At 41.3% G+C, this 130,091-nt stretch overlaps 6 protein-coding genes across 8 annotated transcripts; 3 read left to right on the forward strand and 3 right to left on the reverse strand.

The window, feature by feature from the left end:
• Positions 1–822: 822 nt before the first annotated feature.
• On the reverse strand, positions 823–3,516 carry TIMM8A (translocase of inner mitochondrial membrane 8A). The gene is made up of 2 exons (XM_084869799.1): positions 3,267–3,516; positions 823–1,838 (listed from the first exon to the last, which is right to left on the reverse strand). Exons 1-2 carry the CDS (start codon positions 3,396–3,398, stop codon positions 1,677–1,679), a joined length of 294 nt encoding a protein of 97 aa, XP_084725925.1. The 5' UTR covers positions 3,399–3,516; the 3' UTR covers positions 823–1,676.
• Positions 3,517–4,445: 929 nt separating this feature from the next.
• BTK (Bruton tyrosine kinase) lies at positions 4,446–35,735 on the reverse strand. The gene is made up of 19 exons (XM_084870816.1): positions 35,609–35,735; positions 26,278–26,447; positions 25,566–25,664; positions 23,387–23,455; positions 21,749–21,830; positions 15,680–15,808; positions 15,302–15,369; positions 14,154–14,341; positions 13,673–13,735; positions 13,036–13,090; positions 12,662–12,741; positions 12,357–12,484; positions 11,667–11,741; positions 10,688–10,859; positions 9,963–10,179; positions 8,816–8,880; positions 7,495–7,613; positions 6,845–7,002; positions 4,446–4,941 (listed from the first exon to the last, which is right to left on the reverse strand). The coding sequence occupies exons 2-19, from the start codon at positions 26,416–26,418 to the stop codon at positions 4,870–4,872; spliced, it is 1,980 nt and encodes a 659-aa protein (XP_084726942.1). The 5' UTR covers positions 26,419–26,447; positions 35,609–35,735; the 3' UTR covers positions 4,446–4,869.
• A 6,626-nt stretch (positions 35,736–42,361) lies between these two features.
• On the forward strand, positions 42,362–45,642 carry LOC311615641 (large ribosomal subunit protein eL42-like). Its single transcript, XM_084870952.1, has 5 exons — positions 42,362–42,486; positions 42,867–42,972; positions 43,170–43,237; positions 45,000–45,122; positions 45,568–45,642. The coding sequence occupies exons 1-5, from the start codon at positions 42,388–42,390 to the stop codon at positions 45,586–45,588; spliced, it is 417 nt and encodes a 138-aa protein (XP_084727078.1). The 5' UTR covers positions 42,362–42,387; the 3' UTR covers positions 45,589–45,642.
• Positions 45,643–45,878: 236 nt separating this feature from the next.
• Positions 45,879–58,332, reverse strand: GLA (galactosidase alpha). The gene is made up of 7 exons (XM_084870951.1): positions 58,077–58,332; positions 53,622–53,796; positions 52,223–52,400; positions 51,630–51,721; positions 49,115–49,276; positions 48,712–48,909; positions 45,879–47,835 (listed from the first exon to the last, which is right to left on the reverse strand). Exons 1-7 carry the CDS (start codon positions 58,271–58,273, stop codon positions 47,560–47,562), a joined length of 1,278 nt encoding a protein of 425 aa, XP_084727077.1. The 5' UTR covers positions 58,274–58,332; the 3' UTR covers positions 45,879–47,559.
• A 234-nt stretch (positions 58,333–58,566) lies between these two features.
• HNRNPH2 (heterogeneous nuclear ribonucleoprotein H2) lies at positions 58,567–64,630 on the forward strand. Its single transcript, XM_084871248.1, has 2 exons — positions 58,567–58,678; positions 62,462–64,630. Exon 2 carries the CDS (start codon positions 62,514–62,516, stop codon positions 63,861–63,863), a length of 1,350 nt encoding a protein of 449 aa, XP_084727374.1. The 5' UTR covers positions 58,567–58,678; positions 62,462–62,513; the 3' UTR covers positions 63,864–64,630.
• Positions 64,631–96,266: 31,636 nt separating this feature from the next.
• Positions 96,267–105,558, forward strand: ARMCX4 (armadillo repeat containing X-linked 4). Of its 3 annotated transcripts, none has more exons than XM_084869401.1 (4): positions 96,267–96,324; positions 98,042–98,113; positions 98,389–98,480; positions 98,765–105,558. In XM_084869401.1, exon 4 carries the CDS (start codon positions 98,874–98,876, stop codon positions 105,240–105,242), a length of 6,369 nt encoding a protein of 2,122 aa, XP_084725527.1. In that variant the 5' UTR covers positions 96,267–96,324; positions 98,042–98,113; positions 98,389–98,480; positions 98,765–98,873; the 3' UTR covers positions 105,243–105,558. The 3 variants fall into 3 exon arrangements, with proteins under 3 accessions (XP_084725527.1, XP_084725526.1, XP_084725528.1); XM_084869400.1 differs by lacking the exon at positions 96,267–96,324 and adding an exon at positions 97,611–97,681; XM_084869402.1 differs by lacking the exons at positions 96,267–96,324; positions 98,042–98,113 and adding an exon at positions 97,627–97,681.
• The last annotated feature ends 24,533 nt before the right edge of the window (positions 105,559–130,091 follow it).

The following is a 130,091-nucleotide window of genomic DNA, read 5'->3' on the forward strand; positions in this document are numbered from 1 at the left end:
CTCTATCCACTGAGCCAAACCAGTTAAGGCTGTTGAATTGTTTTAATCAGAAATTTTTCAAATTCCTTGTCATACCTATAAGCAGGAAAGCTAAAAGAACTTGAATCTTCTAGAAATATATTATTTCCCCAACCTGCATGGATTTGCACTAGAGGCACCAGACAAGTAGTTCCAACTAGACTCTAATCTACTAGGATTTGAAGTAAGAGGAGGGGGATCCAATCAATATAACCTCTTCTACTCCACTCAGGGAATTGACTGTCAGCACTGAATTCTTTCCCTCCCCATTTCACCTCAAGGTTCTCTCTCTTCCCACCCCCCCCCCCAAAATGTGGGGGGCTGTTTCTCTGTTTTCTAAGACCCGCGCGGAAAATGACAGGTTCCTGAGTGGAGGAGCTGGGGATTAAGAAATTAAAGGAAAAAAAGAAACCAAGACACAGAAATAGATTCGAGCTGGGACCCAGGTGGGGGGCTATCACTCTGATGGAGATACAGTCAACGCCCACCACAGCCAACACAGCCAACACAGCGCACTTTATAAAGATAAGAAATCAGTACTGATAACAGTCTCCGACATTTTGGGGAAGCATGTTCCCAGGGCATGGCTCTGTCTACGCCTTTTCAGCTGATGATAATTAAAGGTCATCCATGTGCATTCCCGTGGGGCCCTCTACAAAAAGGTCAGGGATCCCTGGAATAATGTGCTGTAACTTACACAGAGCAGGTACCCAGACTGACATTTCAGCTTTGGAACCAGTGCATACCGAATCTCTCCAGGGTGCAGGTGAGACCCAGAATAGCCTTCTCAATCACACAGTTGAATCTTGTAGAAGCTTTTATTTAAATGATCAAAAAACTGCAGTAAATAGAACCTATACTGATTGATTGACATTAGACATGCACCTCTACATGAAACTGCTGTTAGTTTTTGACAGGCCTAAATCTTTACAACTTATTTAGGCCCATCTTTGAATTTCTTTGACCCTGATATACAGGATAAGTTAAATTCTTCCTCATGGCACTTTAGTAACGAGAATTATGTTCACTGGCTAGATTCCTTTATAAGTAAAGGCCTCTAGATTCTCAGGCTGCCTGTACTACCTCGAGACCATACTTTATATAGATACTTAAGTAAATCACAGTATAAGGAAGGGAGATAATTTAGAAAGCTGAACTGTATTATGTGAACATTGTATAGATTTTTTTTCCTAGCACTGATGGTCAAAACACTAGTTAAGTACCAAATAACTCTTCCCCCATTGCCACCTTTTCTCAGACACCAAGATGTGTATCAATGTCCATAGGCATCGGAAATGAATCCACAAAAAACAGATTTTACCCATGTGGTCCCACTATCAAATTACAAAAAGCAGTTCCACTATCCAAATTATAGGAAGTAGTTAATGGGACATTCAGAAAAACAGTCCCACACACAGTAATATGCATCTAAGGTCTTCCATTCATCTGCCAACTGTTTTCACAAGATTAACATTAAAAAAGCATAACCAAATACACAAACGACCCTCAAGCCCCAAACACAAAAAAATATTGGTCTTTGTTCATTCTCAGATGACCAGATACTTGCAGAGTGCCACAAGGTGGGAGCCAATCCCCCCGTAGCCTTTTCTTCAACCATTCTTGAACTACCTTCCTTTTCCAAAAAGGTAATGTGGAAATCAGTCAGAAAGGCTTTCTGAGAAGACTGGCTTGGATTTCTGGGTCTGTTCCAGTCGATTCAAGATGAACTGGCTTGTATCAATGAAGCGTTCAACGCAGTTCACAAAACAGGCCTCAGCCCGACTGTCCAACTTTGGCCCAGGCTTGTCCATGCACTTCTCCTGGTCGGGAGGACAAGATAAGAATCACAAAGGGAACTTGTAAAAAAAAGGAAAGGGGGTTAACTTTTTGTTGTTTAAAGGAAACTTGTCACCTAAAACAGTATCTGATGTGTTAATAATAGTTCACATTTGGCAGCAGCTTACTTTGTGGTGAGAAATTTTCTACAGCCTTACATCAAATTCTTATAACCCTGCAGAATATGTACTATTATTAATCCTCATTTTACAAAGAGGGGAACTGTGGCACAGAGATACTTTGCCTAATGTCATAGTACCATAAAAATGTAGAGCTGAGATATTACAAAACAAGAAAAATGGCAAAATATAAGTTAATCCTTCACTGAATTTGGTTACAGCTCCACAATGCCAACTGAATTAAATGCCTTTAAATTTACTGTAGAATAAAATGGCAAAAGGATAAATCATTGCAGCAAGACACCATAAAAAAAATCTACCAAAGGGGAAAAAAAAAGATCTATGACCTGAAATTCTGTAACCTTGTCTACTTAAGCCAGAGGTTCTTGAATCCAATATGAATGGGAACTTGCATTAATTTTCCTAACGCTTACAGATTCTAGAGGAGTACTTACCCAACACTGGACCAAATATAATGAATCACTTTTTTTTTTTTTAAGAATCAAAGTACTGCTCCAAGGCAGACAGGAGTTAAGCAAGCATTTGTTAAGGGCCAAAGTCCAGCGATATCACAAGTTTATGGGAAAAGGACTTCGAAAACCGTTGACTGTATATAGTTTAAGTTAAGCAGTTCAAATGGATTTTGGTCATTATTCTATGCTCTGTACACAAGCCTCAAAACCTCTGCTTTAAAAAAAAATACCCTTGGACTCTGAAGTCTATGGATTTTGTATGTCAGGGCTGGTAAGTTATGCTGCTGTTGGCAGCCAAAGAACACTGATCCCTAGGCACAAATGCTTTCACCCACACAGGGCATATTCAATTCCTCAACCTTCAGACCCAAAACGGCTTGATATTACACAACAATGCAAGAAAAGGGGAAAGTAAGTGTGGAGAGATTACACCACTTTTATAGTTAGTGGGCTAGAGTCATTCATTTCTCAAAGAGGACGGTTAGAGAAACTGGGTAATCAAGGTACACCCTGAAGAGTCCAGGAACAGGACACGAGGTTCCAAAAACAAGACCCCAGTCAGCCTTGCTGGCCTAAAGTGCTGGTTGGGACGGCGGCATAAGTCTTCTATGATCCCCGGTTCTTTGCACCAACGAAACCTAGGTCCGGAGTGCCAATCCCCTAATAAGTGGAGTCACTGTCTCCCACCCGGCTCGGCCCGTGTAATCTAAAGAAACCAATGCTCCCCCTCCCCGAATTCCGGACATCGTGGCGAGTCCCACGGGGCAAGGACAAGGGGAAAGTAGGTACGGCGGCCAGGTCCCAGCCCCAGACTCCTCACCCAACAAAGTTCCGTCATCTGGTGCACCAGCTGCTGGAAGCGCTGCTTCTGAGTCTCCACCTCGATGAAATGCTGCAACTGCGGGTCCACGGAGCCCAAACCCGCCGCGGAGGAATTTGAAGAGGAATCCATCCCAGACCGGCCACGCGCGCCGACACGAACTCCGCACCACCTCGCCGACCTTCACGTGTCTCCGCGACGGAACCGGAACCACAACCCGCTGCCTAGTGTACAGCCTTCCCCCGGTGAGCGCACTGCGCCTGCGCGAGCTCTCCTGGCGGGCCCGCCCCCTACAGGGCGTTCCTCCCAGCAACCCCTGCGCCCCGCTCTAGTTGGCTCCTCCCACCCCCTTTCACGCGCCGCCAGCGCGCTGCTCTCCGGACCGCTAGGCCCGCCCTAAGCGCGAACTCCTCCCGGGTCTGCGTCCTCCGCCCTCTCCGGCCGCTCCTCCCAGTGACCCGCGCGCGCCACGCCCCTCTCCCCTCCCTCTCCCGGTCGCCTTTGCGCCCTCCTTCGGCCCCGCCTGCCGACTGAGGTCCCGTGTCTTGTATCCCAGCGCCAAAGCGCTGAGCGGACATTATTCCAAGAGAAAAAAAAAAAAAAAAAGTAAACAGGAAGTTACTGCCGACCACCAGGCCCGTTTCAAGCCTTACAACCCCGCCTGCTTCCAAATTGGCCCCGGCTTTCCCAGCTGCCTTGTTAGTGCCCGGCAGGTCCCAGCCCCAGACTCCTCACCCAACAAAGCCCAACTCTTACTAATAGACATCCTGGGTCCCCGGCTCTAATTCTTTGATGGTTTCCTCCTCCAGACTTAGGGAAAAAAGGTTCCAGGAGAATTCGTCTCTAATTGTAAGCTTTATCCCGATAACATTACATGCCTATTGTGTTCAAGGCGCTGTAATTTTTAGCTTTAGTTAGTTTGATTCAGAGGCAGAATTTTCCAACACCCAGAGGGGTTAAATGCCTTGGATCCTGTCGAATTCTCAAGGTAGGACTATGACAAACCAATGCTGCACAATAGTTTTCTGCGACACTGAGATAGGGTGTTTCAAGAAGGCTGTGTGACTAACCAGTTTGGCGCAGTGGATAGAGTGTGGAGTCAAGGGACCCAGGTTCGATTCTGGTCAAGGGCATGTATAAATAAAGTGCATTTGAAAAAAATGAAACCTTTATTGCTTTCCAGTAATTTTATTATATGAAAACACCCTCCCCTCCCATTTTTATGACACCATTTTATTCTTGCCAAATTCGGCCTCCCTCCCAGCAAGCTCTAATGCATACCCAAAAGAGCTGTTGGAACCCTCATGAGGCTATTTACACCCTTCCCTCCCCAAAACTTTCCATCCCAAATTCAGTCTGTCTTAATACTCTTGGGAAATTTCTTCCCTGGGAGACAGTACCAGGCACCATAATTCCTTGGCCTTTGCTCAGAAGGTACTATCCCAGGGAATCAAAGAAGAGAGGCAGCCCTAGATGTAGAGAAGGGGCCTTTGTGTATTCAGACAGAGCACAAAGGCTCCAGGGCCTGTAGCTTTGGTTTGCCTCAAGAAAGTGAAATTGGAGTTTGTGGAGGAGAGTAGAACTAGGACGCTTATTGGTGAGCTCAGGATTCTTCATCCATGACATCTAGAATGTTGCTCAGAAGAACTTTGAAAGTGGGACGTTCATCTGCTTTCTAAAACCAAATAAAAAGTAAAGTATTATAGTGGGTTAAAGTCCAGAATTCAAGGGAAATGCAATGAGTGTGCAGCAAATGTTTATTAAGTATATACTATCTGCCTAGAAATATACCCTGTTGAGACACACACACAAAGGAAAAAAATAATAGCACTCTATAAAATACTTGTGCATTTTCCATCTTTAGTAACTTGGTTATTAATGTGATGAGGTCAATTTGCAAATCAAACTAACATATCGATTAAAACAGGGCAAATTCATTACATAATTATACACCAGTGCATTCTTATTTTGTATACTCAACTGAAAAAATTGTTACCAAACAAATTTAAGTGGTTGACAGAACTAAAATCCTATAAGCTTCGGTAATTTTTAGTTTGGTTTCAAACACTACTTTTATCATCTCATAAGTCAAAAGTAACAAAGAATTTCAACATTTCAAAACCCTGGACTGCATCACTGGGCAGGGATCCTGAGCACCTGGGACCTACTGTCTTGTCTCTATCTAGACTAGGGGTGTCAAACTCAATCAGAGAAGGGGCAAAAATCTAAAATCCAGCCTAAATCACGGGCCGAATGGTTTACTGAACAGTCATAAACTGACAATGTCATAAACTGACAGCAGAGTGCAGTGATGACAGCGCGGTGCGGGCCACATTGCAAGGCCTGGCGGGCTGGATTTGGCCCGTGGGCCTTGTGTTTGACACATGTGATCTAGACCATTGTCATGGTCCACAAGCCCCTAAGGTATTTAGTGATTCCGGGCATAGTCATACCACAAAGGTCTCAATTCATCAAAACCAAAATGCCATCAATTTCTTGTTCCTCTGAATCAGTGGTTCCCCAACATAGCTGAATATCAGAATTTCCTGGGAAGTTTAAAAAGATATTTCTGGGTTCCACTCCAGATATACCTCATCAGAATTTCTGAAGATAAGGCCCAGTCATCTGCACTTTTAAGAGTTCCCCAGGGATTCTGATGTGCATCCAGTTTGGAGACTACGGACTTTAAACAGGCTATAGGGAAAGTGCTTCTCTGAAACATTTCACTAACAGAGTGAGAGCATCCTAGTTGGGAGGGAGCATAGCCAGTCACCCTTAATCCTGCCTGGCCCAGGAGACAGAAGGGAAATGGCTTCAAGAGGTTCTCCGTACTTTCTTTGTGACCCAAGTCACCTGTTGAAGGAAAAGTTGCCATGCTCTGACCCGACCCCCAATTTTTACCCCACCGAGAGGGCTCTAGCTCCACATATGTGCTTGTTGGACACTGTCTATCTTTCTCTGTTTCTAGTAGGGCAGAACTAAGAGGTTTAGGTTGCCAAATTAAGGTTGCCAAGGATCTACTGAAAAATAGAGAAGGCACCTCTAGAAGAACCAAAGGTTCGAGCAGCAAAGCATTTTAGTAATAATAGGACAAAATACCTCATGCCCCATAATGTACCATATTTTTTTTTTAGAAGAGCACTACCTGTTTTAGTTCCCTTTGAGGTCATGGGGTCTTTATTTTTAAAATATCTCTTAGGACCACAGCCAGAAAAGGTTGGCAGTAAAGTAGAAGAAAGGACCAATGACTCCCAAGGGAATAAGCACAGATTTTAATGACTTTAAAATGCCCATACAGTTATCTGAGTGCCTTTGGCTTCCTGTGTCTACTAGTGACATGGCCTCACCCCCTCTCCCTAAAGCTGCGTTGGTATTGGAGTCTGCAAATAATACTCTAGTAAGGGTTGGAGTGGCCTGGGAAAGCCTCTGGCTATCAAAGGATGAGTGTGCTGGCTGGGATCCTAGAATGTATGTACTCCATGCAGCCAGGGAGAATAGGGACTGAGTGCCTGGCGGGCTAAATGAGAAAGTAGGTAGGTTCAGGGAAATAATTTAAGAAGTCCCAATAAAACACTTACCTCATGCCAACAACTGTACATGATGGTATACACTCTTTCTGAAGCTAGATGAGGCCTGTAGAGACGTAGGCCTTGGGCAATATGTTCAGCAGTTTCACTGTTAGTAAATCTCTCATATGGCATCTTCCCCAGAGAGTAAATTTCCCACATCAAAACCCCTAGAAGATGAGGGGGAAAAAGTGTAGTAAGTAATTTTTCAATCTTTTCAGGTAGCTGGGATCCTGCTCTCCCAAGATTAACCTCAAAGATTAGATTCAGTTGATCTGCCCCTCTGTGCTTATTGTGTTTTGTCCAAACTTCCACTATAGTACTGACTACATTGGAGGCTAATTGGAGTTGCAGTGGACTATTAAGTCCTTCGGGAGAGAGACAGCATCTTTTTGTCTTTGTGGTTATAGGGTCTGGCACAGTCCCTAGTACATAATCAGTATTCAGAAGCTGTCAAATACTGAATGAATTGTTTGTTCCCCTCAATATTTGGTAAGTTCTAAGTAGGCAGTGTCTAGTTCACTGGTTTTATCCCCAGAAATGTTGTGATGCCAGACATAGTAAGCTCTCTAGGATTAGGTGACAAAAGTAAGAACAGATAATCTCTGTGCAGTTTGCAAAGTCTCAGTTTACCCATTGCATTTATAATCTTAATCACTCACCAAAAGCCCAAATGTCAGATTTGCTGCTGAACTTGCTGTACATAAGTACTTCTGGTGGAGACCACCGGACTGGGAATTTGGAGCCTACTGAGCTTGTGTATTCATCATCCAGAACATACCTGCAAAGAATTCAGGACTTGTTAGTGTTAGGGTTTGGAGAGCTTGGTATTTATGTTTTCTTAGCATAATAACAAGAGTTGCACACATACATGCCCACAGGCCACCCAGTGTCTTCTAAAAATGTTATTTTTAACATATTTCTGTTCCCATATCCAATTTAACTTTCCTGATTGACAATACATATAGTTACAGCAAGGATGAAATGAAATAAGATCTAATAGGTACTCCTGTTCTCTTCTCTATCTCTTTCCTTTCTATTTTCTTCTCCTTCCCTTCCATCTATTCTGCAGTTGCCAGTGGGACTTAGACTGATTAGGAAAGGAGAGCCCTGGCCAGTTTTCTTCAGTGGCTAGAGAGCCCATGGACAGAAGGGTCCCGGGTTCAATTGCAGTCAAGGGCATGTTGGTTGCAGGCTCGATGCTCAGCCGCCAGTCAGGGCACATGCTGGAGGCAACCAATCAGTATGTCTTTCTCACATCGATGTTTCTGTCTCTCCCCCTCACTTCCTATTCTCTCTAAAAATATCAATGGGAAAATATTATTGGGTGAGGATTAACAAAAGAGAGAGAGAGAGAGAGAGAGAGAGAGAGAGAGAGAGAGAGAGAGAGAGAGAGAAAACGAGAGAGAAAGAGGGAGGAAGGGAGGAAGGGAGGAAGGGAGGGAGGGAGGAAGGAAGGAAGGAAGGAAGGAAGGAAGGAAGGAAGGAAGGAAGGAAGGAAGGAAGGAAAAAGAGATGAAGTAGAGTCAACAGGATTAACAGATCAAGATAAGGTATTGGAAAATTTTAATTAAAAAAAGAGGGAGGGAGCCTGGCCAGCATGGCTCAATGGTTTGATTCCCTGTCAGGGCATATGCTCAGGTTTTGGGCTTGATCTTGGGGGTGGGGGGTGGGGGGCATGTGGGGCATGCACTGATCAATGATTCTTTCTCATCATTGATGTTTCTATCTCTCCCTTCCTCTCTGAAGTCAATAAAGATTTTTAAAAGGGAAGGAAATAAGAGAAGAAAAGGATATATAACAATAAAACAAAGAATGAAAGAAGTGACAAATCATTCAGAGAAAGAAAAAGTGTAGAAAGATGTTGGGAAAGACTAGAATGAGAAAAAAGAAAGGGAAAAGATTGAAAACTATGATGTCTCCTCGTATTTGTACTCTGCTATTTTTACTTTTAGGGAGAAAGATGAAAGAGGCACCCCTCACCTGGACAGGCCGAAGTCAGATACTTTAACAACTCCTTGATCATTTACCAAACAGTTTCGAGCCGCCTGTAGTGCAACAGATAGCAGTGAGAATCCATTCCTGGCTAAAGGTTAAAGGCATAAAGCTTCTACCCACTAGGGGAGTAAAGCAAAGGTAGCCTCATTTCCTTCAACTAGAGAACCTTCCCACCTAACAGGAGTTAGCTGATGCCACTGAGAAACATTTATGCATTTTCACCACATGTAAAGTGACCTGTTTCATAAGTGAAACACTGAGCACATGCAGAACGATTTCATTGACATTGGCAGTTCCACAACATCCCTTCCTGCACTGAAATGCTGTGAGAATTAAGGGAGAACAGAAGGCAAGTGCTTTGTTTTCTGCTTTTCTGCCAGTGGGACTAGGGCCCTTTGAGTCTTGACCTGGCTGAAATTGATGGGGGCACAAACTCGTGCCTTCAGAGGCCATGCAGGCAAACTGATAGAGTGAAGTGGGTGGATGAAGATTGCAGGGAAGTGAAGAGCATGCGGCTTGTCTAAAGGAGGCAGCTGCTCCTCAGCTCCAGCATGGCCTGTGAGATTGTGGACCTGATGTTACAAGATGGTCTACTTTCCAGAGAAGCTGGAAATTTAGTTTTTTAAAAAAATATGAAATGCTTATTTTTAAGTGTTTGCTATATATAATATTTTTTAAATAGCATGCACCTGCAGGCCCCCAGTTTGTGACTCTGATGTAAGGAAATGATGGCCCTGTGTCAGGGGCAGCCCCTTTGGGAAGCAGGGTTGCTCTTCTGCCCCTGAAGGAGCCCACCATTTCCTTGGCATGGTACAGGGCTGGCAGTAAGAGACTGCTCTATCTCCCACCATGGCAGGACCATGGCTCTATTTCCCACCATGGCTCTATTTCCCACCATGGCAGGACCATGGCTCTATTTCCCACCATGGCTCTATTTCCCACCATGGTATTGAGGCTGGAGATCCTTGACAGTATGACCACTGGGGCAAAGGCTCACCTAACTTTCAGTGTTTTCTAGATAAAACTGAAATGATAGCTTCAGCAACCCTCCTCATCCATGTATAATATGTCTTTCTCTTCTACTTCCACCCCCTGAGCCCTTGATCCCAGGCTAATCCTTCTGAGGTCCCACCAGGTCTCTGTGAAGGAATTGCTTTGACTCCAGGTATTCCATGGCTTCGCAGACATCCTTGCACATCTCCAGCAGCTGCTGATTCTGGAACTGGTGGCGCATCTCCCTCAGGTAGTTCAGGAGGCAGCCATTGGCCATGTACTCAGTGATGATAAAGATGGGGCGCTGCTTGGTACAGACACCGTACAACTGCACCAGCTTCTCATGGGAAAGATTCCTACAGGAGAGGCAATGAACCAGTCTTCCCCTTCTGGCTCTGCATACCAGTCAGAAAAGGGCTGGAGTAGAAAGGGGTTGGCCTGGGATTAGAGTGTCAGATAAGGGACCACAATAGCAAGTTGACTCCTCCTTCCCACCCTTAATCCCAACAGTACCCAATATGTGAGAGTAGCAGGGACTTGGGGCTCATCAATAGAACAAGAAACAAGTCAAGGAATAAATGAACACTAAGGCTAAATCAGAATCAGTCTTCCTCTTGAAAGTTTTCTATTCCATAACATTCAAAATGATACTTAGATGGTAAGCATCCATAATCAACACTAATTTCAATATCTAAGGCAGATAAATGATTACCTTATAAGTTAGCACTCCTACCAATCAAAGGTTGATCTCAGTCCCTGGTCCAAATATCTCTCACTAAAGTCACCTTAAACCACGATGGATTGTCCTGGTAATTCCTAGACTCCAGCAACTAGATTGAGAATTGGGTTTGGGCTGTAACTCACATCATGACTTTGGCTTCTTCAATGAACTCATCCTCAGACATGGAGCCTTCTTTGATCATCTTGATGGCCACATCATACTGGCCTCTCCATTTCCCATACTTCACTACCCCAAATTGTCCAGTCCCCAGCTCCTTCAAGAAGGTCAGGTCCTTTGGATCAATTTCCCATGATCCTATAACAACAAAGCCTTAGTGTGAGTCTTTGGGAGTCATGTACATATAATTCCTACAATTCTTAATTATATAGTTAAGAATTCCTACTGGAAATAGAAATAGGCAATCAGTAAAAGGGAAATTCGCAGAGGTATTAATCCACCTTTGCTCAGGTAAATCTCAGGGACAAGATATTAATCGTTGGAGGAATCTTGGAATTTTAGGTACAAGTCAGCTATAAGGGAAGAAGATAGACTAGGCATCTTAAAACCCTTTATGTTTGTGAATATGTGTTTTTTTTTTTTTTTTACCACAATTTTAAAAAATAATCACTTCATGAATTTATATTTTGCAGTCCCAGTAAGAGCCACCAGGGGGGGGGATCATTAAATAATTTGTTTAGCTCTGTCTTAGCCTTCCTTGAGGCAGCTGGTACAGAACAGTGTGTTGCAAGAACACTAATGAGGCAAGGTCTTTTTTCATTGTTGTTGTTAATCCTCACCAGAGGATATTTTTTCTACTGCTTTTCAGAGAGAGTTGAAGGGAGGGTGGAAGGGGGAGAGGGAGAGAGAGAGAAAAACATTTATGTGAGAGAGACACATTGACTGGTTGCCTCCTGTATGCGCCCCTACCAGGGCCAGGGATCAAACCTGAAACCCAGGTATATGCCCTTGACCGGGAATCAAACTCACGACCCTTTGGTGTGTGGGCAAACACTCTAACCATTGAGACACATTGGTCAGGGCAAGGCAAAGTTTAATTGGGTCAGCCAAAGGTAATCCTTGCAACTGGCTAGTCCACCCTACCCTAGAAAAATAAACAGTTACCGTAGCCCAGGCCTGCAGTAGAAGGTGCATTCTTGTTTTGTTGAGACACTGGATATTTGAGCCTAGATATGAGTCCTGAAACATACAGAGGGCATCATATTATTGGTGCAGTGTAGGGGTGAGATACCTGACACACCCTCACTTAAAACCTCACACCTATGATGTTCATCTTTCTAGTACATTTTGAATCCCAGAAGATCTTTATGACCCAACATTTTCTGGAAGTTACTCCTCTCATAAAAAAAAGTTTTAGGTACAAAAAATAGAAGATACTAATTAAAATGCACTAACTGTACTTACAAGCCATTTTCTGATGCTTCCTAACTTTATATTCTTTGAGGGAAAGGACATTTATTAATAAATTTTCTGCATTTTTTCTCTAGTACCAAGGAAATTGCTGAGTACACAGTAGTAACTCAATGAATACTTGCTGATTGATTAATCACCAGTCTTTTCTATGTCTTTCCTTAGCACTGAGCATAAATCAACAAATAAGAAGCTAGTCCCTACGGGTATAAGGTCTGTCTTTGACTACCTCTTTAGTTGACCTCCACCGAGCATCATAGGGGTTGACTTTCACAGCTAATTGCACTGACTGCTCTGTGAGGCTTATTCATTCCCTCATCACCTTGTTCTGAATTGCTTCTTCTGGGGCTTGGCACACCTTTCTTTGGTGCTCCTGGTACTCACCTGCAGAGTTATGCTGATGGTAGTTAATGAGCTCAGGGATAGTGCTGAAAAGGTGCTTCTCAGCCAGGTAATATTGGCTCTGAGGTGTGGAACACACAACATAATGGCGTATCACCCCTTGAGGGTCCCTGAAGAAGTAGATTCTAAGTCAGCAACTTGGGAACAAGGGTCATGAAGGACCCAAGAAGTGAAGTGAGATGAGTTTTGAGTTTAAGGGACAGAAGAAATACGAGGGACACATCATTAAGGAGCTGTTGGGTGGACAACCCTGTCTGTCCCCAGGGCCTTGGAAGAGTAGCACTCACCCTGTAGATTTAGCAAATACAGACACAGTATATTTTCCAGCTTTGCTGGAGTCTCTGACAATGAAACCTCCTTCCTTCCCCTGAAACAACAACAACAACAAAAAAAATAAGCTTACTCTAAGGAGGAAGTGGTGCTCACAACTTCATCCCATTTGCCCAAACCTGGGAGAAAATAGAACAACCCCTGCTTTCAATGCCAAGTTCCATAATTCACCTGTAGCCTCGTTGCTTCTGATACTGAAAAGTGTAATTGGGACCTGATAAAAATTATGGTCTTGACACTGCCTTCTCTGGCAGGCAGCAGCAAGCCCTCAACTCAGGATCCTCACATTTTGTGCAAGGAGAATGCCATTTAATTGTGGTCACACACTTACCTCTTGCTTTAGCAGTTCTTCAGCTTGACTCCGAGTCATGTGTTTGGAATACCACCTGTAAAGGGACAGTGCTTGAGTGGCTCCTAGACCATGGTGTAATTGATTCCGAGATCAGAGTGTCCATCCTAGTGATTCAGTCAATCCATTCAACCCTTATTTACTGAGTGCCTATCATATGCAAAGCACAACTACATAACTTTCCCAAAACCCAACTGGTACTGAAAATTCGTGGAAATGGAGAGTAGAGGGCAAAGGCAGGTGACAGAGGGTTGCAGGGAAGGAATCAGGGACAGGACACTCAAGGACAATCCATTTCTATGATTAGAGAGAAAGGATAATGGCAGAAGTTTGACATTTTCACCCTTTCAAATGTGTCCTATCAGACTGTCAACTCTTTCTTAGAGTGTGGTTCTTCTGGATTTTGAGGGTGTGGATCTCCCCACCTCTCATAAGCAGATAGTATTTGTGGTGAGGGTAAGACATAGGCACTAACTTGGGGTGGTGGCATCATTTGACCTAGTTAGCAGTGATTTTAATAAGTATCTTGAAATCAAAACTTTGTTGAAACTACAAAAAGGTATATACTATATTCTATTCCTCCTGGAAGATTGCGCGCTGGAATCATAAGCATACTCACTCATACATTTCTATGGAGTCTTCTGCTTCAGTGACATAATTACTAGGGATGTAGCCTTCCTGCCTGTAGAGGAGACATGGTGGTAGATAATCCAGCATTCCTGTTCCCCAGGGAAGAAACATATTCATAGGCCCAAACCCCTGAGACCAATCTCAAATGGAGGTATATAAACCATGTCCCTCCCTCAAAGAGGATCATGTAACAGATGCATGGCTTGGCTAGTGAAATGTGTGGCTTCTGCACATGTGGCATCGGTTATTTGTGCACTACAATATGTGGGCCAGAACCTATAGGCTCAGAGAGGTGGCCACATGTAGAGCTGCACTCTGGGAAGCACTTGGAGGGGCAGCCTATTCACCTTGGTGTGGGACGAACAATTTCTGATTGGGATACTGAGTAAGGAAATGATGTTGCACATGTGTGAAGTGTGTTGGTGTGAACTCACCCATTTTTATTTTTATTTTCTTTGTTTTGGACTCACCCATTTTTATCTCGTGCTCGCCACCAGGGTAAGTTGCTTTCTTCCAGGATAAAATATTCATCACCCTTCCGTAGCTGTAGGTCATTTGCATTCATTGGCATGTAGTCATAAAGGGCCACAACCTTTTTCAGTTCACTTGTGGAAACTGGTGCTGCTGTTGGCTCAGGGGGCAGTGGCTTTTTCAAGATCTGTGTAGGTAGGAAGAAAAAGTAGGGTGGTTTGGCAAGACATCAAGTACTCTTTTCTCTCCCAACTCTCTGGTTTACTAGAGACACTATTCTAATCCAAATCAGGCATAGTAAGATGGCATATTCAGCACTCATTTTTAAGCACTTATGCAGAGGTTCTCAGCTTGGAGTGCAAATCAGAATCATGCAGGGAACATTTATTGAACAATCCTGACACCTAGACAGTTTTCCAGACCAATTACATCAAAATCTTTGGGGATAGGACCCTGATGTAAGTATTTTTAAAGCTTCCAGACAAAAACCATGAGCACACAATCAGGAAACCTATTTGGTACATGGGGTACATGGATCTACTAAGTGGCTTTGAGCCTCAGTTTTCTTGTTTGTAAAATGAGCATAATTTCTGCCCTGCTTTATTGTACTTCACAGATGTTGCAGTTTTTTTTATTTCGTTTGTTTGTTTGTTTGTTTGTTTGTTTGTTTGTTTTAGAAATTGAAGACCCTCCACCAGCAAAAGATTATGGTTTGATTTATTTCAGTGATCTGGAACCAAACCCACAATATCTCAACTATGCCTGTATTTGAGGAAGAGCTTTCTAGACCTCAAAAAGTAACCAAATAAGCAAGTTTGAAGTAATATATTAGTGATAGGATGAAAGTATTGTGTGCTTACTATTAAATTCTTTTAAATTTATGTTTGAAAATATTTTTATTTTAAAAAATCAGGATCTGTTTTGTTTTAAACAGGTGATTGGATTAAATGGTTGCCAAGAGCTTCCAAATAGCCTTCTATCTTTCCACTGAAGGGGAAGTCCTAATTAGAAGGACAAATTCTCTGTCTTAAAAAGAATATCAATTAACAGTACCAAGTCCCAGAAAAATTCTAAGACTCTGGTGTGTTTTCTGTGGTAATTGTAAGTTTCTATTTGAGCAATAACAGCACCCAATTTTCCTGTATACCTGATCTTCCTCAGGCGTGGGAGGAAGAGGCTTTTTTGTCTTCCGGTGAGAACTCCCAGGTTTTAAGCCTGCAAAATAAGATACCAGTGATGATAAAGAATGCATCTTAGGAAATGGCTTGGAGACTGGTTTGGTCAGGGACTTTGCCCTCTTTCCTCTGCAGTGCCTTTAGGCAAGTTAGAAAAAGTCTGGATGGATACAGTCCCGTGGCAGGTGGCACAGCTTGGAGAACAGAGCACTAGTTGGATTTCAGCACCCACCCTCTCCCAGGTCCCTTTGTGCAATGGCCCAAATGTACAAACCTGGGTTTGATAGACCCTTGAGAGAGTGCATGATAGAGTCAAAGGAGGGAGAAATGATATTGATCAGGTATCTTACTTCCATTCCTGTTTTCCAAAATTTGGCAGCCCATAGCATTTTTGGCTGTCTGAGAGCAGCAGAGATACTGCCCGTCAATCCAGAAGCAAGGGTGGTATTTCTGTACCAGATCGCTGTTATACCGGATTACTGTAACAGGAGAGAAGAGAGAGAAAGATCACATCTGACATGCAGGAGAATCAATTATTTGTATGTTTTCCTCTTCAACTAAGCTTAGTGGTGAGCTTCAAACAATTGCCCTTCATCAGCCACCCTGGAGAGAAGCAGACAGCAAGTACAGTTCTCTTCAGTGGTCAGTCATGATAACTGCCTCCTGACCAACATGATAAGACTATCTGATGTCTCCAGAGCCCAAGAACAAAAATATGTTATCTGTGTTCTCCCATGTGGCCATTATAATCTTGTAAGGCAGCTGTTGATTATGACTTTTTTTCCAGATAAGGGACACAATTTGTCCAAGCCAAACTCTCACTTCAGCTTTCAATACACCAACGTCCCAGCTCCCTGAGTTGATATATCTCTAAATATATATGTAGAGACATTTGCCTTAGTGAGAATTTCTGCACCAGGCTTTCTGTGTTCATATTCTAAACAATAGAGTGAGCTTAGGGGAAAATTAAGGTGATTCTGCCTCTAGATTCTTTCTAGAATAAACCTGGTTTTAGGGCCACCAATGTGGGTTGAGCTCATTGCAGGAGATAAACACTAGAGCTCTATTTCCATTCCAGGGTTGTGAGGCTCAGAAGATCTCCCCAAAGCTAAAGCGCTTTGCAAAGAATAGAGTACTTTGCAGATAGGAGGAATTGGTATTATGGTTTTTAATACTGTGGCATCTCAAGAACCTTCACATGGAGTCAGTTAGGTAAGTTTTCCTGGGATCATGTTGGATAACAGAGAAACAAAGACAACTGAAATAATTGACACTAGCTTGATATTGGGGCAAAGATCTAGGCTGGTCTAGACCTAGGCTAGTCTAAGCATTTGAGGACATTACACATTTCAGCTTTAACTGCTAAGAAGAAACCCTGCGTAACTTTTTTTTTTTTTTTTTATAAAGATAACAAGCCCAGCTAGTGTTGTTCAATGATTGAATGTCGACCTATGAACTAGAAGGTCACAGTTTGATACCCAGTCAGGGCACATGCCCGGAATGTGGGTTTGATCCCCAGTAGGGGGCATGTAGGAGGCAGCCGATCAATGATTCTCCCTCATCATTGACGCTTCTACCTCTCCCTCTCTGAAATAAATAAAAATATATTTTTTAAAAACAAAACAAAACCTTTTTCTATAGAGACCAACTTCAGTCCTTAAGAGCTTGTTAGTCATACTCCACTCACTTAAGGTTTGGTGGGGGGTATGGAAACTTCTGATGGTATAAAAGAACAAAAGTGCTGTCTTTTTTTAAAGTGCTACCTTGATGTTTTTCTTAGCATGGATTTGAAAATTTCTAACCATTTTACCATGCCCACCTTCACCCCTTTCTTTCCCTCAAAAAATCCGTAAAAATATATATATATTTTTTAATATATTTTTATTGATTTTGTACAGAGAGGAAGGGAGAGAGATAGAGAGTTAGAAACATCGATGAGAGAGAGTCATCGATCAGCTGCCTCTTGCACACCCCCCACTGGGGATATGCCCGCAACCAAGGTACATGCCCTTGACCGGAATCGAACCCGGGACCTTTCAGTCCCCAAGCCGACGTTCTATCCATTGAGCCAAACCGGTCTCGGCCGTAAAAATATTTTTAAAAATCACTAACATGAGAAAGGGACTTCATCAGAATCCTGGCTGCCTCTACTGTGAAGAGGCATGAGGGATCCTTCTCAGGTGCTGGGTCTAAGTGTGATTAAGTGGTTGTAGACAAATGTGGTTAGCTATATACCTTAGATCTTTGTACTTTACTTTATGATATGTAAGTTATACCCCAATTTAAAAAATAGAGACTCAGGTATCTCTTATCCAGCTGCTATGTTTATTTTTTACTTCAATGGCACTTTCCATGCAAAGGTTGCATGCCTGAGGACTTAGTCTTGGGCTTTCTTCTTCCACTTCCTTGAACATGACAACAGACATTTCTATGTTATAGCACCACAGATATTTGGCTATATTCACTCTAGAATCTGTTTACTCAAGCTCAATAGAGGCTATCTTACTTGCAATTTCAAAAATAAGACCTCAACAAAATGAATGAAAGAGTGGCATTGGCAAAACTCCAACAACTGGTATGAGGAAGAATACTTCATTCATTCCTGAAACAGAATTTTAGACATTGTCTTGATAACTATGGATATGAGACACTAGTCCATTAAGTGCTAGGAAAATGTGCTTCCCAGACAGGGCTGGCCCTATGAATTGGTGAAGTAAGCAGTTTCTCCTAGCCTTCCACTTGAACACTGCCTTAGCTCAGGCTGTCATAACAAAATACCTTGGCCTGGGTGGCTTAAACAACACACATTTACTTCTCATAGTTCTGGAAGCTAGGGAGTCCAAGATCAAGGTGTCTCTGATTTGGTTCCTGGTGAGAATTCTTTACCTGGCTTGCAGACTGGCCACTTTCTCACTGAGTCCTCACATGGCAGAGATAAAAAGAGAATCTCTCTCTTGAGTCTTTTCTTATAAAGGCACTAATTCCATCACGAGGTCTCCACTCTCATGACCTAATTCCCTTCCAAAGGCCCTCTTCTAATACCATTACATTGGGAGACTTCATAATATAAATTTTGTGGGGACACAAATATTCAATCCATAACAGACCCTACATGGCCCCTATTGGGCATCAAGCCTGCAACCCTGGCATATTCCCTGACCAGGAATCAACCTAGCAACCTTTTGGTGCATGGGACAATGCCCAACCAACTGAGTAACACTGGCCAGGGCGTGTTAGTGATTTTCAATTGGTGTATTTTACTCCAAAGTTAGATAACATTAACTAGGTGGGATTTTATAGCTCCTAAACTATCTCACTATTGATATTACTTGCACCTCAGTCTGTCCTGGGGTTGTTAGAACTTGCATCTGAATCTTCCAGCAACTATGATCTTTATTGCAAGATACCTGCTTTTTGACTCATGTTGTCAGTTCAAGCAGGTTCAACAGGACATACACCCAGGTCTAGAACAACTGGATAAAAAATGCCTTCAGTAAAATATAAGGGAAAAGAAGGTAGAATTGCACATACTCACACTAATGACACAACTGAAGTGGTTGTGTTTGTTTGTTTATTTGTTTTGGCTTGTAAATAGTTGTGTGAACATGATAGAGTATACTTACACAAACATAGATGATATAGCCTACTACACAAGCTATATTATGGTATAGCTTATTGATCCTAGGCTACAAGCCTGTATAGCATGGTACTGTACAAAACTACACAAGATTAAATCAAGCACAAGATAAAATGATGCAATCAAGAGCCATGGTAAATACAATATGTATAAAGTTGCTGCTGGTGTAAAATGGCATACTGTTTCACAGTAAACTTTTTTTATAAGTAGAAAAACCATGGTCTAAAATAACAATACAGATATAGTATAATAAATATATAAGCAATAATATTGTCATTTATTATCATATCAAGTCTTAGGTACTGTACATAATCATATTGCTGTACTTTTATATGACTGGTAGCTCAGTAAGCTTATTACACTAGCATCACCACAAATACATGAGTAATGCATTGCACTATGATGTTACTAGGTGATCTGAATTCTTCAACTCCTTAATAGTCTTACTAGAGGCCTGGTGCACAAATTTGTGCACAGGTGGAGTCCGGCCAGCCCACCTTGATCAGGGCTCAGGCCAGGTTGGCTTGGGGGAAGGGCTGCAGGCAGTTGGCCAGCCAGCCTCACCCCTGATCAGGGTGGGGGGCTGATTGGGGGTGGAGCTAGCTGGGGATGGGACTAGCTGGGGGGAAGGGCCACAGTCAATTGTCCATTTTGATCTGGAGTTCAACTCTCAGTTGAACTCCGGATCAAAATCCCAGTAGAGGAGACAATTTGCATATTAGCCTTTTATTATATAGGACTAGAGGCCCGGTACACAAAAATTCATGCACTTGGGGGGATCCCTCTGCCAGGCCTGTGCCTTCTTGCAGTCCAGGACCCCTTGAGAGATGTCCACCTGCTGGGTTAGGCTCACTCCCTAGGGAATTGGGCCTAAGCTGGCAGTCAAACATCCCTCTGGCAGCCCGGGAGCCCTCAGGGGGTGCCCAACTGACGGCTTAGGCTCACAGCTGTGAGCCCAGCTTGTAACTGAGCAGAGCTCTCCCTGTAGGAGCACACTGACCACCAGGGGGAAGCTCCTGCATTGAACATATGCCCCCTGGTGGTCAGTGCATGTCATAGCAACCAGTCATTGCATTCATTCCACCATTAGGGTCAATTTGCATATTACCCTTTTATTATATAGTATAGGATCACTGTCATACTAGTATATGCAGTCTGTTGTTGACCAAAATGTCATTATGCAGCACATGACTGTATCTTACACCAACCCCAGGTGCAATTTCTGGGCTAGAGAACCAAGTAGCATGAAACTATATTTTGAGCTTAGTTTCTGGGATGTGGTAAGAATCCAGTCTTCCCCATTCACCCTTGAGCAAGTTACTTAACCTCTTAGAGCCTCAGTCCCTTTTCTGTAAATAGACAAATGATACACACTTTATAAGTTTATTGTGAGAATTTAATGAAATTGTACATTTGAAGTACTTGGCCAAGAGCCTGGTAGATTGTAAGTGCTCATTAAACATTAGTTATTGTTGTTGTTGTTGTTTGCCCAACGTTTCTATAAGAATTAAATGAGAAAATAAATATATGTGTCTGGTACATAGCAAGACTTCAACAAATGACCCCTCTCTTCCTTACTCCTCTCCTTTTTCAGCTTGAAAAATTTGGAAATTTTTATTTTAACCAATTGACTTGTGTTCAAGGGAGTGGAAAAAGCTGGTGTAGCCAGCTACCGAGTATCAGAATCTAAATGTTATTGAGACAAAAGGCTGTCATGCAATAACCCAACCATGCTGTTATCAGTCTGCCATCCTTCCTGTTTCTCTAGGCAGCCTTTCCTGATGTCAACTCAACCAGTTAATCTCTCAGTCACTTGACGTGTGGCTATATATACACACAAATATGTGTTCATGCATCCTGTGCTACAGCATTTACTGTCGAGTTTATCTGAGCACACCATATGGTGTATATGAAATGCTAAAACTATGTTCAAGTTTAGATCTTCATAAAGCTAGAACATACAATAATTCCTTGGAAAGTATTTATCCACAATGAAGATATGTATAGTGCTTTCTTGTACAGTGCTTTCAGTGTTTTCCACCTGCTTTCACATATATAGCATCATTTAATCCTTAAGACAAACTTGGAGGTAGGTGTGGCATGTATATTAATCCAAATTCAGAAGAAACCAAGCCACAAAGAAGCTTATTAGCCTACTTGTCAGAGGTTACTTTGCTTATTAGTGGTGGAAGAGGGCTTGGAACCAGGTTCTCTACATTGACTTCAAGCACTCTTATAAACATTTATTTTTTTTTGAACTAGGTATTGCATACTTAGAATTCAAAATATTGCAATAACCATTGAATGCTGTACCACCCCACCCTTATAAACAGTGTAAAGAATGAGACATTTTATAAATAAATGGAGACACCTACAATTATAACATTGCACTAGACTAGAGACATAGTGGTGAACTAGGTTGAAATTTTTAGTCTAGTGTGTGTGATATTTTTTTCATATGATGGAAGATTAAACTCAACTTCATCACTAATATTGGAAAAATTCATTTTTTTCTCTTCCTCTTCCTATCTCCTTCCTTCCCTCCTTTCTCTCTCTTCCTCCTTCCCTTCCACCTCTCTTTATTTTTTCTTTCACTTCCCTCCTTCCATGTATCCTTTCCTCTCTCCTTTTTACCTTCAACCCTCTCTTTTATTTCTCTTTTCTGTATTCCTCTCTTCAGTTTTTCTCTTTCTCCCTCTCCATCTTCCCCCATTCCTCTTACTTCCTCCCTCCTTTCTTTTCTCTGGAAATTAATTCTCTTTCTTTCCCAAATAATCCTCACCATTTTTGAGCTGATGAATCCAACGCTTCCTCAATTCTTCTGTTGGAGAGAAGACATAGAGAGGGCCTTCATCATATACAACCTGGGACAATAGACACACAGACTTTAGAAGTTAGGATTCAGAATAAAAGGAGAAAGATACTGATATAAATAATCTTAAGTCACAACTTTGTCTATTTATAGTGGAAAACAAAACACACAGGGTCTTTAGTCAACATCTGGGCCAGGGTCATATGAGCTATCTGCAGAATTCCTAAGCAATTACTAGTATCCAGGTATATAGGACTTAGAAGGTCTTAGCTTACTGAATACTAGGTTCTACTGACTTATGTTTCAATTTGTGTGTAAATTTAGTTAGAACTATTTCCCTCAGCCCACAGTGGAGATAGGACTTTTGTTTATTCAACGAAGGCTATTTTATAATCCTATTAAACTATGAGTTTGTATAGAGAATAAAAGTAATGATTTATATAACTGAAGTCTTGGTTAGTACATAAGAATTATTCACTTGGATAATATGGAGCCAAATTTTAACTCATGGCAAATTTTCCCCTCACAGCCCAGTGGCCTCCACTTGCCAATACGTATTAGTCAAAATAAACCAAACATGGACACACATCCACTCAAAAAAAAGTAAAGTTTATGTTAAACACTATTATCAAATCAATCAATATTTTTAACACCTCATAAGTACTAGGCACTGTGCTAGGTGTTGAGGGTGTGTGTAAAACATATTAGATGTTTTACAGATTTAATAAACCTCAGATAGTGGGTTCTGAAGTAAATGTAAATTAATTTTGAATTACATGCTGCTTAGCTTTTTCTACTAGCCCAGATAAACAAAGTCATCTTGTTGAAACACAATGGTAGCAAAACTATGTCTAAAACACCCCTCCTTCAAAAGTTTTGTAAACTTTGATATAGTCAAGGACATGAGCAAGATCCTTTTACATTTTTCTTTTTGTTTCTTAGTCTTTCTGTGCTCATCAATCCATGACAGAAAGCCCCCTCCCCTGAGACTTTCCACTTCCTTTTCTGGCTTTCACTGTTGCAGGGGCTTCTATATTCACAACAAGTGGCCTACAGAGTTCTCAGGACATAAGCAAGACGAATTGAATTTCTTGTTCTCCTTTACAGCTTACAATGCATCTACCAAACATATGTCTATGTGACTCTCCAGTCATCCCAGATTAGAATATAATTTAGTTTTATGTATAAGTCTAAAAGCCTTCCTCATACCAAACTTCCTAATACTTCTCCCCTCCCCTTTTCTGACTTTCAACCCACATGACCACCGTTGGACAGATATTCAGAACCAGAAGGAAGTGAAATGCTCACTCGACAAACAGCACATCTTTCTCAATGCAGTTATCATATACAAGACACACCACAATAAAACTAATGACATTATGGGTACTCTTTGAGGTGTAGAGACTAAAAGAAACTATGTGAGATTGGGAAAATAGAACAGCAAATACTCTTAGATCATACCAGTCTCATTTCTCAGTCCAGTCTCCTTGACCACCTCAACTTTTGTTTCCTGGGACTTAGTATCCTGCCTTTTGCCCCACATCCCATCCTTAATATTGTAATTACATTACAGGTTCCTCTGAGAGCTGGTGAGAGAAAATACCTCACCTGGAAAGGGTAAGGGAACCTTTCAATGATTGAGATCTGTTCCATTTCACCAGACTCTTCACCCCTTCTCTGCAATGAAAGAAGAAAAATCATGGTTATTGGTTGGTGCATTGTTCTTTCCTGGATTTCCTTTGGTTCTTTGAGTTCTTTGTAGTGGGTCAAGAAGGCTCTTCTGCACAGACTATTCAGATTTTTAGTGACTGCTTCCTATAACCCAGTAAGGACACATATCTATAGGAACAATCACATATTCATTTTTTTAAAAAGCTCCAGACATCTCAAATCATTGCAGAAATTGAGTTTACTCAATAAATGGTATTGGGACATTTAACCACTAATATTGGTGGGAGGGGAAGGAGTTAGGTAGCTATTTCACACCATATACCAAAGTAAATTCTGGATGGATTCAAAAGCTTAACGTAAAAATTAAAACTGATCCCTAGCTAGTTTGGCATCAGCCTGTGGACTGAAGGGTCCCAGGTTCAATTCCAGTCAAGGGCACATGCCCAGGTTGTAGGCTTGATTTCCAGTAGAGGTCATGCAGGAGGTAGCCGATCAATGGTTCTCTCTCATCATTGATGTTTCTATCTCTTTCTCTCCATTCCTCTCTGAAATTAATAAAAAATATATTTTTAAAAATGAAACCGAATGACTGAGGAAAAAAAAAGCAACTGATGGTATAATCTTGTGGGAGATAAGAGCTTTCTAATGGTAAAATTTAAAATCATTAAGAAGGTGAATTAATTTGATGACATAGACTTTAAAATCCATAGTCTTTAATAACAACAACAAAAATAATAATTGCAAAATAAGGCAGCAATTAAATACCATTTTTCTTGGCTGCCAACTTAACAAATATTTACAATATCTGGTAATTTTTGTTTTGTTAATCCTCACCTGAGAATATTTTTCCTTTTATTTTTAGAGAGAGTGGAAAGGAGGGGAAGAGACACAGAGAGAGAAACATCAATGTGAGAGAGACAAATCAATTGGTTGCCTCCTGCACGTGCCCAGATCAGGGTTGGGATTGAGCCTGCAACTGGTCCTTGACCAAAATAGAACCTGGGAACTTTCATCCAAGGTGGTCTATCCACTGAGCAAAACTCGTCCAGAGCTATAATATCTGGCATTGAAAAAAATGTAGAAAAATAGATATTCTCATGTACAATTTGTAAGAGTGTATTAAATTTAAACTCCACGTCTAGTAAACAAAATAGAATAAAAAAGATAAAAATAATCAAAGTGCACAGATTCCATAAAGAGAAGAAAACATTTTACTTCTAGGAGGTTATTGAAGAAAAAGACTAACAAAAGTATATAAATATGTATGCAAGGATGTTCCTCCAACATGGTTTATTATGTCAAGTAGTTGGAGACAACTTAAGTGTGCAGTAATAGGGAATTGGTTAAACAAATTACAGAATAGTATATCGATGATAAGGAATACTATGCAGCCATGAAACTCATATTATTAATGAGTACTTATTGTCATGGGGTAAAGTTTTCATATGTTGAAAATGTAGGTTGCAAAGCAAGATGCATACTATGATTCTATGTTTTAAATATATAACTTATACTAGTGTGAGAATATGTGTTGCTTATGGAATAAAAACATATACCAACATGTTAATAGTGTTTTAACTAGATGATGTAATTATATGTGATTTTATCTTTTCTTATGGTTTTTTAAAAATATTTTTGCAAGTTTCTACAATAAATACTCATTTCTCTTGTAATCTGAAAAAAAAAAGATATTTAAAAATTAACTCAGTAAGCAGTATGCCCTGGAGAGGCTATTGGAAGTGAGAAGAGAATAAGTGAACTATTTTTTAAAAATTCATATTATTCAGAGCCTACTCAACCTTGTAAATCTGACCCTGGTAACTGAGAGAGTAAAACCAACCATTTCTGATTAGTTTGAAAAGTTGATACGATGCCATCTTGAAATCTGTGTGACAAATTTTCCCAAGTAAATTAATTGTTCTGAATCTGAGGGAAAATGCTGAGACTTGGTAGAATCAGTACATGACAGTGAAGAATCTTATAAAGTTTTTTTGTGTGTTCTACATTGTACAGCATCACCAACCAGTTTATTTACAAAAAATTGAAGTGTTCAAAGATTCTTATCTACTCCCCCATCCCCTACCCCACCCTTGTTCTCTCAATGGTCTCTTCTTACCGGAATCTGCCTTTCAGGGGGAGGATTTTTTTCAGGAACCACTGTTTCAACACAGGTGATCTTCTCAACATCTATAGAACCCTTCTTACTGCCTCTTCTCTGAGAAAGTGAGGAAGAAAATGGAGAAAGAATATAGATGATGTGTTGTGGAATTGCACACATGAAACTTGTGTAATTATATTAACCAGTGTCACTCCAATAAATTCAATAAAAAGGAAATAAAGGATTAAGCAACTGGATGATTACATTTTGTTATCTACTCATTCAACATAGTCAGGTGACACCAATGATCTATTATCAGGCCCTGTCATTTTGAAAAAACAAAACAACGACAACAACTTCCACATCTCACCCTTTTTTGACTACCAGATGGAGGGTAAGCACTATAAAAGAGTGGATGGCTGTGTGTCTTTATAACAAAAAATAAGGAAGCTATTTTCAAGTCTTGGATTTCATTCTCAACAATCATTTAGTGAATGCTCACCAATGGCAAAATCACATGGTATGATTTTCCTCACGGGTCCTTAGCACCCTTGAATTTTGGCTCCTACGTGGCTGTGGCTAATTCTAGTCCAGAAAACATTTTGCTGAGTTTAAAATGTACTTAAGTCCCTTCCACCTTTCTCCTCCAACCAAAAAGCTTCTAACTCCTCCCAAATGAAGATCTAAGGCCAAATCATTGATACTTAGGTATCACAGCAGAGACACTTACCCCACGTTCAAAATCATACTCATAGTAGGAAAGTTTCTGCACCGTCAAAAGAAACAGGCGCTTTTTGAAGTTTAAAGGTGATGTTTTCTTTTTCTGCTGGGATCGCTTCAGAAAGATGCTCTCCAGTATTACTGCAGCCATAGCTTCGTCTTTCTGGAGCTCACTGTGTGCTGTTGATAATGAAACCTCATGACAACCCATCACATTTATTATAATCATCCCTCATACCTCTTCAGCCTAGCCACCTAGTTTCAAATGGAATAGAAATGTGTAAAGCTAACAAAGGACTTTCTTACCTTAACATCCTTTTCCCACAGTCCCCATCTCTATCAGTTTTCAGGTATAAGGGATGTACATTGAATAGGGTGGATTGGTTCTACATTGTAACCTCACATAAATGAGACAATGAAATGCTCTGGATGTCAAATGACATGTACCCATGTGCTTGTTAATGTCTAGAGGCAAATTTATACCAATTGCCCTTTTATCCATTGAGCCAAACCGGTCCCGGCTCCAATTGCCCTTTTATGATGACAAGTGCAGAATCTGTGAATAGCAAAATTCTCTGCGCAGCTGTTGACTCTGACATCCCCAACAGAGATAATGCAGGTGCCAGAACTCCACTGAGGCAGATATTGGACTTTCAGTTCCCAGTTTCCTAGATGGTGAGTGTAATTTTTCAAACATTGTCCCACTGGGGTCTGTGCAAGGGGTCTAATAAGGATATGGAGTGTGCACCTGCAATTATGGATGAATACTAACTGCCACCCAACTGATTTTGCCCATCACCCACTGATAGAGCTACAAGTGATTGAAGCTTTGTTCTAAAATTTTAAAAATATATATTTTGGGAGAAGAAGTTGTTTTTGATTTTTGGCTTTTCTCCACCTTTTTACTTAGATTAGTTCTTAAACAGCATCATGCAAAAATGATAGTCATCTTACTCCTATGGATGCCATTCTGATCATTTATAAAAAGTAAACTCATTTAGGCACCCTCCAAACTTATAGTACCCAGAAACATTTAGTTTAGGTAACTGAAATACAAAAAGGCAGAGGAAGTTACACAGAGTCACCATTTTTTATTAACACAAACAGCACTTCATATCAGTTATTCACTTAAAGTTTATGCATGATCTTATATTACGAATTCCAAACCTTTATTAGAACTATAAGGTGAAAATACAAATACTGTCACAAAAACAGAACCCTAAATAAATCCTGAAAAAAATCATTCCCTCTCAAGTTTTGTTTGTGGTGGGTATTTTTTTTTTCCTGGGGTGGGGATTTAGCTTTTAAACTAAACTCTATGCTTTTGGTGGCACTAGGAAGCAAAATAAAGTCAGCAGGTTTTTCCACTGCTTGTGAAGCACAGATTATTGCTCACACCAGGAAAGCAAGGGAGAGGTTTTTATTGAAGCCTGAGTCTATCCACATTGTTATATCACTCTTTTCTGTGATGTAGAAGTATCTATTATTACTGGAGGGGGAAAATAGGCTAAAGGAACAGCAGAGATGTTCAGAATGATCTGCTATGTGGATGCCATTGTCTTCTGGGGGTGGATTAGTTCATGGTTTGTAAATAATCTTTCAAGAAAAAAAAATGGGCAAAGGAGCAAACCTTTCCCCACACCCTGCCACACAGCTCTCTTCCTTAACTCCTTGGTTTAAATGGGAATGACAAACTCTTAAGATTTTACAACCAATGAGAATTCTTTTTTATTCAGCTAAAATCCCAGAGATTCGTTTGACATTAAAGTTATTTATTTAAACAGAAATAGTGGTAACCAACTAATAATACTCTTTTCTCAGGAACTGCTAACTCGTGGAGATCCATATAATAATATCACATTTGTTCCCATGGTGAATTCTAATTAAGTACCTCTTCATAATCAAAGACTCAAATTACATTAGACAAAATAAAATCCTAAAGAAACTGAGTGGGAAAACCAGAAAATTGGATCTGAAGCTTCCCAACAAACCATGTCCCGCTATGCGTTTTTCTTCTTCTTCTTCTTTATCTGTAAAGCACATCTAGCATTTTGTCTTTGGTTTTGTTGCAAACTCTTGGTAGATACATTCCCTGCTCAGACTCAACATCTGCTTCAGTCTTGGTCTCTGTTCCTATTTCCTATAAGACAGGTCCTTCTGGAAGCTGCCTCTGCTCTTTTTCATTTTTAGAACAAATCCAGTTTGTACAAGAGGGAGCCTTCCTCTCAAGGGTATGTGTTGGGGTAGGGTTTAGTGTTTGTCTAAGTATGAGGAAGTAAGTAAGCCTCTCACTAGCCAAAACCCCTGTGAGCTAGCGATGAAAGGGCCTCTACCCTAGTCTAGATCATTAAGCTGAAGGATTACTAGGATTTCCATGGCCTGGACATCCCTTCTCTGACTGCTCTTCTCCAATTTTCTCTTGATCCAGTCTGGAAATGCAGCCTGAAAATGTGGCAGTTTTTTCTTAGTCACCACTGATCCTTCCAGCAATAATGTGAAAGGAGAGGTATCCATCTTTATGTCTTTCTGAAGGTTGCTATGTAATGAACATTGTGTGTTAGAAAGCACTTGCAGTTTCTTTGGGTATGTATTATAGCAGGCACTAATTTTTTTCCCTAACAATTTCAGAAGCCTACAGAGTTGATTTGATGACAAACATGCACTATGAGAACTGACCATACACTTCACTCAGAGGGTGGAAATGGAAGTGACATGAATATCTCTCTCACACACACACACACACACACACACACACACACACACACACACTTGTTCATATAAAGAAAGAGGAGGAAAAGTAATAGAAAGACACAGAACTCTCTGTTTAAAGTACAGAATTACAACATTATAATGTTCTCTTTATTAAACTAAAAGGCAAAGATTTTGAGTTTAATAAGAAATAGTTCAGCCATCTTACAGACTGGACTATACCAATAAATTAATATATATAGCACTTGCAGAATCAGTAATCTAAACCACCTTTGGCTCCTATCTTTATTCAAGTTAATATAAAACATTATTGGGGACAACACCAGAACAAAATTCAGAAAACTTCATAGCCTGCATATAATTGGGAAGAATCCAGAAGATGCTAATTAGAAATAACCAGTCATGCCCTGACCAGTTTGGCTCAGTGGATAGAGCATCAGCTTGCATACTGAAGGATCCCAGGTTCGATTCCCGTCAAGGGAATATACCTTGGTTATGGGCACATCCCCAGTAGGGGGTGTGCAGGAGGTAGCTGATCGATGTTTTATTAATGGCAGGAAATATATCCAGTCATTAATAGTTCAAACAATTACTTAGCCAGATATCCAAGAAGCAGTCTGTTCTCTTTATTTCTCCTTTAAAGCATTACTTAGTTTCTCAGCAAGATTCTGGCTATTCCTTTTTCTCCCCAGGGAAATGGAAGAGAACTCTTGTTTCAATGCAGACTACCTGTCAGGCATTTTACATGCATTATTTTATTTATTTCTTTAAAACAAAACAAAACATACAAAACAGATGAAGGAAATGAGGCTCAGGGAGATTATGTGATTGCCCGACCTCATCCATCTGGACTCCACAACCCTTACTGTTTCTTTAGTACTTCATTGCTTCCCCGAGGGTTGTTTCCTTTTTTTTCAATGAGGTGTGATGCCATCTACCTCAGTATCCTGTCATTTTTCATGGCTATTATCAAACAGTAGTTGGGACAGACTCCTACTCATCTTTCAGGAACATTCTGCATAAGAGGAAATGGTGGTAAATAACAGGGGATAAGAGGATTGTGGAGCACTTTTCTCTACAATATTCTTCCAGGCTGGAAAAGATCATTTTCCTTGTTAACTGGCCACAGTATCTTTTCCCATATGAAGAGTCTTTCCCACATGAAGTCCTGCCAGGTTTGCTTACATTTTCCTTTAAATCTTCCACAAGGAGATCCTTACTGGCACATTCCTAAAATCACTCACTGTTTCCTTTTCATTGTTGATGGGATAAAAGCTCAGGGGTTAGGTAGAATGCTCACTTTTTTGTCCCCTGGGTTGTTATTGCTTATTATGGATGTAAAACTTTGATTGAGTGAACTTTCTTTTATAATATGAAATATTGCAAATAGACAAAAGTACAAAGAATAACATTATGCTCATGTACTCACCACTTAGCTCTACAGAGTCCTAACTTTGTGTCATAATTGCTTCCAGAGATGGACAAAGCGGAGGGGTTGGGAGGGTGGGGGTGGTAATGGGCACAGAAATAAATTTTGCTTGGGGCGATGGGCACATGTAGGCAGTGTGCAGATAATATTTTATGGAGTTTTACACTTGAAATCTGTATGGTTTTATTAACCAATGTCACCCCCAATTAATTCATTAAAAACAAAGGAAAAAGAAATAAATGTGTCCTAGGTAGTTTGACTCAGTGGATAGAGCATCGGCCTGAGGAATGAAGGGTCCCAGGTTCGATTCTGGTCAAGGGCACATGCCCAGGTTGCGGGCTTGATCTCCAGTAAGGGGCATGCAGGAGGCGGCCAATGATTCTCTCTCATCATTGATGTTTCTATCTCTCTCTTCCTCTCTGAAATCAATAAAAATATATTTTTAAAAATGCGATACCATCCATAGAGTAAAAACTTTCTTGTGTCCTCCATAATCCATCACTTCTTCCTTAGAGGTTAGCAGTATTTTTTAAATTTTTATTGCGTTTTTTACAGAGTGGAAGAGAGAGGGATAGAGAGTTAGAAACATTGATGAGAGAGAAACATTGATCACCTGCCTCCTGCACACCCCCTACTGGGGATGGACCCCCAACCAAGGTATATGCCCTTGACCGGAATCGAACCTGGGACCCTTCAGTCCACAGGCTAATGCTCTATCCACTGAGCCAAACTGATTAGGGCATGTTAGCAGTATTTTGACTTTGTTTTTTGTCATTCGTGGGCATGTTTTTATATTATTACTATATATGTAAGTATTCATAAAAGATATTTAGTATTGGTTTGCATGTTCTACATTTTTTTAAAAATATATTTTATTGATTTTTTACAGAGAGGAAGAGAGAGGAATAGAGAGTTAGAAACATCGATGAGAGAGAATCATCGATCAGCTGCCTCTTGCACACCCCCCACTGGGGATGTGACCGCAACCAAGGTACATTCCCTTGACTGGAATCGAACCCGGGACCCTTCAGTCCACAGGCTGACACTCTATCCACTGAGCCAAACCGGTTTCGGCATGTTCTACATTTTTATATAAGTGGTTCAAATTCTTTAACAACTTTCTTTCTCAATGTAATGTCTTAAGATTTATTTGTCTTGGTAGCTCTAGTTCATACATTTTTACTGAATATTTGGGTGACGTTGATTAATAAAACCATATATGTTTCAAGTCTACAACTCAATAATGTATAATTTTCACACTGCATTGTGTGCCCACCACCCAAAGTCAAGTCTGTTTCCATCCCCATTTATCCCCACTTTGCCTTCTTCTACCTTTCCCTGCCCCTCTTTCCCTTTGGCTATCACCATACTGTTGTCTGTGTCTATGTGTCATATATTTTTTTCTTCTCTTAATCCTTTCACCTTTTTCATCCACTTTAATTCACTCATATGTGGAAAATATTCTATATGATATGATGACTATGCCATACTTCTTTTTTCCATTCTCCTATTAGTGGTTATGGAAGTTATTAGTTTTCAATTATACTAATAAGCAAAGCTGCCACAAACATTCTTACACATGTGAGATAGTTTTCCACACTCAAAATGAATTTTCACTTATTCAGACAAAGTGGTAAACTCAAGTCCAGCTTATCTGAGTTATTCCTTTTCCCCTCTTCATTCCTATCTTACTGATGCTTTACAATGAAATATAAAAGAATTATCTGTCAACTTCTCTAATGAGAATATAATCAATGGGCTAAATTTTCCCTATGAAAAATCTCTTCTCAGTCCCAAGAAGCATCTCTCAGGTTCTGGTTGAGATTTTTGATTAAGAATGTCCTGGCCTGAGAATCAGAAGAGAAGTCTTCTTTAAAATATAATAACCATAGCAACAAAGAAACTTAATTACTTATGTTAAGTTCTCAAAAAGCTCTATTCAGACTCTATGGAAACATAATTACTTTATGAAAAGCTTCAGGGTCAGACTACAGATAACCAAATTTATGGTGAGGACTTCCAAGCAGAATCAGCTTTTGGGCTGCATGCTAACCAGGAAAATTCTCATCTGCTGTAGTAATTCCCAAAAGGTTTCAGAAGTCTGGTTCTCCTTCAGCATTTCACATTAACATTTTGCATTTCCTTCTATGGTTTTGGAAACTTCTGGGTCTCTGGAATCCATCATGTCTTCTGCCCTGCCCCAGAGACAGTAGATTCTAGCCAAGTGATGAGGAAAGGAGAGCTAATTCGCAAATTTACACTCATCACATTTAGGGTGACTGCTGGAGTGTCCATTTTCACTCTGGACTTGTGTGCTCCTTTCGCTTTTTTGTCAGTTTTTGTTTTCCCTGGTTTAAACTTTTTTATTTGATATCAAAGTAACATATGTTCATTATAGAAAATGTTTCAATTATAGGAATATTAAGAAGAAAACATCAACAATAAGCTCATTATCCAGAGGCATTATTATGTGGGCATATTACTTTTCTTTTTTTGTGCATATTTATTATATTTGAGATCATATTACACATTACTTTTTCGTCCATCCAATACAAAAATATCTAAAGTTCTTGTGTAACATTACTCCTGATTATTTTCCCATGATACTAGAATCTCTAAATAAGAATAATTTACCAAATCAAAAGTATGTGCATTTTGCATTTTGAAATATATTGACAAAATTGTTCCCAGAAACATTGTACCAATTTCCATTCCCATTAGCTTTTGAGAGCCTGCATTCCCCCTACTTTTACCTCTTTTCTACTCCATTTCTAATCATTTTTATTCTGGTTTTATTGCAGGCTAATCTGCTTTCTCATTGAGACAATGATCTTGAACTCCATTATATTCCAACCTACAACTTGTCTAAAATTTAACTTATCTTGATTCCCTAGAATTTTCTTCTTCTAGGTATGAGTTAACAGACTATAGTTCATTTCCTTCTCAAGGAGACAAGTCAGTAAGATGAGCAATTCCTTCAGGTCCAGATGACCAACATAAACCGTATGGACATCTAGTGATGGCTCTCAGAGAGTAAGAAAGAAAGCCGAAAATAAAGGTTTGTGTTTCCAATGCTCTCTTAACACCCTAAGTTAGTGCACATGAACCTCCATAGAAACTGAAAGTCACACGTGGCCCATTTGTTTCAGGGTCCTCAGAGGCGTTCTCTCTCCCTCCTCTGATGGCTTCATTTGCATAACCAAGCAGCTTTGGAATGAATTAATTCAAGGTTGGTCTCTAGCTTCTTGTTGAGCACTGCCTCACTGAAAATTCTAGCTCTCCCTTATTCACAGGAGTTAGAAATTAGATCTTGGTATCTTTGGGTGAAAAGCAGCAGATATCTATGGACTCTGTGGAAAACACCCAAACTGGTTTTCAAAAGCCGTATCTTCTCCTTATATCTAAGTCACTTCCTGGTATAGATCTAGTCCACTGAAAGGAAACTCTGTAGGAAATTTGCTCTAATGGAAATAGTAAATCATAGAAATGATTTAAAATTGCTCCAAGACCCTAGAAATGAATGGAAAGTTGAACTAGTTCTCACCAAAAGGAGTTTACAAAGGATTCTAAGCAAACACATCACTAGACATAAGCAACAAGAATTTGGGCTTTAACACAAGCAACTAGTTTAAATAGCCTGAATATAAAACAGGTCAGATTATAGCAGATAGGGCTAACCCTAAGGGATACTGTTTCAGTAGAATGCTTTAGGTTCCATGAGTATTTGCATTTTGTGGCTTATGTGGAGGGTGACATTGTTTTATCAAATAACTGACTCCAAAAATGGCTCTAGCACCCTTGGTTCAGAGGCTTGGCATGCAAAATGCAGGAAGGAGCAGAACCAGCACACAACTAACAGCACAGAGGACAGCCCTTGAGCTGGTAGAGCCCTGCCTCTGAGCTTTGTTGCTGCCCTGCCTCTGGGAATGCACAGCATGTGATTTGGAGCTTGGAGAGGCGGGTGACCTGGAAACTGGACCAGGATCCCTTTTGGAGGTCCATCAGCACACCCAAAGATGTCTTGGTCAAAATCAGAAATCCCTTTTGTTCCAAATACCACACCATTTGCTCTAGGCATGCCCTCTGGAGACACGGGCAAGTTTCAGGTAGAATAAAAATAGTAATAGCAAACACTGAGATATTAGCACTTACTATTGCCAGACCCTGTTTTAACTGCTTTGCGTGTTTTAACATGCTTACTGATCTCAATAATCCATTGGGGAAAGTATTAGGAAAGTAGGGGGGGGGGGAAGAAAAAAAAAGTAAGGGGAAAAGGAACAAGAGAAAGAGAAGGGGGGAGGGAAGGGGCAAGAAAAGCAATTCAACAATTACTTATTAAGCACTGACTGTTCCAGGGGTGTGGTAATGAACAAAATAAAGGAGGGAATAAAGAAAAGGGGCTACAGGTAAGAGAAAGGAGGAGGAGGGGAAAAGGGGGATGAAGAGCAGGAGGAGAGCAGAAAGGAGAGAAGAAATGACGAAGACAAGACAAAAGAAAGCCGTGCACATGGCAGGCAATGGTAATGGGAAAAACCTCAGGGGTTGGCCACACAGCCTGGGCTGAGGCTGAGGCTGCTTTCTTTGGGCCCAATCTCTTACCCACTATTACCACGAGGTTGGTGCACACAACCCGTCCAACAAGCCAGCTATGATCCTGGTAACATCTGCCCAACACAGCCTGAGGCAGGTAGCCTACCAAACCTTGGTTTAGCTGGTGCTTTTCCCCACCTCACAAAAGTCAATGGCCTATTGTGGCATGTGAGCTTTTACTGTTTTCTCAATCTATATCTTAAATGTTTTTCTTCTATGGGTCTCAGTGACACACAGGTACATGTTTTGGATTTTCAAGCAATATTTGAACAAAGGACTTATTTTTACCTTACTTCCACTGACAATATTACTTTTCAGCCAAGTTTTGCATAGGTGCCGCTTTACAACACTTGATACCTGTTCAGATGATCACCTCATGTCACCCTTTTCTCTTACTGTTCCCCACAACCCTTCTCAGAAAAGACCCTTTACAGCCTGTTCTGATCATCGGAAGGGACTACCAAGACCTATGCTGATGACATTCTCACCCTCTCAGTCAGCCTCCTCCACCAATCTACTATATCGGCACCAGCCATGCTTTCTCTCTGGCCTTCAGGGGTCCCAAAAAAGGCACTTCTGCTGCTACCCAGCCCCTGCCATGCCCCAGACCCACCTCAGTCCTGACTTAATGCAGGTAGCTTCCCAGATGTATTGAGGTGCCAGGACTTTGAAGGTGGGACTCGATCTCAGAAGACACTGGTCCTGGAGACATATTCTTACAGTCCAGAGAGGAAGGACAGTCTGAGCAAACCCCACCCTTTCACAGCCACTCAGTTCCCTTTTTTTGTTTCCTGACTTAAACCAATGCCTTTTTTTTTTCTTCTTCTTCTTCTCAGCAGCATGGTATCTGGCTCCCTGCTGCTGTCCCTATTCTACACCCCCCTCCCCAGCTGTTTCCGCCCTTCATTTGCTTGGGACCTCTGACACTTCTATCTTCAGTCCCCTCTAAAGGAGCCCTTCTCAACATTACTGGAGCCACTGAGACTCTGGTGGGGCTCACTTGAGCAGATAGGTCATCAGGCCTATCTACTCAAGGTAAAGGGACAGCATAACTAAAGGACTGTGGGGCTGGTCAGCAGAGGGAGTGGAGTCTTACAGGAAAGAGGAGAAATGCAGACCCACAAAGACAAAACAGGGGACTAAAGAGGAAGAGTGCCTTCAGAGTTTCATGTCCTCCAAGGCAGAGGAGACTTGGGTCACACAGTTAAATCTGATAATGAAGGATGGAAAGTGCTCACAAAAGGACCCCAAAGTACAGAGCCTGACAGAATGAGACAAGACTTCCTCCTGCTGAGTCATTTTCTAAGAAAGCATTTTTTCTACAGATAAAAGTGTCCAAATGTAAACCCACACAAAGACTTGTGACCTTCCCCATTTAATGTCGATGTTGATTTTTCTCCCTTAATGAATCGGCCTCAGGGATTAACTCCTACCGGTAGTTTATACCTGTGTCGTAAATACTATTGAGTGATAAATCAGATTAGGTATTTTAGGTGTGTTACTTACCAGTAAACCTGAATATACTTTCAGCCACTTCCTATCCTATGTTCCAGCAGCTGCAGTCTTCTTCCAGAGGATTATCCTAGGGAATTTAGCCAGTAAGGCTGCAGACTGGGGTGGCGGCAGAGCCCCTGGTAACTGATCTAATTGCCCACCTTGACACATCAGGCACTGCCTTATGTATTAGACCCAGGTGTGGTATCTTAATGTAAAAACAGATCACGGATCCCACTAGAAGTCCATCAGAATTTTTAAAGCAACAGGACTTCTTTTAAAAAAAGCATTTGTAGGATAGTACAGTAGTTAACCCTCACACCTGCATAATATAGACAGGCAAAAATGTTGTATGATCTTCCTATTTTATTGACAATTTATATCCTTTGAACTAGTCACCTCCGAACAGCTGTTGCAGTCACCTGCCTGAGAGTTGGTCACAGACATTTGCCTTTCATCCCCTTTTCTTCAGTCAGATTCTTTGTTGTCATATGCCCTGTCCCTTCTCAAGATGCACCTTGGGGTGAAGACTTGGGATTGATAGGCATACAATGGGGGGTCTGGACAAGGGAGAGCAGGACAAGGGAATGGGGAAAGTAAACCTAGCTTTTCCTCCTCCTCCTCCTCCTCCTCCTCCTCCTCCTCCTCCTCCTCCTCCTCCTCCTTCTTCTTCTTCTTCTTCTTCTTCTTCTTCTTCTTCTTCACAGAGAGTGGAAAAGAGAGGGAAAGACAGAGAGAAACAGCAATGTGAGAGAAACCAGGGCCCAGGTTGGGAGGAGCCTGCAACTGAGGTACATGCCTTTGCTTGGAATCGAACCCAGGATCCTTTGGTCTGCACGCTGGCTAGGGCAACCTAGGTGCTTCTTTACCTTCTGCCCACAAGCACTCTAACACACTTGACTAGGTAGGGTTTAACTAAATTAGATGGACAGAAGGCTGCACCCAAACAGTGCAAATAAGTTGCCTAGTGTCACCTCAAAAGATTCTAAATGTAATATTGAATATTGGTTCGTGCTATCATGTTTAACATTTTTATTTTTTTATTTTTTTATTTAAATATATATTTTTATTTATTTTAGAGAGGAAGGGAAAGGGGGGAAGATAGAAACATTAATGATGAGAGAAAATTATTGACTGGCTGCCTCCTACACATCTCACATTAGGTATCAAGCCCACAACCCCAGCATATGCCCTGACTTGGTACTGAACCATGACCTCCTGGCTTATAGGTCAATGCTCAACCAATGACCCACACCAACCGGACATGTTCAACATTTTTATTAATTACTTTTGAGGATTCTGTATAAAGTAGCCTAGCTAATTAGTGAATGAAGTGACGTTGTTGTGAGCTAAATGTGATGAGAAAACCAGAGCAGGGCTTCCCAAAAGATTTTGATTACTCGATATGATAAGCCAAATTCACCAAAATGTATTTTGCCAAGGCTAAAAGTCATGTCCCATAATTGGGCACTGATATTGAACTTCAACTCACTCAAGTGAAAGTGGGGCAGCAGTAGCACTTGTGAAAATGGTTCAAAGGGTTTTTGCTGATAGTAATTGAGAGGAATGCCATGCCAGTAATATGGCTGCCAGAAATTACAAAGTGATATCAAGCTTTCTTGAAGAAGCAATACAGAGGAACGTGAACAGACCACCTACTCTGCAAAGCCAGCCATATCTAGAGTCCTGTGATCAGATTTGAGTGCCTCATCTTAGGGAAAATTAATGAGCAGGAGCATGTCCAAAACAGACTGGGCTTGGTGAAGGGAATAAAACCAAAAGCTATGTCATGCAAGGTGTGATAAAAAGAACTAAAGGAAGTCATGTTCAATGTCTTCATATTTCCATGTTATTAATATCGAAAACCTATAGAAACTCCTCGAAGTATAGTGAGATTACCTAAGAAGAGTCTGAGAGAAGAAAATGTGAGACTAAAGTCTGGTTCTATGGCAAAGAAACTAAAGAAGTTTTATTATCTTATTCCCAGAGACCATTCAGCAAAATGGGGTTGGGATGATCAGAGAGTCAGCTCAGGACCCATGGATATTCTTGGAGGGTTATGTAGGCAGGAAACCATAGGCTCTCACTGTCCTCAGCCCCTAATACTCTGGCATTTCCTCCTGCATTGCTGCCCAATTCTCTCTCCTCATCATCCTCTACCCTGCAGATGCCCCTGCTTCACCTGTGTGATGTGATTAAGCACAAGGCTGTGGTATTAGACTACCTGGAGTCAAATTTCAGCTCTACAAAATAACCATGTATGTGACCTTGGGTAAGCAAATTTAATATCACTTGTGCCTCAGGTTCCTCACCTGTTAAAGAATAATAATGATATAAAGTGTGTGGGCTGTTAAGGATCAAAAGAAGTAGTATATAAGGTGGTTAGGGAAATGCCAGGTATATAATAAATGATCAATAATTGTTAGCTGTTATAATTACCAAGCCATAACAGTCTGGTTGTATAATAAATGGCAAGGAAACCCAGACTCTGGAGTCAGATCACCTGTGCTTGTATCCTGGCTCCACTAAATATGTTAACATTTGGCAATTTTAAAAAGCAGCCATGATGTACTGAGAGGTCGCCCATCCAATTCCCAGTCAGGGCAGATGCCTGGGTTGCAGGCTCATTCCCCAGGGTGGGGGTCGGAAGGCATGTGAGAGGCAGCCAATTGATGTTTCTCTTTTATTGATGTTTCTCTCTCTCCCATTCCCTTCGTCTATCTCTAAAATCAATACAAAATTAAATTTAAAAAAATATAGTTATGGCTTGAGAACCAATGTCATCCCAACTGATTCAGATAAAAAACAAAACAAAAAAACAACAGCCTATTGCCTCAATTTCCTCATCTGTACAATGAGAAAAAGAGTAATACCTACCTCCTAAAATGAGAATTTTATGAGACAATCCATTTTAAGTACCCTGAAGTCTTTCTCTACTGGACTCACTTAAAAAATGTCTTTTATTGATTTTAGAGAGAGAGAGATAGAAACATTGATGAGAGAAAAACATCAACATCCATCTGCTGCCTCCTGCATGCTACCTGCTGGGGATTGAGCCCCCAGCCTGGGGATGTGCCTTGACCGGAAATCAAACCCAGTGACTTCCTGGTGCATGGGTTGATGGTCAATTACTGAGCCACACCAACTGGTCTGGACTTACTCTTTTGAAACCTAGCACATGCCTGTCTCCAGGTGTCAACAAAAGAATGTCCAAACCCATATGAAAGTTTCATAAGAGTTATTTGAGCTATAATTTTGAGGACATGTGCAGAAGCAAGATGTCAATGGATTGAGAAAATGCTCCAGAGAATGGCAGTTTTGCATTTCTTTTTACACATTTAGAATAAAAGGAGAGAATGTAAGTAAGGTATATGGTGATTGATAAGGAGGTGGGAGAAAGCAAAGTGGGGAAATTTCTAGGATTGGATAAAAAGCAAACTAGAGAGTCCAGCCAGCTGCCATGACTCAGTGGTTGAGCACAGGTAGGGTCCCTAGCAGCTGCCAGCTGCTGGCCAGGGCCTTCCTTCGTTCTGCGCCACCCCCCGGTGGTCAGCACATGTCATAGCAAGCAATCAACCCTCCCGCTAGTTGGTCAAATTCCCAAGGGGACACTTTGAAAATTAGGCTTTTATATATATAGATAGACTAGAGGCCTGATGCAAGAAATTCATGCATGAAGGGGAAGAGGGGGTCCCCTCAGTCCAGCCTGCATCCTCTTCAATCCAGGACATCCCTCTCACAATCCTGGACTGCTGGCTCCTAATCGTTCACTTGCCTGCCTGCATGATCGCGCCTAACTGCCCCCCCCATTTTCATGATTGCCCCTTACTGCCTCTCCATGCCAGCCTGATTGCCCCTAACTGCCACCCCCCACTGGCCTGGTTGCTCCTTACTGACCCCTGCCAGCCTAATTATTCCCAACTGCCCCACCCCCCTGCCAGCCTGCTTGCCCCTCATGGCCCTCCTGCTGGCCTGGTCATCCCACACAGCCTTCTGTTCATTTGTTTGGTTGTCCCTCACTAACCCCCCTGCTGGCCTGGTCGTAGGCAGCCATCTTGTGATGGCGTGATGGTCAATTTGACTATTACTTCTTTATTATATAGGATTATTGACTGTTTTCTATGCTGTACTTTACATCCCCATGACTATTCTGTACCTGTTAATTTGTACTTTTTAAAAATTCTTATTGTTGAAAATATTACATATGTCCCATTATTGTTTTTGTTTTTTTTAAAGCTTCCTCCTCTTGCTTTGCCTGCCCTGAGTTTTCTACTCTTTTTTTAAAAAATATTTTTTTTATTGATTTTGTACAGAGAGGAAGGGAGAGAGAGAGCTAGAAACATCGATGAGAGAGAGTCATCAATCAGCTGCCTCTTGCACACCCCCTACTGGTGATATGCCCGCAACCAAGGTACATGCCCTTGACCGGATTCGAACCTGGGTCCCTTCAGTCCCCAAGCCAACGCTCTATCCATTGAGTCAAACCGGTTTCGGCTTCTACTCTTTTTGCTCCAGGAATTCTAATGGCTAGGTGAGCACAGCCTGGGGCAGATGCTAGCCACCTTGAACAGCACCTAGAGGATGATTTTGGCATATCAGGTTACTCACTCTTAAACAATTTCACTCAAAGAAATTTAAAGCTATAATTGCAGCCATAAAGGTGAACATATATCCAATTATTCTGAACTCTGTCAAATAAGAGGTAAAGAAGATGGAAATGGGTAGCAATGTTTCCAGGTACCACTTAAAGGAATGCATTAAAAGGAGATCCTGGAAGCCATTTAGTAAGTATACCAAAGCCCCAAAATACAGGGTGTCCTCTAAAAATGTATGCACACTTTAACAGCTGATAGCTCAATTTTGAAAATGAATTGCATTTCAATAAACACTGCTTTTATAATTATTCAAAGTGTGTATATACATTTTTTCTGGGACACGGCCAGACATAGTGAGTGGCATAGCATTTAGCCAATCCTAAAATTATCAACTCTTGTTCAGATAAATCGTACTACAATCTGATTGCAGTTAAGTCTACCTGAGACTAAAATAAAACCACAAATAGTGCTGCATGTAAAAACAAACAAACAAAACAAAACAAAACAAAAAACAACAACAAAGGGAGAGAATCTAATACAGTTAGATCATTGAGACTTGGAGTGATATCATTGGTGGGCCCTGGGGAAGAAGTAAGTCTGCAGAGAAACCAGGTAATAGTGTTTTGAACATTTCCCCCTAACTTAAAGTAGTCAGGTTAGGAATTTTTATGTTCTGACCATCCTGTGGTTACTTTTGGTTATTGAACTTGTCAGGTTTAGTATATGGTCTCTTTTATTAATATATGTATACAGGGAAGGGAAGAGCTGCTGGATATTTTCTGTCTCCTGGCCTAATTATTGCTATTGCATGAGCTGAACAATTTCATCCTAACTTTTCAGAATTTAGGGCAGCCAACTTGCTCCCTCAATAAAAAGGGGTGCTTTAATGCTGATCATTTTACTTTTTTTTTTTTTACAAGGTACTTAGTTTGTAATTATACTTTTATGAGCATGATTATTTGATTTTTGTGCCCTCAGAAGTGAACCAGAAGTTGGCTGCAAAAGATGGTCACAGTGTCCTTGAGGTGGAACAGGAATGGGACATTCAGGGGAAGGACCCCTCCAAGTCCTGGCTTTCATTGGGGATAGGGAGATGAAGGCCAGAGTGTCTGAAAGAGCACTGCTTCCTTCACTTAATTCTGCATGGAATCGGCTTCTGGGAAAAGTGATTAAGTAAAGAAAACTCTCAAAGCTAGGGGCGGGAGGATGTCTTAGGGGAAGCTCTTCCTTAAACTCTCTTCGGCGGCTTCGAATAGAGTCCTCTCAGCCACCAGACGGCGCCACGCACAGAGCCTTAGACTCTATGGTCTCTCCCATGAGGAAGCGCGACCAGGAACCTCCTATATACTTCCGTTTCCGGCCTGTCGCCTTCCTTTCACTGCTGATAGCGCTCGCAAACATGGTAGGACTTTGGGGTTGGGGCAGAGAAACATCCAGTTTCATCTTCTCTCCACCGTCAGAGGTGCCATCCCGGGGTGGGTCCGGGCCTCTGTGTGGACTCGCAGCAAAGAAACCCAGTGTTGCCGGGATCGATCCCCGAAGGGACTAGGCTTTGGGGCCAGGAATTGAAGTGATGGGATCAAAGAAGTAGCCTTAGCAGGGGTCATGGGGGGAGGCAGCTGTACGTGAAGCACATGGGACTGGGCCACCTTCTAGTGAGTGGTGTATTAACCAGGAGTTTGAGAGTCGGGAGTCCTCGTGGGTTGCCTTAGTGTGAACTGGGTCGCTATTGTGCGATCGGCATCTGATAACACTGCACGTTCTGAACGGTTTATTTCCTAGGTGAACGTTCCTAAAACCCGCCGAACTTTCTGTAAGAAGTGTGGCAAGCATCAACCCCACAAAGTAACACAGTACAAGAAGGGCAAGGATTCTCTGTATGCGCAGGGTAAGATGGTCTTTTGCACGGGATTTGGTTTGAATGTGGCAATGGTGTAGTATAAATACACAAGCCAGACCCCCCTCTCCCCACTGCTTGGGCATTGATATTTCTTTTGGAAAACCCAAGATAAAGCCGTGAGATTTTTTTATGTGACTATTGTGAATTGTTGACTTTGGCACAATGTAACAAGTAACTTCTCCCAGGAAAGCGGCGTTATGACAGGAAGCAAAGTGGCTATGGTGGGCAGACTAAGCCTATTTTCCGAAAAAAGGTGAGTAGTAATTACTATTTGACTTATTTCCCACCGACTATGGTAAAGACCTTGCGTTTGTTGTTAACCCACACACCTCTACAATATAGGTATGTGTTTTCATAGTTTCAGCGAAGTTATCTCAGTCACTGAGTAACATACCTATTAGACAGTGGAGCTGGGAGTGCAACAACTTAAGGTTTGTCTACAATACTGCACCATTGCAATATATACTTTGTTTCTTGATTCGAGAGTGAGATAGAGAAACATCTTCTTTTTTTCCCCTCACTTACTTTGGCATTCATTGGTTGGTTTTTTAAAGATATATTTTTATTGCCCTAGCTGGTTTAGCTCAGTGGATAGAATTTTTAGCCTGTGGACAGAAGGCTCCTGGGTTCCATTCCATCAAGGGCACGTACCTCCGGTTCCCCCACCTAGGTTCTGGTAGAAACAAATGCATATGTGTTTTTCTGTTTTTCCTTCTCTCCCCAACTCTTAAAAAAACAAATCCAATGGAAAAATATATTTGTGTGAGGATTAAAAAATGAAACAGAAATATCTATTTTATTGATTTCAGAGAGGAAGGGGGAGGGAGAGATAGAAACATCAATGATGTGAGAGAGTGTTTGATTGGCTGCCTCCTGAACGCCCCCCACCGGGAATAATTCCACCATCCGGGTATGTGCCCTGACCAGGGATCCAGCCTGACCTTGGCATATCCTGGCGACGTGCTAATCAACTGAGCTATCATCAGGCCAGGGCTACAGTGTTTATAATTTTTGTCCTTCCCTTTTTGAAGAGACAGACATCAAGGTAAGGGAAGTTTTCTGCCTTCTAAGCACTGAAGTTTGAATATACAGTAAATCCTTTGCCATTTCTGTCATCAGGTCCTAGTGAATCCTCAGTTCTTGTTGGCAGTAAGAATATTCTTTTGCTTCTGGGCTCAAAAGCCTGCAATGAGTGCTATTTATCTCATGAAGTCAAAAGCGGCAGACTTCCCACTGCATTCTCAGGCTGAATGTGTTTCCATTTTTTACTCCAGGTGATTTGGCTATTCTTAAAGTACAAACAGTGCCCAGAACAGCATTCCTGCGGTGTTTTGGCACTTTGCTCTTCCATTTAGCCTGGTTCCAGAGTATTAAGGAATGACTTTAGTGTTCATTTAGGTGCAGTAAGTGATTTGATAGCTACGTGATGAAAGGAATGATTGCCTTTTCACATTTAGGTGGCTTGATTAGAAGATGGAGAGGTTCTACCTAGGTTTTGGAATTTTTGAGAACTGCAAAACTAGCAACAGAATTCTGACAACAGGAGCAGGCTTAAAAAGTTGAGTGTTTATGGGGAGTGTACTTTGAGTTAAATAATACAGTTGAATACACAAATTCTAAATGCAATTATAGGTATTCTCCAGAGGCTTGATAGAACTTATGTAACAGTTCTTAACCCTATTTAAAGAATTGCAAAAGTTGTTTTTAATAGTGCATGAATTAGGATGACCTGTTTTTGATTGTCCAGAATACTTAAATATATAAAGCTGTAGAACAGTCACAAGTGCCTCTTTGATAAGAAGTCCTCTAAGATGCCTGATGTGAATGGAGAACTTGATGGCAATTATTAACTTTCCACCTTTGCAATTACTTTTTCTCTTAAATACATTGGATTTCACATTTGTTTTCTCTCTATAGCCCAAGACAAATTAAGGTAGTTAACCCGATGTGGTCATATTTTTGAAGAAATATTTTTTGCAGTGATTTATGAAGAGTATCACTTCGTTTTTTTCCAGGCTAAAACTACAAAGAAGATTGTGCTGAGGCTTGAATGCGTTGAGCCTAACTGCAGATCTAAGAGAATGCTGGCTATTAAGAGATGCAAGCATTTTGAACTGGGAGGAGATAAGAAGAGAAAGGTATACAATTTGGGGTGGGAGGTGCAATCTTTCCTATATAGCTTTATTTGGAGAGGCATTTCTGCCCACTCATTTACTGTGGCATCAAAATCAGGGGCACTCCCTTCAAAATACTTGATCCATAGCTGAATGTGTAAGGTTTTTGGTGTTTGGCATGAGTAAGAAGGGGAGTGAGATTTACAAGATTTAAAAAATATATATTCTTTAAATTGATTTCAAAGAGGGAGAAACATTGGTGATAAGAATCACTGATTGGCTGCCTCCTAAAAGACCTCTAGTAGGGGCCAAGCCTGCACCCCGGGCATGTACCCTGACTGGAGCTGAACCACTGAGCCACACCACAGCGGGGAAGGGGGAGAATGGGAATTATCAGGAGTAGACACTTGATGGAACAGAGGTTCATTACAAGAGAAAAACTCACTTTTTTCTCCCTTTTCTATTGCAGGGTCAAGTGATCCAGTTCTAGAGCGTCATATTTTGTTTTATTATATGACAATAAAATCATGATATATTAACTTCATGTGGTTGCAGTCGGTCTATTTGGGAAGGTAGTAAACTAGTGTTCCACAAGGGGAAATTCAAGCTTACTGGTTTTGGGTACTTGGCTCATTTTGGTTGAACTCAAATCAGATGTTATAATGGCTTTTTAGTCACTTGGGGCTTCATGGGATCCCTTTTGCTGTTGTTATTGGTATCCGTAGTGAATGTTGAGCTTACCAAGTGAAATAATTTGTCTCACATACCTTTATGAGTTCATTTTTTTTTAATCCTTGGATGTTTTTATTGAGCAGAGGAAAAACACCGGTTGCTTCCTGTACAGAATTTGGGCCCTGTTCTCTAGGCATTACATGTCTTCAGACTACTCATACCACCAAATATTTTGATACATCTACCCCTTTCAAACTTTTTAAAAAGATACATTTTTATTAATTTCAGAGAGAGAGAGAGAAACATCAATGATGAATCATCAGTGCCTGGTACATACATGCCCCAACAGGATTGAGCCATGCTGGCTGCCCCCACACTCCCCCCCCCTCCCATCTCAAAATTATACAAATTCTTTTCATGATGCAAAGAACATAATTCCTTGTGAATTAAAATCCTAAATGGAACCTAGCAGTTAAAATCCATTTTTTAAATTGTCTAAATGTTTCAAATTCAAATCTCTTATTTGTGTAGTACGCTCTTGGTAATAATGGATATCCAGAGAGATATATTGGTCAGATCATCAAACCTCAGAGGGAAAGTAGGGGAGGGTGGGGGTAAGGGGAAATCAACCAAAGGACTTGTGTGCAATGCATATAAGCCTAACTAATGGACATAGATACCAGGGGGGTGAGGGCACATGCAATACCTTAATAAAAAATAAAGGATCTAGCTTACTGAGTTTTACCTGTGCAGTAAAACTGGATGACAAATTACTTTGGCAACTGGAAGGGCATCTCAGTGAGATGGAGCAATTTGCTTTCAAATTTATATACTTTTATTTTTTAAAATATTTTTATTGATTTCAGAGGGAGAGGGACATAGAAATATCAATGGTGAGAGAATCACTATCAGCTGCCTCCTGCATGAGCCCTACTGGGGATCGAGCCTGCAATCCAGGCATGTGCCCTTGACCAGAATCAAACCAGGGACCTGACCCTTCAGTCCCCAGGCTGACAATCCATTGAGCCATATTAGCTAGGGCTGCTTCCAAATTTATGTATCTGGATGACTGTCATGGTTCACCAGTTTCATTGCAATTTTTATCAGCTGACAATGATTAGACTTCCAATTTTTTAAAAATCCTCACCTGAGGATATGCTCACTGATCCTAGAGTGAAACAGAGATGTGACAGAACATGAATTGTTTATATTCTGTATATGCCCTGACCCCATACAGAATATGAACAGCAACCTTGGTACATGGGACCATACACCAACTGAGCCATCGGCCAGGACAGTCTTGAAATTTAATTACTTGGCGGGCAAAGGAATGGTTAAAACATACTTTAGGCCTTTTGCACCATTGGTTCTGTAGTGAAATTTTTACCTGGGCATGTGTCTTGACGAGGAATCCAACCAGCCTTTTAGTTCATGGGAGGATGACCAACCAACTAAGCCACACTGGCCAGGGCTGTAGTGAAATTTTATTCAGGTAAATCAAAGAATAGGTGAAGTGAGGATGGAAGAAATGGACAGAGGTGTGGTTGTCATTGGCAAAAAAAATAATAAAATAATACGATTTTTTAAGGAAGCTTTTTTTTTTTTTTGCCCTGGCAAGGGAGCTCAGTTGGCTAGAGCATCATCCAGGTAAGCCAAGGTTGTGGGTTTGATCCCCATCAGGGCACATGCCCAGAATCAACCAATGAATGCATAATTGAGTGGAACAACAACTTGATGTTTCTTTTTCTATCCCTCTAAGAAAAATCAATAAAAGTTTTTAAGGAAGCTTTTAAAATGTAGTCTGGCTTATTTGTAGCTGAAGCAAAACGGTGCCTGTGGGATTTATTCGAGTTTTTACATATGAAGTCCATTCATAAAACCCAAGCTTTGTCTTCACAGGGAGAAGCTCTGTGATATGACAAGCAGGATTACAGGCCATTCCTTGACCCAGAGAAGCAAGACTGATGGTGTAAGAACGAGGTCCACCAATCTCCTGCAGGTTTACCACAGCCACAGCCCAGGCTAAATTCGAGAGAGGGCGTTCCCATACCTCAATGCTGTCTTCCTGAAAAGCAAGCCAAGAAAATACGTATGATAACTCGGTAACTAGCAGTAAGCTGCCTTGTAGCATTCAGTCTTACTGTCAGAACTACCAAACACTTCTAGGAAAAATTAAAATTATCTTGTAGCATGTTTGGGAACTAAAGTAATGATTATAGCAAAAAAAAAGCTTACCGTATTTTCCGGCATATAAAACGACCAGGCGTATAAGACGACCCCCTAATTTTATAGTTAAAACAAAGGTTTAGGCCTATATTCGCTGTATAAGACTACCCCCCACTTCCGAGGCAACACCAGTTCTTTTTTTTAATAGAGCGCCTCTCTGACTCTGGCCAATCTGAGCAGGCTTTTTTTTTTCGTTTCAAAGTCGACTTATATGCCAGAAAATACGGTAATTACTGATTATTATTGAGATTAAAAAATATATTCACAAAAGACCAGTGCATATCTTAATATATAATAGATTTAGGCCCAAGACAAAGTTGGCATTTGAGTATAAAGCCATCTTAAAATACATAACCCAAATAAACATTTGGATGAATTTTATTATTTTTTAAATCCTCATCTGAGGATATTTTCCCATTGATTTTCAGAGACCGGAGAAGAGAGTGGCAAAGAGAAAGACAGATAAATATCAATGTGAAAGAAATACATCCATTGGATGCCTCCTGTACACACCCAACCAGGGACAGCTGGGAAGGGGCCTGCAACTGAGGTATGTACCCTTGACGGGAATCGAACCCATGACCCTTCAGTCCTTAGGCCAACACTATCCACTGGGCCAAACCGGGCAGGGCCATTTGGATGAATTTTAAATTAGAAGGCAGGAGAACATATTCTTGTCCAATTCTTATTTTCTTCTGGAGAACATTTACTATACCTTTCTCAGAAGGTACCCCTGCTTGCCCAAGGGGTCCTGGTTGATGGCAATTACATCCTTATTCTGTAGGAGGGTTTTGGCTTGAGAGCTGATGTTTCGGAGGTCATTGGACATGAGTAATGGAGCTGCCATGATCGCCCAGAGGGCCATCTGCGTTACCTGCTGATCCCAGCTGAGGCCAAAGTTGCCAATCACTAACTGGGACAAAGAGTGAAATTAGAATTCAAATGAGAGAAGACAAACATTCTTAAAGTTATCTAGACACAGAAGCCACTTTCCGTGGCACTCTGCTTTGAGTACTCTCACATAAAGGCTGCTCCAAGCAACTTGCCAATTTACCTTGAATGTCAGTAGGAAACAGGCCCACTGCAGGGGTTTGAACACAGAGGAGTCGGGTTCTTACCATATCTGGGTCATTCCAACCCCCAGGTCCTGCAGCTCTAACAAGTGCCTGCTGGTTAGCTGAGGTCCAGGCCAAAATAGTCTTTATACTTTGCCAAGAATCATAAATGTCTCCAAAATTTCTCCAGTGATTACAGTATTGTCGGATTTCTGTATAATTGGGCTGTGAAAACAGAGATACTGTAACTCTTCTGCTTACTTTCTACTAACATTCTTGCGAGATGAAAATAGTCAAGTTTAAAGGAAGAACTTGTAGCCTTCTCTTTAGTTTATAGCTTAAAAGTCTCCACTGACGAGCTAAATCCTTATTATAATGGATCTTCATTGTAAAAATTTTGCTTCAGAATTAGGCCATTTAACTTAAAATTTCTACTTAAAATGGCTTAAACAATGTTTATGCTGGAAATTTACCAATGGTAACTAAGTACTGGGATTATGGAGGATTGACTTTTTTTTTCACACTTCACTATTTTCAAACTTCTAAAATTAACATGTACTGAATAACATTTTAAATAACAAATAACCTAATAAGTAAAAGCAGCTGAAAAATTACGTAGAACTCATCAAACATAAAGCAATCTAAATCCTAGGCATATAATTTTTAACAGAATAAATACATGTTTGTAAATAGGCACATGGGATATCCAAGGTTTAAGATGTTGAAGAGAAAGGTGAAGACTATTTTAGAGATTAGAAAGAAATAACACCCCTAGCCAGTTTGGCTCAGTGGATATAGCATTGGCCTGAGGACTGAAGGGCCCTGGGTTCAATTCTGGTCAGGGGCACGTGCCTCCATTGTGGGCTTGATCCCTGGCCCTGGTCAGGGTGCATGCAGGAGGCAACCAATCGATGTTTCTCTCTCTGTCTCCCCCCCTCAGCCCCGCCCCTTGAAGATTAATAACAACAAAAAAAGAAATAATAGGGATTCATCCTATAAATAATTATTCAACACTTACCATATGCTAGTGATAAAGTCAGACAATGTCCCTGCCCTCCTGGAGCTTATATTCTAATGGGGAGACAGACAGTAAGTCAGTTAACATATAATTCTACATAGTGCTAAGGTCTTTGATGGAAACTAAGAAACTAAATAGGTTAATGTGATAAAGAATGAATGGATAGAGCACTATTTAAAATATAGATATATTGATTTCAGACAGGGAGAGAGAGAGAGAGAAACATCAATGAGAGAATCATTGATCAGCTGCCCCCTGCATCTCCCACACTGGGGATTAAGCCCAAAACGCAGGCATATGGCCTGACAGGGAGTCGAACAACATCCTGGTTCATAGATTGATGCTCAACCACTGAGCCACACTGGCTGGGTTAGAGCACTATTTTTTTTATAAATATATTTTAAAATTCCTTGCCTGAGGGTATGTTTTCTTTAATTTTAAAGAGAGGAAGGGATTGGTGAGGGAAGAGACGGGGTTGGTGGAGGGAGAATCGGTTGCCTCCCATGGTGCAGGGATCAAACGTGCAATGTAGTGTTTGTGCCCTGACTAGGAATCAAATCTGCAACCCTTTGTTGTATGGGACAATACTCCAACCAACTGAGCCACCTGACCATGGCAGGATAGAGCACTCTTTTAGAGTAGTTAGAGAAGATCAGTCTGAGTGTGTGGTATCTGGTATGAGACCTCAATGCTAAGGAGGAGCTCAGAAATCTTGGGAGACCGTACCAGGCAGAAAACGATAAGCAATAGGCCCTGAGGCAGCAACGGGCTTGGAGTGTTTGGGGGACGGAAAGAACACCAGTGCAATGAGGGCGAGTGATGGGGAATGGGGTTGGAGAGATAGTCCAGGGCAGATCAGTGGGGTTTGGTTGTATTCCAAGTGCAATGGGAAGCCCGTTAAGGATTTTAAACAGGGGAGTGATGTGATTCCACTTAACATTTTAAAAAATATATATTTTATTGATTTTTTACAGAGAGAAAGAGAGAGGGATAGACAGTTAGAAACATTGATCAGCTGCCTCCAGCAAACTCCCCATTGGGGATGTGCCCACAATCACAGTACATGCCCTTGACCAGAATCGAACCAGGGACCTTCCAGTCCGCAGGCAGACGCTCTATCCACTAAGCCAAACCGGTTTCGGCTCCACTTACATTTTAACAAGGACACTTTGGGGTTGGTGGAGAGTGGAAGTGAGAGGGGAGGTTGTTGGGAGCATTTTGGGTGATGATGATGGTGGCTTGAAAGACAAAGATGGATGCAGCAGAGATGGAAAGAAATGGGATGATTCAGGATTTATTTTGTAGATAGTACTGATAGGATGGCTGATGAACAGATTGTGAATCATAAGACAAAGGGAAAAATCAAAGATGATTGACTTCCCAAGTGGTGGCAGCTTAGACTCCAATTGGAGCAGTGAGGATGATAAGAAGTGACTGGGTCCTGGGAGAGATGGTGGGATGAGACTGTTAAGTAAGGTGGGACTTTGAAGGAGACCTTTGTTCTCAAGTCGTGAAAACCCATCCCCAAGGCTCTATTAAATTCTGGAGTCACTAGCTCACCTTCTGAAAGGGCCACATATAAAGGGGCCACTCACAGGAGTACACAATGCTTCTGCCAGTCTTGTTCAGGGCCAAGGACATGTGCTTATAACCTGAATGAGAAAACAATGGGTAAAATAAGGGGAAGAAAGAGACTTCCAACAGGGGCTTCCCTGAAGGGCCATGTTTATATTTTAAACCAGCAGCAGAGACAGGTAGCTTCTCTGTATTGAAATTGTGTCTAATACCTCCCACACAGCTGGAGCTGTTCCGAGGATACAGTGCGGGATGGTGCATATATTGAGGAAAGGCAGTCATGAAGATGCCCCTTTCTCTGTGACTGACATTCTAGATGCTTTCCCAAATTATGTTACAGAGTTAGAATTACTACTTGTAATTAACTCAGACCCCCCTTTAATTAAAAGTGCACAGTATTAACTGTGATTAATGGACAAACTGGAAAAGAGATAGTAGCTCTGGCATATTGAGAATAATTATTTCCAATACTGTGACTGGGTACTTAAAATGGGGAGATTAGTTCTGTGGATACCCAGTAACCGTGGCTTCAAAGTTCTTCTCTTTGCTCATTGCTAAATCTCTTGAATGAAACATACCATTTGCCAACTCTTCCACAGAGTCACAGTAACAACCATCAAATTTTAGCAGATCTACGCCCCAGTCGGCAAAGGTCTCAGCATCAATGTTATAGTGTCCCAAACTCCCAGGGTATCCTGCACAGGTTTTTTTCCCAACATCTGCATAAATTCCTAGCTTCAGTCCTTTGCTATGGACCTGAAATGAGAGGAAAGAGTCACCGCAATACGAGTGCAATCATGAAGCAGAGAGAACCACTCCATGCTGTGGGAAGAAGCATACACTTCACCAGGTACTGGGGGCATTTATTTCACAAGTCCCCGAAATTATGTAGATGGCCGGGACCAGTTTGGCTCAGTGGATAGAGCGTCGGCCTGCGGACTGAAAGGTCCCAGGTTCGATTCCGGGCAAGGGCATGTACCTTGGTTGCGGGCACATCCCCAGTAGGGGGTGTGCAAGAGGCAGCTGATCGATGATTCTCTCTCATCGATGTTTCTAACTCTCTATCCCTCTCTCTTCCTCTCTGAAAAATCAATAAAATATATTTTTTTAAAAATTATGTAGATGAGTTTATTGGGAGACAAAGAGCAAATTCTCCAATTCTGCTGAGTTCAAACTCACATGTAAGCTACAGCATAGAACTGAAGAGAAACTTATCAGCCACTCTAATCTCTCCCTGATGGGAATCTAAAAGTTATCTTTCCAGGGCAATGACGTCTGGACAGAGTCTCTCCTTGACCAAACCTTGGTTAGGCTCCTCTAAGCTCTCTTCTCAAGTAGGCTTCAACTTTGTCAGTCAGCGTCCACTCTTAGCAAGAATCCTAGTGAGTCTTCCTCCTACTCTTGATATATGATCAAGTTCCTTATCTTCCACCCTTGATGTGTAAATCCTTGGCCTATTTTCTTAGCCAGAATCCCTTAATCAGTTTCCATCCAATGATCCTCCCAATCTTCTTTTTGGCTACAAATCCCCACTTGTCTTTGTTATATTCAGAATTGAGCTCAGCTCCCTCCCTCAACAGTACTAAATAAAACGTCTTCATTGCCTTTAACTAATGTTTGGCTCATTACTTTTAAAAATCTTTAGCAAGTATTCCTATCTTCTAAAATTCTAGTTTACAGTAAAATTACAATACTGCTCAAAGTTTATATGGAAATATATGCACACATATGCCAAGAACCAAGTTCCTTTTTCTTCCCAGAGAATTTGGCTGTTTCAGCAAAAGGAGAACTTAAGATGGGCCTCAAGAAGTGTTGCAAAATATATATCTGCTGACAGATGAAAATTCCACCTGATAAGCCTTACAATCCAATCTTCAGATAATGGCAGCTATTTTATTCTCTAAGTGTTTTTGAGCAAGTTTCCATACCGAAGTATTTGGTCTCCTAAATGAAAAAGAAAATTATCTATAAACTCACATAATCAGATAGATGGCGGATTCCACTTGGAAAGCGTTTAGGGTCTGCCTGAAGTCTGTGTTTTAAGTCTCTTCGGGGAGCCATCCAACAGTCATCAATACAGATGTACTCATATCCCACTTCCTTCCAGCCTTCTGAGGCCATGATATCTGCCATCTGCATGAAGAGCTTCTCACTGAAAGAGAAATTCCAAGAATCATTACAATTAATTAAACAAATGCTTGGGTACTTCCTATTTGTTAGGTACCTTGGGGCTTTCAATTTTTTTCAACCCAGTAATAGTTGGGTAGTAATCACAATCAAAGCAAGTTAAAATGGATTGAGCCCTTTTCCTTCTCCCTGCCCCTACTCTTAATACTTGTACCCTAAGAACCCTGAACAATTAAAATAGGAATGTGCAATGCAAGAAATTGAGAAGGTTATTAGAAGCTAGAAAGCGATATTTGATATATAAATGTTATAACCAATATACAGCAAGAACCACCATATTCACAACATATGATAAATACAAAGTATCATCCCAAATGCAAAAAATATTCCAATTAAAAAATAGGGAACTAATACAAATAGGTATAATCAACAGCTTCCTTAGCTATCAACAATAACCTAGCTAGAGAAAAAGATACCATTTTTAAAAATATATATTTTTATTGATTTTGTACAGAGAGGAAGGGAGAGAGCTAGAGAGTTGGAAACATCGATGAGAGAGAGTCATCGATCTGCTGCCTCTTGCACACCCCCTACTGGGGATATGCCCGCAACCAAGGTACATGCCCTTGACCGGAATCGAACCCGGGACCCTTCAGTCCCCAAGCCAACGCTCTATCCATTGAGCTAAACCGGTCTTGGCAAAAGATACCATTTTTAAGAGCAACCCAAAAAACAACAGGAAAACCTAAGATTCAATTTTGCTCTTGGATAAGAAACTCAATATTAAAAAGAAGCTAATTCTAGCCGAAACCGGTTTGGCTCAGTGGTAGAGCATCGGTCTGCAGACTGGAAGGTCCCAGGTTCAATTCCGGTCAGGGGCATGTACGTTGGTTGCGGGCACATCCCCGGTAGGGAGTGTGCAAGAGGCAGCTGGTCAATGTTTCTCTCTCATCGACGTTTCCAGCTCTCTATATCTCTCCCTTTCTCTCTGTAAATAATCAATAAAATATAAATTTAAAAAATAAATAAATAAAAGAAGGTAATTCTCCCTAAACTTTATGCATTTTTTTTTTGTTGTTGTTGTTAATCCTCCCCTGAGGATATTTTTTTCCCCCTAGAGATTTTTAGAGAGAATGGAAGGAAAGGAAGGAGGGAGGGAGAGAGAGAGAAATATCGACTAGTTGCCTCCTGCACGCATGCCCAGACTGGGGGCAGGGAGCAAACCCTCAACCAAAGTATATGCCCTTGATAGGGAATCGAACCCGAGACCTGTCCATGCCCCAGTTGATGCTCTAACCACTTTTTTTAATGCTCTAACCACTTTGCTACACCGGCCAGGGCCCTTTATGCATTTAATAAAACCCTAAACAAATCCCAAAAGGGCTTTTTAAGGAACTTGGCTACATGATTTGAAAGGTTCACCTAAAAGATTAGACATAATCATTCTGCAAAAAATAAATGAAGCTGATGTAGTGCCAGTAGCATTAGAATACACAGATCAATGGAATTAAAGAGAATGTTCAGAAAGAGATCCTCCCCGCCATTTGGTACCATGGAATTTAGTTAATATTAAATATGGTATTCTTTATAGGAGATTAAAGGCTAGACACATTAAAGATTTAAATATTTTAAAAATTCATAAACATACTAGTAGAAAACATAGTGACAATATTATTTTCAGGTAGGAAAATACTTTCTCAGCATTATGCCAGAGTCAGAAATAATAAAGGAAAAAATTTCTATTTGATATATAAATGTTAAAACCAATGTATAGCAAGAACCACCATATTCACAACATATGATAGACAAAAATAAAACATCATCCAAAAAGCAAAAAAACAACAAAAAACATTACAGTTGAAAAATAAGGAACACAAATAGGCAATCTATAAAAGAAATTGCCAAGAGCCAATTTAACAAATGAGATGTTTAATCTCATTACAAGTCAAATAAATGAAAATAAAAATACCTAACTGATTGACAAAGTTTTAAAAGAATGACAAAAATGCAGGGTTGGGGGTGTGGGGAAACAGGCATTCTCATACACTGTTGTTGGGAATGTGCATTTGTCAAACTTTTGGTGAGGACAGTTTGTATGTCACAAAATGAGCATATACAATAGTTGGACCCAGTAATTAGGTCATATGGCTAAGTAACAGCAAGCTAGAATTTGAACTAGGCAAGCAAAGTTCAGAGTCTTGCTAACTCAACATAAACATAATTTCATTTTTATTGGAAATAATGAAAAAAAGAAAGAAATCTGTGATCTGTGTTACTTACCAAAAAACTATTCCAAGACCTTAAATTACCATTGTAATCGTGATTACTTCTGGGTGGTGGAATGAGGGGAATCATTTTCATTATACTCTTCTTTACTATCTGCACTTTCTGCATTGATTATGCATTAGTTTTATAATCAGATAACAAAAATAAAGACAACCACCACTTAGAAAAAAATGCAAAGAAAAAGAAATATGTGATGGGCACAATTGCTATTCACTTTACCCCAGGGTCACAGTGGACTTTGTCTGAAACTTAGAGGGTCATTAATTCTGTAATGTTTGACCAACATCCTAATTTTATCTGTAAAGCCAGAAAGACATTCATAGGAATAACTTATATGCACTGGGATGTATCATAACCACTGCTTTCAGAGGGGTCTCTGCACCACTGGTGTCTTTATTATATTTCAGAACTATTCTGTTATTAACCAGTGTCATCCCAACAAACAATAAAAAAGAAACTGATATGACAGATGGGTACTAGATTTGTCAGGGTGATCACTTCATAAGTTATATAAATGTCTAGTTACTATGTTGTACATCTAAAGTTAATCTAATATTGTGTTAATTGTAATTAAAAATTTTTAAATAAAACACCCCACTATTTTACAGACCCTTCTCAGTCAACTCCCTGAGGTCAGAGTTGTTATTCCCAACTTGCAGACAACCAATGTGCGGATCAGATAGGTTCAGTACCTGTCTTATCCAGGCAGCATTGTCGGGGAAGATCAGTGATAAGATGTGGAACCTCGCAGTGGGTACCTGACAATTGTTGATCCCTTCCCTGTCCTTGGAATGTTCATTCTGCGGGCCTTCCACGCTCCCAGAAGCTGCCCCAAGGATATATATAGCCTTCAGAGAAATGTGTTGAAACTTGAGGAAGGTACACAGGCATACCCCCCTCTGCTTATTGCGGTTTTTTTTTGTTTTGTTTTGTTTTTGTGTGTGTGTGTTGTTGTTTTGTTTTGTTTTTTTGTTTTTTTGTTTTTTTTTTACAAATTTAAGGCAAAGACCCCCCCCCCCCAGCAAAAAAAAAAAAAAAAAAAAAAAAAAAACACAAAAAAAAAAACACACAAAAAAACAAAACAACCAAAAACATGACTTCTTTTATTGTAATACCTGGAACCGAACCCGAAATATCTCTGAGGTATATCTGTATGTGACTAAACCCAGCTTAAGGCTTCTGTACAAGCTTTTATTTGGCTGGCCAGCAGGTATGGAAAACTATTCCTCTTGCAGCCTCCAAAGAAAAGCTGCATAGGTAAGTTCCATTGCCACTAAAAAGGTCACTTACTAATCTGAATGGGTCTGCCACTTTCTGGGGTTTCTCCCAACCCTGCTCTCTGGGGCGGTTTCAGATTACACTCAGGTTGCTCCAGGCCAGTTATTGGGCCAACAAGCCTCAACACTTAGCTTCCATAAACAGGCGTACCTCAGAGACACTGCGAATCTGGTTCCAGACTGCCGCAATAAAGCGAGTCCTAATGTTTTTGCGCAATAAAGGAAGGTGCAACGAAGTGAGGTATGCCTGTACAAAGTTCCTTCAGGTCAACCCTTCAGCCACAGGCCACACTCCTGGGAGAGAGGGTGGGGAGATCACTGAGACTCCATAGTCCTAAACTTCCTCAAATTACAGTCAAGGAACCCTGTGACCAAAAAAAAAAAAAAAAAAAAAAAGAAGTCCTCTCTCCTACTCACTGCAGCTGTTTGCTGCTAGTACCATTAGAAGTAGGGCAGCAGCTCACAGAAGGGTTTGAACGGAACTGGATGGTAAATTGAGAAAGTCCCTCGCTCGGTAATCCGGCAGAAACTGAGAGGCCAGAGAATTTAGGACCGTGGCAGGGTTCCCACCCCAGGAGGGGTCATAATGAGAAAGTTCAGGGCTAGTCGCCATCGAGCCAATTCACTGGGAATGAAAAAGCAGCAGCGACAGCAGGGAAGCTCTCTCTCTGGCTCAGATGCTCCCGCTGAGAACCTGTACCCCTCCGAGCACACGGAGAGGCGAAGGGAAGGGCTCCGGTACCTGACACAGGAATCCGGGTCTTCCTCGCAGTCCGTGTTGCACATGAAGCGCTCCCAGTGCAGCCAGCCCATGGTGGGGGTCATGGCCAAGCCGTTGTCCAGGGCCCAGGCCCCGGAGATCTCCCGGAGCACCAGGGCCCGGAAGCTAAGCGCCAGCACGCAGCCCAGCCGCCGGAGTGGTCCACTAGTCAGACTCATCCTCGGTGTAACCAGGCATAACTCATTTCCGCGGTAAACTGGGCTTTTAAGTTTAACCTTAGGGGCGGGCCAATCACTGGAGAGTTACGTCATGACGTTGTTGTTTCTCGGGCAACTGGGACGGTTATCCCCAGAGACGGACCAATGACCAGTCACGTAAGACGCGCCGCAACCAATCACGCTCTTTCTTCCTAAGCATAGGCCCGCCCTATTCCCTCGTCGGAAGGAAGTGTGCTCTTCAGTGATCCGGAGTTTGAAGCGGAGTCACTCACGTGACCGAGATCTCACATGACGTAGGAGCTCACGTGATCATTCGCTTACGTGAGCAGAAGTAGTTCGGCCGTCGTCTGCTGTCTCGCTACAGCCGTTTGAGGGCTGGAGGAACATCGTCCGGCATCTTTGGAGGTTGGTGTGTGGGTGGGAAGTGGGGGCCCGGGGGTGGCGGTAATGAAGACCGAAGCGGGGGTCCGCCGGCCGCCGTCTCCTTTTTCGCTCCTCGCGTTCTCCTCCCCCGCCCCCCACTCCCCCATCTCAGTGCCGGGAAGCCGCCTTCGCTGCGCCTGGTGGGGAAATGGTGGACGTTCGTGACTGTGTGTGGTTTTTGTATCTCTCTGTCCGGGCGGGTCTCAGGAGAGCCCTTGAGAGAAACCTGACGGAGAAAAACGTTTGAAAACCACATCCGTAGATTAGGGAAAAAATAACATATTGAGACTAGTGGTCCGAGTGCTCGTCCATCCTTTCAGTGTAGGGAGAGGCACCAAGTCAGTTTATATGTAAAATCACATCTAGGTAACTGTTACGTGCCTAACGGAGGAGCCCAATAAATGTTTTTACTGAGTTGAGTATTTAAATAACGTGTTTGTTTTTTTGCTTATAACAATTTACTTGTTCAATTTTGAACATTCGAAAAATAACAATATAAGTTTTTTTTCCTATAAGTTTTTAAAAATACTTGTAATTTATTACCCGGAGATAACTACTCAGCGCTTGGTGTATAAAAAGTATGGGTATAAGACACATATAAATACACAAATTCTTAACTCCCAAATGGAATCGGAATCCTGGTACCTACATCGTTCAATGGAGTATTGTGACCTACCCGGGTGATACGTTAATGGAGTAGAACTTTCCTGATGCCACTACAGAGGGGATTAAGGCCTAGAGTGCTGCAGGGACATTAAATGGGGCGGGTGTTCCAAGAGTTAAGACAGGCCAAAAACTAGTTCAAAATATCTATCGCTCGAATCTAAAATTGGTTTATATGACGACTGTTAACCACCGCAGATGCGCTGTGCAAGGCATATATTGGGTAGTTAGTGTTTGTTGAATTGAATCCTCTAGTTTTATGGTAGTTAGTACACTTTGTACTTTTCTAGGGGCCCAGTGTTCCCAGACCATGTCAGATAAGCCACCCACGTACCAAATCAGAAACTTTTATAAAATTTGCTATACCAAATTCCAGAAAAGCAAACATTTTTTCTGAATTACAATAATTACTCCAGAAAATTACGAATGCACCAAAATTTTTAAAAATATATATTTTATTGATTTTTTTACAGAGAAGAAGGGAGAGGGGTAGAGAGTTAGAAACATGGATGAGAGAGAAACATCGACCAGCTGCCTCCTGCACACTCCCTACTGGGGATGTGCCTGCAACCAAGGTACATGCCCTTGACCAGAATCGAACCTGGGGCCTTTCAGTCCCCACGCCAAAGCTCTATCCACTGAGCCAAACCGGTTAGGGCATGCACCAAAAATTTTAAAAATGAAATTGAAAAGGCTATAAACCTACCACCCTGAAACCACTGTTAACAATTGACACATTTCCCATGCATATATTTTTCCTAACATTGCTTTTTAAATTGCAATTACAATGATTTAAAAAAAAAATTAAACCTATGTAGTAGTATATAGGATATGGGATATGAAGTGGAAATCCACTCCACTCTTCTTTCCTATCCTCCAGTTCTTTCCTCAAAAAAAAAAAAAAGTTTGTTTTATATGCTTCCAGATCTTCCTCTGTGCATTTACAAACATATATACATGTGTGCTTATATTTTCAAATAAGAAGGATCATACTATGCATATTTTTATTTGATATATTTTGGAAATCTTAGGCCAGGGCAGATCTTTTTTAAAACTTCATAGCATCCACTTTAAGGATAAAGTATACTTTATTCATCTGTCCCCCTATTGATGGATAGTTAGGTTTCTAATTTTCTGCAATTACTAACTGCTGCAGTGAACATTTGTGAGTATTTCAGTTGACCAGGCTCTGGAAGGAGTTCTAGCAGGGTTGAAGAATATATGTTTTTTACATAGTTGAGATTATAAAGTAGCTGTGATCTTGGGTCACAAGATTATAGCAGAGTAATTTCTCATCTAATTAAATATTTTTATAATTTTAAAAAATAGTGTAATAGTCTTTCTTATTGAAATACCTTTCAGTGAATATATAGCTGCATAAATCTTTGTCTGAATTTCAGATCATCTCCTTATGGCACATAACCTAGAGTGGATTTACTGTACGAACTTTCACTCTTCTGGGTGTGTGTTAGTTTGTGAACCCTGAATATCAGCATTGATTTATCCTCACTGGTTAGTTTTCACTATCTTGATGGATGAAAAGTGGCAATTAATTCTGGTTTTAAGGTGACTTTCTGGTGATTGGTGGAGTTTGAACATTTCCTAGACCCCTGTCCTGAATCCTCGTAATCTCCTTTCCGCTATATTTAATCTGTTATTAAGTTCCACAGAGTCCACTGCTTTGAATACATAGATCATGTCTTCCCTTTTTTAAATTGCTGATTTAAAAGGGGTAGGTTCGGAATCTTTTTTCTGCATTTGGATAATTATAACATAATTCGTGGCCATACAAAATTATAAGCTTAAAAATTAGCCTGCTATATTTGGTAAAACATTTAATTAATTCACCCCTAATGCCTTGGCAGGGCCAGACCAAATGATTTCGGGCCTTGTACGGCCTGCCAGATGTTTCCCACCCCTGTCTTAGGTGAATCCTTAACACATCTCTAGGAGATCAGGGTTCTCACTGAACTTGCTAGTGTCATCTCTGTTTGAGTGCTACACTGTTTTTAGGTGATCTATCTGGAATGGGTCTGAAGATGTCACTTCTCTCTCCTCACTCCTATCCCTTCACTCCCCTTCCCCTGGCTTCTGTCTCCTCACTCCCTTCTCCCCTCACTCCACTCCCTTCACTCCCCTTGTTAAAGGCCCTTAACATTTGTCAAATAAGGCCCTTGGGACCTGATCTCTATCTTGCCAGCCCTATCTCATGCCTTGCCTCTTCCTATTTTATGCTCTATCATATTTTTTTAATTGGTTTATAGATCCCTGAACCAGTTAGTCTGTTTCATTTAACTGTTCAGTGCCAACTGATAGAATTGACCAACCACGCTCTGCTTTAATACCTTTTCACCCTGCACATAATTCTGACATAGCAGAGATAATATGTTTATTTGCCCTTTTGTTTTTAATAAAGGCATATAGTACCCCTGTAGGACCATAAGTCCTTTTTGGGATTATTGATCCTTGTATGCCAGAGCCAAGTCCTGGACCTGGCAGCTGAAAAATGGAAAACAAATGTGTGAATTTCCAATAATGTCTTTTTTCCATTTATCTCTTAGGCCTTAATATTTCCCTTATTTTATTAATTTGTGTAAGTTCTTTATATAAGGGTATTAATACATTTGTTGCAGTTACCTTCTCAAGTGTATTGTCTGTCTTTTAATTCTGTTTAATCTTTTGATGTAATGAAGTTTTTCATTTTTATGTAATCTTATTTAGCCATTTTTTAATTTGCTGACATCTTCCACTGATTTTGTTGATGTTAATTTTTTTCTTCTTTTTCTTTAGACTATGATGTTAATATATGGTCAATGTAGAGATCTTAGAACATACAAAATTTCCAAAGAAAATATTTCCTGAAACAAAAAACTCCCATAATTCTGTCATCTAGAAATAAGCAGCAGTGATGATACCCAACATATAATAGGTATCAGGTGTCAAAAAATTGCTGAATGAATTAGAAATTTGGTGTAGTCCTTTTATTTATGTGAATGTCTTACCCAAAATGCTACCAGTGTATTTGGATTTTGTATTAATTTTTTTTTCTCTTACTGTATTGTGAACATTTTTCCATGATAATAGTCTTCTAATTTTTTTCAGCTACACTGAAAAAAGCTACACCGAGCTTGCCACCAAGAGCCTAACAGTCACCATGATGCTGAGCACGGAAGGCAGGGAAGGTTTCGTGGTGAAGGTCAGGGGCCTACCCTGGTCCTGCTCTGCTGATGAAGTGATGCGCTTCTTCTCTGATTGCAAAATCCAAAACGGCACATCAGGTATTCGTTTCATCTACACCAGAGAAGGCAGACCGAGTGGTGAAGCATTTGTCGAACTTGAATCTGAAGATGAAGTGAAATTGGCTTTGAAGAAGGACAGAGAAACCATGGGACACAGATATGTTGAAGTATTCAAGTCCAACAGTGTTGAAATGGATTGGGTGTTGAAGCATACAGGTCCGAATAGTCCTGATACTGCCAATGATGGCTTCGTCCGCCTTAGAGGACTCCCATTTGGCTGTAGCAAGGAGGAGATTGTTCAGTTTTTTTCAGGGTTGGAAATTGTGCCAAATGGGATGACACTGCCTGTGGACTTTCAAGGGCGGAGCACGGGGGAGGCCTTTGTGCAGTTTGCTTCGCAGGAGATAGCTGAAAAGGCCTTAAAGAAACACAAGGAAAGAATAGGGCACAGGTACATTGAAATCTTTAAGAGTAGCCGAGCTGAAGTCCGAACCCATTATGACCCCCCTCGAAAGCTCATGGCTATGCAGCGACCTGGTCCCTATGATAGGCCAGGGACTGGCAGAGGGTATAATAGCATTGGCAGGGGGGCTGGGTTTGAAAGGATGAGACGGGGTGCCTATGGTGGAGGGTATGGAGGCTATGATGATTATGGTGGCTATAATGATGGGTATGGCTTTGGATCTGATAGATTTGGAAGAGACCTCAATTACTGTTTTTCAGGAATGTCTGATCATAGATACGGAGATGGTGGGTCCAGTTTCCAGAGCACCACCGGGCACTGTGTACACATGAGGGGCTTACCTTACAGAGCCACTGAGAATGATATTTACAATTTTTTCTCACCTCTTAACCCCATGAGAGTACACATTGAAATTGGACCCGATGGCAGAGTTACTGGTGAGGCAGATGTTGAATTTGCTACCCATGAAGATGCTGTGGCAGCTATGGCAAAAGACAAGGCCAATATGCAGCACAGATATGTGGAGCTCTTCTTGAATTCTACTGCAGGAACGAGTGGGGGGGCTTATGATCACAGCTATGTAGAACTCTTCTTGAATTCTACAGCAGGGGCAAGTAGTGGTGCTTATGGTAGCCAAATGATGGGAGGGATGGGCTTATCCAACCAGTCTAGTTATGGGGGTCCTGCTAGCCAGCAGCTGAGTGGTGGTTATGGAGGTGGTTATGGTGGTCAGAGCAGTATGAGTGGATATGACCAGGTTCTGCAGGAAAACTCAAGTGACTATCAGTCAAACCTTGCATAAGTAGAGAACAGCATTAAACAGCTACTACAGAAGTGAAAGCTGTGCATTTATGGGAGTTGAATAGAATGGGAGGGCTGTTTAGTATACCCAATATGGTAAATGGGAAATAGATTCTGATCACTCTAGGTCAAGTTCTTTCTTTTTTTCCTCCTTTCTCTTTTTTTTAAGAAAACAAATGTTACGTTTAACACTTTTGCATTACAGGATTGTGACTTATGCTTACTGTAAAATGGGAGTCAGGATTGTTTTCAGACTTTAAGCTCAGTAATTTTGAACACTGAAACGTTCAGTATTGACCATAACTGTTAAAACGATTTTCAGCTTTCCTCAAGTTAGTTTATGTTGTAGGAGTGTACCTAAGCAGTAAGCATATTTAGGTTAAAGCAGTTTCTCCTATGTTAAATGTTGCTCTTATACCACAAGACATTGAAAACTTTGGATGTGTGTTGAGAAACATGCTTTTCTGTAAAACTCAAATATAGGAGCTCTGTCTATAATTCAAAGTTAAAACATTTGGCATGTTTGTTAATTCTAGCTTTTTGGTTTACTATCCTATAAGGCACGTGAGTGAACACTTATTTTTTATTAAGATCTGGGACAATTTTGAGATGTAATACCAATTGATACTTCAGGAGTTGGGTCATGTCATTTGTATAAAATTCTGAAGCTTTGATTTAAATCTTCCCTTGTATTGTGATTTCCATTAGACATATTGTACTAAGTGAAACTTGTTAAATAAATCTTCCTTTTAAAAACTGGAAAAATAATCTTGTGCAGCTTGATTTTTATTATGTTCTGTTATGTGAGCCTTTTCTTTTACACAGTCCTCTGCTGTTGAAGTTTAAGTTATTTTCAAATTTTAAAATTATTATAAACATACATTAGCATCTTTATACATTCTTGCATATATCATTAGTTGTTTTCAAGATATATTCGTACAGATACTGAATCAAAGGTACACACATTTTAAAAGCTTTCATTGGAAAGATTGTGTTTCCCTTAGGAATTATTTTTACCATCATAGCCTTCTAAATGATGCACATTATTCTTGATCTTGGCCAATTTGTTAGTTGAAAAATGGTATCCCATTTCTATTTTAATTTGTACTTCTTTGATTAATATTCAGGTGGAGCAACTTTCTGTTGCTTAACTTATTATCAACATGTCCACAGGACTACTGGGCTACTCCAGAGACTACTTGGTTCAAGACAGCATCCTCCAAAATCCAAAGAAGAAAAAGCAAATAATCCTCTTTATTTAACCATAAATAAGATTTAAGGCACTTTTGTATGTTTTGATAAATTTGGCCTGTGTTACAGAAGTAATTCAGTCTCATCCATAACTTAATAGTCTCTAAGCATTCTTTAGGGTTTTTCAGAGCATTTAAACCTTGTTTTAAACCAGTAGTTCTCACACTTACGCATGCAACAGAATCCTTTGTTGGACTTGTTAAATCATTGATTACTGGGCCCCACTCCTAGAGTTTCTGAAATTCTGTAGTTCTGGGGTAGTGCTGAAGAAACTGCTAATGCTGCAGGTTTTGTGACCCATGACAGCTCTCTACAAGGTTTATCTGAACCTAAAATAGCATCTGGAAGGAGCAGTTTTCTTCATGATCCCTGATTGCCTTCCCTTTTTCCTATAACAAGTAGTTTAAACTTTTGTGTTAAAGTACACTTTGCATATGCTTTTTAACAATACCTCTGATACCTGTTTATTTTAAATTTCTGGCCATTAACAATTATGATGATCTAAAGGCCTGGATGCCCTTGGGTCAGTACCAGCTGTTCCTGAACTACATAGCTCTGTACAGTGGTCGGCAAACTCATTAGTCAACAGAGCCAAATATCAACAATACAATGATTGAAATTTCTTTTGAGAGCCAAATTTTTTAAACTTAAACTATATAGGTGGGTACATGGTTATTAACTTAATTAGGGTACTCCTAAGCTGGCCTTTGCTGAAAACTCAAGGGGCTAAAGAGCCGCAGTTTGCCGACCACTGTCTTTGTTATATGTGACCAGACTGCAAATGGATTGTTATCCTTGGTATATTTAGAGCTTGGGACCCAGAGAAACACTTGGAGAGGGAAAGTAAATATCAAGTTGGTATTGTCTAACTACTTTATTTAAGGACATTTTTTATTGAGCACCATTCCTGGAAAATCATACTGAGGATACAGTTGGAGGTGATTTAAGATTCTTTGATGACTTCCAATTGTGTCAGTTGCAAGAAAGCAAGAAATCCATTTTGACTCATAGCATAATGAGCCAATCATTAATTTCACCTCCTCAGCCCTGCAGAAAGCCTTTCTCAGAGGGTTCACAAGTAGGTGTTTTTGCTTTCCAGGCTGCTCAGTTAATTTTCCAGAACGTTCTCTAAATGTGAGCAAAGATTCTCCAATTAGCCACTAGATGTCGCCAACTGTCAGGAAATGATTGACTGAATCCTGAGAGCTAAGGTGTTTGCTTCCTAGGCTGGATAAGAAAACAGAAGGTGCCAGGCTGTGTGAGGAGGGATCAGGCAAAAACAACAACAAAACAACCTCATTGACACAGACAACAGTATGGTGATTACCAGAGGGAAAGAGGAGTGGGGGGTGGTAGAAGAGGGCGTGTGGAGGGGATAAATGGTGAACACACAGTATACAGTTGATGTACCCTTGAAATATATGTTATTTACCAACTAGAGGCCTGATGCATGAAATTCGTGCAAGAAGCTTGGCCCTCACAGCCCCTTGCAGCCCTGGCCAGCCCTAGCAGCCCTGGCTTTATTCTGAAGATCATTTGGCTGTTTGGTCTCATTAGCATATTAGCTCTTTATTATATAGGATGTCACCCAAATAAACTAAAAAGAAGTTAAAAAAGAGAGAGAGGGGCTTGAGGAAGCGGTCAAGAGAGAGACCCTGGAAGATCAGCAGTCAGCACTAGAGGTATGGAAAGGGACAGTAGTTCGTTTCAGAGTGACAATACAGATGGGCTTGCAAACACATAAACACACACCCACACACCCACACACCATCTCTAATTCTCTCAAATCCAACACTCACACTACCCAGGAGAGCTTTCTTGAAGGTAAAGTGGGCAACACACCCATACCCACCAGCCACCAACTCAAGGGTTTGTTTTAGACTGCCCCCAGGAGCTAGTTGGTAGGATCAGGTTTAAAGTTTGCAACTACAACTTTCATGGTCTAAAGGGGTTGCCACTGATGACTTAATGCCAGTGGTTCTCAGAGTGAGTTTCCTGGGCCAACAGCATCAGCATAACCTGGGAACTTGTTGGAAATGCAAAGTCTCAGGCCCCATTCCAGACTGACTGAACCAAAAACTTATGGATGGGGCCCAACAATCTGTGTTTCAACAAGTTCTCCAGGTGATTTTGATGCTCAGAACCACTAGCTTCTGCATGGATTTTGTTATTCACCCATTTACTTATTCCTGCATTCATTCACCCAACCATAAAGGAGCTCACTAAGCTACCGTTTCCCCAAAAATAAGACATCCTCTGAAAATAAGACCTACTCACAGGTTTCCTTCTGAGTGAAATATTGGGTCGGCAGCTAAGTAATTGCGGATTTTTTAAAGAAAATCAAAGACAATTTTTTCGTGGAACTAAATAACTTTATTCTGTAATGTATTGCCCATTTTGATCAATGACCTTTTGCCATCTTTCAGGCAGCATCATAATCCCACGTTCAAAAAACTTCTGGTTTTTATTAGCAAAAAACTGAATCAGGTACGATTTGACATCATCATCATTATTGAAATTTTTACCATTCAAGGAGTTTTGTAAAGATCGAAACAAAAAGTAATCAGATGGTGCAAGGTCAGGACTATATGGTGGATGTGGCAAAACATCCCAACCAAGCTCCATTAATTTTTGCCGAGTGACCAAAGATGTGTGTGGCCTTGCATTGTCATGATGGAATACAACACCTTTTCGATTTGTCAATTCGGGCCGCTTTTCTTCAACTGCATTGTTTAATTTCGTTAGTTGTTCAATGTAGACATCAGAATTGATCGTTCGGTTGGGTGGTAAGAGTTCAAAGTAGACAATTCCTTTGTAATCCCACCAAACTGATAACAAAACCTTCTTTTGATGAATATCAGCTTTTGATGTTGTTTGAGTTGGTTCACCTGGCCTGCTCCACGATCTTTTCCGCTTGATATTGTTGTAAACAACCCATTTTTCATCACCAGTTATCAGTCGTTTTAAAAATGGATCATTTTCATTACGTTTCTTTAGCAAATTGCAGCTGCTAATGCGTTGCGTTAACTGTGATTCTTTCAGTTCGTGAGGAACCCATGTATCGAGTTTTTGAACATAGCTAAGTTGTTTTAAGTGATTTTCAATGCATGTATGTGATACATGAAGCTTCTCTGCAATCTCACGTGTTGTACTGTGACAGTCTGAATTGATTATTGCTTTGATTAGGGCGTCATCAACTTCAACTGGACGACCAGAGCGTTTTTCATCTTTGAGTGAAAAATCACCAGAACGAAATTTGGCAAACCAATTTTGACACTGCCGTTCTTTTAAGGCTTTGTCACCATAAACAGCACATAACTTTTTATGAGCTTGTGATGCGTTTTCCCTTTGCGGAAATAAAAAAGCAAAATATGACGAAAATGTTCCTTTTGATTTTCCATTTTTCAACGAACGCCAAACGAAAACTACAAAACAGATCAAAAAACTTTTTTTACTTATTAACAGCTGAATAGCCAACTATCAAATAACAAAATGTGTTTTACATTTGTACTACGTCTGCAAACTAAAAATTCAACTGAAGCCATATATGTGTGAAACCCGCAATTACTTAGCTGCCGACCCAATATAAGGCATCCCCCCCCTGAAAATAAGGCCCCCCTAGGCTAAACATGAGAGACTTGGTCCACTGATTCTGAAAGAAATGGAGTCACAAGAAATTCACCAGGAAATTCAGGAATTGGATTGTTATGATGATGTTCCAGAAGATGATGACATGATTGTCATTGAATAAATGAGTAAATTCTTGATGCTGTAGGATTCACAGTTTGTCTGGTTTGTGTTGACAACTACCGTACTACCGTACCGTATACAGGTAATAAATTTCCTTTATTTTCATTTAACAATAAATGTGTACCGTATTCTACTTCATGGAAAAATAAGACATCCCCTGAAAATAAGACCTAGCGCATCTTTGGGAGCAAAAATTAATATAAGATACTGTCTTATTTTCGGGGAAACAGGGTAGTCTCATCCTATCTGTAAGCATGGCACATTTTCTGTACCCCTCCGCCCAGCAAATTAATGTGAAATGCATTGCAAATTCCTTTACAAATCAAGGGAGAATTCCTAAGCTGCCAGCAAAAAGGAAGATTACTCCAAGTTGGGCCTAAAGGTGTATTGCAAAAGAATCGCTGATGGAACGAAACCTGAATTGTTCAATAAGTATTCCCCAGACCCAGGGCAGCCAGAACAGGTGAGAGGAGCCATTTAGAAAAGCTGTGTCTAATACCCAGCTGGGAGAATCACAAGGGTTTTACAACCTGCTCCCACACTGATCAACATTAAGTCTTGTGTGCCAGGACTGGTCTGGCTCAGTGGATAGAGCATTGGCCTGCAGACTGAGGGGTCCCGGGTTGGATTCTGGTCAAGGGCATGTACCTTGGTTTCGGGCACATCCCCAGTGGGGGGTGTGCAGGAAGCAGCTGATAGATGTCTCTCTCTCATTGATGTTTCTGACTCTCTGTCCCTCTCCTTTCCTCTCTGTAAAAAATCAATAAAAATATATTTTAAAAAAACATTAAGTTTTGTGAATGCAAAGCAGGCATATTTCAGGGGTCACCAGGTTAGCACTCCGGGGGGGAGGGGTTAGCTTGTGCCTGGAGCCTGTGTGTGGAAGCCCCTGCCCCCCGGCAGTGATCTGCACAGACAGATGCAAAGAACACACAGGCCACCACCCACCAGCCCTCTGAAAAGAGAATGTTAGGCTTCTGAAAGAAGAGATGGGTACAGAGAGACAACAGCTGAGAATCACTGTCATTTATTCAGTAATTATTTTCTGAACTATTTATGTATTCCAACACTCTGTCCTACCTATACACTAACTAGGACATTTATCTGCAGATTGTGAGTACTCTTTTCCACTATCCTTTTTTCTTACTCTCTCCCTCCCTCTTCCTGCATCCCCCCTTCCACTGGGGTTGTTTCTCCTATACAGGATGTCATTATATATTGATGCCATTTGGGGGGCAAAAATAGAATAGTGGAGACTAGCTATAGTTCCCTGTTAGCCGTTATTGCTTTGTTCTCATAAAAGTAAGCACATTGTAACCTGGTTGGGAGTTGTAGACCGGGGACCTGGAAGTTAGCCTGGAAATTTTGTCCATTCTCCTAATCAGAGAACTGCCTATCATCACAGAAAGATTAACAACCTTGTTGCTGAAACAATAGAGGCAACAGCCCTTTGCAACCCTCCAGCCCCAGCCCGCACTGCCTGTAATCTGCAACCATTTTACTCATTATTATTCCTTTTGAATAATAATTCCTATTCCTTTTGCCTACTTTCCATGTCATCTTTGTCCTTCTACCCAATATAAGCAGCTGGCTTAGGGTGGGGGCAGAGGAGATGTTTGTGGATGACCTGTTGCTCTCCCATACTGTTGGCTACTGGAATAAGTGCTCATATAGGATTCAACCTTGTCTCTGCTTAGTTGGCTCAAGGAGTGAAGGCTGTTGGGACCCATTGGTTGTGGGCTTTCACTGTCTCCACTTTAAAGATGAGGAGACTGAGAGTCTCAGAGAGGGTGAGGATCAACCTTGTCTTTGGAAAAGAAGAAGGTTACCGGAGGAAGGGAGGAGGGGGAAGAGAAGAACATGGCTTAGATCCGCATGGGACCTGTGTGGTGAGGGTGGCGATGACCAGAGGTGGGTCCATCATCTCCTCTCTCGCTCCCCAGCCCGTAGTCCCTTTCCCTACTGATCCCACTGAGAGGAAGGGGAAAGACCAGGTAAGCGGGCACCAGAAGGGCAAAGAGTTTGATAAGACTCATTCCTGCCCTGGCTGGTTTGGCTCGGTGGATAGAGCGTTGGCCTCCAGACTCAAGGGTCCCAGGTTCGATTCTTGTCAAGGCCATGTACCTTGGTTGCGGGCACATCCCCAGTGGGGGGCGGGGGCGGGGGCGGGGGGGGGGCGCGGTGCAGGAGACAGCTGATTGATGTTTCTAACTCTCCCTCTCCCTTCCTTTATGTAAAAAATCAATAAGATATATATTTTTAAAAAGACTCATTCCTATCTCTAGGCTTCCGCAGTCCAAAGACCCTCCATCTGCCTCCCCGCCTTGTATTTCATTTTAGGGAAGAGGCTGCCAGGGCCATGGCGGCGGCCGCGGGGGCTGGTGCTGTGGCCGCTAGAGGGCGCGGTCAGCGCGGCAATGGCAGGCAGTGGCGGCTCCGGGGAGTTGGGTGTGGGAGTTCTGAGAGGGGAGGCTATCACTTTGGTGACCGCTGCCAGCCCTCTTAACCCTGGTCCGTCCTAGAGCCTCACCCGCTCTCCCAGGACCCTCTCACTCTTTTCGGTTCAGTTGAGCGCCGCGAGCGGGAGGACCAAGGCCAAACCGGGCTAACCTATCTGGAAGGGAAGAAATGGCCCTGGAACCTCTCTGGTCCCCCTCGGTGGGTTATTTGGGGTCGCCTTCCCCCACTCCCCCGCTCCCCTCCGGCACCCCCCACGCCCCGGCGCCCCGCCTCCCCCGCTGTTGTGCGATCCTGGCTCCCGTGGCCTATAGGCATTGGGCTGGAGCAGGCAGGAGAGGGAGTCACCTTCTCCTGCGCACACAGCAGGCGCTCAGTACATGTCTATTTTCAGTTGAGTGTTGATTCAACTTTTATGGCTTGTGATTATTCCTTTTCTTTCTGTTCTCAAAACTCCCATTGCTTACTGGATCAAGGACAACCAGCTCCCCGAGTGTTATAGCACCATATTGAGAATTTAAAAAGTTCTGAAAACATGTGAGTTCTTTTGTTTGAATATTTCTCAACTTTTGTTTTCACTTTTTCCTTTGCACTTTTTTTTCCCATTTGCAACAAACCCCTAAAACAGTCTACCTCTTCCTTGAAACTTCCTTCCACTCCTCAGTTCATACTGATTTCTCTTTTCCCAAATCTTTTTGAGCAAATAATCAAGCTGCAGTTATTACTTGGTGGTTCTAAAATTATTTCACGTATGGCAGTTTTTATTTTTGCTTGTCTGGCTAAGCTGCACCTTTTATCTTTATGTAAATATAAGGATCTTTAAAAGTGCCAATAGGGTGAGACAAGGAGAGTAAATGCCAAAGGGCATGAAGGTTCTTTTTTATTTTTATTTTTGAAGGTTCTTTTTAAAAGATAATGAAAATGTCCTAAACTTAGATTGTAGTGATGGTTTGTACAACTCTATAAATTCACTAAAAACCATTGACTTATACACTTAAAACAGGTGAACTTTATGAATATAAATTGCACCTTAAAGAAGCACTTACAAATGTCTGTATATTGTGAACAGACGAGCAGGATAAATGGAATACAGTGGCTTAAGGAAATGACAAAGACTCTCTCCTTAACCAAACTTGAGACCTCTTTTCAATTAGGCCTCTTCCTTTGGGCCCTGTACTGAGGCCCTGTCCATGTGCCCAGCCCAGTTTTAGCAATATTTTTTCTAAGTCATCTCTTATACTTGATACCTGATCATCTTGCTAAATTGGTTTAGCAAGAATCCCCCCCTCCTTGATGTATCCTCAGTAATTTTCTACCCACCGACCCTCCCCCATGCTCCCACTCTGTTCCTTAGCTATAAATCCCCTCTTGTCTTTGTTATATTCAAAATTGAGCCCATTTTATACTGAAGTATCTTTTCCCCTATTGCAATAGTACTGAATAGAATCTGTCTTTACTGCTTTTAACTAGTGTCTGGCTCTATTTCTCCTTCGCAAAAGGCACTTTCAGACAGTGCTTATGGCGGTACACATCAGCTTGTCCTGCTGTGGGACAGTTCTTTTTTAAAAGACCACTGAATAGTGTCTACTCATTCATTTATTCACAAAATGCTTATTGAGGGCCTATTTGTTGCCACGCACTGTGCTGGGCGCTGAGGGAACAGATGTGAGCAAAAACCATCTACAAGGTCTCAGTCTTCATGGAGCTCATACTCTAGTGGGGGAGCCAAATAGCAAGCAAATGGCCATACAAGTGTGTACTGGCAATAAGGACACGTACTAAGAAGAAGGGGTTCACAGTTCTATAAGAACCTATAAAATTTGGGGAATTGACTAGTCAAGGTGATCAGGAATTCTGCCCTACGAATGTGATTATTATTATTATTTTAATATATTTCTATTGATTTCAGAGAGAAAGGGAGAAGGATAGAGAGATAGAAACATCAATGATGAAAGAGAATCATTGATTGACTGCCTCCTGCATGCCCCCTACTGGGGATCAAGCCCACAACTTAGGCATGTGCCCTTGATTAGAATCAAACCTGGGACCCTTCAGTCCACAAGCCCACGCTCTATCCACTGAGCCAAACCGGTTAGGGCAGGGATGTGATTATTGAGCTGAGAGAAAGGTCAGGAAGAGTAGAAGCTTATTAGGTTGGAGGAGAAGGCTTAAGGCTATGGGTTCAAAGATATGATAATGAGAAAATGCCAGTACTATTGGAGTTCAAGAGGCAGTGGGAAAGCAGTGTGGTAGGAGTTGAGGGTGTGATGATATATAGAGGGTCGAGACATGCGATTGTCATGGCAGTGGACTGCCAACAGAAGCCACCTTTAAGCTGTTTTGTCTATATCCTAAGGGCCATTGGCAACCAGGTGTGTGTTTGTGTGTGTGTGTGTGTGTGTGCGGGGAGGGGGTGGTGGTGGTGGTGGAAGTGGTGGTAATGGATTTGATTTGTTTTTTAAAATACCACCCTGGCTATAATGTGGACTGGAAAAGGGTCACACTGTATTGGGGAGTCCTATTAAGAATCATTACAACAATCTAGGATAGAAGTGATGGCAGTTTGGACTAGGCTAGTTGTGGTTTAGATGGACGAAATTAGAGTATTTTTAAAAAGATATATATATATATATATATATATATATATATATATATATATATATATATATATATATATTGATTTCAGAGAGGAAGGGAGAGAGAGAGAAACATCAATGATGAGAGAATAATTTTTTTAATTAAAAAAATTTTTAATTAGAGTATTATATGTGTACATATCTTTCCATTGCCCCCCCACTCCTATACATGCCCTCACCCCGCCCCAGAGTTTTTCATCCATTGGTTTTTATTATTATTAAATTATTATCTGTGTACATATTTTAACATTGCCCCCCCCTCCCATACATACCCTCCCTCCCCAGAGTTTTGTGTCCATTGGTTGTACTTATATGCATGTATACAAGTCTTTCGGTTGATCTCTTATCTCCCCATATCGAACTATCCTCCCCGCTGTAATTTGACAGTCTGTTGCTTTACTGTCTCTGTATCTATCTTTTTATTCATCAGTTTATAATGTTCTTTATTATCCATAAATGAGTAAGGTCATGTGGTGTTTCTCTTTCATTGACTGGCTTATTTTAATCAGCATGATTTTCTCCAATTCCATCCAGGTTGGTGCAAATGATAAGAATTTCTTCTTTTTATGGCAGCATAGTATTCCATTGTGTAGATGTATCACAGTTTTTTGATCCAATCATCTGCTGATGGGCATCTAGGCTGTTTCTGAATCCTAGCTATTGTAAATTGTGCCACTATGAACATAGGGGTGCATATTTCCTTTCTGATTGGTGTTTCTGGTTTCATAGGATATATTCCTAGGAGTGGGATTACTGGGTCAAATGGGAGTTCCATTTTCAGTTTTTTGAGGAAACTCCATACTGTTCTCCACAGTGGTTGCACCAGTGTGCATTCCCACCAGCAGTGCAAGAGGGTTTGTTTTTCTCAGCAACCTCGCCAACACTTGTCGTTTGTTGATTTGTTGATGATAGCCATTCTGACAGGTGTGAGATGGTACCGCATTGTTGTTTTGATTTGCATCTCTCTCATAATTAGTAACTGAGCATGTTTTCATGTGCCTCTTGGCCTTCCTTCTGTCTTCTTTTGAAAATATTCTATTTAGGTCTATTGCCCATTTTTAAATTGGATCATTCATCTTCCTTTTATTTAGTTGTATAAGCTGTCTATAGATGTTGGAGATTAAACCTTTATCAGTGATAACATTTGCAAATATGTTCTCCCATGAATGGGCTTTCTTGAAGTTTTGTTGATGGTTTCTTTTGCTGTAAAAAAGCTTTTTATTTTGATGTAGTCCCATTTGTTTATTTTTTCTTTAGCTTCCATTGCTCTAGGGGCAGTATCACTGAAGTTCTTTTGGCATATGTCTGAGATTTTGCTGCCTGTGGATGCCTCTAGTATTTTTATGGTTTCCCGTCCTATGTTTAAGTCCTATAGCCATTTGGAGTTTATTTTTGTGTATGGTGTAAGTTGGTGATCTAGTTTCATATTTTTCCAATTTTCCTAACACCATTTATTGAAGAGACTGTCTTGACTCCATTGCATGTTCACACCTCCTTTGACAAATATTAAATGAGTATAGAGGTTTGGGTAGATATCTGGATTCTCTATTCTATTCCATTCATCTATATGTCTGTTCTTGTGCCAGTACCAGGCTGTTTTGAGAACAGTGTCTTTGTAATACAGCTTGAAATCTGGTATTGAGATCCCTCCTACTTTATTCTTCTTTCTCAGGATTGCTGTGGCTATTCTGGTTCTTTTTTTGTTCCAGATGAATTTTGGAGAGTTCTTTCTAGGTCTGTGAAGTATGCTGTTGGTATTTTAATGGGGAGTGCATTGAACCTATAGATTGCTTTAGTAAGTATGGACATTTTGATGATGTTGATTCTACCAATCCATGAACATGGTATGTTCTTCCATCTGTTTACATCTTCCTCTATCTCTTTTTTCAGTGTCATGCAGTTTTCCGCATATAGGTCTTTTGTCTCCTTAGTTAAGTTTATTCCTAGGTATCTTAGTTTTTTTGGTGTGATGGCAAATGGGATTGCTTTTTTAGTCTCTGTTTCTGTAAGCTCACTGTTGGTGTATAGAAATGCCATAGATTTCTTGGCATTAATTTTGTATCCTGCTACGTTGCCAAATTCATTTATTAAGTCAATTAGTTTTTTGATGGAGTCTTTTGGTTTTTTTTATGTACAATATCATGTCATCTGCAAATAAGGATAACTTTACTTCTTCTTTTCCAATTTGAATGCCTTTTATTTCTTCTTCTTGTCTAATTGCAATGGCTAGTACTTCCAGTACTATGTCAAACAGGAGTGGTGAGAGTGGGCATCCCTGTCTTGTTCCTGTTCTTAGAGGGAATGGTTTTAGTTTTTGCCCATTGAGTATGATGTTGGCTGTGGGTTTATCATATATAGCTTTAATTATGTTGAGGTATGATCCTTCTATTCCCACCTTGTTGAGAATTTTTATCAGGAAAGAGTGTTGGATTTTATCAAATGCTTTTTCTGCGTCGATTGATATGACCATATGATTTTTATCTCTCCATTTGTTTATGTGATGTATCACGTTTACTGATTTGCAGATACTGTACCTCTTTGCATTACCGGAATAAATCCTACTTGGTCATGGTGTATGATCTTTCTGATGTTCTGCTGGAGCCTATTTGCTAGAATTCTGTTGAGGATTTTGGCATCTATGTTCATGAGGGATATTGGCCTGTAATTCTCTTTCATTGTGTTGTCTTTATCTGGTTTTGGTATTAGGGTGATGCTGGCTTCATATAAGGAGTTTGGAAGTGTTCCTTCCTCTTGAATTTTTTGGAATAGTCTGAGGAGGATAGGTTTTAGTTCTTCCTTGAATGTTTGGTAAAACTCTCCTGTGAAGCTATCTGGCCCTGGGCTTTTGTTTGCTGGAAGCTTTTTGATGACTATTTCAATTTCTTCCAAAGTCACTGGTCTATTGAGATTTTTAGATTCTTCCCGATTGAGTTTTGGAAGGTTATATTTTTCTAGGAATATGTCCATTTCCTCCAGGTTGTCCAGTTTGTTGGAATAGAGTTGTTCGTAGTATTTTGTAACAATCCTTTTTATTTCAGTGGGGTCTGTTGTTATTTCACCTCTTTCATTTCTGATTTTGTTTATTTGGGTCCTCTCTCTTTGTTTCTTGGTTAGCCCGGCTAGAGGTTCATCAATCTTGTTTATCTTTTCAAAGCACCAGCTCTTGGTTTTGTTGATCGTATGTATTGTTTCTTTGGTCTCTATGTCATTTATCTCCCCTCTGATTTTTGTTATTTTTTTCCTTCTGCTTACACTGGGCTTTTCTTGTTGCTCTTTTTCTAATTCTTTGAGTTGTAGAGTTAGATAATTTGTTACCATTTTTTCTTGTTTTTTGCAATAGGCTTGTAGAGATATGAACTTCCCTTTCAAGACTGTTGTTGCTGTGTCCCATAGATTTTAGATTGTTGTGTTTTCATTGTCATTTGTTGCCATGATGTTTTTACTTTTTAAAAAATATATATATTTTATTGATTTTTTTTTTACAGAGAGGAAGAGAGAGGGATAGAGAGATAGAAATATCAATGAGAGAGAATCACTGATCAGCTGCCTCTTGCATACCCCCTACTGGGGATGTGCCCACAACCAAGGTACATGCCCTTGACTGGAATCGAACCTGGGACCTTTCAGTCTGCCGACCGACGCTCTATCCACTGAGCCAAACCGGTTTCGGCTGCCATGATGTTTTTAATTTCTTCCTTGATTTCTCTGGTAACCCAGTCCTTGTTCAATAGCATGCTATTTAGTCTCCATGTGTTTGATTTCTTTGGATTATTTTTATTGTAGTTGATTTCCAATTTTATGCCACTGTGATCTGAGAAGATGCTCGATATGATTTCTATCTTCTTGAATTTGAAGAGACTTTGCCTTTGTCCCAACATGTGGTCTATCTTTGAAGATGGCCCATGTGCACTTGAGAAGAATGTATATTCTGTGGCTTTGCAGTGAAATGTTCTGAAGATGTCGATTAATTCCACCTGGTCTATTGCATCATTTAGGATTGATGTTTCTTTGCTGATTTTTTGTTTAGGTGATTTGTCCAAAGGTAACAGTGGGGTATTAAAATCTCCTACTATGATTGTATTGCTATTAATCTCTCCCTTAATGTCCTCCAGCAGTTTGTTTATGTATTTGGGTGCACCTGTATTGGGTGCATATATATTTACCAGGGTTATTTATTCTTGTTGGATTGCTCCCTTTAGTATTATGAAGTGGCCTTCATTATCTCTTGTTATGTCCTTCACTCTGAGATCTAATTTGTCAGATATAAGTATTGCTACCCCAGCCTTTTTTTCATTTCCATTCGCCTGGAAAACCTTTTTCTATCCCTTCACCCTCAATCTGTGTGCGTCTTTTTTTCTGAAATGGGTTTCTTGTAGACAGCAGATATATGGGTCTTGTTTTCTTATCCAATCTGTTACCCTATGTCTTTTGATTGGAGCATTTAATCCATTTACATTTAAAATTATTATTGATGGGTACTTATTTGACACCGTGTTTATTCTATACCCCTGTGTTCCTTCTTCTCTTCCTATTTCTTTATTTTTACAGTAGACTCTTTCGCATTTCTTGCATTGCTGGTTTGGTGGAGATAAATTCCTTTAGTCTTTTTTTGTCTGTGAAGTTCCTGATTTCACCTTCAATTTTGATTGATAGCCTTGCTGGGTACAGTATTCTTGGATTCAAACCCTTCCTTTGCATGACTTTGTATATTTCATCCTATTCCCTTCTGGCCTGATGAGTTTCTGTTGAGAAATCAGTTGCTAGACTGATGGGGGTTCCTTTATATGTAACTTTCTGTCTCTCTCTGGCTGCTTTTAAGATTCTTACTTTGTTGTTGGTGTTTGCCAATTTAATTATAATGTGCCTTGGCATCGGTCTTTTGGGATTCATTTTGCTTGGGACTCTGCGAGCATCTTGGATTTGTGTGGGTTTTTTCTTCTCTATCTCAGAAAAGTTTCCTGTCATTATTTCTTGAAATATGTTTTCCATGTCTTCCTCAGTTTCCTTTCCTTCTGGAACCCCTATTATTCTAATATTGTTTTGTTTTGTATTGTCCCAAAGCTCCCATAGGCTCTCCTCCTGCTTTTTAATTTTTTTTTCTTTCTAGAAGCTGCTCTAATTGGGTATTTTTCCCCCCATCTTGTCTTCTAACTCACTGATGCGGTCCTCTGCTTCTTCTAGTCTACTCTTGATGCTTTCTATTGAGTTCATAGTAGCAATGTCATTTTTCATTTCTTCTTGGTTCATCTTCATTTCCTCTTGGGTTTTACTCATATTGTCAAATTTGTCTTCCATTTAGGCATCCTATGATCATTACTCTGAATTCTTGCTCTGGTAGGTTGCTTGCTCGTTTACTTTCTTTTCTGGTGATGCCTGCTTTTCTTTCATGTGCAGGCTAGTTCTTTGTCTCCCCATGGTCTCTCTTTTCAGGATGTCTGATTATGTAGTTCTCTTTCTCCTTTCTGTGGGTGATTGAAGAACTCCCTTGAATCCACGTGTTTGCACTGATTGGGGCGTCACAGCTGTTTGGTGGTCTCCACTGTTGTGGGTTTTTCAGGCCTCAGATAAGATCCTCTTTTCTTGGTAAGATGGAGTAGTTTTCCCTGGTTTTCTAATCCATTCATCTGCTGATGAGCATTTAGGCTGTTTCCAAATCTTAGCTATGATGAATTGTGCTGCTATGAACATAGGGATGAATATATCCTTTCTGATTGGTGTTTCAAGTTTCTTGGGACATATTCCTAGAAGTGGGATTACTGGGTGAAATGGGAGTTCCATTTTTAGTTTTATGAGGAAACTCCATACTGTTCCACAGTGGCTGCACCAGTGTGCATTCCCACCAGCAGTGCACGAGGGTTCCTTTTTCTCCCCATCCTTGCCAGAACTTGTCGTTTGTTAATTTGTTGATAATTGCCATTCTGACAGATATGAGATGATACCACATTGTCGTTTTGATTTGCATCTCTGGGATAATTAGTGACTTTGAGCATGTTTTCATATGTCTCTTGGCCTTCTTTCAAAAAGTATTTATTTAGGTCCATAGCCCATTTTTTATTGGATCATTTACCTTCCCTTTATAAAGATGTATATGTTCTTGGTAGATGTTGGAGATTAAACCTTTATCAGTGATAACATTTGCAAATATGTTCTCCCATACAGTGGGCTTTCTTGTTGTTTTGTTGATGGTTTCTTTTGCTGTGCAGAAGCTTTTAATTTATTTATTTTTTAAAATAACTCTTTATTGTTCAGATTATTATAATATTTTCTCCTTTTCCCCCCATAGCTCCCTTCCACCTGGTTCCCACCCACCCTCCTTCCTTTTCTCCCCCCACTGTCCTCATCCATAGGTGTACAATATTTGTCTAGTTTCCTCATGCACCCCCATATCCCTTTCCCCTGAGAATTTGCAGTCCACTCCCTTTCTATTCCCCTGATTCTATTATATTCACCAGTTTATTCTGTTCCTCAGATTTTAAATTCACTTGATTTTTAGTTTCACTTGTTGATAGTTATGTATTTTTGTTCATAATTTTTATCTTTACTTTTTTCTTCTTCCTCTTCTTAAAGTATACCTTTTAGCATTGCATATAATACTGGTTTGGTGGTGATGAACTCTTTTAGCTTTTTCTTATCTGTGAAGCTCTTTATCTGACCTTCCATTCTGAATAACTTTGCTGAGTAGAGTAATCTCGGTTGTAGATTCTTGCCATTCATCAATTTGAATATTTCTTGCCACTCCCATCTGGTCTGCATAGTTTCTGTTAAGAAATCAGCTGACAATCATATGGGTGCTCCCTTGTAGGTAATTGACCGTTTTTCCTCTTTCTGCTTTTTAAGATTCTCTCTTTGTCTTTTGCTCTTGGCATTTTAATTATGATGTGTCTTGGTATGGTCCTCTTTGGATTCCTTTTGTTTGGGGTTCTGTGTGCTTCCTGGACTTGTAAGTCTATTTCTTTCACCAGGTGGGGGAAGTTTTCAGTCTATTTCTTCAAATAGGTTTTCGGTATCTTGCTCTCTCTCTTCTTCTGGAACCCCCATAATTCTGATGTTGGTATGCTTGAAGTTGTCCCAGAGGCTCCTTACACTATCTTCAACTTTTTGGATTTTTTTTTTTTTTTTTTTTTTTTTTTTTTTTTTTTTTGCTTTTCTGGTTGAGTGTTTTTTGCTTCTTTGTATTTCAAATCTTTGACTTGATTCTCGGGATCCTCTAGTCTGCTGTTATATCTCTTTATAATATTTTTTATTTCAGTCAGTGTATGCTTAATTTCTAGTTGGTCCTCTTTCATATCCTCCAGGGTCTTGATAAAATTATTGGTCTTTTCTAGGAAATTCTTGAAAAAAAACTTATAATCGTGGTTTTTAATTCTATATCCAGTCGTTTTTCCTCTATTTCTGTTGTTTGTGATCTGTTTCTTTGTCTCCACATTTTTGTTGCTTCCCTGAATTGGTAGGGTAGCTTTGTGTGCTAGATGTTCTATATGGACCAGTGGCTCAGCCTCCCCAGTTACCTGAGGTGGACACTCTTGGTGCACCCCTTTGTAGACTGTGTGTACAGCGTTATTGTAGTTAAGTCTTGATTGTTGTTGGTATCACTGGGGGGAATTGACCTCCAGGCCAGTTGGCTGTGAGGATCAGCTGTGTCTATGCCAGGAGACCTTCTGTGATGGAGACAGGCTTATGAGACCAGACTTGCAAAATTGCAAAAGCTTCTGTGTTCAGCTTGGATGGGGCAGAGTCTCAGGGCTGAGTAGACAATCTTGGCTTCCCCTCAGCCCTGCTCTTTCACATGCGCCTGTAGACCTCTGCCTTCTGTGGCTTCTCTTAGTTTCAGCCTGACAGTTCATATCCCTCCCCCCAAGAGCATTGGTACCCAGGGGCTCACCCTTAACCGGGGTTCAATGCAGTCAGGAGCTTCCAACTCACTTCTGCTTGGGAAAGCCAGTGGCAATCTCTGTGGTCAGTCTTCTCTGTGCACACTGGTGCATGTGTGCCTCTAGACCCCTGCCCACCCAGTTCTCCCAAGTCTCCGAGTCTCTGTGTGACTTTCTCTCTACCTGACAGTCCGTACTCTCCATGTATGAGCCTGGGTTCAGGGTTTTTTGCCTGGAACTGGTGTTCAGTGCAGTGGGATTGGGGGTTCAGTGAATTTGGGGCCTCCTTATCCCACCCGCCAGAGAAAGCCAGCCAGGCACTCAGCAACCCTTCCTCTCTGCATGCATGTCTCTGTACCTCAGCCCTTTGCACCTCCTCTGATTTTCATGAGCTTTTTTCTTTCCTTCTAATTGTAGAATTTCCACTCAGCCAGGTTTTCTGTTGTTCCAAACGATGTCCTTTCTGTTTTTTAGTTGTAGTTTTGAAATTGTTGTGCCAGGCCTCAATACAGGTGCTTACCTATGCTGCCATCCTGGTTTCTTCAAAGCTTTTTATTTTGATGTAGTCCCATTTGTTTATTTTCTTTTTAGTTTCCATTGTTCTAGAAGGGGTATTGGTGAAAAAATTGCTTTGACAAATGTCAGATTTCTCTGCCTGTGGATTTCTCTAGTATTTTTATGGATTCCCGTCTTATGTTTAAGTCCTTTATCCATTTTGAGTTTATTTTTGTGTATGTTGTAAGTTGGTGGTCTAGTTTCACTTTTTGCATTTATCTGTCCAATTTTTCCAACACCATTTATTGAAGAGACTGTCTTGACTCCATTGTATGTTCATTCCACCTTTGTCAAATATTAATTGAGCATAGTGGTTTGGGTCGATATCTGGGTTCTCTATTCTATTCCATTGGTCTATATGTCTGTTATTGTGCCAGTACCAGGCTGTTTTGAGAACAGTGTCTTTGTAATACAGCTTGAAATCTGGTATTGAGATCCCTCCTACTTTATTCTTCTTTCTCAGGATTGCTGTGGCTATTCTGGTTCTTTTTTTGTTCCAGATGAATTTTGGAGAGTTCTTTCTAGGTCTGTGAAGTATGCTGTTGGTATTTTAATGGGGAGTGCATTGAACCTATAGATTGCTTTAGTAAGTATGGACATTTTGATGATGTTGATTCTACCAATCCATGAACATGGTATGTTCTTCCATCTGTTTACATCTTCCTCTATCTCTTTTTTCAGTGTCATGCAGTTTTCCGCATATAGGTCTTTTGTCTCCTTAGTTAAGTTTATTCCTAGGTATCTTAGTTTTTTTGGTGTGATGGCAAATGGGATTGCTTTTTTAGTCTCTGTTTCTGTAAGCTCACTGTTGGTGTATAGAAATGCCATAGATTTCTTGGCATTAATTTTGTATCCTGCTACGTTGCCAAATTCATTTATTAAGTCAATTAGTTTTTTGATGGAGTCTTTTGGTTTTTTTTATGTACAATATCATGTCATCTGCAAATAAGGATAACTTTACTTCTTCTTTTCCAATTTGAATGCCTTTTATTTCTTCTTCTTGTCTAATTGCAATGGCTAATTAGACATTGGAGTCTTTTGGTTTTTTTTATGTACAATATCATGTCATCTGCAAATAAGGATAACTTTACTTCTTCTTTTCCAATTTGAATGCCTTTTATTTCTTCTTCTTGTCTAACTGCAATGGCTTCCAGTACTATGTCAAACAGAAGTAGTGAGAGTGAGCATCCCTGTCTTTTTCCTTTCTTAGGGGAAATTGTGTTAATTTTTCCCATTGAGTATGATGTTGGCTGTGGGTTTACCATATATGGCTTTTATTATGTTGATGTGTGATCCTTCTATTCCCACTTTGCTGAGAGTTTTTATCAAGAAAGGGTGTTGGATTTTGTCAAATGCTTTTTCTGCATCAATTGATATAACTGATTTTTATCTCTCAATTTGTTTATGTGATGTATTACATTTATTGATTTGTGGATATTGTACCTCCTTGCATCCCTGGGATAAACCCTACTTGGTCATGGTATATGGGTGTGATTTGTTAGAATTTTGTTGAGGATTTTGGAATCTATGTTCATGAAGGATATTGGCTTGTAATTCTTTCATTGTGTTGTCTTTATCTGGTTTTGGTATTTGGGTGATGCTGGCTTCATAGAGTGAGCTTAGAAGTGTTCCTTCCTCTTGAATTTTTTGGAATAGTCTGAGAAGGATATATTTTAGTTCTTCCTTGAATGTTTGGTAAAACTCCCTTGTGAAGCTGTCTCATCCCAGGCTATTGTTTGCTGGAAGCTTTTTGATGACTGCTCAATTTCTTCCATAGCTATTGGCCTGTTGCAGTGTTTATATTCTTCCTCGTTGAGTTTTGGAAGGTTTTATTTTTCTAGGAATATGCCAATTTTCTCCAGGTTGTCCAGTTTGTTGGAATAGAGTTGTTTATAGGTGTTTTTTGTTTTTTTTGTTTTTTAACAATCCTTTTTATTTCAGTGGGGTCTGTTGTTATTTCACCTCTTTCATTTCTGATTTTGTTTCTTTGGGTCTTCTCTTTTTTCTTCTTGGTGAGTCCAGCTAGAGGTTCATCAATCCTGTTAATCCTTTCAAAGAACCAGCTCTTGGTTTTGTTGATCTTTTGTATTGTTTTTTCTTTTCTTTTTCTTTTTCTTTTGGTCTCTATGTTGTTTATCTCCATTCTGATCTTTAGTATTTACTTCCTTCTGCTTATACTGGGCTTTTCTTCTTGCTGTCTTTCTAACTCTTTGAGCTATATGGTTAGGTAATTTATTACCATTGTTTCTTGGTTGTTTTTTGTTTGTTTGTTTGTTTGTTTGTTTTTTTGTTTTTTTGTTTTGTTTTGCAGTAGGCTTGTAAAGCTGTGAACTTTCCTCTTAAGACTTCTTTCCTGTGTCCCATAGATTCTGGATTGTTGTGTTTTCATTGTCATTTGTTGCCATGATGTTTTTATTTCTTCTTTGATCTCTCTGGTAACCCAGTCATTGTTTAATAGCATGCTATTTATTATCCATGTGTTTAATTTTTTTGGATTGTTTTTATTGTAGTTGATTTTAAGTTTTATGCCACTGTGATCTGAGAAGATGCTTGATATGATTTCTATCTTCTTGAATTTGAGAGACTGCCTATGACTCAACATATGGTCTATCTTTGAAAATGACCAACTTGATAAGAATGTATACTTTTTGGCTTTGGGTTGAAATGTTCTGAAGATGTCAATTAATTTTGTCTGGTATAATGAGTCATTTAGGATTGATGTTTCTTCGCTGATATTTTGTTTAGAGAATTTTTCCAATGGTGATAGTGGGGTATTAAGGTCTCCTACTACGATTGTATTGCTGTTAATTTCTCCCTTGATATCCTCCAGCAGTTTTTTTTAATGTATTTGGGTGCTCCTATATTGAGTGCATCTATGTTTACCAGAGTTATTTTTTCTTGTTGGATTGCTCCCTTTAGTATTATGAAGTGGCCTTCATTATCTCTTATGTCATACACTTTAAGATCTAATTTGTCAGATATATGTATTGCTAACCCAGCTTTTTTTTTCATTTCCATTCTCCTGAAAAACCTTTTTCCTTTCCTTCACTCTCAGTCTCTGTGGGCCTTTTTTTCTGATTTGGGTTTCTTGTAGACAGCATATATATGTGTCATGTTTTCTTATCCAACCCATTACCCTATGTCTTTTGATTTGGGCATTTATTCCATTTACATTTAAAGTAAATGTAAATGCTATAAATATATTTTATTGATTTTTTAATTTCTTCTTGGTTCCTACTATTGATAGGAACTTTAAAAAAATATATTTTATTGATTTTTTACAGAGAGGATGAGAGAGGGATAGAGATTTAGAAGCATTGATGACAGGGAATCATTGATCAACTGACTCTTACACACCCCATACTGGTGATGTGCCTGCAACCAAGGTACATGCTCTTGACCGGAATCAAACCTAGGACCTTTCAGTCCACAGGCCGATGCTCTATGCACTGAGCCAAACCGGTTTTGGCAATAGGTACTTGTTGTTGACCATTTTTTTTCTTTACTGTGTTCCTTCTTCACTTCCTATTTCTTTTTTTTTTTTTTTTTTTTTTCTTTTTTTTTTTAATTTTTACAGCAGACCCTTTAGCATTTCTTACATTGCTGGTTTGGTGGTAATAAACTCCCTTAGTCCTTTTTGTCTGTGAAGCTCCTGATTTCACCCTCAATTTTGATTGATAGCCTTGCTGGATACAGTATTCTTGGATTCAGACTCTTCCTTTGCATGACTTTGTATATTTCATTATATTCTCTTCTGATCTGATGTGTTTCTGTTGAGAAATCAGTCACTAGTCTGATAGGGGATCCTTTGTGGGTAACTTTCTGTCTCTCTCTGGCACTTTTACAATTCTTACTTTGTCGTTGGTGTTTGCCAAGTTAATTATAATATGCCTTGATGTTGGTCTTTTGGGGTTCATTTTGCTTGGGACTGTGTGAGCTTCTTGGATTTGTATAGCTATTTTATTCCCTATATCAGGGAAGTTTTCTGTTATTATTTCTTCAAACAGGTTTTCTACTCCTTGCTCATTTTCCTCTCCTTCTGCATCCTTATTATGCAGATGTTGCTTTGTTTAGTTTGTCCCAAAGTTCCCTTAGGCTCTCCTCCTGCATTTTAATTTTTTTCCCTAGAAGCTTATTTACTTGGGTATTTTTTCCTACCTTTTCTTCTAATTCACTGATGCATTCCTCTGCTTCTTCTAGTCTACTGTTGATGCCTTATATTGAGTTCTTTACAGCTGCAATGTCATTTTTTATTTCTTCTTGGTTCTTCTTCATTTCCTCTTAGTTTTACACATATTATTGAATTTTTCTTCCATTATCTTCATCCACCTTAAGACCTTTTTCTGAATTCTTTCTCTGACAGGTTGCTTGCCTCCATTTAGTTTACTTCCTTTTCTGGTAATGCCTGCTTTTCTTTCATATGCAGGCTGTTTCTTTGTCTCCCCATGATCTCTCTTCTCCGGGTGTCTAGTTATGTAGTTCTTTCTCTCATGCATTGATTTAAAGGCACAAAATACAACACAGCAAAGTACAAAACACAAGGCACTGAACACAAATGTATTCAGGATATTAATAACCCCAAATAAAGGTGATCGCCAGAGAAAGCCGAATTAGAGGATAGGAGAGAAAGGAGAAGAGGGGGGAAAAAAGAAGTGCAAGAATGAAATCGGGAAAAGGAAAAAAGTAATGAGGAAAAGAGAATAAGAAAGAAGAGGGGAAAAAAAACTATATATGGGGAGAAAACTCCAATAGAACAGCCACTAATCTCAACATATGCCAGAATTAAGTATCTGGAGATAAATGCAAACTACAAATAACAACTAATATCAAGTGAGGCGAGGGAAAACAGAAGCAAAAAACAAAAAAAAGAAAAAGAAAAACAATCTCACAAACAAGTATAAAAAATTGATATAATCAACAATCAAGCATACATCAACAAAAGAACAGAGAAAAAATTTGGATAGTGAAGAAAGAGAAGATAGAGATGTGTATGAACTTGGAGCAGGGTATTGGAAATTATATATATATAAGTAGAGTGAAATTTAAAAAGGAGGTAAAAAGCTGAAACTGATTTGGCTCAGTGGATAGAGTGTCGGCCTGTGGACTGAAAGGTCCCAGGTTCAATTCCAGTCAAGGGCATGTACCTTGGTTGCGGGCACATTCTCAGTAGGGGGTATGCAGGAGGCAGCTAGTCAATGTTTCTCTCTCATCAATGTTTCTAGCTCTCTCTCCCTCTCCCTTTCTCTTTGTAAAAAAAATCAATAAAATATATAAAAAAATAAATAAAATTAAATAAAATAAAAGGGGGTAAAAAGAAAGAATAGGGAAAATCTAAAAGAGGAATAGGTTAAGAGAAACAGTACAACAAAAGGGGAAAAGTTAGGAAGAGAGTGATTGCATAAAGGTAAAGTTGAGATAGAGTAAAATGATCCTAAAAGAAAGATGAAAATAGAATTTAAAACACTAATCCCAAAGTAAAATAAAGGGAAAATAAAATCCTTTTTTTATAAAAAGGTAAAATAGTCGTAGTAATAATATTGATTGAAAATAAAAATCTAATAATTAAAAAGGTAAAACCAAGTGAACAAAAAAGAAAAAAATTTAATCTCTTAAGTAAAAGATGAAAAAAATAAATAAAAATGTGCAGTACTAAAGATCATTCATTTCCTCTACCTTTCTGTTTGGCATCCCTAGTCAGGACAGAAATTCCCTGCGTTTCACTGCTCCCCAGTGTTTTAAACAAGTCCTGATTTTTAAGCAAGCAGTATCTTTTCATTTCTTGTTCTAGAGGCCTAGTGTATGAAATTTGTGCATGGGAGGTGTCCTTCAGCCCAGCCTGGACATCCCTTTCACAATCCAGGACTGCTGGCTCCCAACTGCTCATCTTCCTGCCTGCCTGATTGCCCCTAACCACTTCTGCCTGCCAGCTTGATAACCCCCTAACCATTGCCCTGCCAGTCTGATTGATGTCTAACTGCTCCCCTGCCAGCCTGTTTCAGCAGTGTTTCTGTATTGACCTCTGGGTTTATAGGTCCTCTCTAGCTAGTGTTTATATTTTTATTTCCCTGTGGTACTTAATACCGGTTTGGGGGAGTGGGCTGCCCAGAGCTGGTTCTCTGATGGTTATTCCCTGCTCTAATCCCCAGGTTCCAGAAAAACAACTTTCCCTTGCATTCTCTTAGAGTGTCCCCAATTGGGTGATTCTATATATTGGGCTTAGTAATCAGAAGCAAGAATTTAAAGAGGGGGAAAAAATCCAGAGTAAGTGTGCAAACTCCGGGGCTGCGCGCAAGTCTGTGCAGTCTTTATTCCCCCTGGATCTAAGCAGCCAGCACACTTTTAAAAATTTTAGGCTGTCCTTTTGCACCCAGATAAAAACAGGTTACTCTTTAGAGTTCCCTTCTTTTAGCAGCTCCACATTCACAGATCACGCAAGGCCCAACAGCCACAAATTTTCCTAGGGGCAGACTTCTCCTGGTCCTCCAGCTCCTGCATGCCTGTTTCTCTCTCCTGCCAGGACCACAGACCTCATCTTATCCCAGGCAAAATCTGACCTTTCCGTGAGGGAGTGTAGAACTCCTTTGAATCCACATGCTTTTATCAGTTGGGGACTGGTGTTCTCGGGTTCACAGCTGTTCAGTGTGTGCCATAGTTATAGATTCCCCAGGCTTTTCTGTCTTCCAATAACATCCACTTTCCCCTTCAAGATGGCGTTGTCTATGCTTCCGAGCTGGTCACTTCAGGAGGGAACCCAGCAGCACTGGGGGCTGCCTGGTCAGGGGATCCCTGTCCAGCAGTCCTTCACTGACTCCTGGAGCATAGCTGTCCTTCAACTCACCAACAAACACTCCCTGTGCGACCACACACTGTCCTTTTGTTTTCTCACTCACACACTATCTTGCAGTCTGTCTTCTCATAGGCAGCCATCTTCTCGGAAATCTGTCATTATTTCTTTAAACAGGCTCTCTGTTTCTTGCTCATTCTCTGTCCCTTCTGGTATTTCTGAAATGTAAATGTTGTTATGTTTTATGTTGTCCCAGTGCTCCCTTAAGCTATCTTTCTACTTTTTAATTCTTTTTCTATTTGCTGCTATAATTGGGTATTTATTTCTATGTTGTTTTCCAAATCATTGATTTGGTCCTTTGCTTCAACCAATTTATTATTATTATTATTATTATTATTATTATTATTATTGTTTTTTACTGTAAATGTCATGTTATCTTTATTGTCCTGTAGCATTCAGAACTAAATTAAGAATGTATTCATTTCCGAGAAAACTCTCTTTGGAAATGCACATTGAAGAGCACAAACATACTTTTTAAAATAAATATTTATTGTTCAGATTATTACAATTGTTCCTCTTTTTCCCCCCATAACTCCCCTCCACCTGGTTCCCAAACCCACCCTCTGCCCTTACCCCCGCCTACTGTCCTCATCCATAGGAGTACGATTTTTGTCCAATGTCTTCCCACTCCCCCTACTCCCTTTCCCCCAAGAATTGTCAGTCCACTCCCTTTCTAGGCCTCTTATTCTGTTATATTTACCAGGTTATTTTGTTCATCATATTTTTAATTTACTTAATTTTTTAGATTCATTTGTTGATAGATATGTATTTGTTGTTCATAATTTTTATCTTTACCTCTTTCTTCTTCTTCCTCTTCTCAAAGAATACCTTTTAGCATTTCATATAATACTGGTTTGGTAGTGATGAACTCTTTTAGCTCTTTCTTATCTGTGAAGCTCTTTATCTGACCTTCAATTCTAAATGATAGCTTTGCTGTTTAGAGTAATCTTGGTTGTAAATTCTTGCTATTCATCACTTTGAATATTTCTTGCCACTCCTGTCTGGCCTGCATAGTTTCTGTTGAGAAATCAGCTGACAATCATATGGGTGGTCCCTTGTAGGCAATTAACTGTTTTTCTCTCGCTGCTTTTAAAAAATATATATTTTATTGATTTTTTACAGAGAGGAAGAGAGAGAAATAGATAGAAACATTGTTGAGTGAGAAACATTGATCAACTGCTTCCTGCACAGCCACCACTGGGAATGTGCCCACAATCAAGGTACATGCCCTTGACCAGAATGGAGCCCGGGACCCTTTAGTATGCAGGCTGACACTCTATCCTCTGAGCCAAACCAGTTTCTGCTCTTGCTGCTTTTAAGATTCTCTCTTTGTTTTTTGCTCTTGGCATTTTAATTATGATGTGTCTTGGTGTGGTCCTCTTTGGATTCCTTTTGTTTGGGGTTTTGTGTGCTTCCTGGACTTATAAGTCTATTTCTTTCACCAGGTGGGGGAAGTTTTCAGTCTTTATTTCTTCAAATAGGTTTCTTCAAAAACGGTATCTTTCTCTCTCTCTTCTTCTGGCACCCCCATAATTCTGATGTTGGTATGTTTGAAGTTGTCCCAGAGGCTCCTTACACTATCTTCAACTTTTTGGATTTTTTTTTTTTTTTTTTTTTTTTTTTTTTTTTTGCTTTTCTGGTTGAGTGTTTTTTGCTTCTTTGTATTTTAAATCTTTGACTTGATTCTCGGGATACTCTAGTCTGCTGTTGTATCTCTTTATAATATTTTTTATTTCAGTCAGTGTATGCTTAATTTCTAGTTGGTCCTCTTTCATATTCTCTAGGGTCTCACTAAATTTATCAGCCTTTTCTAGAAAATTCTTGAAAAACCTTATAACTGTGGTTTTGAACTCTATATCCAATAGTTTGCTTTCCTCCGTTTTTTTTCATTTGTGACCTGTTTCCTTGTCTCCGCATTTTGGCTGCTTCCCTGAGTTGATAGAGTGGCTTTGTATGCTAGGTGTCCTATAAAGCCCAGTGGCTCAGCTTCTCCAGTTATCTGAGGTGGACACTCTTGGTGCACCCCTTTGTAGGCTGTATGCACAGTCTTGTTGTAGTTACCCCTTGATTTTTGTTGGTATCACTGGGGGGAATTGACCTCCAGGCCAGTTGGCTGTGAGGATCAGCTGTGTCTATGATGGGAGAACTTCTGTGCTGGAGACATCCTTATGAGGCAAGATTTGCTTCAGTGGGGCTCTGGTGCTCACTGAGTCTGCACCCTGAGTGTGTCCCTCATGGATCTGAGGAGTTGTAATCTGGATGGTCCCACTCTGACCCCTGGGTACACTGGCTCTTAGATCTCCAAGAAGGTGCTAATTTAGCCTCTTCCTGAGGCCACCCATTAGGAGCTATGGAGATATATGAAGATTCCTCTTCTATGTTTGGGTTTTGGAGGTGCCCAGATGAGGCACAGCTGTGAAGCAATGAAAGCTGTTGTGGGGCCTTGGGCCTTTTTATTTATTTATTTATTTATTTATTTATTTATTTATTATTATTATTTTATGTTTTGGGTCTCACTGGCACAGCTCTAGTCTGTTAGGTAAGTTTATAATTCAAAGGACCAGGCCATTCATATGCAAAAGCCGCTGTGCTTAGCTTTGATGGGGTGAAGTCTCAGGGCAGAGAAAACAGGTCTCAGTGTTCCACGGTAATTGATGCAAGCACCTCTGAGAGAAAGCCACCTTCAAGTTTCATCTGCTGCCAGTCAGTCTACTTTCTCCCAATATGAGTCTTGGTCCCCAGAGTCTCACCCAGAACTGGAGTTTAGAGCAATAGGGAGCTTTTTTCTCCCTCCTGCTTGAAAAAGCCAGCTGCATACTCAGTTGCCAGTCCTCTCTGAGCACACGCCTCTGTACCTCTGCCTTCTGCAGATTCTGAGAGTCTGAGTGCTTTTCTCTTTCCTTCTACCCTGTTTCCCCGAAAATAAGACAGTGTCTTATATTAATTTTTGCTCCCAAAGATGCGCTAGGTCTTATTTTCAGGGGATGTCTTATTTTTCCATGCGCTAGATCTTATTTTCGGAGGATGCCTTATTTCTGGGGAAACACGGTAGTTGTAGAATTCCCACTCAGCCAGCCTTCCTGTGGTTCTGGATGATGTCCCTTTTGTCTTTTAGTTGTAGTTTTGAAATTGTTGTGTGAGGCAGCAGTTGAGGTTCTTACCTATGCTGCCATCTTGGTTTCTCTCACACATCCAATTTTTAATACATTCCAGTGTGTTCTTCATGGCAGATATATCATTCTTCATTTCTGTCTGGTTCTTGTTCATGGCCTCTGTTCCCCTTTTCATGCTTTTGTAATTTGCACGAAGTTACTTAAGCATCTTTAGAAGCATTGCTTTGAATGCTATTTATGATAGGTTACTTACCTTCATCTCATTTAGTTATTTTTCTGAAGATTCTTTTCTCTCATTTGTGGATTGTTTCTTTGTCTCCCCATTTTAGCTGTCTCTTTATATTTGCTTCTATGTATTAGATAGAAGTGCTATGCGTCCCAGTGTTTGTGAGATGGCCTTATGTAGAAGGTATCTTGAGGGGTCCAGTGGTGTAGTGTCTTTGTTCACCTGAGCTGGATGCTCTAGAAATGCCCTTTGTGTGTGTTTTTCAGGTTCTCCTGCTGTAATTATGACTTGATTTTTGATGCTGTGTTTGTGAGAGGGATCTCCCCTCTGACTTTCTGCCAGTGAGTTTCAACCCCAATGTTCATGCCAGGTATCCAGTGGTTAGGGACTCCTTAGCCCAGAGGCTAGGTGTGTCTTGAATCTCACATCTTGGTTAACCCTGTTCTGGACTATAGTTTCTTTCTGCATGGAGCTGGTCCCACAGGTGTCAGCTTCAGATGCTTTGGGTCCTGCTGGCTTTTGCCTTGCTGAGCAGTCTGGGATGGTGTCTGCAGTGGGGATCCAAATCTCTTAAAGGGTCTCAGAAACTCTTAAGGAGAGGCTGGAGATTTTCCAATAGGGTTCATCAAATGTCTTACCCCCAGGCAAAAAAACAGCAGGATAGCACAGGTTTGCCTGAGAAAGATGACCTCCACAGCATGAGGGAATCACTCAGCATAGGAATCTGGGGTGTCTGCTTCTGAACTCTATCACTGGATCCCCCAACCATTGCTTGTGTTTATACAGCTCCAGTTCACTCTGCCAGAGTACAAGGTGAGTGGCCAGAATTCTGTGTGTTGGCCCTTTAAGAAGGTGCCTGCATTTACAGCTATCTCTCCCTGGCAAACATCAATCCTGCTGTTTTTCACAGCCACATGTATGTGGACACCTTTCTCAGTTCTAGTGCTCTTTGCTAGGGGTCCCTGCTTGGTAATTAGACCCCAGAGTTCACAGTGGCAAACCACCCCACACAGCTGAGATATCACTCCAATACTTCAGTTGCTGTCACCTCCACTCTTCCTATGCAATCTTCACTTTCCATCCTTGGTTATCAGGGTTCTCTCTAGAGAGTCTTCAGTTGATCATTCAGGAAGTTTGTATTTATTTTAGTTGTAATTCTAGTTTGGTCCTGGGAGCATGTCTGTGAGCTTCCACTTACTCCACTGTCATTTTTAATCTTCCTAAATCTTTTAAAATTAATTATATTGTATAGATTTAACATAATGTATTTAATCTTTCCTTTATTGATGGACATTTTATATTAATTCCATTCTTTTAAACATTTACAAGCACTAATATTGTGAAATTGTTTATGTGTGTAGGCTGGCTAAATTTTCTAGGAATACAATTGCTGGGTCAACGAATTTGTGAGATATTGATACAGAGTTTGGCAGAAGTAAGTTTACAGTTGTGAGTATGAGAAACAGAGTTTATTGGTTTTTTAAAAATATATACTTATTGATTTCAGAGAGGAAGGGAGTGAGATATAGAATCATCAATGATGAGAGAGACTCATTGATTGGCTGCCTCCTGCATGCCCCCTACTAGGGATTGAGCACAAAACCCAGGCATGTGCCCTTGACTGAAATTGAACCTGGGACCTTCCAGTCCACGGGCTGATGCTCTATCCACTGAGCCAAACCAGCTAGGGCCAGAGTTTATTCTTTTATTCTTTCTTTCTTTCTTTCTTTCTTTCTTTCTTTCTTTCTTTCTTTCTTTCTTTTTCTTTATTTCTTTCTTTTAATCTTTATTGTTTAAAGTATTACATAAGTATCCTTCCCCCCTCCCCCATTGACCTCTCCCTGGATGCTCCCACACTCTAGCACATGTCTTTACCCCCCTACTGTCTGTGTATACTGGTTATGCTCCTATGCTCTCTTAATTATTATATTATTTTCTATATGAACACCTGTAAACCTATTTTTGCCCCACTCTGTATTTACTATTTAATTGATTTTGCCAAATTGCTCTCCGGTAGAAGATTGTATCAGAGTATCTCCCCCCAACAGTGTGTGGGAGTACCCATTTCTCCACAAATCAGTCAACAATATCATCACATTTCTAAATTTTTACACACTTCTAGCTGAAACATGGTAATATATACTTCTGAAAAGTCATTAATAAGTTTCTGTGTCACTCTGGGCTCCTGGTTCACCTAGAGAGGGGCCCTCTTACACACAGGGGCCTTTCACGTGAGGAGCTTCCTGATGGAGTGTCATATTTCCAAGTTCAAAGAAAGAAGCTGCCTGAATGGTCTATATTTAGGGTATGATCCCCAGTGGGAACAGCTGGATGTCTAGAGACTAACCTCTGCATATATTGTCCCTAAATTCTGGGATTATTCTGAAGGGCTTGAATGGGTGGCACAGTAAAATTGTAACAAAAGGCCTCTTTTTCCTGGAAACTGCTTGGGCTCTCATAAACTGTGCTTTTGGTGAGAGAAAAATGACATGGGTCTCTGAGGTGTTGCAATAATTTACAGGTACCACAAACTCTCACGGCTATCTCTACTGGAACATGCTAAACACTAACTACTGCTGGGGTGATACAGCACATGAATGACAGATACTGGAGATAACACACCAGCATCCTGATTAAATGAAAACACCACATACTAAGCCTCATTTCCATCAGTGGGGTAAGCAGTTGGTCCAGGGTGTGATGAGACAGACTACTTTGACCACATGCTTTTGCAAAAAATCCAAATAAAACCTTTTGAATGGAAAACTAGTTAATCTAGGAAATCACTAGTTTTCAGGCACTAGGCTAATCTGGAGCTGGGTCTTGATTCAATCATCCAGGAGTCATATATGAAAAAGTCCTTAGACACCTGACACAAGAGAATAAGTTCAGCCAGAACTTCAGAAGATTGTAAATCTCTTGTGGAAAACTGCCAAGATTAGAAAACTGAGTGTCTTTCCAAATATTAATTTATAGATCACATTAAAAACATGCTAGTTTTGTTTAGGAAAATTTTGTATTTAAAATGTCAATAATTACTAGTGTGTTTTGAAAGCTGTGAAATCGTTTATAGCAACTACAAAACATTTTTAATGTAGTGCAAAAATAATGTAAAAATGAGTCTTTTGTTATTTTTACGACCTAATTTCTAAATGTCAAATGAAAATTGACTTGACTGAATTTCCAAATTACAAAAACAATGAATGCAATGTTAAAAGAAATAAAAAGAAAAAAGGAGCATAAAAAGCAAGTTAAGGCTCTCCTTCTACTCTGCTTCCTTTCCTGACAGCCCTTTCTTAGCTTTGTTTAGTGCAGCAAGGTACTGGATGGAGAGCATCATTCCTAGAGTCTAAGGGAGAGAGGATTTCTCAAAGAAGCACCTGGTCAAGGCCTGAGAGTGGGTGAGGGGATGCAGACCTTCACAGGTAACCAAAGAAGAACAAATCCCAACCGCAGGGAGGTGAGGCCACTTGTGGGCTCTCAGGTTCGAGAGGACCCAACTGAGTGACAGGGAGCTACAGCAGAGACTTGGAGGGGAGTTCTGCGTGCAGAGTGGGGGGCAGGTCCCATCAATCACCTCTGGGGCCAGTGGGAGCAAAGAGGCGGGGTCGCGAGAGCTCCTTGGTGACGCAAGCCCCCACGTGACCTGGAGCTGCAGAGCGACGCAGCCTTCGGTGCAGTCATCACTCCCTTCTGGGTACCAGCTTCCCGCTGCCCTGCGCAGGCGGGCTGGCATCGGGCCTAGGAACAGCGGAGCAGGTAAGGGCTCGGGACGCGGCAGCCCCGTGGCGGCAGCCGCCCCGCAACCCCAGTAGCTGAACCAGGAGTGAAGGACAATGCGGATTCAAGCCCCAGGAACCTTCCCTCTGAATCTCCTGAGCCCACTCCCCCTGTCTAGTGTGTGGAGGGCTTGGCTGGTGGGGTGTCTCAAGAGGGAAATAACGAGATTGAGATGCACCTTCCTCCCTGACTCTAATCACCGAGCGCTCATGTCTGTTCAGCTTCCTGTTCATTTCGGTGGAAGGGACATGCACGGTGGTGTTGGCAGAGAAAATGGTGGGCTTTAGTGACTGAACGGCAGGGTTGGTGGGGGTGGCTTTAATCGAATGTTGGGAGGGAAGCTTGATAGCTAGGATCTGAATGCAGACAGGTGAGTATTAGGATCTGTGTCCAGGGTGCTGGTGCAAGCACTCAGTGCCTTTACTACTGTCTTGAGTAGCTCGGTATTGCACAGTTTGTAGGGAGGCAAAGGAAGGAGCAGAGAAAGCTGCATAGGATCTGTGAAGGTTAGTGTGAGCATGGGCACTGGCTGTGAACCACCCAAGTGCGATGTGAATTCTATATGACAGGAATTTAGGCAGCCACTATCTAGTTGGAATATGGGGTGAGGCTAGCTAGGGAATTTTCCCTAAACTGTGTCTACTTATCAAGCTAGGATTTTAATCTGAAATTTTATACTGAAGACCAGTAAAGATAGCAAACTTTTCTATGGATGATTTAATTGGTATTTCAGATAATATTGAAAAGATACAAATTGTTGTATTAAGGAACATTATTAGAGAAAGAGTTAGTTTTTTTTTGGAGGAATAGTGATTTTGCAAAAGCAGAAGCCTCCCACACCTTGTCTCTTCTATTGTTGGAGACTCCTAGAGATGGGTTTAAGGGAAAGCAGATAGCAATAGGCTATCTACTATTCTAGAGTATGGGCTCCAGGGGCTTCCATCTCTCTCACCATCCTTTATTTTCAGATACCCTGCCAGTCTGAACATCTTGGTGAAGGAAATGGTGGACTTTGGGGAGAAGCCTTAGAATGCTACAGGTGGTTTTAAAAGATTTTGCCCATGCTACTCCCCTTTTATTCCTGCCTCCCTTTCCCACCTTTCCTACTTCAGTACCAGGGAGGCCCAAGGTTCTGCCTGCCAGGGAATGGGTCTCTAAATCCAATAAGTGGTGGTGGGGGTACTGAGACCTGTGTCTTAAATACTGGGATGTCACAAGCACTCAGCATTCACCTTCCCTTTTTTTCTGTTTGTTCCTAGATCTTCCCATACATCCACAGTAGGGCTGTTTACCACTGGAAGCAAGGGAAAGGGGAGACTTGCCTAGAACCATGGAGGTTGGTGTGAAGGTGGGCAGTGTCTGAGAGGGTGGGAACAGAATGTGACTGGGATTTGAGGGGGTCTCAGTAGATGGTACTTCTGCCTCTCCTACAATCTGCCAGATTTCCAGTGTTGCGACACTCCATATTAATCTCAGTGCAGGAAACATTTTTGGGATATTGCGGTAAAGATGGGCTGGAGTATGACTGAAAGAAGAGGAGAAGGGGGACTATAAAATGGGACACATTAGCCAACTGAACCCAGGCTCTCTGGCAAGGCAGGTACTGGTATTAGGGATCAGGGTGCTTGTCTGTTCTATGAAGGATTCAGTCTCTATTACTGCCTGTTGGTTTATTTATCCATAAATCTGATTACAGGCTTGCTGCAGAGCTTGAGATGATTGGAAGCAAAGAAACAAGGAGGAACTTGCCCCTGATCAGTAGAGACTGGTAAGAGAAAGGTCTGCCTGGGTAGACCTCTAGGGTGGGTTGGTAGAGGCCATTGTGTATCCAGTAGGTCCAGTGTCAAGTCTGGAGGATCCTCAGTCTCTCCCCTTTTCAGGCACCTTTCCCACAATTCCTGTCACTTACCCCACACCCTCACTTTTATTTTGATACAAGGAGTGGGGTGAACTGAGGGAGATAGATAGTTTGCTAATAATATCCCGGTCACATGAAGAGCACAATCTGTCCTTTAATCTATCTTTCTGTCTGTCTGTCTTTAGGTCCATAGATCTCATGAGTATATAGACCTACTTTAGGGTATATCACCAATCAAGAGAAGGAAAGAGGAGGGAACTGCTTCGGATCAATACAGGTTGGTATGGGGATAGGACCTCCTACTCATAGTCAGCCCTTCCACCATTCTTTTCACTATTTATTTGGTGTAAGGAAATGTCTATGAAAGTACCTTGGGGGGAAATTGTTGGTACTAGGGAATATGGAGAGGTGATAAAATAAAAGGGATGGACAGAGAGTTTGCTAATGCTTCTCTTCTCCAACCAAGCACATTATTTCTATACTTTCATGTCCTTCTGTGTATCTGTATGATGCACAGAATTAGAAGAGAAATTTTAGTCCATTTCCTTCCTCCACTTCTAGGTCCACCTCCAGTGACAGCTGTAGTGGCCTTTGAGCTGAAGATCAGCACCCTTACGGACCTACCACACTCTTTCCCCAGCCCATCTGTGGCATCAGCAGGGGTGATTACATGGGTCCCATTCATGAAGTGGGCTGGGTTACTGCAGGACTGGTGATCTGGGCTGGTACCTGCTACTACATTTACAGATTAACCTCAAGAAGAGCCCAGAATGAGAAGAAACTGGACAGCAAAGGGTCTAGAGTCAAGATGGAAACTGTGGCTGGTGTACAGACTCAGACCTTAGCTATGCGTGAAGCCATGGGTGGGACAGAGATTGAAACTAGATCCAAGGTCGAGACTGGAGCGGAAATTGGAATAGGAGGTGGGGCTGGGGCTGATGTAGAGACTAAGCCCTCTGATATGGGAAGACCCAAAGCCAACTTTCAGGCCAAGGCAATGGTTGGGGCAGAGAAAGAGGTCCAATCTGGGGTCAAAACAATGGCCATGACAGAAGCAGTGACTCTGTCTGAGGCCAAAGTCAAAGTCAGAGAAATGGCCATGAAGGAGGCAGTGACCCAAACTGACTCTGAGGCTGAGAGAGCAGACAAGAAAGAAGCAGTGACCCAGACCAGGGCTAAAGCTTGTGAAGAAATATTTGCCAGCGAAGAGGCCAAGAAAGAAGCAATGACCCAGACCAAAGTGGAAGCTCATATATTTGCTGAAAAAGAGACAGAGATGAACAGAGTACTGGTGACACAGAATGAAGTCTTGGAAATAACCAGGGAAGTAGCCAAGATGAATGCCATAAATAAGACTGGAATTGTGGCTGAGACCAAAGCAAGAGCCCTGGAAGAGACTATGAATGTGGCCAAGACTCAGTCTGAGGCAAGGTGTGGTATCACAGTTGATGCTAAGGGAAATCTTAATACCATGTCCAGGGTAGGAGGTGGAATGGATATAAGATCTTATGCACCATCTCAGGCTGTGGCTAAGATCCAGGTTGATGACATGCCTTGTGCTTGGGTTGAAGACAAAGGAAATTGCAAAATTATGTATCCAGCAGTATCTGGGGCAGGCATGAGGGCTTCTGTACAGTCTCAGATTGTAACCAAGGCTCAGGCTGAGACCATGACTGAGATAAAGGTTGATGCTGGGGGTAATACCAATGCCATGTACAAGGCAGGAACAGGGACAGATATGAGAGTTTCTATACAACATCAGACTACGGCCAATAAACAGGCTCAGGCAATGTCTGGTGCCAGGGTTGATGAAAGGGGAAATATTGATGTTACAAGTAGGGCAGTGACTGGAGTTCACATGAAGACTGTTGCTCAGCCTAAGACTATGCCTGATCCCAGGGTTAAGGATAGAGGCAATTCTAATGCCATGTCTAAATTGGAGGCCAAGGCAAACTTGAAAGCCAATTCCCAGGTTGAGGCTTTGCCTGATTCCAGAGTTAAGACCAGAGGTAATCCCAATGCCATTTCTAAGTTGGGGGCTGGAACAGATATGGCCAATGTCCTGGGAGATACCTTGCCTGATGGCAAGATTAGGGCTAAGGGTAATGCCGACACCATTTCTAAGGAAGGAGCTGGGACAGACATAAAGGCACAGTCTCAGGCTTTTGCCCGGAGCCAGGTTGAAACCTTACCTAGTACTAGAACTAAGGCTAGGGGCAAAGCCAAAGGCAAAAATAAGGCCGGGATCAGGACAGGCATGAAAACTTATGCACAGCCTCAGGGTGAGGCCAAGACCCGAGTTGATGACAAGGGAGACCCTAATGCCATTTCTAGGCCAGGGGCTAAGGCGGAAATGAGGCCCTGTGGTCAGCCTCAGATTATGGACAATATCCAGGATGAAAACTTGTCTGGTATCCAGAGTAAGTTCCAGGGCAATCCCAAAGCTGTGTCTAAGGTAGGGGCTAGGCCAAACACAGATGACTCTGCCCAGCCTCAAACAGGTACAACACAATCTGCTTGGCCACAGGCTGTGGCCAATTCTCAGAGTGAGGCCTTACCTGGTGCCAGTAATAAAATCAGGGGAAATCCCAATGCTGTGTCTAAAATAGAGACTGGAGCAGATACAGCAGGTTCTGCACAGCCCCAGGCTCTTTCAAATTCCCAAGGCAAAGCCTTGCTTGGTGCCAGGAATAAGAGCAAGCGCAAACCTAATGCTGTGTCTAAGTCAGGGGCTGGTTCAGATGCAATGGGCACTGCCCAGCCCCAGGCTGTGACCAATTCCCAAGAGGAGGCCTTGCCTGGTGCCAAGAATAAGCCCCAGGGCAATCCCAATGCTGTGTCTAAGGCAGAGACTGGAGCAGATACAGTGGACTCTGTCCAGTCACAGGCTGTGTCAAATTCCCAAGGCGAAGCATTGCCTGGTGCCAGGAATAAGGTCATAGACAAACCCAATGTTGTGTCTAAGGCTGGGGCAGAGCCAGATAAAACAGGCTCTGTTCAGCCCCAGGCTATAGCGAGTTCCCTGGGTGAGGCCTTATCTAGTACTAAGAATAAGATCGAGGGCAATTTCAATGTGGTGCCTATAACTGGGGCTGTGCCAGATGCAAGGGGCTCTGCCCCACTCCCAGTTATGGCTATTTCTCAGGGTGAGGCCTTGCCTGGTGCCAGAAATAAGGTCAAGGGCAATCCCAATGCTGCATCTAAGGCAGGAGCTGGGCCAGATACAACTGGCTCTGACCAGCTCCAGACTATGACTAATTCTCAGGGTGAGGTCTTACCTGGTACTAAGAATAAGGTCAGGGATAATCCCAATACTGTGTCTAAGGCAGAGGACCAAACAGATGCGACAGGCTCTGCCCAGCCCCAGGCTGTGTTTAATTATCAAGGTGAATCCTTACCTATTACTAGGAATAAGGTCAAGGGCAACGCCAATGCTGTGTCTAAGGCAGGGGCTGGGCCAGATGTAATGGATTCTGTCCATCACCAAACTGTGACCAATTCACAGGGTGAGGCCCTGTGTGTTACTAAGATTAAGGTCAGGGATATTCCCAATACTGAGTCTAAGGCAGAGACCAGAGAAGATGCAACCAGCTCTGCCCAGCCCCAGGTTGTATCTACTTCCCAAGGTGAGTTATTGCCTAGTACCAAGAATGAAGTCAAGGGCAGAGCCAATGCTGAGTCTAAGGCATGGCCTGGGCCGGATGCAATGGGCTCTGCCCAGCCCCAAGCTGTGGTCAATTCACAGGGTGTGGCCTCCTTTGGTGCTAAGATTGCGGTCAAGGGCAATCTCAGTGGTGTGTCTAAGGCAGAGGCTATGGCAGATGCAATAGGCTCTGTCCAGCCTCAAGCTGTGGCTAATTCTTGGGGTGAGGCCTTATCTGGTGCTAAGAATAAAGTCAGGGGCAATTCCAATACTGTGTCCAAGTTAGAGGCTAGAGTAGATACAACAAGCTCTTCTCTGCCCCAGACTTTAGACAGTTCCCATGGTGGGGCCTTGCTTGGTGCTAGGAGTAAGGTCAAGGGCAATACCAATGCTGAATCTAAGGTAGAAGCCAGAAAAGATACAATGGTCTCTGGTCAGCCTCAGTCCATGATCCTTTCTCAGAGTAAGACAAAGGACAAAGCTAAACCCAAATCTAAGGCAGAAGCCACAGAAGGTGCTGTCTGTAAAAATCCTAAGCCTAAGGCCATGCTCATTTCTGACAGTGAAGGTGGGACAGACACTCTGCCCTGTGGAAAGACACAGCCTAAGGTTCATGACCATGACTATTGGAATGAAATTGGTGTTGAAGATTGGATTGCTTCTGAGCGATGGGTCAAATTTAGGTTTCAGGCCAAGGATGGATACTGGGAGAATAGCATGTCCTGGGTTGATGATGAGAATGAAGCCAGTATTAAGTCCTGGAGTGGGGCTAGTGTTGATAAGTCTGATATTAGGTCCTGGGCTGGGGCTTGTGATGAGGCTGGCATTAAGTCCTGGCCTTGGGCTAGGGCTGAGAATGAGGTTGGTATTGGATCCTGGGATAGATCTGAGGACCAGGCCAGTGGGGATCTCTGGACTAGGAACAAATCCATTAGAGGGTCCTGGACTGGGGCTGAGAACAAGGTCAGTGGAGGGTCTTGGGGTGGCACTAGGAACAAGGTTATTGGTGAACCCTGGACTGGAGATCAGGTCAGTGAGGGTTCCCAGGTAGGGGGTAAATCCAGTGAGGTGTCCTCAATTAGGGAAGAGGAAATTGGAGGGTCCTGGACAGTGGCTGAGAATAAGGCCAATGGAAGGTCCTGGCCTGGAGTTCAAGAGCAGGTCAGTGGAAGGTCCCAGGATGGGGTTAGGATTCAGGCAAATGGAGGTTCCTGGGCTGAGACTAGGGCTAGAAATGTGGTTAGTATTGGGTACTGGGCTGGCAATGTGGACAAGGCTAGTGGAGAGTCCTGGGTTGCGACTGGCGATCCACTTGGTGGTGGATCCAAGCCTAGATTTGATAATCAGGCCAGTGAAAATGTATCCTGGGCTGAGGCTGGTGGCCAGGGCAGTGGAAAGTCTAGGTTGGGATCTGAGGACCAGTCCAGTGGAAGATCCTTGGCTGACACTGCAGATCAAGCCAGTGGAGTGTCCAGGCTGGGGCCTATGGACCAGCCCAGCAGTGAGTCCTGGGCTAGGGCTGGAGAACAGGCTGATGGAGGGTCTGGACCAGGGTTTGTGGACCAGTCCAATGTTCGGTCCTTGGCTAGCACTGAGAAGGAGGCTAGTGGAAGGTCCTGGGTTAGGGGTGGAGATCAGGCAGGTAGCTGTTCCAAACCTGGACTTGATGATCAGGCCAGTAGAGGAGGCTTCCGAGCTGGCACTAGGAATAAAGCTGGTAGAAAATCCCGGGCTGGGTCTAGGCTGGGATCTGAGAATCAGACAAGTGTAGAGTCCTGGGCTAGGACTAAGGACCAGGCCAGTGGAAGGTCCCAGGTGAGTGCTGGGGTGGAGGACAATGAAGGATATTGGTTTGGTGCTGGGAATGAAGCTAGTACAGGATCCTTGTTCTGGAGAGGGGAAGAAGCTGGCATTGTGTCCAGGTCTGGGAATAAAAATGAACCCAGTATTGAATCCAGATTAATGGCTGATGAAGAGATTTTCATTAATTCCATATTTGAGGATGAGGACAAGGCCAGCATTGGGTCCTGGATTATATCTGAAGAGGAGAACTTTATGGATTCCCTTGTGGGGGCTGATGCTGGAGCTGAGGCCAGGAAAGAGACTTGGCTCTGGGATGAAGATGTAACCACTACAGGGTCTAGGATTGGGGCTGGGGAAGAGCCTGGCATGAGGTCCTGGATTTTTGATGAGGATATAGATGAGGATGAGCTAAGTGGAACATCTAGCCCTGATATTGAGGAGATCAGTTTAAGATCCTTGTTTTGGGCTGAGAGTGAGAACAATGGTGAGTGTAGATCCAAGAGTGAGAAAAATGTCACTTTTGAGTGTGAGGCTGGAGACAAGGATAAGCTTGAGGCTGCTGGTGGAGTTGATATAACGTCTTGGTTCATGGATGATAATGAAAACAGATTTGCACTTAAGACTAAAAAATCATCTGAGTCTATAGACACATATCCATCCATGGTTCCTGGGGCAGGAATGAGATCATGGGCGGGAACCATGATCTGGACAGAAATGAAATTTCCATACCAAAATGAACCCAACTTACCACCTGAAGATGGCCTCGGAAAGGACAGCAGGTCCTGGGAGACAGTTCAGCCCTGGGTTTTCCCCTATAAACAGAATTCTAACATGGATCCACGAGAGCTTGAAAAACTCATTTGCATGATTGAGATGACTGAAGAACCTTCTATTCATGAAATAGCCAATAATGCTCTAATTAACAGCCACGATTATCCATTTTCCAAGGAAGTCATTCATAATGCAGGTAAAATCTCAATTATTGAAAGCTTGCTCAATAATCCCTATCCCAGTGTTAGGCAGAGGGCTTTAAATGCACTAAATAACATCTCAGTGGCTGCTGAAAATCATAGGAAGGTTAAAACATACTTAAATCAAGTATGTGAAGATACCGTCACCTATCCCTTGAATTCAACTGTGCAGCTGGCTGGACTAAGATTGATAAAGCACTTGACTATTATTAGTGAATATCAGCATATGGTTACAAATTATATTTCAGAATTTCTTCGTTTGTTAACTGTGGGAAGTAGAGAAACGAAAGACCATATTTTGGGAATGCTTTTGAATTTCTCTAAAAATCCATCTATGACAAAAGATTTGCTCATAGCCAGTGCACCAACATCACTAATTAATATTTTTAGCAAGAAAGAGACAAAAGAGAATATTATTAATGCTCTTTCACTATTTGAAAATATAAATTACCATTTTAAAAGAAGAGCAAGAGTATTTACCCAGAAAAAATTCAGTAAAAATTCCCTTTATTTCGTATTCCAACGACCTAAAGCATGTGCCAAGAAACTTCGAGTCTTAGCAGAAGAATACAAAGACCCTGAGGTGAAAGAAAGAGTTGAGCTATTATTAAGTAAACTCTAATTAGTTGTGTGTTTCCAAACAAATCTGAGTAATAGTTTGGTTTTGCAGCCTCTGGGTAATACACTTTGTATATTCCATTATAACTTCGATACTGATGTTATTTATGATGGTCTGTTGCTGGACTGTTTTATGAACACCAGATTAATTCAAACTTGTACTGAAAATACATGTGTTGCTTTTTAACCTGTGTAGATTGAGATGTTTTTAGTATTTTTCATGAGCAAAAACTAAGCTATTTCTTCATAAGTAAGGTAGTCTTTGGTCCTTTGTGTGGACTTAAGTTTATACATTTGAGATTTTATTTTTGTCATCAATAAAGTTGTGTGTTTTAAGCAGTAAAAAGACATGCCTTTTCCCTTGAGTTTATGATCTATTTGGAAAGGCAAGAAGTATTAAAACAAAATGATAGTAACAAAACTAGGAGTCTCTGATCATGGTCAGACCCTTCAGTCAGACCTTCCCCATCAGGGAGGAAAGTTTTACAGAAGAGAGGATGCTTAAGTAAGCTGGGCTTGAAGGATAGGATAAAAACAGGACAGAAGGGTGTTGGAGGAGGAAGGAATGGTGGGAAGAAATGCATGGAGGTGGGAATCCTGCTCCAAAGAGGAGGCTGGCCTGTCTGAGTACAAAGTGTGGAAAAGGGAGGGGTGAGAAATATAGTTGAGCAGTTGGAGCGAGTCGCATTCGTGGAAGGTCCCTGATGGTGTTTGCAGATTACTCCATCCAATCCTGGATGACACGAAAGCTTTTCATGACCCTGGGAATGACAGGGTGAAAGGAAAATAATGTGGCTGTTTTGGAACAGGATGGGTCTGAGTTGGGGAGGGCATAGAAGTGGCCACTGAAGATTGGAACACCAGTTAGGAAGTTCCCACCATAGTCCAAGTACAAGATGATAAAAGTCTGAAATGTCACTGCTGGTCATGGGAATGAGAGGCAGCAAGTGAGAAACTCTTCAAATGAAGAAGTGCTGGGACCTATTCTGGGGACTACAGGAAGGGACAATTTTATTTTAGATTCCTGGGGCATTTGATAGGAAAATGTTCTTTTCTTTATAAGTGAACTAGTGGCTCGGTGCATGAAATTCATTCACATTAAAAGGGGATTAATTAGAGGAAATCTTATCTATAAAAGAGTAATATACAAATTGGCCATATCTCCACTACACCCACAAGCCACAGCCACCAGCCCATCAGGAGTGAGTATGCAAATTAACCCAACCAAGATGGCTATAGCCACAGAGCAAGCAGGAAGCTTGGGTTTCCCCGGCAATGGAGAAAGCCAAGCTTCCTGCACACCCTGGCTGGCCCAGGCCTCCGCTCAAGACTACAAAGTTTCAATTATAGAACATAAATAAATCCCAGATATCAGGGCCTCTGCTTGGGTCGCCAGGGGGTGTGGCTGGCCTGCAAACCACCACAGGCCCCTCGCCCAAGCTGCCCCATGCCCCAGGGGAACCCCCACCCTGATCCAGGACACTCTTCAGAGCAAACCAGCTGGCCCCCACCTGTGCGCCAGGCCTCTATCCTATCTAATAAAAAAGTAATATGCAAATTTACTGTTATTCCAACACAAGATGGCTGCCCCCATGTGGATACAAGATGGCCACCAAAAGATGGACAGCAGGGGAGGGCACTTGAGAGGGATTAGGCCTGAAAGGGAGGGCAGTTGGGGGGATCAAGCCTGCAGGGGAGGGCAGTTAAGGGTGACTGGACCTGCAGGGGAGGGCAGTTAGGGGCAATCAGGCTGTCAGGGGAGCAGTTAGGCATCAATCAGGCTGGCAGGGGCGTAGTTAGGGAATGATCAAGCTGGCAGGCAGAAGCAGTTAGGGGCAATCAGGAAGGCAGGCAGGCGAGCAGTTGGGAGCCAGCAGTCCTGGATTGTGAGAGGGATGTCCAACTGCCCAGATAGGGCCTACACAGACAGTCAGACATCCCTTCAGGGGTCACAGATTGGGGAGAGTGCAGGCTGGGCTGAGGGACACCCTCCCCAATCCCCCACCCTATGCACAAATTTCATGCACCAGGCCTCTAGTATTTTAATAATGCTATTTGTCCTTTCTTTATAAAAGAAGTGTCAGATGAAAGAAAATTAGTAAAACGTATATGAAAATTTTTCACCTGTCAGAGCTGGGGTGCACCATGGGATCCAGAGTCAAGTCCCACCCACGTGCACCTCAAAATCACGTGAGACCCAGACCCGGCTCCCCCCCCCCCCCTCCTGCATTGGGCTAGACCCAGACTCGGCTGGCCCCACCTTTGTCAAGCCCTGCCTGGTTGGGGGGCACAGCCTCCGGTCCCTCAGCCCAGGCTGGGGCAAGGGACATGCCTTGAGGTCCCCCATCAAGCACTGCCAGGTGGGGGCCATGACCTGAGGTCCCCCATCAAGCCCTCAGGTCCCCCATAAAGCCCTGCTGGGTCAGGGGCATGGCCTGAGGTCCCCAGCCCCAGCACTGGGGCAGGGTGTGTGGCCTAAAATGTCCTGACCTGATGCCTGGGTGGAAGGTGTGCCTGGGTGGGGGGCATGGCTGAGGTACCCCAGCCTGGTGCCAGGGCAGGGTACATGGCCTGAGGTCCTCTGGCCTTGTTCCAGGGTGGAGGGGCACAGCCTGAGGTCCCCTGTCAAGCCCCATGGGGGGGGGGGCACAGACTCAGGTCCCTCCCTGCTGATTGCTCATTAAGGCTCATTACGGGAACTCGGCCTCACAGTGGGTGCAGCCATCTTCTATTATGGAAACCCCTGCCTCCACTTTGGGTACTGCCATCTTTGTGGTGGACTGATGGTCAAATTCCCTCTTAATTATATAGGATACATTAGTTACTATATTTTTTCCTCTCTTTTTGAAAGGGATGGAGGAGAAGGAGAGAGAGCAGAACATCAATGTGAGAGAAACACATCAACCAGGTGCCTCCCCGACTGGGGCTAGGGATGGAAATTGCAACCCAGACACATGCCCTTGATCAGGAATTGAACCAGAGACACTTTGGTGTGAGGGTTGACACTCTAACTACTGAGCCAGGGCTAGTTACTATCCTATCTAATAAAGAGGGAATATCCTAATTGACCCTCACATGTTGCAATGATGGCGGCACCCACAGACAATATGGTAATTGACTGCTCTGCCCTCAAAGATGGCATATGGAAGGAATATGGTAATTGACTGCTCTGCCCTGAAAGATGGCAGTGTCCACAGTCAATGAGGAGGGAATATGCTAATTGACTGCCTTGCCCTCAAAGATGGTAGCACTCACAGCCACAAGATGGCAGCACCCAGTCCCCTTAATCCTGCTGGGGCCACACACCTGCCTCCAGTGTCCCCCAATCTTCTCAGCCCCTGAGCTGCCCAGGGCTGGCCCAAGGCGTAGGCAAGCCTTGGATGGTGGCTGCCCAGCCACCCAGGGCCACCCAAGGCTCAGGTAACCAGGGCCAACTGAGGCTTGTGCTGCTGGCAGTGGCAGCAGCAGAGGTGTTATGGGGGCATTGCCTTCCCCTGATTGCTGGGTTGCCTTCTGCCCCTGAGGGCTCCCAGACTGTGAGAGGGGTCAGGCTGGGCTGACGGAGCCCTGCTCCAGTGCATGAATTTTCATGCACCGGGCCTCTAGTTTTGAAATAAGAAAATATATCTTTAAAAATATACATCCTATTCAATAAAGACGTAATATGCGATTGACCATCACTCCAAAACACAAGATGGCTTCCCCCATGTGGTCAAATATGGTTTCTCTCATGTGGACACAAGATGGCCACCACAATATGGCCAGCAGGGGGGGCAGATGGGAGTGACCAATCCTGCAGGGGAGGGCAATTGGGGAGACCAGGCCTTCAGGGGAGGGCAGTTAGGGGCAATTGGGTCAGCAGGGAAGCAGTTAGGCATTGATCAGGCTGTCAGGGGAGTGGTTAGGGGGTGATCAGGCTGGCAGGCAGAAGTGGTAAGGGGCAATCAGGCAGACAGGCAGATGAGCAGTTGGGAGCTAGCAGTCTTGGATTGTGAGAGGGGCCCACTGGGATCGAGCCTACACAGGCAGTCGGACATCTCTCAAGGGGTCCCAGATTAGAGAGGGTGCAGGCTGGACTGAGGGACAGCCCCCATGCACAAATTTCATGCACTGGGCCTCTAGTATATAATAAGAAATAATAATTTTTAGTGCCTCTATCATATTTTTTTTTTTTATAAGGTTGGTTGAGGCAGGGCCTTTATGGAACCATCCAGAGAGCTGTTGGCATTCATATTGAAGATTTTTCACCTCTCTCCCAACCTAGAGAGTGGTAGGGTGTGGGAGGAGGGGCACCCTCAAAATGTGCTGGTGGGAGCATACACTGGTACAAGGTCCACTTAGACACAGGTTTCAGATGTACATGTTCACCCAGCTGGCATAGCTCAGTGTTTGAGTGTCGACCTATGAACCAGGAGGTCACAGTTCGACTCCTGGTCAGGGCACATGCCTGGGTTTCAGGCTTAGATCTATAGTAGGGAGTGTGCAAGAGGCAGCCAATTGATGATTCTCTTTCATCATTGATGTTTATATCTTTCCCTTCCTCTGTCTCTGAAATCAACAAAAACATATTTTTAAAAAGACAAAAACGATGTACATGCTCTTTTTTAAAAAATAATATATATATATATATATTTAAAAATATATTTTATTGATTTTTTTTCCAGAGAGGGGGAGAGAGAGATAGAGAGCTAGAAACGTTGATGAGAGAGAAACATCGACCAACTGCCTCTTGCACACCCCCTACCGGGGATGTGCCCGCAACCAATGTACATGCCCTTGACCGGAATCGAACCTGGGACCTTTCAGTCCGCAGACCGACGCTCTACCACTGAGCCAAACGGTTTTGGCTGTACATGCTCTTTGACACAGTAATTCCAATGGTAGAAATTTATCCTTAGGAAATAATCAAATAATTGGCTTGCATAAGACTTCACCCAGCCTACAGAAGTTGGTATGAGAAGCAGTTTGGGAAAGCATACATTGTGATGAAAATTTGCAGATAAATAAGCTGCTGCACAATTGGCAATGAAGACTGCATTATTGGTGTTAGGTGGAGTAGACAGGTACCTGGAATATGTGGCAGAGGAATTGTTACAGCTTTCAACGAACTGGGATGGCGCTGGTGGAAGGGAGTGCATTAACTGGTGGAAGCTCTTTGAGAAATATTTGGGAAATAGTAAATATAAGGAAGGCCAGGAAATTGGATGGCTGTTGTTAAGATTTATTGACCTCTAGGGGAAAAAAAGCTGAAATAAAGTAATCAACAATTAAAATCTATGTCAAAAAGCCAGAGGGCTTCATTTGAGGACCAGTCCCAGGAATTAATGGTAGCAAATTTCAAAGAAAGTTAAAATCCCAACCAAGACAAGTCTGCTATGCCACATCAGGGCCCGGAAGATATGGGACCCTGATACGTGGGATGGGGACATCTTGGGTTACTTTTTCACTTTGATGCTGGTTTCTTTTTGCTGTGCAGAAGCTTTTTGTTTTCATGTAGTCCCATTTGTTTATTTTTCCCTTTGTTTCTCTTGCCCTGGGCTTTGTATAAGTGAAAATGCTGCTTTGTGAGATGTCTGATATTTTGCTGCCTATGGCTTCTTCTAGGATTTTTGTATTTTTACAACTTATATTTAAGTCTTTTATCCATTTTGAGTTTAGTCTTGTATATGGTGTAAGTTGGTGGCCTAGTTTCATTTATTTTGCATGTATCTGTCCAATGATCCCATCACCACTTAATGAAGAGACTGTCTTTGCTCCATTGTATGCTCTTGCCTCCTTTGTCAAATATTAATTGAGCATAATGGCTTGGGTCAATTTTGGGGTCCTCTATTCTGTTCCACTGGTCTATATGTCTTTGTGCCAATACCGAACAGTTTTGAGAACAGTAGCTTTGTAAGATAGCTTGATATCTGATATTGTGATCCCTCCAACTTTATTCTTCTTTCTCAGGGTTACTGTGACTATTCAGGGTCTTTTTTGGTTCCATATACATATTTGGAATATTTGTCCCAGATCTGTGGAATATGCCATTGATATTCTAATAGAGATTGCTTTGAATCTATAGATTGCTTTAGGTAGTATGGACATTTTAATTCTACCAATCTATGAACACAGAATATTTTTCTACTTGTTTATATCTCCTACCTCTTTTTTCAACATTCTGTAGTTTTCTGAGCATAGGTCTTTTACCTTCGTGGTTAAGTTTTATTCATAAGTATTTAATTTTTTGTTGCAATGGTAAATAGGATTATTTTATTAGCTTATCTTTCTGAGAGTTCATTATTGGTGTATAAAATGCCATTGATTTCTGATGTTAATGGATAGATATTTTGATAGTTGATACAAACCCCATATTGGTCCCTTGACTTGTGGAGCTATTTATAAATTAGAAGGCAAAGTGGAAACTTCTGAAACTGCTCTCCCTTTTTTTTTTTTTTTTTAATAAATCTTTGTTGTTCATATTATCACAAATGTTCCTCATTCCATTGCTCCCCTCCACCAGGTTCCCACCCCACCTTCTGCCCTTTCCCCACTTCCCATTGTTCTCATCCATAGGTGCACAGTTTATGTTCAGTCTCTTCCCACACCCCCCACTCCCCTTTTCCCCGAGAATCGTCAGTTCACTACCCTTCCATACCTCTGATTCTATTATATTCATCAGTTAATATTGTTCATCAGATTTTTTAAGTCCCTTGGTTTTTAGATTCACTTGTTGATAGTTATGTATTTGTTGTTCATAATTTTTATCTTTATTTTCTTCCTCTTCCTAAAGAACTCCCTTCAGCAATTCATATAATTCTGGTTTGGCGGTGATGAACTCCTTTAGATTTTTTTTTTATTAGTGAAGCTCTTTATTTGGCCTTCGATTCTGAGTGATAGCTTTGCTGGGTAGAGTATTTTTGGCTGTAGGTTCTTGCTATTCATCACCTTGAATATTTCTTGCCATTCCCGTCTGGCCTGCATGGTTTCTGTTGAGAAATCAGCTGACAATCATATGGGTGCTCCTTTATAAGTAACTACCTGCTTTGCTCTTGCTGCTTTTAATATTCTCTCTTTGTCTTTTGCTCTTGGAATTTTAATTATGATGTGTCTTGGTGTAGTCCTCTTCGGATTCCTTTTGTTTGCATTTCTGTGTGCTTCCTGGACTTGTAAGTCTAATTCTTTCACCAGGTGGGGGAAGTTTTCTGTCACTATTTCTTTCAGTATGTTTTCGGTATCTTGCTCTCTCTCTTCTTCTGGGACCCCCATAATTCTGATGTTGATTCGCTTGAAGTTGTCCCAGAGGTTTCTTACATTATCTTCAACTTTCTGGATTCTCTTGTCTTCTTGTTTCTGTGGAGGAGTGTCTTCTGGCTCTTTGTGTTCCAAATCTTTAACTTGATTCTTGCGATCTTCCATTCTGTTTTTAAGACTCTATAATATTTTTTATTTCAGACAATATATTATTTTTTTAAAATATATTATATTGATTTTGTACAGAGAGGAAGGGAGAGAGATAGAGAGTTAGAAACATCGATGAGAGAGAGTCATCAATCAGCTGCCTCTTGCACACATAATGGGGATATGCCTGCAACCAAGGTACATGCCCTTGACCGGAGTCGAACCCGGGACCTTTCAGTCCCCAAGCCGACGCTCTATCCATTGAGCCAAACCAGTTTCAGCCAGACAATGTATTCTTTATTTCTAGTTGGTCCCTTATTATTTCTAGTTGATCCCTTTTCATATCCTCATAGGTCTCATTTATTTTTTCAGCCTTTTCTATGAGATTCTTAAAAAACGTTATAAGCATGGTTTTGAATTCTATATCCAGTCTCTTTTTTGTCCTCCATTTCTTTCGTTTGTGATCTGTTTCCTTGTCTCGGCATTTTCGCAGCTTCCCTGAGTTGGTAGCCTTAAAAGACTCTGTGTTCAGCTTGGATGGGGTGGAGTTTCAGGGTGGAGCCTACAGCCTTGACTTCCATCAGACCTGCCCTATGAGGGTCCTGAGTCTCAGTGTTCCTCAGTGTCCTTCAGTACTCACTGCAAGCACCTCTGAGAGAAAGGTGCCTTTGGGTTTCGCCCGCTACCAAACAGTCTAGGCTCTCCCCCAATGAGCCCAGAAGTGGAGTTCAGTTCAGTTGGAAGTGGGGTTGGAAGTGGGGTTCAGAGCAGTCTGGAACTTTTATCTCCTTCCCGCTAGGGCAATTCAGCGGCACAGTCAACCTTCTGTTCTCTGTGCACAATGGGCCTGCCTCCAGGACTTCCTTTCGCTGCTCCCCTGAGTTTCCGCCTTACAGCCCAGGCTCTGTTCTCCCTTTCTTCAGCCAAGATATCAAATAAGAACATACTGCATCTTTGGGAGGATGGCAGAAGTTAGTGCCACCTTTTAAAACAAACACATATTTTATTGATTTTTTTTTTTACAGAGTGAAAGGGAGAAAGATAGTTAGAAACATCAATGAGAGAGAATCATCGATCAGCTGCCTCTTGCACACCCCCAACTGGGGATGTGCCTGCAACCAAGGTACATACCCTTGACTGGAATTGAACAGGGAACCCTTTAGTTCACAGGCCAAACCGGTTAAGGCAGTGCAACCTTTAAAGACCTAAAGAATGCTGAGGTGAGATCCCCATCATATCTCCATTTCATGCACCAGTTTGGTCATTGGAAGAATGTTTTCATAGCCTAGTAGATGACAGTAGACAATTGCAAACCCAATCAAATAGAGACATAAGTGCAGCTGCTGTATTTGATACAATAACTTCACAAGAGAGGAATGACATGATCTTAAAGCTTGATCTAGGCCCCATTTAAAGCTGGCAACTTTTTGTCACTCAATAAATGGGTAAAGATAGTAATTCCAGGTGTAAAATGTGCTACTTCCAGAACCCAATGAAACCTACCAAATGTTGAGCTTCCTTCTTAGTGGGGAAGGTGAAAATTTGTCCTTTACATTGGAGGGAATCTCCTGGCATGCCCCAGACCATTCGACTCCTAAAAACTGAACTTAATGTAACCAGTCCCTGGATCTTTGTAGTGTTTATCTCCCATCCTCTACATTGCATGTGTCTTACCAAGATCTCTAATGTGCTAGCCACTTTTTACTAATTTTGGCCCAATTAGCATGATATCATCAACATAGTGAAGTAGTATTACATTCAGATGCTCCAAATATCTTCAGGCTATATTATTACATAGGACAGGAGAGTTAGTAGAGCCTTGAGAAAAACAAACAAACTACAAATGCATACTGTTGTCCATTATATGTGAATATAAACTTCGTCAAATGTTTCATAATGATAGGGATAGAGAAAACACATTTTCCAAATCAGTAGCTGATTACTAGGTACTTAAGTAGCTTGGAGGTTCCTTCTTTATTTGCTCCTGAAAGGGCATAGCCTTTGGTATTTACATATACAATACTTACAGACTGCCAAGGTGACTGTGATTTTATTTTTAATATTAGCTTTCTAGGATTCACCCCTGGGGCAGAGTAGCTTATGATTTGTCTGTGCTTGGTCAGAGGTTGTGTTTATGTTCCTTGTGCCAGTGAGGCTTTTACCCTGTGCTCCTTGTGGTCTGTGTGTGCTGTGGAATCCCTTCAATCCTGTTACACAGAATCCCTTCAAGCCTGTTCTCCCTGATATACCTAAGTGGATGTATCATAGCATATGCACACAGCTTTCTTTTTTTTTTCTATTGACCCCCACAATTGTAAATGCTTCCAGGAAGGCTCTTATTGGTTATTTACTTTTCTGGTTATCTCTAATAAACTTGTGATTGTTCTGACATTTTTCTTATATTAGTACCATCCTCCTTTTAATTAGTCTCCATAAAGATCACTGTTTTCAATAATGCCTGTAGGCATGGGATTTTCTTCTACCTTTTCCAAAATAAGTCAGTTCTCTCAAGCAGAGCTGTAGAGAACTGCCTTTTCCTCATCAAAAGAACCCATGAACCACTGCACCAGAGCTGAAGGCAATGGCCTGCTTTTACCTGAGAAACACTCTGTGAGATGAAATGGTGCTCGGAAGGTGTGGCAGTTCCTGAATGTCTTAGCTTGCCTCTTCTGGGATAGAAAAAAAATATTTGAGACAATAATTGTAAAAAATTTCCCAGATTTTTTGAAAGTCATAAATTTATAGATTCAAGAAGCTCAAGGAATCTCAAGTAGCATAAACTCAAAGAAAGCCATGCTTAGGCACATCTTGTCAAATTACTAAAACCAAAATAAAAGAAAAACAACCTTGAAAGTAGCTTGAGGAAAACAACATGTTACCTATAAGGTGAATGATAAATTGAAAGACCATGATTTAAAAAAAAATCAGAAACAATGAATGCCAGAAGACAGTGGAACAAAATCTTTAAAATGTTGAAAGAAAAGAATTGCAACCCATAACTCCATATCTAGCAAATTATCATCCTTCAGGAATGAAGATGAAATAAAAATGTTTCTCAGATGAAGGAAAATCAAAAGAATTTTTTGATAGCAGATATACTTTGTAAGAAATGATAAGGAAGTTCTTCAGGTTAAAAGGAAATGATACCAGAAGGAAATCTGGAATTCATGAATAAATAAGCAATATAAATGGTAAATATCTGGGTATATATAAAAAAGACTTTCTCTTCTGTTCTTTAAAAACCACACATAAGTATAACATTGTATTAGTTTCCTATTGTCACTGCAACAAATGATCACAAACTTAATGGCTTAAAATAAGACAAATGTATTATCTTACAGTTTTGGAAGTCAGAAGTTTAAAATGGGTTGATGGAGCTGTGTTCCCTCTGAATGCTGTAGTGGAAAATGCATTAATTTACCTTTTCTATTTTCTAGAGGCTGCCTCCATTCCTTGGCCTATCACACCACATCACTCTGACCTCTAATTCTATTGTCACATCTCCTTATTTTATTTTATTTTATTTTATTTTATTTTATTTTATTTTAATTTTATTGATTATGGTCTCACATAATTGTCCTTATTCCCCCATTCCCATCCTAAACCCCTCCCTAGATATGCCCCCTCTCCCAACCCCCGTTGTCCATGGCCACTGGCTAGGCCCATATGTATGCACACAAGTCCTTTGGTTGATCTCTTCCCCTTACCCCCATCCTCCCTTACTTTCCCTCTGAGGTTTGAGAGTCTGATCTCTGGTTCTCTTTCTCTGGGTCTGTTTGTGTTATTCACTATTTCCTCTAGATGTGTGAGATCATGTGATCCAAGAAATACCCTTGTAAGAACCTAAACTGCAACAAGCCATAATGGTGAGAGGCAAATGAATCAGTGCTGTAGAGAGTTCCTTTCTGGGCCAACAGTTCTTTTGTGTCCCAATTTCAATGCCAGATAGTTTCTATGTGTACATGCCAGCCATGATATTTCAGATCTGTTGGTGGACAAATGGTGGTAATGCAGGTCCGCCTATCTCTGGTTTGGTCCTGGGCATCCTTCAGCAACCCATAGCTGCTGTCTGCTGGTATGCTGAGGCGTCGTCAGCATCTTCCATCTCTGAATTGTGTCTCTTCTGTCTTCATGGCTGGAGCACCTCTGTCTATTCCTCTCTGTTACAGAATTCCAGATGGTCTCGGAGTTGTTTTCTGAAAATATACAAACATATTCTCGACCAAAAGTTAATAAAGGGATATTTTCTTTAAATTTTATTTGGGATTCTTTTCCATTTCCCCCCACCCCCCCAAATGATTTTCCTCTGGCTTGTTTTGTCACCATGTGTGTATTTTCATGGGTATCTTGCTATTAGCCTTTCAAATGAAGGTTAATTTTCTAAAGCACAAATTTTTTAGATGTAAATTATCCTCAGGATATATTTCCTTACATGATATTCTTCCACTGTCACCCCCTTTTTTACTTTAAATAATAGGAAACTTTTGGAAATTTTATACTGTAGTCTTGATAGCTTTTACATTTTAAGTTATTTGCGCTACACTATGACTACTTTAGATTCATAACATGTTGTGCAATTTTACCGTGGGACGCTCTGCCAATAAGAATTTTTGTTAACCCTTTAAGAACAGCTTTTTGAACAGTACAATCAGGTTTTTGTTTTTTTTTTTTTTAGAATATTCATTTATTTCCATTAGCCACATTACTTTCCTCTGAGAAATTGGCTACCATTCATCTGTCATACTCAACACTCTAGCATCAATCTCATTTACCATGTGTGTATTAGTAGAGTTGATTATTTCCCTTCTTGAGAAGGGCCTGAGCATTCCTGCTGCTAGGCTGGACTTGGATATTAAAAACCCACTTGCCTACACCATGGGTATGAGACCTCTCAAATAAGTCTTGTTGCAGTGAGAGGGCAGCTGCTGTCAGCCAAGTCTCTGTCTGTTACCTGGGTCCCACTTTGATCTGTATTGTCACATCTCCTTTAACTCTTCTGCCTCTCTCTTTCCCTTATAAAGACCTGTAATTACATTGAGCACATCCAGTCAATCCAGGATAATTTCCCTATCTCAATATCCTTAACATAATCATATTTACAAAGTCCTTTTTGCCATATAACATATTGGTAATCACAGTTTCCAATATGTAGACATCTTTGAGGGGGTCATTATTCTTATTACCACAACAGTCACTAAGGAGTCAATAATTTTTATATAATTTAAAGTTTTCTAGAGCATAGGAAAATGTGAAGCTATACCCAATTAATTCTATAAGGCTTTATAAAGCTTATATTGAAACAAAAATCAACAGAACAAAATAAAGTAAACCAGAGGTATCCTAGATAATAAAAGCCTAATATGCAAATTGACCATCACTCCAACACACAAGATGGCTGCCCCATGTGGACACAAGATGGCCACCACAAGATGGCTGGCAGGGGATGGCAGTTGTGGGTGATCAAGCCAGCAGGGGAGAACAGTTAGGAAAGACCAGGCCTGCAGGGGAGGGCAGTGTGGGGTCACAAGGCCAGCAGGGGAGGGCAGTTGGGAGAACCCAGACCTGCAGAGGAAGGCAGTTGGGAGGGACCCAGACCTGCAGGGGAGGGCAGTTGTGGGGAACAAGACCTGCAGGGGAGGGCAGTTGCGGGGAATCAGGCCTATAGGGGAGGGCAGTTGGGGGGAACCAGGCCTGCAGGGGAGGGCAGTTGGAGGGAACCAGGCCTGCAGGGGAGGGCAGTTAGGGGTGACCAGGCTGGCAGAGGAGAGCAGTTAGGGACAATTGAGCCAGCAGGGGAGGGCAGTTAGGGGTGACCAGGCTGGCAAGGGAGGGAACTTAGGGGCAACTGGGTCAGCAGGGAAGGGCAGTTGGGGCAACCAGGTCTGCAAGTGAGGGCAGTTAAGGGTGACCGGGCCAGCAGGGAAGAGCAGTTGGGGGTGACAAGGCCTGCAGGGGAACAGTTAGGCATAGATCTGGCTGGTAGGGGTATGGTTAGGGGGTGATCAAGCTGGAAGGCAGAAGCGATTAGGCGCAATCAGCCAGGCAGGCAGGCGAGTTATTAGGAACCAGCAGTCCTGGATAATGAGAGGGATCCCAAATTGGAGAGGGCGCAAGCTGGGCTGAGGGACACCCCCCCTCCTGTGCATGAATTTTGTGCAGCAGGCTTCTAGTCTAAATTATAAATATAGATGCAAAAGTCCAAAACAATTAGTAAATTCAATCTAACAATGCAGTAAAGTAATAAAATAGTGATAATTATCTCTATATTTTTCTTTGCTATCCTTGTTAGATTAGCATAAATGTTATGGAAGCTATGCATGGGCTCAACATCATGGACTTCCACTCACCAAGGCTAATATCATACTAATACTGCTGAATGCCCAACTTGACAACAAAATAAGATGAGAATGATCCATTTAATACAACAAAGTATTAGTCCATGGGATACCAGTCATTTCACCATCGTGGTAGGATTATTATATAAGACACCTTTCATCATCATGAGAACAGTTTTTTTTCTCATAAAAATAAGGGTATATTTTATATACACATTTACCTTATTGCTCACAAAAATTCTGTCAGTGTCACCATCCATGGACTTTAGAATGCTTTGATAATCATCCGGGTATACTATACAACATTGTCTCTGACAAAGGAACTCATTTAGTGATAGGTAAGTAAAATTATGAAGTTGTAGCCAAAGATTAACTAGTTTTCATTAGTTACCCCAACATGTAGAAGCAGCTTACCTGCTAGAAAAGTAAATAGCTTACTGCAGATTTAGTTATTGGGATCAGCTGTTCCAGGTTGAAAATGCTATACTGTGAGAATACAATAGCTACTTTAAAACCAGTGACCAATATATGGTGCTATGTCCCTCATAGTGAGGACGCACAGGTTTGGAAATAAAAAGGTGGAAGAGGGTGTAGCCCCTTTCATTATTATACCAAGCAACCCAATAAAGAATTTTATTTTTTATCTCCACAACTTTGGGCTCAGCAGTTTTGGAGTTTCTACTTTTCCAAGGAATGAATGCTTCCACCAGGGAGTAAAACCATGGTTCCTCTAAGTTGAAAGCTAAATCTGCACATTAGCCATTTTGGTCTGATGCTATTGAACTAACTGGCAGAGAAAGAGGTTACTGTATTAGCTGGAGTGATTGGATCCCATCACCAAGGGAAACAGGGATGCTGTTATACAATGAGAACAAAGAGAATTATGCTTAGAGCTCAGAAATTATCACTGGGGAACATGTTAGTACTCACTTGTATAATAATCCTGGTCATGGAAAAGAACAGAAATCTAACAAATTCAGCATGGAAGGTTAGGGTCACTACATTGGGGAAAGAGCTTTGTCTAGCTAAGGAGATTATGAAATGGGTGGTGGAAGAATGAAGTAATGATTATTGACTTTGGCTTCATGACCAACTACAGAGGGAACTGTAGCAACTAGGTGTATTTGTTGATAATTTATTATGTTTTTCTTCCTTTCTCTGATATATGAAAAATACTAGAGATGATTGTTATAAATTAGGTTTTGTTGAAGAGTATGAATTAGTATCACTCCATGACAGTACAGTGGCTGATCGGGCGTTTTGTCCCTGCCTCCCTGTTGGAGATGTGTTTCTTCATTGGAATAAGTGGCAAAAATGGTTGCTGAGTGACAAAAGGAGTGGATTGTGTTGGTTATTCTCTATGTTGTTCCACTTATTGATCAATTTTCTCCCCTCTCTGTCCTGTTCTATGCCTTGGGATGCTGACCCTTACTGATTATGTCTCCTAGACTCCATTCCTAGAGTCTTTTTGGGTTTAGCCAATGGAATGAACTGACAGAACTTTGGAGGGCAGAAGAGAGAAGACATGGTATTTTTTCCCTGCCCCCTTCATAATTCGGGCAGTGACTACCAATAAATATGAATATGGATAAATATATTGGCAGAATTTAGCTTCTACCAGAAGGTCTCTCCTTCATGGTTCTAGCTCCCACTAGGCTCTAGTAATACTATTTCTTCCTTTTGCTCTTTTAGGCCTAAACTCTAGAGTAACAGCTTCTTGCTATTTGAATTCCACAGAATCCCCTAGTGCCATGGTCGGCAAACTGCGGCTTGCAAGCCACATGAAGCTCTTTGGTCCCTTGAGTGTGGCTCTTCCACAAAATACCACAGTCTGGGCGAGTCTATTTTGAAGAAGTGGCATTAGAAGAAGTTTAAAAAAAATTTGGCTCTCAAAAGAAATTTTAATCGTTGCACTGTTGATATTTGGCTCTGTTGACTAATGAGTTTGCCGACCACCACCCTAGTTGGTCTCATAACCTTGCATATACCTCTTTGAATAGTCCCTACACTGAAGTCTCTTGAACCGAGTTGGATTATTTTTCCTACTGTAACTCTGACTGCTAAAGATGTGCTAATGTAAGGCCCAAATTAACTATTGCAGTTATTTTTGGTTCTATCAGAGTGGCCAACCTGAGGTTGAAGCTAATATGTAAGGAAGGGTATAGTAGAGAGAATTACAGGAAAAAAAATGAAGCCAGAATCTTAATCAAATTGTACTTGAAGCCAGATACCTTCTGGATTCAATTTATTGAAGTAAGAATAGGTCAATATTTCTTTAATATGATTAAAATTATAAAATTTTAACAAGAAGTCCTCATACTTGAGGCACAAACACTAGAAACATTTTTAAAAAATCAGGAAAAAGACAAGAATGCCAATTTTTTCATAATTATTTAACATATTATATAATAAAAGCTTAATATGCAAATTGTCCCCTCTACTGGGAGTTTGACCAGGGATTTGACTGCTTGCTATGACATGCTGTCCACCAGAGAGTGGTGCAGAGCATAGTGGGCATCAACAATGCCACACTGGTAGCAGGAGGCAGTGGAGATGCTGCTGACCCTAATGGACCTGATGAGAGCGGGACCATGGCAGAATGGTGAAGCAGGTAAGTGGGAGGCACCAAGCCAAGGCAGGAGCGAGCAGGGCTTGATGACCCCACCGATCACCCTAGAGATAGCAACCAGTGGCAGCGGGGTTGGGGGTAGGGCCACTGCCTGACTCCCATGCACTGAGGGAGCTGGGTGGGGGCCCGATGACTCAGGTGGAAGGGGGCATGCAGGGGACTGGAGGCCCAGGTGCTTCCCAGAGCCCAGAGGTCAGCTGGAACCTGGCCTTCCATGCCAGACACTCATACTTCTATTGCTGGCTAGGCCTAGGGACTGCACCCATGCACAAATTTCATGCACCTGGCCTCTAGTTGTTCTATAAGTACTAGTTAATGGAATTATCTAATTGAAAGAGATGTGATATTAATATTAGAAAGGAGGAGGCAAAATTATTTAAAAGAACCAACTAAAATCTATTTGAAAGTTAAGGAACTTCATAACAAAGCTGGTTATACAATCAATATGCAAAAACCAACCACTTTCATATATATATATATATATATATATATATATATATATATATATATATATATATATATATATATGGTGGCCAGATTATTATGATCTCTGAATGCATAATAATATGGCCATTAAGTGTAAATCCTATATAATAAAAGGCTAATATGCAAATTGTCCCTTCGACCAGGAGTTTGACCAGTAGGCAGGCTGGCCCTACCCCTGGCCAGGATGGCAAGATCCCACCTGCTGGAAACCAAACATTGTCACTAATAGAGAAATGTGAAAAGGGAATCCGGAAGGCTGGTCAACTTTAATTGCTCTGAATGATCGGAGCTAATCACTCATTCTTAAGTTGAGACCTTGATAGTTAAAGAAACCTCCACCTGTTAATAAGATGTAAATTCTTGCTGATTGTCTGTAAAATCAGATGTGAATTTTCTGCCTAAGGATATGGGTGTTTACCATAGCTTCAATAAAAGGGATAGCAAGGCCAGAGCAGTAGTAGTCCTCCACCTAGAGGTGGACTCCCTCTTGGCCCACCATTTTCCCAAATTAACTCTTTTCCAGTCTCTTTTCATTTGTGTGTGGCCTTCCAGAACACGGAACCCTGAAGAGGAACCCTGAACCATGTGGGACATGGAAGGAGCTCCCACACCCACCCACGCACAAATTCATGCACTGGGGCTCTAATATAAATACACACACACACACTTGAGTGGCCAGATTATTATGATCACCTGATGTTTGTAGGCAAATTAGCAGTACACTGCATCGTATGTGATATGGAAGCCAAAATCCTGTTCAAACACCTTTGCTGTCTGCAGTTACCAAGATAAAATGTCTTCAATTCGCACAGGAACACAAGGATTGGACAGTCGAGCATTGGAAAAAAGTCATGTGGTCTGATGAATCACATTTCCAGTTGCATCATGCAGATGGCAGAGTGAGAATTTCACGGAAACAGCATGAAAGCATGCACCCCACATGTATGAGTACAACCCTTCAAGCTGGTGGGGGCAGTGTTATGGTTTGAGGCACCTTTTCCTGGCATGATTTAGACCCTTTAATTCCTGTGGAACAGCATCTGCATAGCACAACATACCTAAGTATCGTTGCTGATCAAGTTCATCCTATCATGTTGATCGCGTATCCTAATGGAGATGGATTCTTCCAACAAGACAATACGCCATGCCATGGTGCACGTATTATCCACGAGTGGCTTCAAAAACATGAGGGAGACTTTACCTTGCTTAGGTGGCCCCCACAATCACCAGATCTCAATCCAATTGAGCATTTGTGAGACGAAGTTAAAAGAGCCATCAGGCAGCTGGTTCCACAACCATCAAATCTCACAGAACTGGACAGTGCTATTCACCAGGCATGATGTCAGATTCCTCGCATCACCTTTCAACATCTCGTGGAGTCAATGCTAAGAAGAATCACAGTATTAAAGGCAAAAGGTGGCCCAGCGAAGTACTGATGGAGTGGTCATAATAATCTGGCCACTCAGTGCATGTATAATATTCAACATAAGAAAAGATAAACTAGTTAGGTATTAATTTAACAAAAAAAATCTGAAAGACATATTCATTCATTTAACAAATACTTATTGAAAACCTACAGTGTAATAGGCAGTGTCTCAGGAATTATTTTTTTAATTTAGAATTTCTGCTGACAAAAATAAATGGACACAAATAACTAGAAAAAAACTGGGTTATTGGATAGAAATATATTTAATTTTCTCAGTTTTATTGATATATAATTGACATATAACATTGTGTAAGTTTAAGGTGTACAATGTAATGACTTGATACACACATATTATGAAATGAATATTATAGTAAGGTAAGTTAACACATCCATCATATCACATAATTAACATTTTTTGTACTTGTAATGAGAACATTTAAGATCTACTCTCTTAGCAACTTTCAGTATATAATAAAGTACTATTAATTATAGCCACCATGCTGTATGTTAGATCCCCAAAACTACTTATTCATCTTTTAATTGGAATTTTTTATCCTTATCCTTTGACCAGTTTTTCTCTCTCTCTCTCTCTCTCTTTCTCTCTCTCTCTCTCTCTCTCTCCATGTAATTATACCATTTTAAAAATCCATTAATCTCTTGAAGACACTTGGGTAATGCTGCAATGAATATGGAGGTACAGATATCTCCGAAATAATGATCTCATTTCCTTCAGAAATATACCCAGAAGTGGGATTGCTATTTTCTTCAGAAATATACCCAGAAGTGATAGTTCTAGTTTTAATTTTATAAGGAAACCCCATTCTGTTTTTCACAGTGGCTGTACCAATTTACAATCCCACCAGCAATGAACAAGAGTTTCCTTTTCTCCACATCCTCACCAACACTTGTTATTTCTAGTCTTTTTTAAAATAGCCACTCTAATGGGTGTGAGATAATAAGATATTAATAACTATCCCTCAATTAAGTTATAACAAATTGGGAAAAAAGCAGGAATTTTAGGGGAATTTAACAAAATAATGCCTTTTATCTCTAAATAAACACATATGAATAGAAAGATGGTGAAATTATAAAAAAGGAGAGTAAGAGGCCTTTCACTCCCAGATATTAAAACCTATTGTGAGGTATTATAATTAAAATAGTTTGGTACATAAAAAGAAATAAAAAATAATATATTGATGGGTCATACTAGAGAATCAAAAACTAGATCCAGACCCTGGCCAGTGTGGCTCAATTGGTTGAGCATCATTTCATGCAACAAAAGGTCAATGGTTTAATTCCCTGTGGGGGCATATGCCCAGGTTGTGGGCTCAATTTCTGGTAGGGGTGCATGCAGGAGGCAACCAATTGATTATTCTCTCTCCCCCTCCCTACCTCTCTCTAAAAATCAATAAAGACATTTTTTTAAAAAAAGAACTAGATCCAAATATGTGTAGATAAAATGAAGGTTGGCATTTTAAATCACTGAGCTAAATATGCCTTATTTGATAATTGACATTAGGGCAATTTGCTAACTATTAATATTTAAAAAAATAATTCCATATGATCAATAAAGCTAGAAAAATACATTTAAAACAACACTGAGATGTTATTTGTGTGTTTTTTTTTCCTTCTATGTGGACATTTATGTAAATTGTACAAAAGCAATGGTGGGTAAAACTGCTGGTGCCTTACTGATAATAAATACAACGACACACGCATATATACATTCCATATGGAACAAATATTTATTTTATAACACACATAAATATTGTAAGTAAAAATGGGACAATTTGCATATTATCCTTTTATTATATAAGATATACACTGAGTGGCCAGATTATTATGCATTCAGAGATCATATTTTTAAATCTGTTTTTACTTACAATATTTATTGGGAGTCAGGCAGAGATCAAAATATTTATTTTAAAACACACATAAATATTGTAAGTAAAACAGTAAATAAAAACTTTTTTCCAATGTCTGAAGCAAGACACAAAACCTAAAAAATGTAAAGAAAGAATTGATAAATTTTATATCATAAAGATTAAAATTTCTATATAGCAGAAGTCCAAAGAAAATTATAAATTGAGAAAATATCATAAGAATTATCACAGCCTAAACCGGTTTGGCTCAGTGGTAGAGCGTCGGTCTGTGGACTGAAAGGTCCCAGGTTCGATTCCGGTCAGGGTCATGTACGTTGGTTGCGGGCACATCCCCAGTAGGGGGTGTGCAAGAGGCAGCTGGTCGATGTTTCTCTCTCATTGAAGTTTCTAGCTCTCTATCTCTCTCCCTTCCTCTCTGTAAAAAATCAATAATAATAATAAAAAAGAATTATCACAAAGAGCTCATTTTCTTAATTTACAGAAAATATTAAATTTTAATATTAACTTGTTGTTGTTTTAAGTAAATGGTAAAAAATTTCTTTCCCCCCTCTAACCATAGGTTGTTATGTTGCCAATTCTAGAAAATTTGGAAAGTATCAAAAACTTAAAGAGAAAATTAAAAATATATGTAACCCTACTAAGTAAATCTAACCACTATTTATAAAGGGACATTTTAAAATATATTGGGAGCATACTATTATATAATTTTATTTTCTATTTTTAATTTACTTATATAAATACATGTTATCAAATGTTATCTGTTTTTGAAGACCAAAATTTTAATGAAAGCATAATTTTTTTGAAATAAAAGGAAAGTTGTATTTTACCATTTCCATTACATTAAGTTTACTTATGCTTTTTTTTTTTACTATCATATTGCTCTGGTAAATGTCTTTGTATGTTTGTTATGAATTTTGTGCATGGGTGTGTGTGTGTCCCTGAGCCCAGCCTTTACCCTCTCCAATCTGGGACCCCTTGAGAGATGTCCAACTGCCTGTATAGGCCCGATCTGGGCAGTTGGACATCCCTCTCACAATCCAGGACTGCTGACTCCCAACCGCTCACCTGCCTGCCTGCCTGATTTCCCCTAACCGCTTTTGCCTGCCAGCCTGATCACCCACTAACCACTCCCTGCCAGCCTGATTGACACCTAACTGCTCCCCTGCCGGCCTAATTACCCCTAACTGCCCTCTCCTGCCAGCTTGGTTGTCCCTAACTGCCCTCTTCTGCAGGCCTCGTTGCCCCTAACTGCCCTCCCCTGTTGACCTGGTCACCCCTAACTGTCCTCCCCTGCAGGCCTGGTCACCCTTAACTGCCCTCCCCTGCAGGCCTGGTCCCTCCCAACTGCCCTCCCCTGCAGGCCTGGGTTGCCCCTAACTGTCCTCCCTTGCAGACCTGGTCGCCCCCAACTGCCCTCCCCTGATTGCCTGGTCACCCTTAACTTCCCTACCTTGCCAACCTGATCACTCCTACTGCCCTTCCCTGCTGGCCTGGTCACCCCTAACTGTCCTCCACTGCAGGCCTGGTCGCCTCTAACTGTCCTACTCTGCAGGCCTGGTTGCCCCCAACTGCCTTCACCTGCTGGCCTGCTCACGTCTAACTTCCCTCCCTTGCAGACCTGATCACCCCTAACTGAAGGTGACCAGATGTCCCGCTTTTGGCGGGACAGTCCCGAATTTTAACAATTTGTCCGCGTCCCACAGCTTTTTTAAAAAAGTCCCGATTTTTGGAAAGAATCTTTTAAATCTTTTGGACTTTTTTTAAAAACGCCGTGGGATGCAGAACAAATTGTTAAAAATCGGGACTGTCCCGCCAAAAGCAGGACATCTGGTCACCTTACCCTAACTGCTATCCCCTGCCAGCCTGGTCCCCCTCCAACTGACCTCCCCTGCAAGCCTGGGTTGCCCCTAACTGCCCCCTCCTGGAGGCCTAGTTGCCCCTAACTGTCCTCCCTTGCAGACCTAGTTGCCCCCAACTGCCCTCCCCTGCTGGCCTGGTCACCCATAACTGCCCTCCTCTGCAGGCCATCTAGTGGTGGCCATCTTGTGTTCACATGGGGGTGACCATCTTTGACCACATGGGGATGGCCATCTGGTATGTTGGAGTGATGGCAAATTTGCATATTACCTCTTTATTATATAGGATATCTCTTATAATTTTCTTTTTTCCATTTTTATTATTTTTAATAGGTCTTTATTATTGAAAGTATTACATATGTCCCTTTTTTATCCATTGCCCTCTCCTCCCTGTCCCCAAGTCTTCACCACCTTCTGTCTGTGTCCTTGGATTATGCATATATGCATATGAATTTATTGGTTGATCTCTTTCCCCTCTCTAGCCTCCCCTGCCTTCCCTTGGAAGTTTGACAGACTGTCTCTGGGTCTATTTTTCTTTCTTTCTTTTTAAATATATTTTATTGATTTTTTACAGAGAGGAAGAAAGAGGGATAGAGTTAGAAACATCGATGAAAGAGAAACATCAATCAGCTGCCTCTTGCACACCCCCTACTGGGGATGTGCCCACAACCAAGGTACATGCCCTTGACCAGAATTGAACCTGGGACCTTTCAGTCCACAGGCCGACGCTCTTTTCACTGAGCCAAACCGGTTTTGGCATCTGGGTCTATTTTTGTTCATCAGTTTGTGTTGGTCATTAGATTCTACATATGAGTGAGATCATGTGATATTTATCTTTCTCTGACTGGTGTATTTCACTTAGCATAATGCTCTCCAGTTCCATCCATGATGCTGCAAATGGTTAGAGTTCTATCTTTTTTACTAGAAGCTCAATGCATGAAAATTCGTGCACTGGAACGGGGGGTGGAGGAGGGGTGGTGGTCCCTCAGCCCGGCCTGCTCTTTCTCACAGTCCAGGAGCCCTCAGGGGCGGGAGTTGACCCAGCGATCAGGGGAAGGCGATGCCCCATTACACCTCTGCTGCTGCAACTGTCAGCAGCGCAAGCCTTGGCTGGCCCTATTTACCTGAACCTTGGGCGGTCCTGGGCAGCTGGGCAGCTGTCATCTGAGGCTTGCCTGAGCCTCCGGCAGGTCCTGGGAGGCTGGGGACTGAGGGGACTGGGAGACAAGAGGCAGGTGTGTGGAGCAGCCTGGTTTTTCCGTGTGCCTGCTGCCCCCGTGGGGCTGAGGGGACTGGGTGTCGCCATCTTGTGGCTGTGGGTGCAGCCATCTTTGAAGGTGTGGCATTCAATTAGCATATTCCCTCCTTATTGGCTGTGGGCGCTGCCATCTTTGTGACAGCATGAGGGTCAATTAGCATATTCCCTCTTTATTAGATAGGATAGCTGCATAGTATTTCATTGTATAGCTATACAATAGTTTTTTAATCCACTCATCTGCTGAAGGGCACTTAGGCTGTTTCCAAATCTTAGCTATTGTAAATTGTGCTGCTATGAACGTAGGGCTGCATATATTCTTTCTGATTGGTGTTTCTAGTTTCTTCGGATATATTCCTAAAAGTGGGATCACTGGGTCAAATGGTAGTTCCATTTTTAATTTTTTAAAATATATATTTTATTGATTTCAGAGAGGAAGGGGAAGGGAGAGAGAAAAATCAATGATGAGAGAAAATCATTAATCAGCTGTCTCCCACAGGCCCCACACTAGGGATCAAGCCTGCATCCCAGGTAGGTGCCCTTGACTGGAATCAAATCTCCTGGGACTCTTCAGTGTGCAGGCTGATGCTCTATCCACTGAGCCATGCTGGCCTGGCACATTTTTAAGTTTTTTTTTTTTTTTTTTTTTTTTTTTTTTTTTTTTTTAAGAAACTCCAAACTGTTTTTCACAAAGGCTGCATCAGTCTGCATTCCCACCAGCAATGCGCGAGACTTCCCTTTTTCTCCACTTTGCTCCACATCCTCACCAACACGTTGTTTGTTGATTTGTTGATGATAGCCATTCTTCCACGTGTGAGGTGTTACCTCATTGTCATTTTGATTTGCATCTCTAGAATGATCAGTGATTTTGAGCATTTTTTTCATATGCCCTTTGGCCTTCTATATATCCATTTTGGAGAAGCGTCTATTGAAGTCCTTTGCCCATTTTTAATTTGATTATTTATCTTCCTTTTGCTATGTTGTATGCATTCCCTGTAGATTTTGGAGGTTAACCCCTTGTTGGATGTATCATTGGCAAATATGTTCTCCCATGGTGTGGGCACTCTTGTTATTTTACTAATGGTTTCTTTTGCTGTGCAGAAGCTCTTTAATTTGAGGTAGTCCCATTTGTTTATTTTCTCCTTAATTTCCATTGTCCTAGATGTATCCGTAAACATGTTACTATGAGAGATGTCTGAGATTTTGCTGCAAATGATTTTCTTCTAAGATTTTTATGGTTTCACATCTTACATTTAAGTCTTGTATCCATTTTGACTGTATTTTTGTATATGGTATAAGTTGGTGGTCTAGTTTCATTTTTTTTTTGCATGAATCTGTCCAATTTTCCCAACACCATTTATTGACGAGATTGTCCTAACTCCATTGTATGCTCTTGCCTCCTTTGTCAAATATTAAATGAGCATAATAACTTGGGTCGAGTTCTGTTCCATTGGTCTATATGTGTGTTCTTGTGCCAGTATCAGGCTGTTTTGAGTACAGTGGCTTTATAGTATAAATTGAAATTTGATATTGTGATTCTCCAACTTTGTTTTCTTTCTCAAGATTGCTAGAGCTCTTTGGAGTCTTTTTTGATTCCATATAA

Source organism: Pipistrellus hanaki, assembly GCF_964339955.1.
Source record: "Pipistrellus hanaki genome assembly, chromosome: X".
NCBI lineage: Eukaryota > Metazoa > Chordata > Mammalia > Chiroptera > Vespertilionidae > Pipistrellus > Pipistrellus hanaki.

Coding starts and splice junctions, on each gene's coding strand:
- GLA (XM_084870951.1), bottom strand. CDS start 58,273: ATGAGTCTGACTAGTGGACCACTCCGGCGGCTGGGCTGCGTGCTGGCG. Junction 51,722..52,222: donor TGTGGAAGAGTTGGCAAATG/GTATGTTTCATT, acceptor TTTCTCATTCAG/GTTATAAGCACATGTCCTTG. Junction 48,910..49,114: donor GTTGGAATGACCCAGATATG/GTAAGAACCCGA, acceptor TCTTTGTCCCAG/TTAGTGATTGGCAACTTTGG.
- TIMM8A (XM_084869799.1), bottom strand. CDS start 3,398: ATGGATTCCTCTTCAAATTCCTCCGCGGCGGGTTTGGGCTCCGTGGAC. Junction 1,839..3,266: donor AGATGACGGAACTTTGTTGG/GTGAGGAGTCTG, acceptor CCTCCCGACCAG/GAGAAGTGCATGGACAAGCC.
- BTK (XM_084870816.1), bottom strand. CDS start 26,418: ATGGCTGCAGTAATACTGGAGAGCATCTTTCTGAAGCGATCCCAGCAG. Junction 7,614..8,815: donor TCTGACTTCGGCCTGTCCAG/GTGAGGGGTGCC, acceptor AATTCTTTGCAG/GTATGTTCTGGATGATGAAT. Junction 4,942..6,844: donor TGTACAGTTGTTGGCATGAG/GTAAGTGTTTTA, acceptor ATTTGGTTTTAG/AAAGCAGATGAACGTCCCAC.
- LOC311615641 (XM_084870952.1), top strand. CDS start 42,388: ATGGTCTCTCCCATGAGGAAGCGCGACCAGGAACCTCCTATATACTTC. Junction 42,973..43,169: donor GGATTCTCTGTATGCGCAGG/GTAAGATGGTCT, acceptor AACTTCTCCCAG/GAAAGCGGCGTTATGACAGG. Junction 43,238..44,999: donor AGCCTATTTTCCGAAAAAAG/GTGAGTAGTAAT, acceptor GTTTTTTTCCAG/GCTAAAACTACAAAGAAGAT.
- ARMCX4 (XM_084869401.1), top strand. CDS start 98,874: ATGGGTCCCATTCATGAAGTGGGCTGGGTTACTGCAGGACTGGTGATC.
- HNRNPH2 (XM_084871248.1), top strand. CDS start 62,514: ATGATGCTGAGCACGGAAGGCAGGGAAGGTTTCGTGGTGAAGGTCAGG.